This window comes from Sphaerodactylus townsendi, linkage group LG01 (genome assembly GCF_021028975.2).
Source record: "Sphaerodactylus townsendi isolate TG3544 linkage group LG01, MPM_Stown_v2.3, whole genome shotgun sequence".
In the NCBI taxonomy this organism is placed as follows: domain Eukaryota; kingdom Metazoa; phylum Chordata; class Lepidosauria; order Squamata; family Sphaerodactylidae; genus Sphaerodactylus; species Sphaerodactylus townsendi.
This window is the reverse complement of record NC_059425.1, coordinates 178,021,061-178,132,549: the sequence shown is the minus strand read 5'-3', so window position 1 is coordinate 178,132,549 and position 111,489 is coordinate 178,021,061. Positions and strand designations below refer to the sequence as shown.

The window sequence follows — 111,489 nt, the reverse complement described above, 5'->3', positions numbered from 1 at the left end:
TCCAAACCGGCCGGAGCCAGAGGGCCGCAATGATTGAGCTCCAGCAAATGGGGAAGTTGTAGGCCACGCCCAGCCTTATAAAGGCTGCCTAGGCCCACCTCCCCACCAACATCAGGGTGCCCAGCGTCACTGCTTGGTGTCCTAGGGCCCGGAAAAAACCTCGCAAGCACTTGGAAGCTCACGAGGCCACCAGAGAAGGCGGCAGCCGCCAAGGAGGTTATCCCTTCCCCATCAGCAATGGCAACCGTGGTAAGTTGCGGCCACTTCTTTATTTCTAGATCTCCGCAGATCCTGCCAAATACCTGCAACTGGTGATACCTTTACTGGGTTCAAATCCAGGGCTAAATATGGGAGGGCTGTTGATGCACAGGCCACACTCCCGGGACAGACAGAACATCTCCAGGTTGTTTGTCACCATGTCAGCCTGGTCCAGAGGAAGAGAAGGGATGCTCCAAAGCTCCCCCCTCTACCCCAAAAGAAGGACGAAACAGGAAGATCAAGAGAACATTCAGAAGGGGATGAGGGGACAGAAAGGGCCTACTTTGCTCCCAGGAGCCAAAACACTGAAGGGAATCCCCACCATCATGCTTCAGGTGCCAAAATGTAGGAGGCTGATCACCTGAATGCTCCATCCATGTTGTTTTTGTTTTCTAGAGTCGTTTCCCCACTTACCTGGGTGAGTGGTTGCTGCGCTTTACTCCCAGTGTGCGTCATTTCTGACTCGTGCCCGGGCTTCCCCACGACCCCATGCTCTGCGCGGGGTCATCAAAAGGCGCTGTTTCAAAAGGCGCCAGGAATGTCGCGCGCTGAGGGGGCGCAACAGCGGCAATGTCGGGGCGGCTGCGTTGTCGCTGCCCCTGTAATGGGGAGTGCCGGCGGACCCCACACTACTTGGGGAGAGTAGCGCGCAGCAGCAGGTAAGTGGGGAAATGCTCTAGATTAGGCCCCTTCTATCTGGTTAGCCTATTGAACCTTGTCAGGTACGATCTAAATACATAGATTAAAAAGCAGCGGAAACAGGGCCAACCGATCTCACATCGTGTTGTAGCATAAATGCTTCAGATTGGAAGCTAGTAACCCAAACCCAAAAGAACTTGATGATGGTCCAGCATCGTGGTTTGAGCCTTGCGTTTCTGCTGTAGAGTGTGGAGTACCAGGGATTCTTCCAACCCTTGGAAGTCTTTCTTCTCCGTCCCTTTGTGTACACACCTTCTGCAACACGGTTGCTTTCTTTACGTTGGGGGTCTTTTCTTTCTTTTTTACACCTTTATTGAATTATAAAGTTAAAATAAGGTCTGAGATTCATGGCTACATCCATAGATATTAACAAATAAAACACTCCTTGATATTTATAATTGATAGACTCCCTGACTTTTCCCAAGCACAAATCTTCCACTGTATAACTTCTTACTGGAAAACTTCATCTAAATAAAAATTAGTTTGTTTGCTAATCTTTTTAGTGTTTCAAGCTTATTAAAGAGAGTTATCTCTAAATTACTAAGGCTGCTTCCGCACACACAAAATAATGCATTTTCAAACCACTTTCATAACTGTTTGCAAGTGGATTTTGTTATTCCGCACATCTTCAAAGAGCACTGAAAGTGCATTATTCTGCATGTGCGGAATGAGCCTGAGCAAAGGAATGACCAGTACTACAACACTGTTTAACTTGACTGTTTAGGATTAATTAAAAATATTTTTTTCCATCTAAGTTGTTGACAATGCTGCTTATACCACAAAGATTGAGAGAGGTAATAAGGGATATCTTGCTTTAAGATATTACAGGTTCCCAAGTTTCTGCGTATGATTCCCAACTTTGATTTCTTATGAAAGATGATTATTTTTCCATCTCTGCAAAATTAGTTAATTTAAATATACAGTTCATATTTGACAACATAATACCCAGATATTTCACCTTTTCCCAACCTTAAAAACTGTTTTACTTATCAGCTGGGATCCTGCATATTCTTACGCTTTGTTAAAACTTTTGTTTTCTGTTTATTAATTTTAAAACCTGATTATGCACCAAATTCTTTCAGTTTTGACATTAAAAACTCAGCTCCCTTTAATGGATTTTCTAAGATCAATGTCAGATTATTAGCCAATGCTCTTAGTTTAAAAGAATCTTTCTTAATTTTTTTACCCTCAGTCCTCTCTTTAAGTCTTATATTTCCATTTAGAACTTCCTGAACAAACAAGAGAGGAGATTGTGGGCAACCTTGTCTTCTTCTTTTCTGTATCTCACATGATTTTGTTAAGACTCCATTAAGAATTATTTGTGTTCCATTAAGAATTATTTGTGATGCATAACTGATTTCATCCATTTCATGAAATTCTTTCCAAAATTCATATTTTCCAAATTTTTTAAAAAAAGTTTAAATTGTCAAAAGCTTTTTTGTATCTAAAAAATGTAAAGTGCTGTGCTAATTTATTATGTTTATTCAGATATTCCAAAATGTCCAGTGCAGTTCTGGCATTGGGTAAAAACCACATTGATCTTCCTAATTTAAATATTCATTCTTCCAACGTGGGTTTTCTTCAATATTTCCACACTTCAGCATATAACAACCTGACGGTTGTCATCATATAGAACAGTGGTGGCGAACCTTTGGCACTCCAGATGTTATGGACTACAATTCCCATCAGCCCCTGCCAGCATGGCCAACTGACCATTCTGGAAGGGGCTGATGGGAATTGTAGTCCATAACATCTGGAGTGCCAAAGGTTCGCCACCACGGATATAGAACAACACTTTATCAAGCTTCTGCTTTCCTGTTTTGCCCATATGTAATAAAATATTTCTGGGGTAAAACTTAACTCTACCTTGGATATTGCTTAAATCAAACCATATATCTGTGTCCAAAACTTTTTTGCTTGATTCTATAACCACCGCATGTGGAAAAAAGAAGCCCACATTACACTTACAATTTCAACAAAGGCGGAGACTGACATATATTTTGCATAATCTTTTGGGTATTCAATACAGTCTTGGGAACATTTTATAAACATTTTCTTTTACACCTCCACAAAGAGAAAATTTAGTTCCATTATCACAAGCTCTTTCCTCATCTTCAAAATTTATTGTATGGTCAATAGCCTCTGCTCAATGAATCCCAACTTCTTTATTTCTGGCTGCTATCAAATTCCATCAACCATTTAGACATATATTGGAATCAAGTGGTGTGCAAAATGGTGACTCTTATATCTACTTTCAATCTCTCTATCAACTATAAATACAAATACTAACTGTGTATGTCTTTCCCTACTATCCTATCTTCACTATTTTTTAGTTTTAACTGAGGGAAACTATGGCTGTTTCCACATGGGGGAACAACAGCGCTCCAGGGACGGGAAAAACAGGTCCCTGGGGCACTATTCGCACAGGAGGCACTGCTGCATCGCAGCGGTGTCATCCTGGCTCCCCTGAAGTGGCACGAAGACGCCGCTTCTGAAACTCGCTCAGGGGGTGAGTTTTTTGGAAGACGCCGCTTCTGAAACTCGCTCAGGGGGTGAGTTTTTTGGAATACACCGGTTGCCACCCATTGCCGAGCGAACAGCAGCAGGTGGAAGCCAGCGTATTCCCGTGGTGCTCCCGAACAGCTGCCTACCTTTTCCCTGCCTTCCATCGCTCTGAGGAGGGAAGGGGGCATGCCTCCTTGCCTCTGCTCTTCAGCCGCTGCTCTGGCCAGGGAGCGTGTCCCCTGACCTACTCAGAGTGACGGAAGGCGGGGAAAAGGTAGGCAGCCGTTTGGGGGGCTCCACGGCTGTGCGGAACGTGCTCCGCCAGCAGCGCAGCCTGTTGGGCCGTTTGTGCAAATGGCCCCAGGGCTTGCATCGGCATCCATCATGCCGATGCAAGCCCGCAAGCCTGGCTGTGCGGAAACCGCCTATAGTTTAAAACCTTACCATACTTTAGATATTCTTTATGTCTAATAGATTGCTTACCAAATAAAGCTCTGTGGATTGAAAATCATTTTGGAATTTTTTCAGAGTATTTCTTTATATGTCCTCCAGACTTTATAGAGAGCTGCTTTTATGTAATGATTATAACATTCTTTGTTTCCTTGAACGTTCCTATAACTAATATATGAATGGCAACCCAAACATAGATCGTGGCCTTCTAAATTAAGAAATACCTATCTTTTTGTATTAGCCATTTTTTCAACCACACGAAAGTCACCACTTTATAATACAGGAACACATGAGGCGCTCCTAACCCTCCTTTCTCTTTAGTATCACATAAATATTTTTTTTTGTTTTCCCCCCTTGCCAAAGAAAATTAGTTAGTTCCTTTAGCCATTGGTTGAATGTTTTATTAAAGGTTATAACGGACAGGCTTTGGAATAGAGAAATCATTTTTGGTAATGCTGCCATTTTTATAGCAGCAATTCTACCCATTAATGTTAGCTGAAGATTTCCCCAATTCTTCAACAGAATTTTAATTTCTTGAGAAGTTTTTTGATCATTCAAATCAAATAAAGAACAATTATTATTTGATAAGTAAATTCCCAGATCATTTACCTTATTTTGGTCTTTCACTCTCCATTTTGTTTTGTGTATATTGTTTTTCTTCAGGTTGAAAATGTCCGCCTGTCTTATTAATTTCTGCAGCATTCTCCTTATAGAGCTTCAATAAACATTAGCAAAGGTTTTTTCAGTTATAAATACGAGAGCTGATTGTTTTTCAATCTGTAAATTAAAATAATAATTTCAGCCATAATTCTAACTTTCCCTTTAATTCTTGTGTCAGAAGGAAACAACATTTGCTCTTTTTCTATAATCTCATTCATTATCTGTTTGGTCCCAGTGCTTTGTCCATCGTCAAATTTGTCAAAGTTTCTAACACCTCTGATACAGTAACTGTGGAGTTAGATTTCTTGATGTTCATCCAGGATTTCCATTTTTAAAATTTTGAACAAAAATTCTTCCATTTGGGATTTATCAACTAAAACTTCTTTTATAGAGTTTAGAATAATAAAGAATATTTTGGTATGTTTTCAGAATCAGTAATTATTTCATCTCCTGTCTTCAATTGGATTATATATTTGATCAACTCCACTTGTCTTAGTTAATTCGCTAGCCATTTGCCTTTGTTCACTTGTTCAACAAATCTTGGTTTCAAACACTGTCACTATATTCTGTACTCCCCAGATATTGCATGGAAAGTTGCTTATTTAAAATTTTCAGTTTAGCAATTAGTTCTTTATTCTGTGTATCTGTCGTAAGCTTTTTTCAACTTCCCTGATTTCCTGAACAATTGCTTTTGTATTTTGTTTCTTAACGTTAATAGTTGAGGAATTAATCTGAATAAAGAATCCCTTGTTACAGGCATTTCCCCAGAATATCAAGGAAGCTCCTTATTTCCAATTTGCATTCTTCTAATAAATCTGTTTATATGATCAGTTTATTTAATCTTCTTATCAGCTTATTTAATCTTCAGCACTTGGACATTGCTAATCTTTATAGAGATGGCGTTGTGATTTGGTAATAGCTTGGGCTCAATTTCAGCCCTTGGTAATTTTGTTGGATCCAAACCATGTTTATTCTTCAAAGAGATTTGTGTCTTTCAGAGAAATAGGAATAACTCAACTCCTCTGGATTTTTAATCTCTGAGTATCTATTAGTTTCAAATTCTCAATTAATTCAGAAAAGGAAGAAGGGAATATTCCATTTTATCTTGTGGTTAGAAGCGTTTTGTGAAAGCTAATCCATGTGAGACAAACCAATTAAATTCTCCCATTACACACCAACTTGTACAGTGTACTTAAATTAATTTTTAGTTACTTTTACTTACTTTTGTTTTCATTGGGAGCATTCGCCACCACAAGGAAGGTTTTTTAATCCATTCAATCTCTACTCTTCAGAATCTTCCAATATCACCTTTCAAATTAAGGTCACATTAACATTAGAGTTAACATATAAAACATTGCTATTTTCCTTTTTAATATGTGAAGTGAGAAATTCTTCACCTAAAGTTGGACTTGTTAAGAGTTTCTTATCTTTTTTTCTTATAAATGTTTCTTGTAGTACCACAATATCAATTTTCTTCTTTTGAAGAAAGATAAATTATTTTCCTCCTTTTCTGTGGAATGTTCAGATCATTAACATTCCAGGAGGAAATCCTGAAGCCCATTATTGTTTATAAAGAATTAGCACAAATAAGACAGAAAAGTACACTTAATGTGTAAATGTGGATTTCTTCTTTGCCTTTCTCTTCCAAAAAGTTCTTATTTTTCTGGTAGAATTCTGTGGCTTGTATCACAGATCTGGGTTGTTGGTCAGCCCGTTCTTTGGGACCCACTGGCTTTTCTTGTCACAACTCCATGAACCTCTTTTCTGGCTTGTTTGCATGTTCAAACATATTTTGTTTCCCGTATCAAAAATCTTTGGTCAATTGTTGCGTCTCTAATAACTGCACCTTATTTTTTAGTGTATCTGACACCATTTTTCATATTTTCAGCCGATATTTTTTTAATGTTTATTCTTTTGCTCTTCAAGTATTTCAAGAGTTTACCCCAAAGTCATTTTTTTTGTTGGTGAAATTTTGAAATGAGATAGACTTGAAAACTTTCCCAAACTGTATGAAAGGGAAAGTGTGATCCTTTATTAAGTTGAAAAAAAGGAAGCTATTTTTCCCCTCTTGACATCAATGACCAGAAGAGGATCTCTTGGCAAGTGATTTTTTACTCAATAAGGACGGATATTTTGAGGGAGAATAAAAGGTAAGTTGGAGTCTTGTGAAGGGGCCAGGGCTCCAGCCATTAGGTCTTGATCCTTGAAGCCAGAAAAAGGGACTTGTCTAAACAGGTAAGGGGAGAACTTTTTTTGATAAATTCATACAGGTCTTTTTAGAAGGAGGTCCTGAGGTCTCTTTCTGAACTACTTAACTGTTAAATATGGTTGGTGAGGAAATCCTAGAATCAAAGAATCATAGGCCGTTTCCACATGGCAGAGGAAACGGCTGGGTTGGCGCTTCTCGCGCCGACCCAAAGACGCTGGGACCGTCCGCACGGACTGTCCCGGGAAGAGGCGGGCAGCCGGCTCCGCGGAGCGCCGGCGCCCGCACGACCCGGCTTGTCCCTGGGCCTCCGGCGCGTCGCGGAGGCCTGGGGACACGCCCCCTGGCCCTGCGCTCCTGCTCGAGCGGCGCAGGGCAGGGGGGCGTGTCCCCAGGCCTTGGCGACGCGCCGGAGGCCCAGGGACAAGGTGAGTGCCGGGTGGGGGAGTCGAAGTGAAGCCGCTGCCGTTCGCTCGGCAGCGGCTTCACTGCGGCGTTTCCCCAAAAAGAGTGCTAGGAAGCTCTCTGGGGAAACGCCGGCTCCAGGCCGGGCAGGCGGCGCGAGGGCGGCGCAGCTGCGCTGCAGCTGCGCCCCTCGTGCGAATGGCGGCCTGGAGACGGTGTTTTTACTGTCTCCAGGCCGTCATTTTCTGCCCGTGAGGAAACGGCCATAGAGTTGGAAGAGACCTCAAGGGCTATCAAGTCCAATCCCCTGCAATGCAGAAACACACTATCAAAGCACTCCTGACAGATAGCCATCCAGCCTCCTTTTTAAAAACTTCCAAAGAAGGAGACTCCACCACACTCCGAGGTAGTGCATTCCACTGTTGAAGAGCCCTTACCATCAAGAAGTTTTTCCTGAGACTTAGGTAGAATCTCTTTTCCTTCACCTTGAACCAGTGACTCCTGGCCCTAGTCTCTGGAGCAGCAGAAAACAAGCATGCTCCCTCACCAACATGACATCCCTTCAAATATCTAAACATGGCTATCATGTCACTTCTTAACCTTCTCTTCACCAAACAAAACATACCCAGCTCCCTAAGGCCCTTTCCAATTAAAGCGTGAAAACACTGGTAGAAAACCCTAGTTGGGGGGGACTTCACATGAACCCCAAACCTAATGCGGATCAACTCTGCGCCCCCCTCCCCGGTTATTTAAAAATCACGGCCGAGCAAACCCCTTCCCTTTCCTCCCCTCTCTTGCATGCCACCTCTTCCTACCCCCCTCCCTCCGCTAGGGAGGGTGAGCTGGGTCCAGATGCCAGGCCCCCTCCCCTCCCTTCCCTTGCATGCCACCCCTCCCTCCCCTCTCCCTCCCTCCGCTAGGATGGGTGAGCCAGGTCCAGATGCCAGGCCCCCTCCCACCCCTCCCTTGCATGCCATCCCTCCCCCCTTGCATGCCACCCCTCCCCTCCCCCTCCCTCCACTAGGGTGGGTGGGCCATGTCCAGATGCTGGGCCCATCCCCTCCCTCCCCTCCCTTGCATGCCACCCCTTTCCCTCCCCTCCCTTTTATAGCACCCCTCCCTCCCCTCCCTCTGCTAGGGTGGGTGGGCCATGTCCAGATGCCATGCCCTCTCCCCTTCCCTCCCCTCCCTTGCATGCCACCCTAGGAGTGTTAGGCAGCTGTGATCAACAAGAGAATCACAATCCCTGGTTCCCATCTGCGGAGCCACACAGGGACAAATGGCCATTTCATAGCCCTGGAGGTCAGTCGTGCCTGCCTCCAAAACTGTGCTTCGGAGGGAGGCAGGGACCCCTCCAAATACACCTCCATGTGAAGGCACGTGCCCCGATCGCATGGTTGGCTGTCCATGGGACAGCCAGCCAAGCAAACAGGTCAGGGTGAAGATGAATTCATGTAACCCGCCTTTCACCCATTTTTATTTTGCTGTATGGGAGAAGCCTTAGTCTCTCCTTGTAGGACATGGTTTCCAGACCTTTTACCATTTTGGTAGTCCTCCTCTGGACCAGTTCAAGTTTGTCAATATCCTTCTTGAATTGTGGTGCCCAGAACTGTACACAATATTCCAGGTGAGGTCTAACCAGTGCAGAATGGAGAGGTACAGAGAGGGAGTTGCTGCAATTACTTGCAACAACTGTGTGATGTTTTTTTTTGCCAGAGGATGTTTGTAGCCACACCTGCAGCAAGTGTAAGTTGGTTGCTCTCTTAGAAGAGAAGGTCCAGCAGCTTGAGGTGCAAGTAACTAACCTTCAAGACATTAGGAAAAAGGAAGATTTCCTTGACAGTGTGGGAAAGGTGGTACTGGGTGAGGAACACATCAGGGATCTCTCTGAGGAAATTAGCAGCTAAAGCTCACAGTGAGCTGATGCTTGTCGGAGAGATTAAAAACAACAAAAAAGACTTTTTTGGTTATGTCTGTAGCACAAGGAAGAAAAAAAGATAGGATAGAGTCATTGCATGTAGAAGATGGCAAAATGCTAACAGGGGATGAAGAAAAGGCAGAACTATTCAACACCTTCTTTGCCTCAGCCTTTTTCCAAAAAGAAAACAGTGCTCATCTAGGATAAAATGGAACAGAAGATACAGTAGGAGAAATTCAGCACAGAATAAATACAGAGATAGTGCAGGAACGCCTGGCTACTTTAAACGAATTCAGATCTCCAGGGCCTGATGATCTACATCCCAGGATATTAAAAAGGGTATTAAAAGAACTGGCAAAAGTAATCTCAGAACCACTTGCTATAATTTTTGAGAATTCTTGGAGAAAGGGAGACGTTCCAGTGGACTGGAGGAGGGCTGATATTATCCCCATCTTCAGAAAAGGGAAAAGGAAGACACTAACAATTACCACCCAGTCAGCCTGACTTCAATACCAGGGAAGATTCTGGAGCAGATTATTAGAGAGATGGTCTTCCAGCACTTAAAAGGGAATACTGTGATCACAAAAGGTCAGCATGGGTTTCTGAAAAACAAGTCATGCCAGACTAATCTTATCTCCTTTTTTGATAGGGTGACAAGCTTGGTAGATGAAGGGAATGCTGTGGACGTAGCATATCTTGATTTTAGTAAAGCTTTTGACAAGGTGCCCCATAATATTCTTGCAAGTAAGCTAGTGAAATGTGAGCTAGACAATGCTACTATTAGATGAATTTGTAATAGGATGGGTGACACCTGGTTTGACAACAGTACATGTGAAAGGGATCTGGCACTCTTAGTAGACCACAAACTGAACATGAGTCAGCAGTGTGATGCGGTCGCCAGGAAAGCCAATGTGATTCTGGGCTTTATCAATAGGAGTATAGTGTCTAGAGACTGAGGGATGTAATTGTACCTCTCTATTCTGCATTGGTGAGACCTCACCTGGAATATTGTGTACAGTTCTGGGCACCACAATTCAAGAAGGATATTGACAAGCTGGAATGGGTCCAGAGGAGGGCAACCAAAATGGTAAAAGGTCTGGAATCCATGCCCTACAAAGAGAGGGAGTTGGGGATGTTTAGTCTGGAGAAGCGAAGGTTAAGAGGTGACATGATAGACATGTTTAGATATGTGAAGGGATGTCATGTTGGTGAGGGAGCAAGCTTGTTTTCTGCTGCTGCAGAGACTAGGACCAGGAGTCATGGGTTCAAGGTGAAGAAAAAGAGATTCCACCTAAACATCAGGAAGAACTTCATGATAGCAAAGGCTGTTCGACAGTGGAATGCACTACCTCGGAGTGTGGTGGAGTCTCCTTCTTTGGGAGTTTTTAAAGAGAGGCTGGATGGCCATCTGTCAGGAGTGCTTTGATTATATGTTCCTGCATTGCAGGGGATTGGACTTGATGGCCCTGGTGGTCTCTTCCAACTCTGTGATTCAATGATTCTGTGATCTTCAGGGCCTGAGGTGGACCATGATCGTTATCTTAAGAGTTGCTGTTCCCTGACCTTGGCTCACCAGGCTCAGGAAAGCCTTGCCTGAGGTGGTGTCCACATTTTCTTGGAAAGCTTGGGAACAGATGGAACTTCTGCACCGAGTTCAGAGGGTGGTGTCTTGAAGTCCAGTTGGGGCAGTGGTTGCTGGAATCCTCTTGGCTGAGTCTCAGGCCGCAGCACTGCCTCTTGTCCCAGTGCAGGGAGAAAGCATGGCCTAGGCCAAGACACTGTTGATGCAGGTGGGGAGATGGGTGGTCGTGGCCTTATGACTGACATAGGCAATGGCTTTAGGAGTGACTTGGCAAACGGGGCAGTGTTGAATTTGAACACCTGTAGCATGATGGTGGAGATTTCCTTCATTGTTTCAGCCCCTGAAAAGCAAAGTTGGCCCTTTGGGTCATCTCTGAATGGTCTCTTGATCTTTCTGTGTTTCAGTCTTCTTTTGGGGTAGAGGCAGGAGCTTTGGAGCATTTCTTTTCTCCCTCTGGACCAGGCTGACACAGTGACAAACAAGTTGGAGATGTTCCGCCTGTCCATTGACAGTCCCCCTCAATTTAGCCTGAGATTTGGGCCCAGCCAAGGTACCATCCGCTGCAGGTTTGTGGAGATCTAGACATAAAAAACAAAATGGGTGGCGCATTCAGGTGATCAGCCTCCTAAAGACCATAAGCCACAGTCAGTTCACAGATCAACCCCAAGCTGCCTGAATGCTTGGCGTTTTTGAGCGCTGGCCTGCTTGATCTCTGTAGTCCAGAAAACAGCCTTGTCAAAGTCCGTTCCTATTTTTAACCCCTGACGAAGTAGCTGGAGGACCTGAGGCGATGCTGAAAATGGTTTGCTGAAGGCCTCTGAGTGAGTTGATAGCTCTAGCCAGATCGGGATCTTAAACATCTTGTTCAGGACTAAGTCCATAGCCACTGTGCGATCCCATCTCCACTTTGGGTTGCTCATGTTATGAATGGAACAAGCCATTTAAAGATCCCTTTTGTGTTTTCCTAAGGGAGCCTGTGCTCTCTCTGTGTGTCTTCTGTTCTGCAGGGTGAGCTGTTTTCCCCTTTCCCAGTGACTGGCAGATAGTGGGCCCTTGAAAGGTTATTTCTACGCATATCACTTCTTGGTCTGGTGTTGTTACTGACCTGGAGACCTGGCTGCTAATATCCTTGATGCCCCCAATTTCCAAACCAGAAGACGCATGGGATTATGTGGGTTTCTCTTGGAGAATCAGTGTCCAATGACACTAATTCCTGCTCAAGCTAAACTGAAACAAAACCTTGATGTATCTAGATGGGCTAGGTCAGTTGGCTTCTATTTTCCCTGTGCACAGTCTCATCTCTCTTGCTTCTCCACCCCCATCCTATTCTCTATTGTTTCTAACCACTGTCATAATTTACATTTTGAAATATTAACTCAGACATTGTGGGCACGGACTCGATCATGCTTCTATCGAGTTTCCTTCTTTATTTTCTCTTTCTCTTTTCTTGGTCATAATTTCTCCGTTGTTTTGTTCCACCTTCTTTAACTTGCCACCAAACTCCCCCATCTATGAGCCTCAATGCAAAGTGACTCTAAATCAGTTGGGGAACAGAAAACTGGAGAATCCTTTTGAACATGGGAGTCTAAGAGATTCCTACCAGGCATGTTGAAGGAAACGGTTCAGAAGACGTTCAATGAGGGTCTTAAGAAGTCACAAGAGGGAGAGACAACCTCCAGCACTCCCTCTGAAATCAGGTTTGCCCAACAGACCAGTTAGGATTCAGTTAGGACTGTTTACAGTCATCGCTGTGGCAACCTAAGAATCTTTGGAGAAGAAGGTGGTGAGGAAAGCTGCTGTCATCATGGAATACAGAAGAAGCCAATAACGGCTGCTAGTTTGATGAGACCAAGGTGATAGAAGAAGAGGGAGAGCTAAAGATTCATGAGGTGATGTTTGAAGAAGGGAATCCACCAAGGAATTCCAGGATTGCCATGAATCTGCTGACACTTTACACACATACATCATGTTCTAAAAACAAGGACAAAACAGCAGGTAATTTTTTATTAGGACAACCCAAATGACTCAAAACAGTGTGCAAGTTTTCAAGCGCTCCAGAACTCTTTGTCAATCTCAGGCCCCTTATGTACATGCAGAATAATGTACTTGTTACAAATATGCTGAGTGGAATGAGCCTGAGTGACTTGTTGTGTTTCCATGGGGTTAATTATTACTCTGGTGTTGTTTTTAATATTTTGTTAATTGGTTTTAATTATTTATATTTATATAATTTATATTTCAAAGTTTAATGGATGTTTTTAAGTTGTGTTGTAACCTGCCTGAGCCCTCCAGGGATAGGGTGGGATTTAAATCCAATCAATCAATCAATCAATCAATCAATCAATCAATCAATCAATCAATCAATCAATCAATCAATCAATCAATCAATCAATCAATCAATCAATCAATCAATCAAATAAAAGCCCTCCACGAATAGGGCTGGATATAAATCCAACCAACCAACCAACTGATTGACCGATGGATCAATTGATCGATTGATCGACTGATCAATCAGTCAATCAATAATCAATAATCAATTCAGATAAAAATGTCTCCCCCACCCCACCTTCTTTCCTGAAGTGACACAGTTTCAAATCTCTGAAGCGCTTTATTCCTCACTGGAGCTGTTTGTGAGGGATTTCGATTTAATAACCAAAGTCTCATTCCACTGCAAAGCTGGGGCGCCCCACGTCAGTAGATAGGGAAAGTCTTTTGTCAGTTTTATGGTCTGGCTGGGCCTTCACTGTGTGTACAGTCAGCTAGTTTATTAACAATTACAGTGATTAATGGGCCTTATCACAAGAGCAATAGCTTTTTTTAAAAAAAGTAATCAAATACTACCTAGAGTTCAGGTTGGATAATAATATTTCCTGAGCATATAATTATTTTTCTTAAGTGCTCACGAGAGCTCAGAGGGCTGCTCTAGTCCTGCTCAAAGGCTGAACAGCAAGTCCCTTGTCACAACTGTCTCACCTGGCAACAGAAAAGCCCCTTTGCCAGCTCATGTTTTTTTGTCTTCCTTTTTAAAAAGGCTTCCTCGGTGGGAAAGTTCTCCTTGCTCAGGGGCGCTTGTGACAAAAATCTAGAAAGAAAGAGCTGGCAGTTCTATCCCAGCTGGAGATCTTCTAAAACCCCATTCGGATTCTCGTTTGGCACGGTTCATTCACCGCCTACAACAATGACCCCTCAGCTTCTATAGTCAGGATACCAAACACAATTTTGATTCCTACTAGGAGCCTGGTATTGGCCCCAATAATCATCTTTCAATCCTCCTGTAATGAACGAACTGCTCACTTACAATTCCTTGCATGGGAACCTGTTACTAAAATTTTTGAATCCCACCACTGAGTGTGGGGGGAGATTTTTGCCCCCTCATGTGGCTAAATGGCCACAGCCCAGGGACATTTGACCCCGTATGTCCCCCTGGGCGGTACGCCCCTGTTCGTCAGATCTTGGAAGCTATGCGGTCTCTGCAAACATTGCTACATTCACATAAATTAAGACTGATTCGATTATCCCAATAGTCATAAAGATGTTTGGTTTTATGATAAATGTTTGTTACCTTGAAGACTATAGGGTTGCCAGCTCCAAGTGGGGAAATTCTTGGAGATGTATGGGGTGGGGCATGGGGAGGGCAGGGTTTGAAGAGGGGAGGGACCTCAGCATGGTTTCAGGGCATAGAGTTCAAAATTTTCTCCAGGGGAGCTGCTCTTTGCAGTCTGCGGATGAGTTGTAATTCCACTGACAGACCTTTGTACTTTGCTCGGTGATTTCTTGCCAGTGAGAGGAGGCACTGCTAGACTAGCCGGTGCTGATACCTTCGAGAGTAAACAAGAGAACACAATGAACCACTGCAGTCATGCACTGAACAAACTTCACGTCAATACCTGCCCTAATCTGTGAGGTAAGTGAGGAAGGAGAGGAAGCTGGTCATTATTAGGGGCTAGGCAACTCTCTTATCAACTGCACATTTACAAAAGTCTTCCCCCGTTGGCGCTCAGGGCCTCATTGCATAGCTCTTCCCTCCCCTGTTTCTTTATGTGGCAAGCTGAGGCAAGGGAGAATGATTAAAAGATCCCAGTGTGATCTTGGCCAAGGATTGTGTGGGGATTCTTGGGATAACACTAATGTTAAGTTTTCCGCCTGACACTCCTACCCACGGAGAGATCCCTTGGTGCCACTTTCTAGGTGAAATTTAGCTGCTTGTCGGATCATAATGCTAAATCTCCCTTCCAGGTCTGGGTACAGAACACAGATGACTCACCAACTGATATTTTTAAAGAACGTAACCCTTCACCTCCCTCCGACAGATTTGCACTGTTGCAGTATGCCCAGACTCTGAACACGGCCAGGTACTGTACATATGACCTTGGAGCTTAGGCGTGGACATCGGTATGAAAGATTAGCAGCAAAGGAAGGAAAGTCAATAAAGCCCTTTCCCTTAGTGGTAGTTCCCTCTTCCAGGGTAACCTGGGCACTCCCATTTGCAGCTGAGGTAACAAGCGGTTCAGGTCTGCTATATAAGCAAATGCTGTTTCTCGTGTGAACCGACAAGATAGAAGCAGATGAGCAGAAGACTTCAACTTTGGTATCGTATGCCGTTTCTATTTGTTTTGCTCTTTTAAGCTTGTAAGAAAATCGGGGTGAGTTGAAACGGTATTTTGTGAGGGATGGGGGTTGCCAAATTGTCTGTGCTAAATGGTTTTGGAAGTGGAAGAATTCCAGAGCTGGTTCCATATTTAGGAACGTAAGAAGAGCTTGGTGGAAAAGACCGGGGGTTCACCCAGTTACCCTGGAAAGCCAATATCATAGCTCCTCTGCTGCTGTCTCCAAGTACTGGTATTCACAGGTTTGCTGCCACTTTATATGGAAGATCCCTTCAGTCACCATAGATAGACCTCTCCTCTATGAATGGGACTAGCTCCCTTTCAAATCTGCGATTGTGTCCACCACTGACAGTGAATTCCACCATTTAATTAATCATTGAGTAATGAAGCATTTCCAGTGTGCCAGTGTGGTGTAGTGGTTAAGGGCAGGCAGATTCTAATCTGGAGAACCGGGTTTGATTCCCTATTCCTCCACCAGATAAGCAGAGGTTTATCTGGTGAACCAGATGTGTTTCCACACTGCTACATTCCTGCTGGGTGACCTTGGACTAGTCACAGTTTTTCAGAGCTCTCGCAGTCCCACTTGCCTCACAAGGTGTCTGTTGTGGGGAGAGCTTGTAAGCCACCTTGAGTCTACAGGAGAGAAAGGTGGGGTGTAAATCCAAAGTAGTCGCCACAGCCACCGCCTTCGTCTTCGTCTTCTTCTTCTTCTTCTTCTTCTTCTTCTTCTTCTTCTTCTTCTTCTTCTTCTTCTTCTTCTTCTTCTTCTTCTTCTTCTTCTTCTTCTTCTTCTTCTTCTTCTTCTTCTTCTTCTTCTTCTTCTGGCTGCAATAGTCTGCAGTGCCTTTCGTGTTCTTTGATTCGTGTCTGAGCGCTGCATTTGGTGGTCCCTTGTAGACTTGTCCACAGCTACATGGTATGTGATAGACTCCTGCAGTAGCTAGAGATCCCTCTTATTCTTTGCTGAACGTAGCATTTGAATTTTCTTAGTGGGTCTGTACATTGCTTATAGGTTATGCTTCTTCATCAGTTTTCCTATGCGGTCAGTGGTTCCCTTGATGTATGGTAAGAACTCTTTCCCTCTAGATGGCTCTTTATCTTTGTTCATGTGGCTTGTTCTTGGTCTTGCAGCTCTTCTGATGTCTGTAGTACAGTAACCATTAGCCTGTAGAACCCTGTTTAGGTGGTTCAATTCATCTTGAAGGAGGTGGGGTTCACAAGTTCTGTTTGCGCGATCTACCAGAGTTTTTATGGTGCTCCTTTTTTGTCCTGGAATCTGATGATTGGAGTTTTTGTGTAGATAGCTATCAGTGTGCGTAGGTTTTCTGTATACTGTGTGGCCCAATTGTTGCTTTGCTTTGCGGAGGACTAAGAAATCTAGAAATGGTAGTTTTCTTTCATTTTCTTTTTCCATAGTAAATTGGATGTTTGGGTGGATCTTGTTGATATGGTCCAGGAACTTGTTTAGTTCTTCTTCTCTTCTGTGGCTCCAAATGGTGAATGTGTCATCCCCATAATGGAACCATATGGTGGGCTTTTCACTGTATTTCCATTTCGGTGATAGACCATGAAATGATTACAGCAATAATAAAGAACCCAATCTCATAGATGCTACACTTCCGCATCTCTGCATCTCTTTATAGTAGGGATATCCACCTCATAAAGCACAGGAGCCCAGCTAGAAAAAAAGATGGTAACCTTAGGTCAGTACAAGAAAGCAAGGGTGGGAGGGAAATATTTCTAACCATGTGGCGTTTTTACATTGCAGACTGAGGCCACCCCTTCTGTTGACATGTGGAACCCTAACCCAGGTAAATGTTGACTTTTGTTTTTAGACAAAGCAATTTTGGCAGACTGCATGCTGTTCGAATGTTCCTAATATCAGACAAGAAATAGGCTGCGTTCCAAGGGCAGATTGCATGCTGTTCGAATGGCTACGGCCATACCACCCTGAACGCGCCCGATCTTGTCTGATCTCGGAAGCTAAGCAGGGTCGGGCCTGGTTAGTATTTGGATGGGAGACCGCCTGGGAATACCGGGTGCTGTAGGCTGTTCGAATGGCTGAGTGCAAAATATCAGACAAGGCTGCGTTCCAATATTGCTTAAGATTCTGGTCTTTCGAAGCATAAAGAGTGTCATTAAGAATACTGCTTCTTTGCATGCTGATTGACAGCACAGAAGGTCCCAGGGTCAATCCCAGGCCTTTTCAGTTAAAAAGGTCAGGTAATAGGTGCTGTGAAAGACTTTCAATGGAAACCTTGAAATGCCACTGCTAGTAGACAATACTGCTGCTCCGAAGGAATTTGAAGAGGAACTTCTCCTGGAGAAGATGTCCCACGTCGGTCTCTGCGTTCAGCAGAGGCTAATTTACTGGTGATCCCCACCCCCTCCATGATGCGGCTGGCCTCCACCAGGGCCAGGGCGTTCACGGCCCTGGCCCCTGCCTGGTGGAATGCTCTCCCTCCAGCTGTCCGGGCCCTGTGGGACCTTAACGAGTTCCGCAGGGCCTGCAAGACTGAGCTATTCCGCCGGGCCTTTGGGGAGACCAGCTGCTGATAAGGTGCCCGGAAACAACTTAAGGTCCGCTGTTCCCTCTTGGAGGAGTTTTTAATAGTTGGATGCCATCTGTATTTTAATTGGTTTATAGAAATTGAACGCTGCTTTTAATTTTATATATGTTTTATGTATCCACTTGTTCTGCCATTGTTGTAAACTGCCCTGAGCCCTCCGGGGGAGGGCGGTATATAAGTGGAACAATAAATAAATAAATAAATAAATAAATAAATAAATAAATAAAGAAAGAAAGAAAGAAAGAAAGAAAGAAAGAAAGAAAGAAAGAAAGAAAGAAAGAAAGAAAGAAAGAAAGAGGCAGGGGGAATTCCCCTGGATCTGGAGTGTTTAAGGCCATGGGCCTTGTGGGAACCACTGGGTGACTGAGGAATCTTCTTCCCAAACGAAGGCTGGACTGGAGCAGGCCTTGATAATCACCTCCCCCACACCAAATAAAATTTACCCTTTGCAATTGCATTGCAGTGGGTAAGAAGATTATTTGAAGTGTTGCATGGGTGACTTGCCTTGATTCCATGGCTTTGTTTTGCTCTCTGTTAGGAGTACCAGGTGGGATACCACCTCAGCAGCCTTATCCTGGACAACAACCCGGACCATATCCTGGGCCAGGCATGCAGCCATATCCAGCTCCTGGGTTTCCTCCCCAACCTCCTCCATCCTATGGGACCCATCCACACGGACCGCATCACCATGGACATCACCCACCTCCTGGACCACCTGGGATGCTCCCTGGAGGACCTGGAGGTTATCCGGTACCACCACAACCTGGTTGCCCCCCTCCAGGACATCATGGACACCACAAGAAGCACAAGCATGGAAAACATCATGAACATGGCAGCCATCATGGGCATCATGGGCATCATGGCAAGAAGGTAAGGAGGGATTTGGCTTCTGCTTGGAGATTTGGAAGGAAGGCCTCTAGATTGGACATTGGTTTAATTGGACTATTAAGGCCTTTGATCTGCATCCCTCAGTTGTATGTTCCTGGTATGTAAGACTCAAAGTGGAGCAGCAGTGGCATAGTGGTTAAGAGCAGGTGCATTCTAATCTGGAGGAACCCGGGTTTCATTCCCCACTCTGCTACAGGAGAGAAAGGGGGGATATCTTTCAATCCTCCTATAATGAACGGACTGCTCACTTACAATTCCTTGCATGGAACATGGTCTGCTGGTAGAATAGTTACTCTTAAGGAGCAGCAGTGGCGTAGGTGGTTAAGAGCTCGGGTATCTAACCTGGAGGAACCAGGTTTGATTCCCAGCTCTGCCGCCTGAGCTGTGGAGGCTTATCTGGGCAATTCAGATTAGCCCGTGCACTTCCACACACCTTGGGCTAGTCACAGCTTTTCGGAGCTCTCTCAGCCGCACCCACCTCACAGGGTGTTTGTTGTGAGGGGGGAAGGGCAAGGAGATTGTAAGCCCCTTTGAGTCTCCTGCAGGAGAGAAAGGGGGGGATATAAATCCAAACTCTTCTGCTTCAAAAGGGTAAATATGAAAGCAGGTCTGTACCGGGACTAAACTGTGCCTGGGGGCATGACCACTTACGGGAGCCAGCAGGAAGGTGGGGCTCAGGGGTGGGGTTCGGACTGGTGCTGCGGCGGCAGGCAGGCAGGCTCCTGGGCCGCATGCTGCCAAGCCCCCCCTTTCTCCCTGCTGGCCAGATCCTGCTGTCCCCAGGGCCTGGGGAGGGCAAAAGTCAGCCTGCAGGGAGGCCGGGGGTGGAGGTGGGGCTTAGCGGCATGCACCCGGAGACAAGGGATATCCCATGTCCCCGCTAGTTGTACGCCACTGTACGAAAGTAAAGAAGTGTTGAAAATGTCAAAGGGGGGGCATAATAGAAAATATCTGATGAGAGCAGAATGATTGGCAGCATGAACGTCCATCCCTTCGTTTCTCTTCCAGCACTCGAGCAGTTCCAGTAGCAGTTCCGACTCAGACTGAAGGCGGCTTTCCCTACTGTCAGTGGCTCAACCTACCAACGTGAGAGGCTATCAGTTAGGACTCCCTTGAAATTCCCCCATCTCTTTCCTTACGTTGTCCGTTTATTCACATGGGCCACAAATGGCACCACATTCCTCTGCATTGTGTCACAGCCCTAGTAAGAGATCACAGGTGTGGCAGTTTGCTGCCAACTGCATGTAAGCATTCATCTTCTTATTTTATGCGAATTTAGAAGTTTAGCTTGGCCCAGGAGCATCTTGGATGTGTGTGCTGGAAACTCTAGAACTCCGCAGCAATAAACTGATTTGCGCAAACAGACCACTTGTCTGATGAAAGTTTGCATTAAATGCTTCACTTGAATTAAATAGGCCTTTCCCCACTTACCTTAAGCCCCGCGCGACTCTCTTCAAGTAGTGTGGGGTCTTTGGGGACTCCCCACGACAGGGGCAGCCACAGCGAAGCCGCCCCGACGCTGCTGTGGTCGCGCCCCCTCAGTGCGCGGCATCCCTGGCGCTGGAGAAAACGGCGCCTGTTGATGACCCCGCACAGAGCGTGGGGTCGTGGGGACGCCTGGGCGCACACAGGGATGCCGCGTGCTGAGAGCAGCGCGCGGCATAGGGGGGATCGCTTCGAGTGGGGAAAGGCCCAAATGACTACTTTTGGTTTTATCTTCACACACCCAGTCTTTCACCTCAATGGGAACCCTAAGTGGCTTATCTTGTTGTCTCCACTACTTTATCCTCACAACAACCCTGAGAAGTAGATCAGGCGGAGAACACGTGACTACCTCAGGATTACATAGCAGTCTTCCATGGCAGAGCGTGGATTTGAACCGGGGTTTCCCAGATCTCAGTCCAGCACTCTAACCACTGTGATACGCTAACTCTCATTCAGCCATCTATGGCCGTTTCCCCACTCACCTTTTGTTGCGCTCTTCTCGCTCCAAGTAACATGGGTTCCAGCGGCACTCCCCACTACCGGAGCGGCGACAACGCAGCCGCCCCGATTCTGCCGCCCTCGCGACCCCTCAGCACGCGTCATTTCTGTTCCTGTTCAGAACAGCGCCTTTTGGGAAACCCCAAGCGACTACCTGCAGTGGGGAGCGTGACTGCACACAAAAACACCCGAAGCTTACAAAACCGTTTTGCCTCTTTTTTTTTTTAAGTGAGGAAACGGCCTATGCTACACTTGTTTTCATTCAGCCATCTACGCTGAAACAGAAAACTCTGCGGGTTCAATATTTTCATAACATACAACTTCCCTTCTTTAAAAATAGCACATAATGATACATTTCGCCATTTTTTAAGGTAGTGTGAAAAAGAGTTTATTAATCAAGAGTGCAATTTTGGCTCAAGTCAGGATATTGTTCCAAAAAGAGCAATACACGACAGTTTGCGGTTTCCGCGTGCATCAACAGACAGGGTCTTGCTTCTTGCCTGACCTGATGCTCCGTATCATTTTCCAGAGGGTGAATTACTGGTGGTTAATGGGAGGGAACAGCCGGGAGCTGACAGAAGGAGACCTAGTTTCCACAGGTAGATTGCATATGATAAAAAGGCACTGCGTGGTGGGCTAGCAAAAAAACCCTCAGACCAGAAAATCTGCCTGTGGCACAGTTCATATCTAGACTATGATTGTGCTGCCCATGGTGATGGGAAAACTAGAGCCTGAGCCAAAGTAACTAAGGAAATTTCAGCTTTTTTTTTTTGGAGAGACAGTAGCAGAGCGGGAAATGGGATAGTGTTGTGGGATGAAGCCACAGGTATTTCCACCTGCCATTTGCACTGGAAGCAAGATCGCATTGGCACACCAGGACAACCACCTGGCCTGCCTCTTTAACAGAGACAGATTCCTTTCTGCCTCTTGCGATGTTGCAATGGCAGCTACCCAACTAGCGAGGTGCGTTTAATGCACATTCCGCAACGTGCCGAAAGCCATCTGTTGCTGCGACCATTGAACAATCGTGGGAAAGGAAGGGGGCAAGGTCTTCATGAGTGGCACGGGTCAGAGTCTAGCAGTCGCAGTCACGAGACATCCTATAGCTAAGCGCTGTGTGCACCTTGGATTCTTCAGTATGGTGGGAACCATTAGCACCCGGATCAGAACCACAGTTAAATGATGCCTGCCTGCCCATAGAGAAGAAGAGCTTCGGAAAAAGATGGGAGGGAAGGGAATCCGGTTTGTGGGTATTTCTGATCTGATTTGGGGTGGGTTAAAAAAAAAAACCTAACTCCAAACGTAAGTGCAAATAACACCTTGTGTACGGCAAAGTCCTATTAAGACATCCCAAGGTTCAAATCCCTGCTTCTTCCCGCTCTGTTTTATATATCCTTGTCTATTTCTCAGCTTCCTATTCACTTGAGGTAGCCACAGCATTCCTGAATTGTTCTTTAATCATTTGTTTTGAAGGGAAATGGATTTTTAACCCCTACTTCTCTGTGGAGCCAAATCAACGGCTTGTTTCTCTTTAAATGCCCATAATTGTACCCCCCCAGGAAACGACGTTCATGAAAAAGTAAATTAAAAAAAGAGCAATTGCTTTTGCTACAGAGCAAAGCAGCAATTATAGATTAGTTAAGTCATAGGCGTAGGGGGAGGAAATGGAGCCCGGGGCAACACCTGCTCCAGGTGCCCCCCAACTTCCTTGCGCCCCCACATTGCCCCCCTTGCCCCACTTACTTTAGTTAGTAGTAGCCTGCCACGGGCCGAGGGGCATGCAGTGGTGGCCCAGCCAGGTTGCTCCTTCGGCCCGCGGAGGCTTCGCCGGCTGAAGGGACAGCCAAGTGGGGCAGGGCCGAGCCGAGGGGAGGGCCCTCACGTGACCAGCTGCCACATGTTCCCGTGACCCCACATGTTCCTGTAAGCACTCCACCTCTGAGTTGAGTAATACCACAGCTAATTCCAGTGAACAGGAGAAAAACGATGAAGCTGAGAAGTGGGAACAGCAATACAATATCCAGGAGAGACCAAGTTAAATGTAAATAGATTGTTAGGGAGATGCTGGACAACTGCAGAATAGAACTTACTCCTGAGTAAACATATAGTAGGATCTTTCCTATGGAGATGGGCATGGCTAGATTTTTGTGAAGAACAGAATAAGCTATTGGCTCTATGCAGTGGTGGGATTCAGCCGGTTCGCACCACTTCGGCAGAAACGGTTGTTAAAATGGTGCTGGTAGACAACCAGGTGTTAAATTATTTGAATCCCACCACTGGCTATATGGAACCAATTTAATTCCACTTGCAGCTGCTTATCTTGTTCCCGGAGTAGAAGCAGACTCAGTGTTGAATACAAATCCTTTGCCGTTCTTTGTTTACTACTTAGAGGATTACAGTACGAAAACTGTTTAAACGAACTAAGCTTTAACACATGGCAAAACTACCCGGGGGAGGTTCTGGATCCTATCTCTGCCTTGGTTTTTTAATTAGCACCATAAACATGACTTTCATCATGATCAAATTTAAAATATGCCTATAGGTTTTGATTATAAAAATAAACCCCTGGAAGATTTTTGCGCCACCTGTCCTGGGACAGTTTATACTATACAACAATTTCAGGACATTAATATCTGCGGTGCTTGACGGGAGACTGCATTTCCCTGAAGCTAACAGATCCACCTAATGAATCTGTCGAAGAAACCAGGCTGGGAGAGGCTGGCGTAGTCCTTCTCCCGGAAAATGGCCGCCCGGTCCCCCAGACCAATTTTCATCAGGACACTCATGTCCACATCACTGCCTAAGGCCACCACGGTGGGAACGACATTCTGTTTCTTCATGGAGTCAATGGCTTCATCTAGATTTTTGTTGCCCGTGATGCCATCTGTGATGAAGACAAAGGAAAGCTCCGCGTTGCGCCGGGCTCCCCTCGCCCTGTCTCTGGGGTTGATGACGAGATTGTTGACGGCATAGATGATGGCAGAACCCAGGTTGGAAGAAGAGTCCAAGTATGCGATTTTTGCTATGGAATCGGAGATGTCCGTGAGATTGTACGTTAATGGGAAAACGACCACATGTTCATTCTCACTCCCGTATTGTAGGAGGGCAAGGCGCGCGTTCATGTTCTCGTTGTCACTTCTGGCCAGCGTGAGGCGACGGGCCACATTTTCTATAAAGTCATGGGCCCTCTGGAAATTCAGCGCGCCAATCCTTTCAGAGCCGTCTAGGAGGAAGACGATGTCAACCGGCCTTTGCGTGCACTGAGCTACAGCAAGCTCTGTGAGAAGAAAGGGAACAGACAGTAAGCATTATAGGATAAAGCTACTCAGCTTAGAGCTTTAAGACAGAATGATTTAGCAGACATGTAACTGATAGACACATTTTCCAACCAGCAGCATTAAATGGAATTCACCACCAGAGTAGACTGTGCCAATAGGTTTGGCCCTTTCCAAAATGCTTGATCCAGTCAAATTGTAGACTCGTTGGCTTGGTAAGGGGTTTGAATCAACATTAGTGTTTGCTGTTCTTTGCTATTTTGTTATCGCTGGTGCCTTGTCTGCCAGGCACAGGGGCAAATGTCTACTTTGCCTACAAAAAGAGTCATTGGTCTCTTTTCTGACTGAAATTAAGCTGGGAAATCCCTTGTGGGAAAGTTAAAAGCTGTTTATATTTCACTTCAGTTGGACAGGAAGAGAAAGTCAGTTACAGGTGAACTTGCAGGTAGTTCTCATTGAAAGTAATGCAAATGCAAATTACTTCTATAATTAAAATAACTCACATGTTGGGTTCAATGAAACTGATCAGACCTTTTTAAAAAAAGAACACCCAAAAGAAAGAAAAAAAATAAGTAATTGTTCATGAGATTAATCTTTCCCTGTCAGATCAGTAGACAATACAATGTTTTTTGGTGACTGGATGCCCAAAGTTGATTTTGTTTTTCTTAAGCTGTTGTGACAATAACCCCTTTTCTTCAACATTTGACAAAAATAAATGTTCAACTGGCAGAAATATTGTTAATCATTTGTTATGTTATGAGCTGAAAATAGAAGAAAATCAGATTGATATCATTAGGATGAGTATATTAATGGCAAAACGTTTTGAAAACTCTCACAAAGACTCCAGAAATAATGATGACCGAACACACAGTAGCTTATGGTATTAAATCGGAAAATATTTTTCAGAGTGTCTTCACACAAGTCTACATGTAGCAGATATAGAAGGGATTCAAAGGTTGATGTTCTGTGTCCAGTAGTAAGGAACATGCATCTAAAACACTAAAAACCCTCATATCCTACATATTTGCCTTCATCTCCAACTCTCAAAACTATTGTATCCAATCAAAGACGTTTACGCTCAATAGCAAGTCTGACAGTAGTTGGGGAACGAATGGGACATTTGATACATTTTAAGGATGGCCATCTTTTTGGTGATATGTGTGCAGTAGAAGATGATCCCAGCAGGGTAGAAGCTGCTATTTCATAGCCAGGTATGACCTGTGAACAGTTTATTCAGTCTACAAATACCTTGCATGTGATTAATATTACAAATAGAGCTTTGACATATAACCAAGTAGAGATACAGACTCCACGTGGGACCAGAGGATCCCCTGGAATTATAGCTGATCTCCAGAATGCAGAGTTCAGTTCCCTTGGAGAAAATGGATCCTTTGGAGGGTGGATCATATTCATCCCCAAGTCTCCCAAGAATTTTCCAACCTAAATCTGGCAACCCTATCCTACCCGCAATCACCCTTCTGGTGGCCACAAGCAGAGGCAGAGTTACCAGGAGCGTATGCCTGAGTGGGCGTAAAATTTCTCCCTGGCCCCCCGCAGCACCCCACTCCCCTGCCCCCACTATGGCACTTCCCGCCCTCACACTTACGTTACTGAAACAGTGCAGGCTGGAGAAGTGGCCTGTTCCCTTCAGGCTGAAAACGGCCTGGTGGGAACTACACTTCCCAGGAGACCTTGCGAGCCCCAAGGTCTCCTGGGAAGTGTAGTTCCCACCAGGCCATTTTCAGCCTGAAGGGAACAGGCCACTTTCCCAGGCTGAACAAAGGGTGGCAGGGGGGCAGGGCGCCGCGGGGGGGGGGGCGGAAAACACAAAGTGCGCCCGGCTACACCTCTGGCCACAAATGACCTGGGAACCCTATAATCAGGTAATAGAAACATAACTTGGATGCCAATTATGATTTAGAAGTCAACTGGATTCTAGACTCCACCCTTTAACTTCCACATTTCTGTTATGAATTCTTTTCAAAGATGGTCATAGCTAGATCTTTTTAGCATGAGTGAATAGATTCCAGCCCATATATATATACTCAGTTTTTGGGGAGGGGAAGGGGAATAGTTTCCAGCTTTCTTAGTGATTGTTCCATTAGGTAAGGTAGAGTTGCACGCATTTTTCCCTCTCATAGCTTTTCCAGAACTATGTGCAGAAAGTGCAGGGATCAGTGTTAACAGAAGACGAGACGATTCGCTTTCTGACTACAGATCATCCAACAAGTTCTAGTTCTTTCGAGATAATGATCAGTCTGAATCACAGCCCGAAACAGAGGCAAGTCATCGGCAGCATTGGGGTGCTGTGCTATTGGAGAAGTGTGGGGAAACCCTCTCTTTCACCCCATTGGTTCTTTGTGAAACTGTATTTGGAAAGTGGAACGGTGGAAATTTTAGCATTGACCTTTTCCTCCCTCTAGCTGAATAACAATAAATATCCCTGCCCAAAGTTCAAAAAGAAAAACAGAAAGTCCTTGTAGCTAGTGGGGAGGCTGGGGGCTGGTTTTAAGCAAAGAGCACGACAAAACCCAGGAAATGGTGCCGCTAGAGCCCAGTGGGGAACTTCAATGTTTGTTAAAAGCCCCCTTTGAAACAAAGGGCAAGGCTACAGCTGAAACTCAAAGAGGTGCTCTCCTCCCAGCCAGAACTTTTCATCCTACGGGATTCTGGCACAGCACCATTGCCAGCATGCAAAAGTTGAACTTCATTTCTCCCTTAGCCTGTAAAAATTAGTATTCTGACATTTAGAGAGCTGAAGAAGGAGGAACAGCAGTTATGGAATGGATTCTGACATCTGGGATGGGTTGGGGGTCTTCAGAGCTTAGTCACATGCATAGCAATGAGTGGCTGAACATAGTAGTTCTCCAAATGCTTCCATGCTCTCTGAGCAGTATGTGAGCTATTAGCGTACAAACAGCTAATATAGAAATGCTTGGGACTCTTAGAGGCTTTCCCCACTGACAGAATTGAACTGGTTTCTACCTAGGTTCGCCTCAGTGAATCCCCACTGCCACCGAGCTCAACATTGTTTTGTCTCAGTTCCCCCCACCTCAGAACTGCGACATCCTTGTCGCAGTTATGAACTACACTTTTCTGCTGGAACAAGGTCGATACCGCTTCGAAGCGTTGAAGTGGGGAAGCATCGAAACGCACCTCATCCGTTCAACCAATCACGAGCCGCTTTTGTGGCATGTGCAGAACGGGAGAGTCGTGGCGGGCAGAAAGCGCATGTAACTGTAAACTGTAAACTGTAAAAAAAAAAAGAGCGCTCCCATTTCCCGCCGTAACACAAGCGCCAATCACGATCGAGGAGCAAAACAGGCACCAAGATGATCCCGCCCACTTAGCTCAGTTCCAGGGGGCCAACTCAGTTGCTGTGGGGACAGCCTGGAATCGCTCTCCACTGAAGGGAACCGAGTCGACCTTAGCTCCCTTCTGTAGTGGGGAAAGCCCCAAAGAGTCATGCTCCAGCACTTCGTCTTCTGAGGACTTGAAGACTCTTCCTCAAGGGTGTCACATCAAGATGGGTGGCACATCAAAATACCAGACCAACTCTGCTGTCTGATGCAATGCTCAGGCAGCTGTCTCCAGTTCTGCAAGGCCTGAAAAGACTCTGGCCTTTAAGTTCCTATTTATCTCAACCAGTAGTGTTCCTGGAGAGGAGTCCACCAGATCTGGCACCAACTTATGGCTGCCTTCAGATCTCCCTGGATTTCACCACCTGTTTCTGGTTCTTCTGATCTAACCTTTGCTTGCTCTTTCTAGACTTCTGCCAGGACCAGAATGCACAATCCACACATCCAGATATGAGTTGTGGACTGACTCCAGTGGAGACTGGTGCTAATTGGGAATGCTTTACTGGTGTTCAACACTGGCGGGAGTGGGGTGTGAGCAGTACCTATAGCAGAGGTGGGATCCAACCAGTTCTCACCACTTCTCTAGAAGTGGTTACTAATTTTTTCTGGGTGCCGAGAAGGGGTTACTAAAGCAACCTCCCTGCCCAATAGGGACTGGAGGTGCGTGTGTGCGGCGGCGCCACTGTTTGAATCCCACCACCATCGGAACCTGTTATTAACATTTTTGGATCCCAACACTGACCTATAGGTATTGGAAGTTCCTAACCCTTGTTGAATCTCCAGGGCCTTGAGTGCCTTCCTTCTGATGAAGGGGTTTTTTGCCTCTTGAAAACTTATACCCAGGTACTTTTGTTGGTCTCCATGGTGCCATGGGACTTGAATCAAGCTTTTGCCATACCTGCCAGATCAGATTTTCCAGTTTTTAATCTCCTTTCCGCCTAAGAATTATATTACCTAATTGTAAAAATAAATTAATTAAAACTTATCTTGGAAGGGGAGGGCTCGGCGAAGAGCGGCCGCACAGCATGGCAGGAACCGGAAGTACTCCACCCTAGATTTTCCTCGATTGTCACCTTATTGTGAAGCTATAGGTAAAGATAGTCCCCTGTACAAGCACCAGATCATGACTGACCCATGGGGTAATCACAATGGTTACTAGGCAGACTACATTTATGGTGTGGTTTGCCATTGCCTTTCTCAGCTGTCGACGCTTAGCCCCCAGCAAGCTGAGTACTCATTTTACCAACCTCCGAAAGAAGGCAGGCTGAGACATCCTTGAGCTGGCTCCCAGAAACCAACTTCTGCCAGGATTGAATGCAGGTCATGAGCAAAGGTTTGACTGCAGTATTGCAGCTTACCACTCTGCACCACCGGGCTCTGTAATGCTATGGTAGTTTACATTGAAGGATTGGAGCACCTTCCTTATGAGGAGAGGCTGCAGCGTTTGGGACTCTTTAGTTTGGAGAGGAGACAACTGAGGGGGGATATGATTGAAGTCTATAAAATTATGCATGGGGTAGAAAATGTTGACAGAGAGAAATTTTTCTCTCTTTCTCACAATACTAGAACCAGGGGGCATTCATTGAAAATGCTGGGGGGAAGAATTAGGACTAATAAAAGGAAACACTTCTTCACGCAACGTGTGATTGGTGTTTGGAATATGCTGCCACAGGAGGTGGTGATGGCCACTAACCTGGATAGCTTTAAAAGGAGCTTGGACAGATTTATGGAGGAGAAGTCAATCTATGGCTACCAATCTTGATCCTCCTTGATCTCAGATTGCAAATGCCTTAGCAGACCAGGTGCTCAGGAGCAGCAGCAGCAGAAGGCCATTGCTTTCACATCCTGCATGTGAGCTCCCAAAGGCACCTGGTGGGCCACTGTGAGTAGCAGAATGCTGGACTAGATGGACTCTGGTCTGATCCAGCAGGCTAGTTCTTATGTTCTTATGTTCTTATTTAATGGTGTCTTAAATATACTTACCATGGTTGCAATATATTATGTTGTAGGGCTCCTTGAACCAAGAGGGAAGGTGGAATAGAAATGTTTTAATAAATAAACAATAAACAAATAAATATCAGGAAAACATGCTTAAGGTTAGGCTGTGTCCCTATCTTGCCACTTCAGCCTCCTTGCACGGTGCTACTCATAAATCTTTACATGATCTAAAGTAAAGAAGTACATGCTTTCGGTGGAGGCAAATTTGTCTATTCTTGGCCATCTGATTCTGAGCTGATCTTGTTAAAAGAGGAGTCCATCTGAGGAGTTAATCATTGATTGACTCCTCTTTGCAATAGAGTGTCCGGCTTCTTGCCTTACTTTCAGAAATTGCAGTGTACATTGGATGCATCTCCCAATGCAGATTATGTCAATTTCTATCTGTGGGACACACACTAAGAGGCATTTTCAGGTCTATGTCAGCTTGAATAAAGTTGTTTCCAAAGGTGGCCTTGTTGGTCTGCAACAGGACAGCCCGATTCAACAGCACTGCAGAGATCAACAAGGTTTTTGGCTGATGAGCTTTTGAGAGTGAAAGCTCTCTGACTCTCGAAAACTCATCCCCCCAAAATGTCTAAGGTGCTACAGGACTTGAATCGAGTCTGAATGTACATTTAAACAGATTTTTTTCCCTGATGGAAAATGAGGCTGAGTTAGGTAGACAGTGGGGCTGGGAACCATTATGTGCACCAACAGCATGATGATGTCCGTTTTGAGATGTGCACCTTTTGGGTTCTAGCAGCATCTCTCCCCGATATGCTAAGCCAATGATGGAGGGAGTTGCCCAGTCCATTCAAACCAGAGGTGGGATCCAACCAGTTCTCACCACTTCTCTAGAAGTGGTTACTAATTTTTTCTGAGTGCCGAGAAGGGGTTACTAAAGCAACCTCCCTGCCCAATAGGGACTGGAGGTGCGTGTGTGTGGCGGCGTCACTGTTTGAATCCCACCACCATCGGAACCTGTTAATAAAATTTTTGGATCCCACTGCAGTTGATATGTTTTTGGAAGAATGATGGAAAACACCAGTCCAGACCAGCAAATTGCTCTCTTCACATCAGCAGTTTAATTGGAACAGGGTTTCTTTTTCATACACTTTTATACAAAAGAAGGAGTGGGTTACACAGTCAGCACTGTTTTGTACATGCCCACAACATTCTACGTAATAAGGATGATTTACAACAGAATTGCTCCAAGCAGCACCTTGCAAGTCAGCTCATGCTACAAGGCCCAGTGCCAACAACTACGAGAAGAAGCCTTCTATTAAAGCGGGAGATAGCCAGGGAGATTCCCAGACTCATGGATGGTGAGATATGGGTTCTGACCTAAAGGCACTTGTCATTCAAGCATTGCGATGTCCTGCCAGAGCGCAGTCGGGAGACTGGCACAGTTGCTATGGCGATGCCTTGTGGATGTTTGGGTGGAGGCAAGACATCTTGTAATTTTGTGTGGGGCTGGGATGAAGGGAATGTGTATGAATTTTGTTTTCTCAGTCCATCCTCATCTTGCAGAAGCAGACGAAAACACACACACAAAGGCTGATTTCGCATGGGCCAAAAAAAGCAGTGTGAAAACAGTGTGAAAATGGTGTAAAAGGGTTAAAATGGTGTAAAAGGGTTTATATTGTTTTCACACCATTTTCACACTGCTGTTTTTGGCCCATGCGGAATCAGCCAAAGAGAAAGAACGGCTCAAATGCGTTATTGGCTGTGAGGACGAATTCTAGGAGATAATACTGGATTTTCAAATCCCCAAGTAGAGGGGCTGATCAAGTGAAATTAGGTTGTCTATCAAGCTGCTGTAAACGTGACCCATTGAACTATCTCCCATGAGGGATGGCTGAGGAACCCAGTGCTGACTGGATCCCTTCGGAACACCCTCTTTCCATGAGCTTTTTCAACGCACACAAAAAAACTATGCTAGTTGGAGAACAGACCCTTGTTTGACTCTGTTCTGGCTCTTTCTTGTTTGTTCAGAAGTTGAGAGGAAATACACACGTTGGATTACTGCTGAAGCTGAGATACTAAAAGATTTCGGCAACACATCTACCAGTTCCAGTTCCTTCCCAATGCATTATAAATTATTCTTTTGGAAGGGATAGTTTAAAAGCCCCACTGAGGGGCTACTTCTGCTATAAGGTGCAAAAATATACACTTGATGCAAACATCAGGCAGCCCTGCTGCAAAACTATTAACATTAAAGTTAACTTTATTCTCACTGGCTTTCTTGGGCAGCCTCAGCTTTAATATCTGGATCAGTGATTCCCAACCAGGGTTCTGTGGTACCCTGGATACCGTGAGCATGCCCCAGGAGTGCCATGGCAACGCTACCAGCCCCCCTCACTTTTGCGGTGTCTTCCGCCGGTGCCAGCAAGGACATGGAGCTAGCCCGGGGGGCAGGACCTGCTGCAAGGTCAGCAGCCACCTCCTGCCCCACAGTGCTTCCCTTCACCCTGGGAGGCGAAGGGGGTGGGGGTGGCAGGCAGGGGCACTGGGAGGGGAAGGTGGGGGGGATGGCAGGGGTACCGTGAGATATGAAGAGTGAGGTCAAGGGTACCGTGATGTCAAAAATGTTGGGAAACACTGATCTGGATTGTAATTAGCCTACCCAAAGGAGGTCATCTCTAATCCCAAGAGGTATAACTCCTCCTGGGAGAAGCATCTCACCCACAGACCCAAATCTTTCTTTTACATTATGCATTCTTTTAACATTATACAGCAACCACCACTGGGTTTCAGCTTCCATTGATAATTTCCCGCTGGGGCGATGGATGCTCTTAGCTAGCTAGGACAATAAGAACATGCAAAACAGGAACACCCATCTATACAAACAGAACAGCCGACAGACAAAGTGCACTGCCTCGAACTTGGTAGGAAAGCTCGCTATTGTTTCCCCTAATCCCAATCTGGGAGATTTCAATTAAATTTTTGAATTTCAGAAGCTCTAAAGACCACAGAGAGCTTAAGCCAAGGTGACCAGACATCCCGCTTTTGGCGGGACAGTCCCACTTTTGAGCAATTTGTCCCGCGTCCTGCGGGGTTGTTTAATTCTTCCGATTTTTGGAAGGCTGCCGCACTGCCTTCTGGGGCGCTCCTGGAAGGCAGTGCGGCAGTCTCTCATGCATGCGGCCGCAGGAGCACACTGCCTTTTGGGGCGCTCCCCGGTTTCCTACCCTGTCACAGGGTGGAAAACAGGGGAGCGCCCCAGAAGGCAGTGCGGTAGCCTCCTGCGCTGCCGCATTGCCTTCTGGTGCGCTCCCGGTTCCCGCCCTGTCACAGGGTGGGAAACCAGGGAGCACCCCAAAAGGCAGTGTGCTACTGTGGCCGCGTGCACGCACGTGCCCCGCGTTTAAAACATGAAAATCTGGTCACCTTAGCTTAAGCATGAAGAGACATGTTTTAGGTGTACTGGACTTTCACTGAATACATGTGTTCTGCCCGGAAAACAAATGCCATGGAAGGCAACCAATGTGTGTTCAAAATCAGAAAATTAAAATGTTACACCCCCCTTAGCATCACCAATGAGACTAAATTTCCACTGAATTAGCTAGGAAAGCCCCTGCAGCTAAAACGGGCAGACCCAGCAATTTACAGGCTGTAGGTAAAGGAAAACCATCACCTCATCTTGTCAGATCACAGAAGCTAAGCAGAATAAGTCCTGGTTAGTTTTTGGGTGGGAAACCACCCAGGAATACCTGGAATACTACTCTGAGGGAGGCAATGGCAAACCACCCCTGAAAATCCCTTGCCTTGAAAACCCTACAGGATTGCTATAAGTCAGCTGTGACTGGATATCCCTTTCCACCCACAGATAAAGGTACGTGGAGCTGTTACAATCTCGTTGCTGTCCCTACAGCTCTGAAAGGCCAGCTGATGACACCCATACTGCCAATGTGTTGACTCTAGGTAGGACAGGGGTAGGGAACCTACGGCTCTCCAGATGTTCAGGAACTACAATTCCCATCAGCCCCTACCAGCATGGCCAATTGGCCATGCTGACAGAGGCTGATGGGAATTGTAGTTCCTGAACATCTGGAGAGCCGCAGGTTCCCTACCCCTGAGGTAGGAGGAGACGACCCCTGACCGCACAGTGGCCCCATTTGGCAACTGTGAAGGTATGGAGAAGAAGTCTTTGGTGCTCCCATGTTCCCATAACCTCTCAGAAATCCAAAGAAGGGAGAAACATGAATGGTTTTGTATGCATGGCTGATACTGCCACCTGATCATAGCCATGTTGTACTATTAAAGAGCTCCCCATACAAATTTCCTTATTCCAGTCTCCATTCATGAGGCTGCACAGGGAAGACCAAGGACCAGGGACGTAGGTATAGATTTTTTATGGGGGGGCTCAGGGTGGGGCCACCCCCACCCGCCCCTAGGGCATGGCCATGCCTCCCCAAGCCCCGCCCCTGGCCTAGCGCTTATAAAAGCAGCTCTCCGAGGTCGGGGACGGCAGACTCCCCTGCCCCTCTGGGCAGAGGCATAGAGGCATAGAGGGAAAATGGAGCTTGGTGCAAAATCTGAGTTTTGCACAACCCCCCCCTCCCCCGCCCAGGCAGCCACTGTGATGCTGGAATCCACCCCCAAATAGCATCACTTACAATGGTGTTTAAACTAGAGAGCCCAAATTCTCCTTTTAAATCCACCTTAAAGGGAGAATCTGGGGTCCCTAGTTAAACAAAACCTGGGTGGTATCAATAAGAGGCTCTCCCGATGATCTCTCCCAGGTTTGGTGAAGTTTGGTTCAGGATGTCCAAAGTTATGGACCCTCAAAGATGTAGCCTTCATCTTCTATTAGCTCCCATTAAAAACAATGGAGGATGGGGCACTCCCTTTGGGAGTCCATAGCTTTGGACCCCCTGGACCAAACCTCACCAAACCCGGGTGGTATCAATAAGAGACTCTCCCGATAATACATCCCAGGTTTGGTGAAGTTTGGTTCAGGGGGTCCAAAGTTATGGACCCTCAAAGGTGTAGCCCCCATCTTCTATTAGCTCCCATTGGAAACAACGGAGGATGGGGGCACCCCCTTTGGGAGTCCATAACTTTGGACCCCCTGAACCAAACCTCACCAAACCTGGTTAGTATCATCAGGAGAGTCCTGCAAACAATCCCTGAAAGTCTGATGCTGCTAGCCTAAACAATGCGCCCCCTGCAGGACAAAAACCAAAAAAAGCACTAAAACGTTTAAAAAATCCACAGAGGGGCGGAGCTTTGGACATGAATGGGGGGGGGCGGTTCAAACCCGAGAACCACCCCCTTACCTACGTTTATGCCAAGGACAAATGCTAACCCTTAAACTTTTTTTCCATCTATGCGTGTAAAGTACCCTTAAGCCAACTGACATATGGCAACCCCAGGATTTCCAAGACTAATGAGAAGCAGAGGTGGTTTGCCATTGCCTTCTTCTCCAGAGCCTTCTTTGATAGTCTCCCATCCAAATATCAACTCTGCTGTGTTTCCGAACTTCAACACGGTCAGGCTAATTTACACCATTCCACACCCTCTCTTTCCAATTTGTGTTGGGTTATTCAGAGAATACATAAGGTCTTTAGCATAGTGTGAAGCCTATGGATAGAACTGAACTGGTAATCTACACCTAGCCTGCCTTTCTGCCCCATAGCTTCATTTTCTAAAAATGTAGCAGCTAAATTTTATCTTATGGAAAGATCCGATGTGTTGGTCAGACAGCAAAGCTGAATCCAGACCGCAAGAAAAACTTTTCACAATGTTCTAGAAGCTTCTGTGGCTGTAATGTCCTAGCACTAATGGGAGTTCCAGGAAAGTTTCTAAAAATCAAGTAGCTTTTCTGACTAGTTTTATGCTACACAGGCAGTACCAAGAAGCACCGAAACAATCTTAACAGAGGCCTATAACAGTCTCTGGATCCCCCACAATCTCTCTGTGCACCATTTTGAAAGTGTCAATAAACAAGTCCATCCACTCCTGCCGTTCATGTCCATTGGCAAACTTGGCTTTTTCGGCTGTATAGGCCAAGATGGCCACCAGTTTGGGATACGTGCTGGGGTCTTGGACCACATTCGTGAAGTTCAGGTACTGGGCGATCAAAGATTTGCTGGAGGGGAAAGTTATCTTGACTCCCTCTTCCATTGGGCGGGAAGTAACTGGGTTTTCGATCCCAGGGTTCCGCCCACCTGCAAGTGAGTGCCAAAAGAATATTTTCAGGGCTTTCTAGAACACCATGGACTTCGGACTTCTTCTCATTTTGATTCTGCTAGTTGGTTTTAAACAATGGGATTTCAGTGAAGCCAAGGCAGGCATATCTAGGGAAGAACCTGCTGGTGGATTATACTCAATTCTGGCACTAGGGATTGGATACTGCTTATCTGATAAAATGCCCTGTATTTCTGGGATCAGATTGCTAATATCCAATGATGCGAAAGGCACTTCCAATATTTCCAGTTCTGATACTTTCACTCCCAATAAATATCAGACGTGTCCAGAATTGGTTTGGGAGGCCCTTCCACTGTCTATCTTCAGTGCGTGCCAGTTGGTCCATGGTGTACTGGTAATTTAAAACAGTATTTTCAATGGATGCTAGAGCTTGTTTTTGGGCTCTGGAGACCATGTTCTGCTGCCCACTGAAAGTTAGAGTGTAGTAGACCTGGCACCCACTGAAACGGTGGACTTTTAAAGGGCCCACGTACCACTGACCCGCTGATGGGTATTTCACTTTCCTTTCAACTCTTCCTACGTGCAGGTACCTCAAAAATTGTATTTTAATTTGTTTTTAAATTTTGAAAGGGCATCATTATGGTTTTAACTCCATTTGGGAACTGTTGGTATTTTTCAAAATGAATATGAATGAAATTTCCCCCCCGAACACCTCTTTCTGACACAATATCAATATTCCTGATGTTTTATTAATACAATCATACCCTTTCTGATACAAAATTAGAACAATTTTTGTAGATCACACCACACCTGGCACTTATGTTCCCAGACCACCACTGAAGCTGGGGTTCCCTGGTCTTGGGCCCCTCCACCCAATCCCCAGCACAATTTAGCCAGGCGTCCAGCAGAGAGACTTAGCAGCAAAATGAGGTCTAACCCTCATTGCCAGCAACACAGTGATGTCACTTTCAATGAACACTGGAAGTGATGTCATCATGTCACTGATGACCACGGAGATGCTATTGGGCAAAACATAAAAATGGCTTGTATGTTTGCCCAAAATACTTTTCTATTTTTGCCCAAATGCCACAGAATCTTCATGCACCAGGGATGTGATGATATCATTATGGAGAATGTCAGAAGAGATATCACTGCACTGTTGATGACAGAGGCAAAGGCTTACTTTGCTGTCTGTAAGTTCCCTCCATTCACTGTTGGATGCCAGATTGCACTTGGCAACCTTACAGATGCCATGTGGAGCTTTTCTGACCTTGGGCTGCCAACTCCAGGTTGGGAAATTCCTGGAGATGTAAAAATGGAGCTTGGGATATGGGGAGGAGAGGAACAATAGTGAGGTATACTGCCATAGAGTCCACCCGCCAAAGCAACCATTTTGTGAAGGAGAACTAATCTCTATTGTCTGGAGATAATTTGAGATTTGTAATTTGAGAGATCTCCTGGCTCTACTGGGAGGCTGGCAACCCTAGAACAGAGTCAGTTATTGCTTTCCCTCAGCTTCATCCTTGGGCTTTGACACTTCATTCTACAAGTAGGGACTAACCTGACTGCGGCCCCTTCTGTAAATGCAGAATAATGCACTTTCAATCCACTTTCAATGCACTTTGCGGCTGCACTTTACTGTGCAGAATAGCAAAATCCACTTGAAAACAATTGTGAAAGTGGATTGAAAGTGCATTCTTTTGCATGTGTGGAAGGAACTTGAATGTTCCTATGAAACATGTTGCATACATGAAAATCTAGATGTGAAGGGGAACGGGTTCTAGCCCAAGGTGACCAGATGTCCCGCTTTTGGCGGGACAGTCCCGCTTTAAACCAATTTGTCCCGCGTCCCGTGGGATTTTTGAACTGTCCCGGTTTTTGGAAGGCTGTCGCACTGCCTTCTGGGGCACTCCCCTTTTCCTGCCCTGTCACAGGGCAGGAAACAGGGGAGCACCCCAGAAGGCAGTCGCAAGGCAGTTCTCCTGGGACACATGGGTCGCAAGCAGCGACCAGCCTCTCTGGCTCCCGCTTCCCACCCTGCTCAAGCAGGGCCGGTAGAAACCAGTGTGAAGCGCCTCCAAAAGGTGCAGTGAACTCCCATGGCGGCTCGCGTGTGCGCACATGTCTGGCGCTCCCGCTTCCGCCTTGGTCGTGCAGAGGTTTACAAAGGTGACAATCTGGTCACCTTATTCTAGCCCAACATTCTCCCTGAGATACACATTTTCTATCGGCAGGAAAGCATTTTTGTATTTAAGAGCATTCCCTCATATGAACCCCTTCCTTGGGTCTGAAGTGGTGCAGCCCACACAAAGACTAGTCCCTCTCAGTGAAAACTAGGCCCATCAGACTAGTGAAATAGTAGCTGATTAGTAATCCTTTGCAAACAGTCCTACCACCGTGTCTGATTTTTAGTACTCCAATAAATATTCTCATTTACAGTATTTCATAATGCAAAGCTTTACATTACAAAAAAGCATACACTAGAAGTCTTTTTAAAATCTATTAAAAACATAGGAATATTCCATTCCGGACACTGGGTGTTTCAGAAATTATTTACATTGTGTGCAAATGTAGCTGCTTCCAGAAAGGATGAATTAATTCCTGCAGCTGTTCCAGCATTACTGACTTTTTACTACTGAAATTATCTATAGGCAAGCAACAAGGGCATTTAACTCCGGAGTGCCAACATAACGGCAAAGCACAGAATTCTTTAAGCGAGCCTTCGTTTGGCTCTTTTTGGAAACCAAACCAAACAAGACTCTCTACATAAGTATCCACAAACAAAGAGACAAATATAATCTGGACAAGCTGAAAAATGGAGGAAAAGTCCCCAGGATATTGTTGAGCGTGAGAAAAATTACCCTAAAAATTACCCTACTAAGCTGAACCAAATAGCCCCAGAGGGGCTAGGAGGACTTGCCTTGTTCCTAGGCCACAGGGGACCACCATGATCATAGCTGTGGTGGCCCAGGTCTGTGTGGCTACATAGTTACCAGCCTCCAGGTGGTATCTGGAGATCTCCTGAGATTACAACTGAACTCTAGCCGACAGAGATCAGGTCCCCGGAAGAAAAGATGGAGTTTATGACATTATGCCTCATGGAAATCGCTCCCCTCCCCTCCCCAAACCTCACCCTTCCCAAAATCTCTCCTCAAAATCTCCAGTAATTTCTCAATCCAGAGTTGTCAACTTTAGGGCGACCAGAACCACAGAGACTAGTTAGCTCAGCATGTTCTTGGACTGCCAAGAACTTTGCCCATAAGACCAAAGGCCAGTTGGGATGCGTATTTAAGACTTCAGTGCGATGTTCTCTACATCCTGTTTGCTTGTCACACAGTATTTATAGAACGGGAGAAACAGACAGAAAAGTCCCATTCATGAGTCCCCCTCATTAGATGGGATACACCAAAAAGGTATATTGATGTTTTCACCGGTGTCATAAATATTATTTAATAAAGAGGTGTCTACAGCAGTTGTTTCCAACTCTGGCGGTTCAGATGTTCATGGACTACAATTCCCATCAGCCCCTGCTGGAATGACCAATTGGCTGATGGGAATTGTAGTCCATGAACATCTGACGCTGCCAGAGTTGGACATCCCTGGTCTACAGTAACTAAGCAAGATATCACCGATAGTCACATTTATAATGACTCCTGTCCAGTGGTGGGATTCAGCAGGTTCACACCACTTCTGCAGAACAACTAGTTGTTTACAAGCACCATTTTAACGGTTGTTAAAATGGTGCTTGTAAACAACTAGTTGTTAAATTATTTGAATCCCACCACTGCTCCTGTCCCATCTATGCCCCTCAAGTACTGAGTGGTCCAGTCTGTTCTTGTCCTTACCTATGCTCAGTAGCAAAGAAGGAAATATTCTTTCCCTCCTTTGAGGAATGACATTTCAAGATGCAGGGGTGCCCCATCTATGGGGTTATTTGGGAGAAGGGCAGTTACATCCTTCAAAAAGTCAGTGGCCTCAGAAGAGGGCAACTGTGTTCAGGACCACATTATGAATGAAAGGTGGAGGTTTTCAGTTCAGGTTTGCTGTGCTAGCTTCAGTTTTGCAGGTGAAAGAACATACAAAGTCAAAGAAAACTGCTCTGAAGCTCATAGTCTGATAGAAAGAAACTGCACGGCCCCTGCATTGCATTTCAGGCTTCCCAACCACCATCCGCTCATTTTAGCTTCCCGTCTCACCTATTCCAACTTTGCACTCATAGCAGTTAGCTACTGAGATCAAAAGCAACGCTAGCACAAGACTGGCCTTTTACTGCACTGTTACAAGCCACGCAGATAGAGCAAGATGGTTAACGCCCTCCAGTATTTGGCCACAGCACTCCTTCAGCGCCAGCACTGCCACACTGGGCCACTTCAGCTAGCAAACCCTCAGCATTCTGCCACTTCAGCTAATAAACCCTCGCTAATTCTGCCATTTTAGCTGGCAAACCCTCACCAATTCTGCCAATTTAACTGGCAAGCCCTCACCAACTCTGCCTCTTCAGCTAGCAAACCTTCAACAATACGAGTGCTTACTTTCCAAAACGGAAACAAAAAAATGAGTTCTTTCACTTTTTGAAGGCGAGAAGGCAAGATGTTCCTATACGCTCTTCTCCTCCAGGACACATGGGTTCTGATTTTCCCCCCTAAAAGCCGCGAATGATGATTCTCCTTTTCCTATCATAGGAAGGGAATTGCTGGGGATGCTAGAATTCTGAGGTCACATTGGAGCTTGCCCAAATATAACAATAAGGACATACTGATCTAAAAGGATAGTTTTTTGTTTTTTGTTGTTTAGGAAAGGGCACTGTCTCCCGTATTTGCCTTTAGGGGCGGCCTAAAGTTTGTTTGTTTGTTTTTTATATCAGTAATATATATATGCAAGGGCAGTGATTGAACACCTAATTGCTTTTATGAATGGAGAAAGAGTAAAATTCAAAACCTAAACAGTCATTCATACTTTTGAGAGAAATACTAGGTGGCACCTTAGTAGATTAAAATCCATTAATCAACTTAACTTGCCACTCCTGCCTTAACTTAGCGGGGTTCTGATCTCACCCATTTTAATCTATTTTTCCCAGTCAGTTATGAAAGGCATCGGCACAGAACAGCTCCTAATATACCTATCAGTCATTTTGATTTCATAGTGCTAAGCATAGTTCTAACCCTTGAATCCAGAGTCATAGCTGCATTATTCAGCCCAGTACAGCCAAAGGATAAATAGCATCTTGCAATCTGAAGTTACCTGCCCAGCCCTAGCTGGGACAGACCATGAGGTATGCTACAAAAAAGTTCAGTAGTTTATCTAAGCAGCTGCAGCCAGAAACGTGGGAAAGGCAGAAAGCATTAAGACTGTTCAATTCTCCGGCAATGTATAACCACAAGTTGTAAATGTGGCTGTTCTTAAACTGTCTGCTCCAAACCCACCAGCAACAATGCTAAACGGGATCTTCCTTATGCTAGGCTGACCAGACGTCCCGCTTTTAGCGGGACAGTCCCGCCTTCAAACAATTTGTCCCGCGTCCCGTGGGTTATTTCAATTGTCCCGATTTTTGGGAGGTTGCCGCACTGCCTTCTGGGGCGCAAGGCAGTGTGGCAGCCTCCCGCGTGCATGGCCGCAGGAGCACGGCCTTCTGGGGCGCTGCCGTTTCCCGCCCTGTCACAGGGTGGGAAACGGCAGCGCCCCAGAAGGCTGTGCGCTCCTGTGGCTGTGCGCGCGCGCGCGGCCGCCTACCCCCATCCCAGTTCACAAAGGTGACCATCTGGTCACCTTACCTTATGCTCATCCAGATGCAGTATTTGCCCCTGCTGCTTCTATTAAATGCTTACCTGATTTCAGTCTCTGGCCCAAGAGGATTGGCTGTTCCCCCCAGAAATGGGGCCAGTTGGACGGTCTTTCTCATTCCAAAATAGAAAACCTGAGGCCCAATGTAGATATGAATAGCATCGCCATGGCCACCGCCATTTTGAAATGCCATGAGGCCCCCTCCCAGTGGCTGACTAGGTCCACAGTGTGGTGCTCTTGTCTCCCTCCCCCACCTTCTCAAATGCTTACAAAGCTGCTGGATGAAGAGGGAGGGTGGCCATTTTGGTACTTGATAAGGTGCTGAATGGAGGGGGGAGAACAAGAGTGCCTCAGTTTGCTATCAGGTAAAGCCCTCACAGTACTTTCAAATGATTTTAAAATAGTAGCGGTCATGGCTAGTTTGGCTGTGTGTGGTAGGGACTTCAATGTTTTTTTGGGGAAAGCTACCCCCATGGAGAACCGCATATGCAGATATCTTCATGAAGTTAGGTTTGGACTGACAAATCCATTCAAGCAAAACAGGTGATATTGCAAAAGATAACTCGCAAAGACAGATGAACAATTTGGGGGGGGGGGGAAATAATGGTAGAACTGAAAACTCCGGTCAAAACCCCTTCCCCTTTTTCAGTTTTTGGGCTAGAACTTCACACGGGCCATTTCCAGTCATTATAGTGCTGCCAGTCCAGCCCACCACAAGAAAAGTACCTCCAATTCTCCCAATATGCCTGGCTGCCATTTTGTATGAATGCTCACATTATCTGGGAGGAGCATATATGAACTCCTATCTTTCATAATCTTGTTTTCCAATGGTGTATACCTGAAGTTGAGAAAACCATTCACCCAAAATGGCGACAGCGTCTATTGAAAGTATTGCACACAGTATTGGGCACTGGATCATCAAGACCGTACCAATGGAAAAGGGCTAGTTTGTCTTCCATGGGGCATTCGTAACACTATGCAGCAAAGAGTGTTGTGAATGTAGGACTGATCATTTCTGTTTTTACCTGTTTGGCATGGCAGCTCAGGACAGACAATCTGGGGATCTGAAATGAGAATGAAAATATTAGACAGGACGGTGAGGAACAAGACACCCTCTAAAAACTGTTACCGGAGCAAGACATTCCTCTCCTGTAACACTTCCCTCTCCTCCTCCAGCGCCCACACAATCTTATCCCATACATTTAATTTTCAGGAGCTATGAAAGAAACATTTCTGTCCTTTATATAAAATTATGTAACATAGACCAAGTCCTAGTAATGAGCTTGTCCTGCCGATTCCAGAAATATATAGTTTTCCCTTCTTTATTTTCGAAGAGCTGTCCTCGAAGACATTTAGGCCCGATTTCAAAATCCGATTTTCATATTGAGTCTGTGTGTGTTTGAAGACAGCTTATTGAGAATAAAAAGGGGAAACTATGTATTGCCGGAATTGGCAGGATGAGCTGAATACAAACATGTACTTTCTGGGCTGAAAAGGCACCCAGTGGCGGAGCCTGCAGAGCAAACGTTCCTGAGAAGCCTTAAGCAAAAAGCTTCAGAAACAGAGTATCCCTGCAGCACCATAAAATGTTGGGCACGAGAGCTCTAAACTTAGGTGGGGGGAAATGGTGGGCAGGGGGGGGGAATGTTTTCACCTTAATTTGTGCCATCAGCCTTGGCCTTATTTTTATTCTCCTTTTTAAAGGTTACCTTTCAATTTGAAGCTGCTAGAGCAGTGGTTCTCAACCTGTGGGTCGGGACCCCTTTGGGGGTCGAACGGCCCTTTCACAGGGGTCACCTAAGACTTTCTGCATCAGTGTTCTCCATCTGTAAAATGGATAAATGTTAGGGTTGGGGGTCACCACAGCATGAGGAACTGTATTAAAGGGTCGCGGCATTAGGAAGGTTGAGAACCACTGTGCTAGAGCCTTAACTATGGCTCCCAGAATAATATCTGATAAAAAGCCAGGGATTTGAACGGGTTAGAAGAAGAAGAGTTTGGATTTATATCCCCCCTTTCTCTCCTGTAGGAGACTCAAAGGGGCTTACAATCTCCTTGAGCTTCCCCCCTCACAACAAACACCCTGTGAGGTGGGTGGGGCTGAGAGAGCTCCGAGAAGCTGTGACTAGCCCAAGGTCACCCAGCTGGCATGTGTTGGAGTGCACAGGTTAATCAGAATTCCCCAGATAAGCCTCCACAGCTCAAGCGGCAGAGCGGGGAATCAAACCCAGTTCCTCCAGATTAGAATGCACCTGCTCTTAACCACTACGCCACTGCTGCTCCTGTTAGAACAGCAGGCATCTTTTAAGGGGAGGTAAGGGATTTGAGACCTGCTATTTTACCTTTGCTTTCAGCTGGAACATTTTAACTATCATTGTAAGCTACTTTGGACCAAGAGAAAAGTCGGGTTATAAATGTTTTAATAAATGAATATAAATAAGATTTATTTTTTTCTCCTATGATGGACTCCACAGAGGCAGACATTACCAACCTGGGCAGAGTTCGAACTCCATGCGGTCAATGAACTCTTCGGCCACCAGCTCTGTAAACAGCCTCATCTTCTGAACTTTGCCGTCGTCGCCACAGGCGATGGACTTCAGGGTCTCTTCTTCCTGTTCCTTGTGGAACATGTCCCCAATCCCGATAGCGGTGACGTCGACGTCCCCGCCGCAGAGAGGTTGGGAGTCTATGTCCCGGGGATCGTGCCGCCCGTCAGTCACCACCACGGCAAAAACCCGGGCTTTCTCCCGCCGGCTTTCTTTGATGAGCGTGTTGTAGGCGAACTGGAGGGCGGAGTGTGTCCAGGTGCCCCCTGCTATCCACTGTAGCCTCTTCACGGCCTCTTTGAAACTGGAGAGGGAGTTGATGTTCGGATCATTGAGCTGGATGGCTTCAAAGGTGCCTTCGTGACTGTACTGCACCACTCCAACTCGGGCCCCTGTTGAGGAAATAAACCACACCATCCTGGAAAAACAGCTCTCACGGCCCTCTGGGTCACATGGCCCTGTCAGCTGCCTGCTGAAATCCACACTCACAACCCTTTTCATGCTAGGGACCAGTCCTGCTCTTCAAAAAGGCACAAGGACTTAGGGTGGGTCCCTGGCTTCCGCAGCATCTCAGGGATCCTTTCTGCAGAGACACTTTAAAAACATTTTGGGACAAGAAGTAATGGATTTCCTCCAGGGAGTTCCGCATTGTTTTTTCCCCCAAAATGTTTAATTTGCAGTCTCAAAATGTTTTAAATGAATCCTCTTTTCTAGTGATTCTTTTGGCTGAAACGTTTTTTTAAAAGGCTTCATTTGTGTGCTGTCCCTTTAAGATGCCATTTTGTGAGGTCACTTCTTGCCGGCAGAAGCCCGTTGCTCTGTTTTTGGAGCATTTCAGAGTGTTTTTGAGATTTTGGGAAGGCTTAATCTTCACAGTACTGACTACAGAAGACTCAGGGAACTGCAATATAAGACTATGGAGCACTAATTTGCCAACACACTGAGGAAAAAAAAAACAGGGGAAAACGGAAAATGGCAGCCAAGAATCATTTCAAGGGGTGAGTGTGAACAAAAGGGAGGGGGGGGGGGGATGAAAACTTTTTACAAATGTTTTAGAAACGTTTTAGGAGATTTGTGTGGAAAGGACCAAAGGCACCTTTCTCCACAGACTCACAAGAGTGGCAACTGCTATGCGTGAAGCCATAGTCAGGAGGCAATGAGGGAAGGTGAGAAGGTCCCAGGGATGAGAACAGAAGGCTGTCCAGCAACACACTGGCCCATCCCTTCAGGCAAATACAGGCAGTGCTCTCTGTCCTTCATTCTGATGCTCGAAGTGGGCAAGAAACAAGGAGAGGCACTTCAGATATTAATTTTTCCCATCTTCAATGCAAGTTACAAAGCACCTCGCCGTTCTCCCAGGAGCTTTCCACGTGCTCAGAAAGGCTCATGAGGAGTCGTGGGCTCTTCTGTTACATGCAGTGAGGTTTGAAGGAGATAGGAAACAGTAAGAGCAACTCCTACTATTTCTCTCCTTCCCCCTACATCAGGCCAAATAAGAGACATTCCTCCTTCTCTCCCAAACCTTTGGGGCACACGAAAGATCTCGAGGAGGGGGAGGGTACAACAATAATAAAAGGAATGACAAGTTAGCACATTACACACAGAACAATCTCTGGCTCATTCCGCACATGCAGAATAATGCACTTTCAAACTGCTTTCAATGCTCTTTGAAGCTGTGCGGAATGGCAAAATCCACTTGCAAACAGTTGTGAAAGTGGTTTGAAAATGCATTATTTTGCGTGTGCGGAAGGGGCCTCTGTCTGTTGTTTTCCCCCATTGAACAATGCACAATTCCAAAGCAGAACAATTTCACCCTGGAGCGATAGACTCTTGGAATTGACATGAAATTGACATGGTCTAGCAAAGTAATGCTAGACGAAAGACAGCACCAAAAAAAAAAGGGGGGGGGGGGAAGCGGCAGGCCACCTTTCCAAATAGAGGTTGCACAGAATGAACGGGCAGGCAAAATGGTGGTACAGCTTGGTGGGACATAGTGGTAGAAACTCTCCTCACGGAAAGAATCTCTGTGCGACCGAAAACCAGTGGGAAAAACCACTGCGAAGCAAACAGCTGCGGGGTAAGTAATGCTTGCACAAATGGCCTGAGAGAAATTGAGAAGTAGCCTAACACCCACATCAGAGCACATAGCTTAGGGCAAAAGTAAACAGTGTGCACCTCTAGAAACCTACAGGTTTCCCTGCACCAGGAGAGAAGTAAACACTGTTGCTTGAATGTGAGAGAAATCTGCTGGGAAAAAGGAAACATAAGCCAGCTCCCCATTCCTGGAGCTGTGAAATTTAACTCTGAAAGTTACACCACTGACCTGTCTCCGATTTGGGGTCTTTGGCAATGGAACCAAGTCGGCTCACAACATTGATGACAAAGTTCTTCTCCATGGAGAAATTGGTGTAGCCGATGCTCTCTGAGCTGTCTATGATGAAGACGATGTCCAAGGGGCCACAAACCTTCTCACAATCTAGGGAGAGCAGAGACCCAGTAATCAAAGACCTTACATAGACAGGTCAAGAAATCAGCAGGGGAAAGAGTCAAGAGAGATCACTTATAGCCTCCTTTTCTGACTGGGAGAGATTACATGTTTCAGTTACTTTCGCCTGCTGAAAGCAAAGAGGTTTCCTGACATAGGAGGGATTCAGCAATGCTCAGCCTGTTTATTTACAACCAGAAAAGCCTCTCTAGGGCCCATTCTGCACAGGCCAAGAAATATGGGGTGTAGGACGCTATATAACCCATTTTAGGGGGGGGACTTTGTATATGTCCCGCCCCCAAAACAAGTCTCCCCTGTTTCATTTTCCCCAACCCAGGTTTTCTGAAAATCGCAAAAGAAGCGATCCTTTTGAAAAATCCTGGGTTGGAGCCGCTCCCGAGCAAACGGCCAGACAGAAAGCTCTCTATTTCCTTCCTTTCCACCCCATCCTCCACGGTGAGGGAGAAGCCACCCGCCATTGCAGGAAGGCCCCCTTTTCCTCTTTTTTAATTTTGTGGATGGCAGCTGTGTAGCTATGCAGGTGCAGCCGGTCATATCATGGGACATCAGCAGGACTGTGGAGGTTCATTTGTGCATGCCTGCGTAGCTACGCATGTGTTGCAGGACAACTTAAAAAAACTTAAAAAAACATCTCTGTGCGAAGGCACAACAGCAACCTGGATTGTTTCCGTGGCCTCCAATCGCTGCCTGCACGGGACGCATGTGAACGGGAAAACAGGAAAACTGATTCCTTTATCATGACTGCAACGCGTTATACATTTGCTGTGCAGAAGAGTCCTAGGCAGAGGTGGGATCCAGGAGGATCTCACAGGTTCCCGAGAGTAGATTACTAATTATTTGTGTGTGCCGAGAGGGGGTTACTAATTGGTGATTTTGCCACGTGATTTTTGCCTTAGTTACGCCCATCCTCTCAGCAGTAGCGCGCAGAACTTGAAGCAGCCTAGCAGGAGGTGCACCGGCGTGCGTGGCAGCCTGCGCCTGCGTGCATTCGTTTCCCGCCCAAGGACCGGCTCAGTAGCTGCGTCCTTGCCACAGCCCCGCCCAGGAATGCCCCGCCCCCAGAATGCCCCGCCCAGCCCCACTGGCACTACGCCACAGTTTGAATCCCACCTCCATGGGAACCTGTTACTAAAATTTTTGGATCCCACCACTGGTCCTAGGGCACTACAATTTTAAGCAGGTCTACTCAGAATCCTACTCAGGTATATTTGATGGGGCTTACTCCCAGGAAAGTGTCCTTAGAATAGCACTGTAAAGGTCTGATTAGACCAGGAGACATGTGGAACCGGGAGTAAGACCAAAAGCTCACACCTCCCCCACAACTCTTTTTAGCTAGCAAAACCACATGGGGTAGGATGGAGGGAATAATGAAGCCCCTCCTTCTGCTCTGCTGGCTTGGAAACAAATTTGGCCCCCCCCCCTATTTTTATGGAGACTGTTTAGTGCTTTCCTCCAAAGTCTTGTCTAATCAATTTGTAGACAGAAACTTGGGAACCTTTAATATCTTATCTTAAAACAAGACGTCCTTCATTACCTGTCTCAGGCTTTGCGGTTTAGGCGGCATGTAAACAAATTGGATGGAAAACATTTTCGATTAGTTCTAAACAATGGAATGAAACAGTATTGTAGTATTCGTGGCTCCTTTGTTTAGTCATTTTGGAGATAACTCTTTTTAAGAAGTTTGAAAAACACAACAGATCAGCAAAGAGAAACTAACTTCTACCTAGGTAAAGTTTCCCGGTAAGTTTTAAAATAAGCAAAGTAAGATTTGTGTTTAGGCAAAGATTAGAAGTCTGTGTTAATTAAAATGGATGTCTATGTCAATTAAATTCATTATACAGATGTATATGGGAATCCAAGACTTTGTTTTAATTTTATAATTCAATAAAAATTATTAATTATTAATTATGGAAAAATAACAACAACATCAACAAAGATCCTAAGACAGTGGTGGTGAACCTATGGCACTCCAGATGTTCATGGACTACAATTCCTATCAGCTGATGGGAATTGTAGTCCATGAACATCTGGAGTGCCATAGGTTCTCCACCACTGAGACACTACCAGTGAATTTCTAATCAGAGATATGCCCTTCTAAGTCCATTGACATCAACAAGCTTAGAAGAGTATCACTTGGCTTGGGATTGCAGAGCGAGCAACCATCTCTGTGCGCAAAAATCTATCAGCATCATCTTCTTGGACGCCATCTCTTGATTAGTTAATATCCAGCTGCTCATCTCTGTACCACAGAAATGTTTATGGAAATTGACTGCATGATGACAACTGACTGATTGCACCGTTTCAGCCAAAGAGAAGTCTCAAAGTGCCCGAGGACTCAGAAGCTCCAAAAGAAACTCACCGCAACACCCACAGGTCTCTCGGATGTAGGTCATCACATCACAATCCTATCAACAAAAGACAGAAAGGAAAGCGTTGTTGTGCACGCCAAAAATCACCTGGTTTGCTGGGCATGTTATCAGGAGAGCTTCCAGCAAGACCTGCATCTCTGCTGGGGTAGGTGTGCAGCCAAAGACTTAAGGCACCTTAAAGACTAATGACTTATAATGTGCCAGGCTTTAAGGTGCTACACGATCCTTCATGATTTCATTTTTCTGCCTTCTCTGCCTAGTGGTTAAGAGTGGTGAACTCTAATCGGGAGAACCAAGTTTGATTCCCCACTCCTCTGCATGAGTGGCATTCTTATCTGGTGAACTGGGCTTGTTTCCCTGCTCCTACACATGATGCCTGCTTGGGCTAGTCACAGTTCTCTCTGAACTCTCTCAGCCCCACGTACCTCACAAGGGGTCTGTTGTGGGAAGAGGAAGATGAGAAGTTTGCAAGCCCCTTTCAGTCTCCTTACAGGACAGAAAGGGGGTATAAATCCAAACTCTTATTCTTCTTCTACTCTTCATGATCTCTCCCGTAAATGAAATCATAGGCGCCAAAATGAAATCCCATGCACAAGAGAATGTCTCAAAGTTCTGCTTTTGTCTATAAAGGGATACTTGCTACAAATTCTGCCACAATTCTCACTGAAAGAGGGAGAGGGAGAGGGAGAGGGAGAGGGAGAGGGAGAGGGAGAGGGAGAGGGAGAGGGAGAGGGAGAGGGAGAGAGAGAGGGGGGGCATCATTTTGTATTCCTCATGATATTCCGCAGACAACTGGCACAGATGTGAAATGAGCAGCAAATTCCCTGGGAGAAACAGCCGGTGAGAGCAGCCGGGAAACGTACCGTTAAGCCAGGATCTCCTGCAGGACCAGGGCCTCCCTGTGAGGAAAGGAAAAAGAGAATGTGGATGCTTTTGCAAGAGGAACCGAAATTCTGCTAAGTTCTTTCAGGTCAAGATAAAGTGAGCTGTGAAGTCTCCATTGACTTATGGTGACCCCGCGGCTGTGGGCTTTTCAAGGAAAGAGATAATGGGATAATAAAATAAGTCATTGCTCTCCTCTGCATACCAGCATCTTCCCTGGTGGTCTCCCATCCAAATAGTAACCATGGCTAAACCTGCTTAGCTTCTGGCAGGTATTGGTACATAATATTTCACATATATAGGGCAGTTGCTTTCACTAGTAGTTATCTTGCAGAGAGAATTCCCAATAAGATGAGGGGCTATGAACTCCACTCAATCAATGTTCCATTCAATCAATGGAAATAAATTACCCTACACCCCATTTATTTTATTTATTTGATTGATTTCTAGGCCTCCCTATGAATTGAACCAGCCTGTTTCACTGAATGAGCTTATCTTGCTTTGTGTTATCAGAGCTGCTTCTTGAAGCGCCATTCAAGGAAGGACAAGTTTGCCCTCTGAGTAAAGAATACTTAGTCTCCACCTTTCATCCCCAGTTCAATAATGAAGTAAAGACATACAGTTATCATAGGGGAAAAGGTTCACTTATCCTTCCAGATTCAGAATAGTCATCATAGTTATGTGGGTTTTAAAAATTAGATTTGGCATTCAGGCAGTGATGAAGGGAGGGGAGACTGCGCCAGGAGCATGAGCTGCCCGTGTGCCCCCTCCTGCCCCCTGCCCTGCCCCCCCGACACACCTCAGCCCTGGCCCCGACCCTGACCCCGGCCCCGGCCCTGACACGTGACAGCAATGGTGGCACCCGGGACAAGCAGCCCCGGATGTCCCCATTGCCACTACGCGTCTGCATTCAGGTCATATCTGTTCTCTCTTCTTTGGCACCTGAAATCTCTGTTATCTAGGGTCAGGTTATTCATTTGGGGTTGTTTTGTCATTCTCGTTTGAAACCTTGGATCACATGTTCGTGGGTGTCAATTTTTGCACACATAGCTAGTGAAGGTCCTAGTAATCAATACCAGAACACCTACGGAAGGGGTGGGGGGACAAGTGAGTGATTGTGATGACCTCCACCAAGACACACAGGTGGAATACCTCAGGGCCAGTATCACCAATAGGTCCTCTGGGTCCAGGTTCACCTTCTGGGCCACCATCAGCCTGGAAAGAGAGAAGTGGGTCACTGTGAATCCATCCATATTTGTGTCTGCAAATCAGAAATATATTCCAGTGATGATAGAAGATGGCTGACTTCCTTAGAGGAATTTAAGTCTGGTGGTGGAAAGTACCATCAAGCTGTTGTTATTATTTATTAAATGTAATATACCAACCCTCCCCTTTCAGGCTCGGGGCAGGTCACAACAGCCATAAAACAAAAATATAAAGCAATAAATAATACGCATCCAATAAAAGCATGAACTACCAAGATGGCGTTTGTGTTTCAATCTTGTGTTTCAAGATGGCATTTGTGTTAAGAGGTTGAAAAACAAAACCAGCTTGTCATAAATGAGATCAAAGTGCCTTTCAGTCTCAAGATCTACCGTGTTTCCCCCGAAAATAAGACAGTGTCTTATATTAATTTTTGCTCCCAAAGATGCGCTATGTCTTATTTTCAGGGGATGTCTTATTTTTCTGTGTTCTGTTCGTCGGGCCTGCTTCCAAACAAAAACTTTGCTACGTCTTACTTTCGGGGGATGCCTTCTATTTCGCACTTCAGCGAAACCTCTACTACGTCTTATTTTCTAGGGACGTCTTATTTTCGGGGAAACAGGGTAGAAAGAGTTAAAAGTAAACATGGGAGAAGAGCAGCTTGAGATACTGTCGAGGGAAACAGCCATGTGACGACCATGATTTTTGCAGCCACTGTAGTGCATGAATGTACCCGTGTCTGTTTACGCAACATTGGAAGCAAGCCTGGGAAAAGGGCATGCCTGGGTTTCTGGGATTCGTGTTCATAAAGACATGCATACACTTGTGTGCGCCATTCACACATTAACTTATTTGCGTAACACTGGTGTTTCCTGAAGGAGCTGTCCTAAGATAATGTGGGAAGGAAAAGGTCTGTGTGGGACAGGGGGACCATTTCCTTCTTCCCCAAACTCCTGGGCTTCATGCAGTTCCCCCCTTCAGGATGTATTCCAAAACTGAGATGGTGAAGAGTCACTTACACCACCTGTGCTCACTCTTTGTGTAAAAACAAATAGAGCTACTTGGCAACACAGATTGGGAGATAATCAAAAATGCCTTTTGGACATACAGTGGAACCTCGGTTTTCGTTGTCATTGATTTTTGTTGGTTTCGAGTTTTGTTGATTCTTTTCCTTTGGCTTTCATCGGATTTTGTCGGCGCGCGCTAATTTTGCAACAACAAATGGCGACCCATGCAGTTCCATTGCTTTCCAGTGTTTGCCTCGGTTTTCATCGGTTTCAGATTTCGCCGAGGTTTCCCGGACAGATTATCGACAAAGACCGAGGTTCCACTGTACGGTCCCCCTATTGATCCCACGATGACTAACAGGCAGCTGACAGCTGAGATACATAATCCTAGCCCCTCTGACAATGGCCCAATAGCTTTACCTTATCAAAGGGTGATGAAGGACCCTAACTCCACTCCTATCAAAGATAACACTTGGGGGGCCAACAATGGCTGCATCCAATATGTGTCATCTGACATTGGAACTCTGAACGCATCAGCACGACACAACATGAACTCCCATGCAAAGCTCCTATCTTGCAGGATAAGGGAACAAAATTACTAACACCTGTTTCTGCAGCTACCTAAAAAAATTCACAGTAATACTTTTGCAAGAAACCTGGGCCAATTCAGAACTTTTGGACATGCTAAAAATGTCCACCAAGTCTAGATGGCATTCAGCCTCATGAAAGGTTGACACTGCCCTCCTATCTACAGCAAAATGGTCTACTTACAGGTTCACCTTTCTCTCCTTTTGGTCCTGGTGGGCCTTTCAGTCCAAAGTCCCCTCTTCCACCCTGTTTAAAAGAATTGGTATCAAGAGTTTAGATATCTCAGGTTTTTTCTTCTTCTCTCTGAACGCTTCTATGTCTAACCACCAGCACCCTGTTGCCCTGTACTCTTGGAAGGTGGTTCCATAGAGCTATTCTTTGTACTTCCACTTTAAAGGTGAGGTAAATCTAGGGCCCTTTCTGCACAACCAAAATAAAACATTTTGAGGAAGGAAATAAAATTATTTCTCTGTGGAGTTCCACATCCCGCCCCCCTCCCCCGCAAAATGTTTTATTTTCAGCCTGAAAATGTTTTAAATGGATCCTCTTCTTTGGTGATTCTTTTGTGGAAACATATTCACTTCAGCGATTCTTTTGTGGAAATGTTTTATTTGCTGTGCAGATCTCATTAAAACATTTCCCATGCCACTCTGCCGTCCTCGCCGCCATTTTCTGAGCTCACTCTGTCAGCTTGCCGATTTATTTTAATCATTAAAAATATTTTGGGGAGTTGAATATTTGAAGACTTGCATACACAACCTATGAGAATTGTAGCATGAGGCTTTGAAGTGACATAGTATTGAATCCACAGAGAATCAAAAAGAGCAACAACCCAGAATGATCACAAAATGGTGACTGGGAATCGTTTCGAGGGGGTGAGTGCGGACAAATTGGGGAGCATAGAAAACATTTGGCAAATATTTGGCAAACATTTTTGAGGTTCTGTGCAGAAATTGCCTGGGACTACATAAAGTACATAAAGTACATTTCCTCTGATGGGGAAAAAACCCGATTATGATGATGGACCAAACCATGCCAATGGTGGTTTAGTGAACATCACAGTAGGGGCAGGAATCCTTGTAAAGTAGTTACAGTCTAAAAGGTAGTCCTTCAGGCATCATCTGCAACCCCATGAGGGCTATGTGTACATTTGTGTACAGTGCCATCAAGCCGCAAGACACTTATGGTGACCTTAGCTAGTGGCGTTCAAGACAGTCAAGAAGCAGAGGTGGTTTTCCATTGCCTTTCTCTGCAGCGTCTTTCTTGCAGGTCTCCATTACAAGTACTGACCCTGCTTAGCTTGCAAGATCTGATGAGACTGGACTACACCATGCTGCCTTCCCTCCATGTTGAGGGCTATACAGAGAAATTAATTTGCTACTCATTGAAGAGACCAGAGCATAATTTATTACCATATTTGCCAGCTCAAGAAACAGATATGATCATACTATACCTCCAGTCCTTGAACGCCCTTCTCGCCCTTTTCACCCTGGGAACAAAGAAAAATCAGTCAGCACTCGCTTTGCTTGGCCATGAACGACTCAGAGGTAACAAGGAAGTGCTTCTTCTTAAAATCAATGTTACTTGTGGCCAACCATGTCTCAGACCCCTTCTGCATGGGACAATAAACCGGTGCTGGGGATGGGAAAAACACATTGGGGGGGGGGAACTTCTCACGGATCCCACCCCTAAAGTGAGGCTGCCCCATGCTAAGTCCCCTGAAACATTTTTTTTGAGAATCACGCTATCCACGATTCTTTTGTTTTTAGGTGGGTTGCAGCTGCTTGTGAGCGAATGGTTGGCCAGGAAGTGCTTTAATTGGCCACTTTTCCCTTTGTTTGTAGAGGTCATGCCTCTCAGCTGCGTAGGGACATCAGTATGGCTGTGAGGGTCCATGCCTGCCTACCATATGTGGTAATTGTGTGGAAAAGTTGAAACATATTCATTCAGAAATACACAATTTTTTTAAAAAAAAGTTGTTATGGATGCTGAAACTATGTTGTTAGGCATATACCAAAGAATTTTCCAAAAATCTCAGAAGAACTGCTTGGTACTTGATAACTGTTCACTGGTACAGTGGCCAGATTAATACCTGAGACAAAATGGAAGGCAGAAGAATGCCCTCATCAAGAAAACTGGGAAAATAAACTAATGGAATGTACAAAAAAATTGGCCAAATCAACCAACTTTGCAAACAAGAGGCCAATAAAAGAATAAAAGAAAGATACATGGGGAATGGATTGTTCATATTATTCGTAAAACCAAGAACAAGGGTATAAAGTGAAGAATAACGTTGAAAGATGTAAATTATTTTTTAAAATTTAGATTATAGAATATATCATATTGAAATGGGTTCGATAATGAGAGTGGGAGGTCATTATTTGGTCATTTTCCATTTTTGTATTTCATGTTCTTGTTTTGTATTGATGTGATAGTGGCGTGAAAGTGTTTTTGTTGTTGTTGTTCTTGTGTATGTTGAAAAAATAAAAAATGGAATTCTGACAGAAACATACTAGTATGTACCCTCAAGAACAGACTGCATTGAAGAAGAACCAGTATGGCTGCTGATAAATCCTCTATACAGAACAATTAATTAGTTAAACAATATTGAAACAGGGGGAAAAAAAAGTAAATTTACAGTTTTCATAATGGATTCTTATGTGAGCTACTCCAGCACTGGTTGTGAAACTGGTGCTGCTGGATTTGTTTATAAATGATGTGGAGAAGTGGTGGGATTCAAATAATTTAACAACTGGTTCCAGTGGTGGGATCCAAATAATGTAACATCTGGTTGTTTTAACAACCGGTTCTGCCGAAGTGGTGTGAACCTGCTGAATCCCACCACTGATGTGGAGCCAGAAGTGGAATATAAAAGATACTAAACTTGCAAACGTTAACAAACTATTCAGGGAAGTGAACACCAACACTGACTACGAAAAGCTAGCAAATAATCTTTTCAAATTGAAGGAACAGGCTGCCAAATGGCAAATGAGGATCAAACGTCAAGTAGTGCAACAGTGCCAAAAAGTCTTAACATCGCATATACTTTTGCCTTGCGGCAAATGTGCTTTGCTTGCTGTGGAAGCTTTCTATATGAGCTTACATACAATATGTAAACGAACCTACCGAAAGCCCTCTGGGGCCAGGATAGTTAAAGCCAGGTCTTCCTCGGTCTCCCTGGAGTGAAAAAAGAGAAAGAATAGACTTTTAAAAGAAAACATAGCATGCCAGATACTCCCCTTGCGTTCTATATTGATCAAAATTTCCATGCATCTGCAGCGAAGCGCAATTAATAAGCTAAGAATAAATATGCATGGAGCAGCTGCAGAATATTAAGAACTTTTAAAAGGAACACTGAGAACAAAAGAAGGGCTCTGCTGGATCAGACTAGTGGTCCATCTAGTCCAGCAACCTGTTTCACATGGTGGCCAACCAGTTATCTTGAAAGGTCAACAAATAGGATATTCATACCAAGGCAAGTCTCCCCATTTTGCTTCAAGTAGTGGGATTCAGAGGTTTGCTGTAATAGGCTTGGTAAATGCCCTAAAATTCGGTAAAATTCGGATTTGGATTTATTCGGGCATAAAATTATCTGCATTGGTCCATCTGTATGGGACACCCATTTTGGGGGTCTATAACATTGCCATCCCTGAGCCAAACTTTACCAAACTTGAGGGGCATCATCAGGACAGTCCCCGGATCATACTCTGCAATTTTGGTGCTGCTAACTTTAAAAATGTGCCCCCCTGCAGGCTGAAACGTGAAAAAAACAGAAAAATATCCCCACCCCAAGCTTAAATACCTTGCATTCAAATTTGTTCAGATTCGGGAAGGGTATATTCGGCTGATTTTTGCCCAAATATGCCCAAATTTGCCCAGATTTGGCCCGACTCTGGTATTTGTTGCATCCGAATCTCCAAGCCTAGTCACTAAATAAAGAAGTTCTCTTTGGTCACCATGGCTAGCAGTTATTCACTGAACTCTCCTGCACGTAGCCTAGATCTTTGAGAAAAAAACAGTCCTCTCCATTAAAGCAGGCTAGCGCTAACATTCAGGTCCACATTACCTTTGGTCCTGGAAGGCCCGAGTCACCCCTTAGTCCTGCATCACCAGCATCTCCTCGAGAACCCTGCAATTAAGTAAGAGAAAGTAAAGAAAGTAAACATGAGAATGTGAAAGTGCCCACTCTGGTCTCTTAGAACTTTGGGAACGTGAATATGGTGGTGTAAAATCAGTGCTCTTATTATTCTACAGCCTCATCAATGAAAAGGTAGCCCTGGCAGGAGATTCCTTCTGTTTCCAGGTGACATTTTTTGCCAATTTACAGTCCTAAACAACAGTGGCCCTTTCCGCATGGAACATTTTGAAGCAGGAAATAAAATGTTTCCACCAAGGAGTTCTGCATTGTTTTTATCCCGAAATGTTTTATTTGCAGCCTCAAAAATTTTTTACATGCATCCTCCTTTCTAGTGATTCTTTTGGCTGAAACTTTTTTTAAAAAAGGCTTCATTTGTGTGCTGCTGTTCCTTTAAGATGCTATTTTTGTGAACTCACTCCTTGCCTTCAAAGCCCCTTGCCCTGTTTTTGGAGCATCTCAGAGCATTTTTGAACTATTGGAAGGCTTAATCTTCACAGCATCAATGACAGAAGACGCAGGGAACTGCCATATGAGGCTGTGAACCATAGAAACACTGATTTGTCCGCACACTGGAGAAAAAACAGGGAAAAACAAAAAATGGCACCCAGGAATCGTTTCAAGGGGGTGAGTGTGAACAAAAATCGTGTTATTTGGGGGGGGGGTCCAAAATGTTTTTAAAATGTTTTAAGTGACTTGTGTGGAAACAACCAGTGTGAAGATTCTTTTCTATCATCACTTATATCTGGGTGACTAAAATAAGGACTACTCCTGGTGAACTGACTCCCAAAATATCAGGGTGGGGGTGGAGAGAGGGAGACAGAATTCAATTAATGCTTGACACTGAATAATTTGGTGGAGTTCAGGAACGCAGGGACGGTAAAATCTACATTTTTCAAAGACGATTTTTAGCAGAGAATGTTGACACGTCAGGATGTGTTCAGATGTTACTTACAGGCTTGCCTCCCTCCCCCACAGACCCTTGAGGGCCTCGTGGGCCAGGTAGTCCTCGTTCCCCCTGCAAAACAAAGAAATGAAGATAGAATCAGATATCTCCTCCTCAAAGATGTAGCTAGAACGTGCCAGCAACTGCAGGCTATGTTATATGTAGTCAATGTATCCTGCTGATCCACTTAATTCCAGGACCATGTTGGGAAAATAACAAGGAATAACAGAATATGAATGTTACTGGGCTGAATGATTAGGTTGGGTACTGTGCTCTCACATTGCCAGCTGTGATTGTATAGGTCGTGAGTGGAACTTTAACCCTCCTTTGAGATCCCAATTCAGCTGCCTGTGGAGTAGCTAAATAAAGCTGACCACAGGGAGTAATGTTTGTTAAATCTTTGACTTGGTGGTAGGATCCAACAGAGATGATACAACACCCCCCCCCCACACACACACACACACATGAGGTTAGACTACTATGAATTCAAGAGGTAACATCCAGTGAAGGATTCATAGCACAGTTTGGTAACTAGTAGCAATAATGCTTGACTGGTTGAAAATTGGTATTACTGCAACAATTTTGCACTGATGAAGACCTGCGAAAACGCACTTTAGCGCATAGGCGTTTTGCTGTGTACTGCTTTGCACATCGCATTAAGAGTCTGCTGCTTGCTACTTTGCACATCGCGTCAAGAGACCTTCTCTGCCGCTTCGCATCTTCAACCTGCCAACCTGCCTGTTTTTTCCGGCTATTTGCACAATTTGGCTAACCCGGTTCCTGTTTCCCCTTCTCTTTTTCCCCACTACTGCTTCACAAGCTGGCAGGGAAGAAATATGGAGTGCTTGCCTGAACCATGTGTCATTTCCAGTGTGAAGCCATATGTGACATCACTGCAACAGGGCAATATTCTAGGATTCACTCAGACCTCTATGGTTTAACCACAGAGTTTGGAGGAATCCTAGAGTGTCATCCCGACACAATGACATCTCTTCAAGTTTTGTACCAGAAGTGACATTATTTGTTGGCGCAATGCCAGCTGCAGCAGGCAACCCTAGCCCCCCGCTGAAGGGGTTCAATATTCTCCAAGGTTCCTAGCTTTAGACTGCTCATAGATTCATTGCTATACCTAACCCAACTTCAACCGATGAGGAAGGTAGAAGTATTTCTACTGCTGCCAGTGCAGAAACCTCCTGCAAGCTGCCATCAAGGGAGATGGGCCTGTTTGGAGAAGAAGAAAGAGCAGCCTGAAACATTTGCTGAAATCTTGTCATGTTTCCTCACCCTTCCTCCTTTGCTCCCAACTTCTCCTGCTAGCCCCCGTAGGCCCTCGGAACCAGGATCACCCTGCGAGTAAAGAAACGGTAATTTAGATGCATTCACTGAAGGATGGAGGCGGGACCTCCAAATGTTGGCCTGAAGAATATAAATGATGAGGAAATCCTCTGAACTTTCTTTGTTGACGGGACATATGAGAAAGGCAGGTTCCCCAGAGTCTGATGCCACATCTGGTGATGGAAACTGCCATCAGGTCGCAGCTGACTTATACTGACCCGATAGGGCACAGGTGTCAAACTCGCGGCCCTCCAGATGTTATGGACTACAGTTCCCATCATCCCCTGCCACCATCATGCTGGCAGGGGATGATGGGAACTGTAGTCCATAACATCTGGAGGGCCATGAGTTTGACACCTATGCGGTAGGGTTTTCAAGAGGTGGTTTGCCTTTCCCAGCCTCTGTGTAGCAACCCTGGACTTCCCTGGTGGTCTCCAATACTAACCAGGACCAACCCTGCTTAGCTTCTGAAGTCTGATCACATCAGGCTAGCTAAGGCCTCCAGAACAGGACATGCTGCACCTACCATCAAACAAACTGTATCCAGGAGCCACGACCTTGTCCTTCAGGGCTGTGCTTGCAACAAGGTTGAGAGCAGCAACCCCTTGCGTCCAAATCTGCCCCATTGTGTGCACTCATAAAAAGGTGGTTCTCTTTCTACATGAAGTGCAATCCTCTACTGTACATTCAAGCATGGCTGCCGCCAGACTACGTGCAGAACTGTATAGCTGACTGTAAACAGTAATGTAGCGCCAATGGGGCAGGGGGGCACAAGGCCCCATGTGGAGCTGTGGTGGGGACAGGGCATGGCCGGGCTGTGGAGGGGGCATGGCGGGGGTGTTTGGGGGTGGGAAGCACCACAGCCAGGACGCAGGGCATGCATATGCCTTGGATACAGTTTCCCCTCAATCCACCCCTGACTGTAAGGCAAGGATAACTGACAGGTAAATGTGTTTTAATTGCTTATTAAAATGTTTTGTAGTTGAGTTATACACATTTATAGTGCACTGGGAGCTTCGCTGGGACATGGCATAGATTACAGTGATTACTTGTAGTCTATAACATCTGGAGTGCCAAAGGTTTGCCACCACGGGCATAGAACAACTCAGAAGTGACCATGGGTAGTTCTGGGAGTCATCAGAAATTCTATCGTAAAACCACATAGTAAAACCACATAGTCATAGAACACACTAACCAAACAAGGGGTTAACGAGTCATTTAACTGCCTGGTTGGTTTGGGGTTGCAGATGTTGTATTGTGCCTATCTTTAATAGAAGCCCACCCCTGACAATATGCATTCACTTTGTTTTGTACTCTCTCGACTTGGAATCCAAATGCATAGGGATATATTTTTCTCATTTCCTGCCCTGCCAATTTTGGTGGGAACTCCTAGCATTGGCTTTGGAATGCTGCCAAACTTACCCTCTCTCCTTTGGCTCCAGGACCAGCTGGGGTCCCCTTTGGGCCTGGATCACCTCGACGGCCCTAAGTCAAAAGAAGGAAACAGTCAAAGCACAACCCGGATATGGCATTTCATTGGTTTCTGCTCAATTGATTCTCCAAATGAAACCCCGTTCAAAGGAGAGCCATAATGCTCGCCAGGTTCAATGTTATGCCTTCTGCCTTGTTGCATGGCAGATTTAATAAGCAAGAAAAGGCTAAAAGATTGTGCCCATGTAACGATGGCTCAGTTGAATCTCTGGCTCACCAATTACTACACTGTTCAGATTCAAGGAAATCAGATCCAAGTATGTGAATCTTACTCCTTTACATTTACCCCATCTCCCTGATTTAATTAGATTACACTACTTGTTGGACAAGCCTGATCCTTCTCTCTGTATGATAGTGGCAGACTTTCTCCTGGAAATTACCGAACGCCAGTAGATTTCCTTCGACCTAACATTTATTTCCTGTATTGTATATGCTTTTTAATCCGTTTTTTAATTATTGTTGTACTGTTGTCTATGCCAATAAAGGCTTGCTTCTAAAATTCTCCAAATGGAATGATGTGCACCAGGTAGAGATGAGGCCTGTAGCTGGATTGACTTCTCGATGGCACAACAAAGTCTTTGAGTTGAACCAGGAGCGGTGTGGGAGGCCCATGACTGTATATCCAAGCCCTTACTTTTTCAACAAGATATGCTGTCAACTAGAAGTAGGTGGCTGAGGAATTGATCGGGACAACCATGCTGGGACCAAAGGTGTAACTAGGGTGGGGCAACCAGAGCTCATGCCCTGGGCACTACTTGAGGGGGGCACCAGGCATCCCAGGGTCCCCCCACAAGCTCTGTTCCCCCATTGAAAAACTGTGCCTCTGCCCCAAAGTCCAAGTGGAGTTTGGGGGCAAAGGCACAGTTCAAGACTGGGCTTGGGTCCAGTGACCAACTGCGTGCCCCGCGCTTGAAATCCATGTGGAGTTGGGGGGATTGGGTGGCACAGCTCAACCCTTGCCCTGGGCCTCATCCTTAGGAGAGATGCCCCTGGCTGAGACCAAGACCGTTTTCTGGTTCTAAATCGTCTCCTGAAGTGAAAAAAAGGGCCAGTACGTGCCTTCTGAGCTCACTGCTTCTCTTCAATACAAACCTGGCTAATATATATTTTTTTAAAACAGCCGCTAAACATCTTACACAAAGAGCACCTTGAGACTATGGGCTGTGTTTGCCCTGTTCCCTACTGGAGAACAAATGCACCCTTGGCTTCTTCAGTAGTCCCGTTCCCAACACAAGGAGTGCCCCACCACAACAAATGCCCTGTTTGCCCTGTTCCCTACTGGAGAACAAATGCACCCTTGGCTTCTTCAGTAGTCCCGTTCCCAACACAAGGAGTGCCCCACCACAACAAAATGACATCCCACCAACTCCATTAGAACCTAAATTTGCACAAAGTGTTGACCCGCTTGACAACCCCTGAATTGGGATCCCATACTTTGCACAAAGTGATTAACCAGGAACCGCTGGGAATCTTACGGGTTCTCCTTTGGGGCCAGCAGGTCCAGGGCCACCTTTGCCTCCTTTGTTACCAGGGCTTCCAGGGGCTCCATTGGTGCCTTTTGGTCCCTTTGGGAAAAAACAGACAGAAGGAGAAATCAGAATCCCCCTGGAGAGAAGCAACCGCATGGGCAGCAACAACCTTGTTGCTGCATTGCCAGCACTGGGCACCAGTCATTGCCAAGAACTCCATCCATCTCCAGTGGTCTTGATGTGATTCATGGTCCTCTCTTTCCTCCTTGTCCCTGAATCAACCAATTAGTCATTTTCATCACCACAACCAATAAGACTCTATTTGCCCCCCATTTTGTCAGCTCTGTGTTGGGAAATACCTGGAGATTTTGGGGTGGAGCCTGTGGAGGGAAAGGTTTGAAGAGGGGAGGAGCCTCAGTGGAATATAGTGCTGTGAAGTCCACCTTCCAAAGTAGCCATGCTGTTCAGAAGATTGCCATCTGGAGATTTTCAATACTGATTCCCAGCCCTCTTCCAAGTCCTTCAAGAAGACAAGGATTTTGGAGGTATGCTGATTACGGACCAGGGCTCCAACAGACAAGAACCCTAGATCCCCCAGGAGTGAATCAAAGGCCAAAATCAAAGGCCACGGGCATGCTAGGTCCATGGGCAATGAACTCCACCCAGACACAGGATTTGATTCATTAGTACTGTTGCTACTGCAGGGAATGCAAATGGGAATACGAATGTAAATGGACTGAAAACCCCACCCGCAAGACAATGCAGTCAACCACAGTTTTGCATAGCAAGTTCCACCCAAACACTTACTGATTGGTTCCCCACCCTGGGATATGGACAATATATACACCCCTAAACATCACCTTCTCACTGGACACAGTGTGCTAACACACTTCTCTCTGTGATACACCTCTGAAGATGCCAGCCACAGATGCAGGCGAAATGTTTGGAACAAGATCTACAAGACCAGATTACAGCAAAATTTTCATGGGGTTGGTGCTACCCTGTACGAATTTGCAAAATACTGACCTCTGGAAAGTTCCCAAACATTAAAGGGAAAGCTACAAGATCATCTGCATGATCTAGCTGTGTCTCATCTGGTTCAAGATTACTCATAATAGTATGAGTATTTTATTTTATGACAGTTCATATTAAAGAAAGGTTGCCAGGTCAATATGAATATAGGTTCAGGCAGGTAGCTGTAGTGATGGAAAGAGCCGTCGTCACGGCCAACTTACAGTGACCCAATGGGTTTTTCAAGGCAAGAGACAAACAGGTGGTTTGCAGGTCTCTGCCCTTGCGCTGTTACACCAGGGTCCCCCTTATATTGAGGGGCCCGCCATCCCTCCTTCTTGGGGTAGGTTTTAATTGGGGTTTTCTGGACGCCTCTTGCTTATTTATCTATTTAATTATTAACCACTGTTTTATATGAAGTTTTAGGATGTTTTATTGATTATTAATTGGATGGAGCCTATGTGTTTGTTTATTGTGTTATGATTTGCTCCTTGTTCAATACCGTTTGAATTTTATGTTGTTCACTGCCCGGAGCCCTTCGGGGATTGGGCGGCATAGAAATTTAATAAACAAACAAACAAACAAACAAATAAATAAATTGCCTGTCTCTGTGTAGCAAGTCCAACCTTCCTCGGTGGTCTCCCACCTAAGTAGGGCTGACCCGGTTTAGCTTCTGACATCTAATTAGATTGGGCTAGCCAGGGCCATAGTGAGCATTAACTCTGGAAAGATTATACCCTGGAAAAATTGGTCTTTGAGTACTACTGTATTCAAATGTTGTTCAATCCAGACATTAATTGCCTAGGTCAGTTGCCCAAGTCCCGTTTCACATGAGATTGTAGCAGCTATTGTATCCCTGTGGATTCCAAGGGATATCACAATTTGAAAACCCCAAATGATGCATACCCTGCCTCCTCTTTCTCCAGGAGCACCCGGTGGTCCACTCCGGCCAGGTCGACCAGGATAACCCTGAAAGAGAGGCAGATGGAAATGATTATATCAGCAGAGTTTAAAGCGGAGTCACTCTGGTAAGATGACAGGTCTACCGTCTTCTTGCACTCACTGCAACCTCCTATCACACTTGGAAAAGAATACTCTCCACACAAGATGTTCTTTCCATAGGAAGGTTTTACTTTAGCAGTTGCAAGGTTACACAAGTCTATGCTATACAAGACTATTAAGCTATACAGAACTCTTCAGCAATAAAAAAGTTGAACACACATTGAACTTAACTCAGACTCTATTTCTATTTGAATCTAGCATCCAACAAGATACTTTTCCCCGCCCAGGAAACAGCCTCTCATTGGTCTAGAGCAGGGGTAGGGAACCTGCGGCTCTCCAGATGTTCAGGAACTACAATTCCCATCAGCCCCTACCAGCATGGCCAATTGGCCATGCTGACAGAGGCTGATGGGAATTGTAGTTCCTGAACATCTGGAGAGCTGCAGGTTCCCTATCCCTGGTCTAGAGTCACAGTTGAATTCACCAATCGTGTTAAAGGTTAACTGTTCCTTCGCCCCTAGACTGACTGTCTCTGGCCTTTGGGGTTGGCAAACTTCTGCTAACTTAGAAGATGACCTTTTTGTGAACCTTTATTTTTTGATATCATAACAAATTACACGTCGTACCAATTTTACATACATATATTGGTCAAGGTGGCTTTGCATACCAGCACACAGGGACCAGAGGTCAGATAAAACCATTTCTCTGAATCTCCTCTTTTGAGTTTCGGTGTTAAATATTCAGTGGCTGTTCTCAGCCATCTCTTTAACACAGGATTTCCCAGTGTGGTGCCCATGGACATCATGACGCTCTGTCCCTTTGTGCCCACTGAACTTTACAGAAAGTAGATGGGGTTATTGTAACGCAGGGCTTATCATGGGCTGCCTTCATCACACTGGAGGGTTTTACTCTGGAGGGTCAACAGAACTGGTAAGCACCTGGACTCTTTCTAGCCCCTGTGCATCTGCTTCCTTGTCAGGCTTACCTTCTTGAGATGTAAGGAGGGAGGTGTTCCACTTGGCTCTATCTCTCGTGAAAGCCATTTTTTGGGGTGGTGCTCATCAACCTCTCTCAAAATTTCAAATATGCCCACAGGTATCAAAAAGTTGGGGACACCTGCTTCAAGGAACTGCCCATACCTTTACTCCTGGGTCACCAAGTAGTCCTTGATCCCCCGCGGTACCTGGGTAGCCATCAGGACCCTAGGAGCAATTCAACAGACGCTCAATGACAACTTTAACCACAAGCTTTCATTTTCAGAAAACAAAAAAGAAGAGGCAGGAATGGGCTGTGGGATATCAAATAATACATCATGGACGTCCTACAGTTCAATAAAACTATCCCCTCCCTCCCTGTTTGATGCTCACATCTGCAGGAGATTCTTTTTCTCTTGCCATGAGACAAGAAACTCATGAAGAGCACCGCACAGAGAATTCACAGAGGGCCCAAAGAGCATGTTCTGTATTGCAGGTGTAAGTGATACCCCTGGATTTCATCCCAGATGTTCAAGGGGAGCCTGTGGTAAAACACCACAGCTGGAAAACATGTCAGGCGCTTGTCCTTACCCTGTCCCCTGGGTCGCCCTTACATCCAGGAGCTCCAATACGCCCAAGCTTGCCCTAGAACGAGCCAACAGAGGAAAGAGAAATATTAGAGAGAAGGTTGTAGATGTTTGAACATGCTCAAGAACCAGCCATATACTGAATTAGACCATTGGTCCGTCAAGGTCAGTATTGTCTATTCTGATTGGCAGTGGCTCTCCAGGGTCTCAAGCAAAAGTCTTTCACATCAACTACTGCCTGGTCCTTTTAGCTGGAGATGCCGGAAAGATGGGAGATGGAGATGGGACCTTCTCATGCTGAGAACAAACTCTTCCACTGAGCCACTGCCACTCCTTTCCATCTACCCACAAAAGCTCTAGCCCTAATTAGCAAATTATTTGGACTCTTCTGCCCCAAGCTTTTCTGAGAAGACATTTAGGAATGTTACTGTATTTCAGGGTAACTCTGGTTTGAGTTGAAAACGTAGATTTCCTTTTATGGTTCCTCCACGTTCAAGACAAAGCTGATGTTTTTCTGGACCATATTATTAAAGGAAACTTGAGAGAAATATGGACAAGTCAAATTGATGCCTGTTTATCAACTGCACATTTATGGTGTAAAAAAGAGCAGCTGTGAATCCTTTTAGCTGGAAAGAGGCTGGCATGACCTATAAAGGACCGGGCCAGCCTTTGTGCCGGCCATGTGCTTGGGCCGGCCAGCGACTCTCCCCATAGAGCTTTGGTTTTTGTAAATGCATGCTTCTTTGTCATTGCCATTCTCAGTTTGGCGCATGGGTATTGATCTGAAAAGGCCAGGGGAGGGGAGCTAAAGAGCTACCCCCTCCCCTGCTGGTGGGGAACCCAACTGTCCAGCTGAGCATTGCCAGGGGGAAGCTCTCGTAAGAAGCGACTGTCCAGCGGAGCTCCACAGCAGAGCGAAGCTCCAGTAAGAGGCCGACCGCCCGCTGCAACGCCACAGCGATGTCCCAGAGCAGATCAAAATCCCATGCTGCGCCTCACGCTTCTGATTGTATAATAAATGATGGCTATGGCCAAATAATTTACCCCAGCCAAGAGTGTGGTATGGTTATTGGGTTAAAGGACTCCAGCCAAGGATGGCCCCGCCCTCGGACGGCAAGTGTGAATAAATGGCATAAAGCAATTCAAAGGATTGCTCTGAACCCAAACCCTAACCCTAACCCTAATTCCACAACCAATCTTAGCAACATCGTCATATATGGTGGTGGTGGTGGAAAGTGCCATCAAGTCAAGCCAACATTATTATTATTATTATTATTATTCTCTTCTTCTTCTTCTTCTTCTTCTTCTTCTTCTTCTTCTTCTTCTTCTTCTTCTTCTTCTTCTTATTATTATTATTATTATTATTATTATTATTATTATTATTATTATTAATTAGATTTATAGGCTGCCTCACCCTCAAAGGGCTCGAGGCGGCTCACATATGGTGACCCTGTAGGTTTTCAAGGGAAGAGACATTCACAGGCAGTTTGCCATTGCTTGCCTCTCTGCAGAGACCCTGGACTTCCTTGGTGGTCTCCCATCTGAATACTGGTCACGGTTGACTCTGCTTAGTTTCTGAGGTTTGATGAGATGGGGCATTCTAGATCAGGGCCCTCGCCATGTGTAGTTCTATGCAACAGGAACAGCAGACTAGCTCTTGAAAGGATGAGAAATAAAAGATAAAGTTATCTTGATTTTTCATTAACTACCTTCTGACCATCCGTGCCATTCCTTCCAGCTAAACCACCAGCTCCCTGAAATAAAAGAAACAGAGCATCAGAAGGAGGTCCTCGCTATGTATTTAGAGCTGGGAAATAGGTGAGGTTGGAAGGCTGGTCCTTACCTTTCTGCCATCTCCTCCAAATTCACCCTGGAAAAGAAAACAGGAAGAGCATGAGTCTGGCTGAGTTACTGGCTTAAAACCACTCCTAGTGAAACTGGCAGATTCCCAAAAAGTGTCATTTTTCTACAGGTTAGCCATGATTTGAAAAAAATTGCAAAAAAAAAAAAATTCTCTGACCTAGCCTTGCAAACCAATTTTCATGCATACCCTCTTACGTGATGAACCTACTGTTTGAGAATAACTCGAAGTAAGCATTTTTTCACTTTTTTTGCTGTCTTGTCACAGCTGACTTGTGTGACTCCACATGGTTCTCAAAACAAGAGACATTCAGAGGTGGTTTTCTGTTGTCTGCCTTTGCCTGGCGTACCCTGGTATCACTTGGTGGTCTCCCCTCCAAATACTGAACAGGGCCAAGCCTGCTTAGCTTCTGAGATCTAATTGGATCAGGCTAGCCTGGACTATCCAGGTGAGGGCAGTGGCGTGACACCAAGGGGACGGGGGTGTGTGCACGATGCACCGGGTGTGCGCCGGTGCGGGGGTGTGGAGGGTGTGGCATGGCATGCCAGGGGCGCAGGGCGCACGCATGCTCCAGGCACATTTCCCCCTTTCTCCGGCCCTGGGGCAGGGTCTTCACATATTGACTTTCACAAAATCTTCTGGATGAATGACAAATTGCCAGTTCTTAGTAAGACAACACTTAACATGGGAATTGTTTCTTTTTCCTGATTGATCGATTAAGTCCGAAACATTCATTAAAATGGCCAAAAAGGCCCAAGCAAAACCTCATTTCCAAATTTTAAAAAGTAAAGGTAGTCCCCTGTGCATTACTGACCCACGGAGTGATGTCACATCACAATGTTTGCTAGGCAAATTGTGTTTATAGGGTGGTTTGCCATTGTCTTCCCCAGTCCTCTACACTTTACCGCCAGAAAGCTGGATACTCATTTTACCAACCTCAGAAGGCCGGAAGTCTGAGTCAACCTTGAGCCGGCTACCTGAAACCAACTTCTGTTGAGGGTGACATCTTCGAGGACACTAATCTTGAGCCGAATTTTTTAAAAAGCACCATCTCTTTTTAAAAAGCACAATATGCTTCCCAATTTTATTTTGAAAACTCAGAACAAAACGCTTTACCTTTTCTCCTTTGAGCCCATGAACTCCCTACAAGAAAGGGGGAAAAAAGTCTGTTAGTACTTACAGAAATGATTCAAAATGATAAGAACATAAGAACATAAGAACATAAGAACAAGCCAGCTGGATCAGACCAAAGTCCATCTAGTCCAGCTCTCTGCTACTCGCAGTGGACCACCAGGTGCCTTTGGGAGCTCACATGTAGGATGTGAACGCAATGGCCTTCTGCGGCTGTTGCTCCCGATCACCTGGTCTGTTAAGGCATTTGCAATCTCAGATCAAGGAGGATCAAGATTGGTAGCCATAAATCGACTTCTCCTCCATAAATCTGTCCAAGCCCCTTTTAAAGCTATCCAGATTAGTGGCCATCACCACCTCCTGTGGCAACATATTCCAAACACCAATCACATGTTGTGTGAAGAAGTGTTTCCTTTTATTAGTCCTAATTCTTCCCCCCAGCATTTTCAATGAATGCCCCCTGGTTCTAGTATTGTGAGAAAGAGAGAAAAATTTCTCTCTGTCAACATTTTCTACCCCATGCATAATTTCGTAGACTTCCAATCATATCCCCCCCCTCAGACGTCTCCTCTCCAAACTAAAGAGTCCCAAACGCTGCAGCCTCTCCTCATAGGGAAGGTGCTCCAGTCCCTCAATCATCCTTGTTGCCCTTCTCTGCACTTTTTCTATCTCCTCAATATCCTTTTTGAGATGCGGCGACCAGAACTGGACACATAGTACTCCAGAAGTCGCGGTCGCACCACTGCTTTATATAAGGGCATGACAATCTTTGCAGTTTTATTCTCAATTCCTTTCCTAATTATCCCCAGCATAGAGTTTGCCTTTTTTACAGCTGCCATGCATTGAGTTGACATTCCCATGGAACTATCAACTAAGACGCCCAAATCCCTTTCCTGGTCTGTGACTGATAGCACTGACCCCTGTAGCGTGTATGTGAAGTTTGGATTTTTTGTCCCTATGTGCATCACTTTACATTTTTTTTTACATTTTTTTTACATACCAGTCTTCATGTTTGCAACTGGCACAGTTTTAGGATGGATGGATTTCAACCAGAGATTTTTTTTATTAAAAAAATGTTTGCCCTAAAGCAGGTCTGGTTTCACGTTCTTAAAAGAACACAGTCCTTCCCCTACTTGGATGCATTTTCCCATAGGCATCCAGTTTGCAAACCTCATCCAAAGTTGCTTCCCCACACCTAACAGTGCAAGATGCAAAGAACTGGCAAGCATTCTTTTTAATCTCCCTCAACAGAGTTTTCTCTGCAACAGAAAACCAAGCTTTCTAATGAGAAGAAGCTAAAACATCTCTCATCCTACTTTCTCTAGAGACTATCAGGTGCAGGTGGGTTGTGCTAGACCTCCCCATCCCTAAAATTTTAGATGCCCCTCCCTTGCATGCCATGCTGGCAGGGGCTGATGGGAATTGTAGTCCATAACATCTGGAGTGCCAAAGGTTTGCCACCACTGTCCTACTAGCTCCCTCCCTCCCCTTCCCTTGCATGCCACCCCTCACTCCCTCCCCTTCCTCTCCCTCCACTAGGGTATAGGTGGACCATGTCCAGATGCCGGGTCCCCTCCCCCTTGCATGGCACCCCTCCCCCTCCCTCGGTGGCAGTGGTACTGGCATAGGTTACAGTAATCATTCCTGAATATGTGATCCTTTCAGAGCTTGGCAGAATTATTCCTTTCTTAGCAAGAACAAACTGGTTTCTTCTGCCTAGCCTCACTTCCGGAGGAAAATATCTGCAATGTGAAAAACGGTAAACATAATACTTGCCTCACGGGATGTATTAATAAGCGGCTGGGGAAAGTTCTGCAAGCCGCAGCTGACTTATAGCAACCCCTCACGGGGTTTTCAAGGTAAGAGACTTCTGAGGCGAGGTTTGCCATTGCGTAGCGACCACTGACTTCATAGTTGATTTCCTATCCAAGTACTGACTGGGGCTGACCCTGCTTAACTCTCCCCGAGGAGAGACTTAAGGAGTTGGGTGGTATGTTTAGTCTGGAGAAGAGAAGGTTAAGGGATGACATGATAGCCATATTGAAATATTTGAAGGGTGTCATGCTGGTGAGGGAGCAAGCTCGTTTTCTGCTTCTCCAGAGACCAGGACCAGGAGTAATGGCTTCAAGGTGAAGGAAAAGAGATTCCACTTAAACATCAGGAAAAACTTCCTGACAGTAAGGGCTGTTCAACAGTGGAATGCACTACCTCGGAGTGAGGTGGAGTCTCCTTCTTTGGAGGTTTTTAATGAGAGGCTGGATGGCCGTCTGTCAGGAGAGCTTTGATTGTGTGTTCCTGCATTGTAGGGGGTGGGAGTTGATGGCCCTTGGATAAGGTGACCAGACGTCCCGCTTTTGGTGGGACAGTCCTGCCTTACACCAATCTGTCCCGCGTCCCACGGGGTTTTGTACCTGTCCTGATTTTGCCTTCTGGGGCACTCCCGGTTCCCGCCCTGTCACAGAGCGGGAATCTGGGGAGCGCCCCAAAAAGCAGTGCGCTTCTGCAGCTGCGCGCGCGTGCGCACACACACCCCCATCCTGGTTTTAAAAGGTGACAATCTGGTCACCTTATCCTTGGATTCTCTTCCAACTCTGATTCTATGATTCTATGAATGTCTGAGGTTTGGCAAGATATGGATAGCCTGGGCCATCTAGCTCAGGGCAATATTTATAAATCTTGTGCTCAAAAGTCATATTTTTTGTATGAGACATACACGAGCATAATGACAAGGCTATAGTTTCTTCTGACAAGTACCATCTTTCTATGTGGCAAATATCTTGCATCTGTGGGCCTAGTTTTGATTCCTTCTCTGGTTTGGTTTCACTTACTCTGATCTCCTTGACTTCGGAATATTTTGAACTCTGATACCTTTATTTAAAATTCTCCTACCTTGTCTTTCTCCCCAAAAGGGACTCAATGTGGGTTAGAATGAAGTTTCGAAATAACACTTGTAAAACACAGTTGCAAAAGGATAAGTACAATTCAGATGTCTGCAAAAAACCTTCCCAAACGGCTTTATCTTATAGAGGCCCTTTTTGCACAAACCTTTAAAACTTTTTGAGGCAGGAAATAAAATGTTTCATCTATGGAGTTCCACAGTGTTTCCCCCCCTTTGGTTCTGAAAACATTTTATTTCCAGTCTCAAAACGTTTTCTGTGAATCCCCTTTTAAAACGATTATTTGGTTGAAACGTTTTCAAAGTGGCTGTGTGATCTATTTACAATGTTTCCCGTGCCTCTGTTGCACCCCCAAGCTTCCTCCTCAGCTCCATATCTTGAGCTCACTCCATTCCCTCTCGCCTGTTTACTTTAACCATTTCAGGTTTTTTTATTTTATTTTGGGGGAGCTAATCTTTGAAGCATTGAGTATACACAGTATAGAGAATTGCAGGAAGAAGCTGTGAAGCATCAATTCAACAACTACCAAAAAAAGAGGGCAAGATCACATAATGGCGACCATGAACCATTTTGAAGGGGTGAGTGGTGACATACATCATGGTAAAGGGGGAAACTGAAATTTTTAAAGAAATGTTTTAGATTAGTGCGGAAAGGGCCAAAATCTCCTTGAGGAGAAAATGGAAGGGCTATCATGGCCCACCCACAGAGCAGTTGCAGCACGCAACAGCAGAGAGGAACAGCTAAGAAGACCAGAGGTGCCATGTGGATTGATACAAGGAGAGATGGTCCTTTGGTCACCCAACACTTCTAACAGCCCAACCCATCTAGATTTGTTAATGCAGTTTTCCAGTCCCTCCACTCTGTATACATAAGAACATAAGAACAAGCCAGCTGGATCAGACCAGAGTCCACCTAGTCCAGCTCTCTGCTACTCGCAGTGGCCCACCAGGTGCCATTGGGAGCTCACATGCAGGATGTGAAAGCAATGGCCTTCTGCGGCTGTTGCTCCCGAACACCTGGTCTGTTAAGGCATTTGCAATCTCAGATCAAAGAGGATCAAGATTGGTAGCCGTAGATCGACTTCTCCTCCATAAATCTGTCCAAGCCCTTTTAAAAACTATTCAGGTTAGTGGCTATCACCACCTCCTGTGGGAGCATATTCCAAACACCAATCACACGTTGTGTGAAGAAGTGTTTCCTTTTATTAGTCCTAATTCTTCCCCCCAGCATTTTCAATGTATGCCCCCTGGTTCTAGTATTGTGAGACATTTGTGTACATTTGTATTGTGTACATTTTCCCTAGACATCTATCATTGTACCTTAGGTAGACTGGCCTTCAGCAGATATTGGTTTGGCCCTCCTCTTGGGTGTTGGCCAAGATCATGGAAGAGATTCATCTATACAGCATCCATTCAGCTATCACAGCAGAATACATTATCCTATCACGCTTCCTGTTAAAGAACCAGTTCTCTTCTTCCTCACTAGCCCTACAGAATTGGACACGGCCTCTTCACAATGCCACTGATCAAGGGCAAATTTGGCAACAGGTGAACTGCTAAGATGAATTTAATTACCCCCTTCTTCCACGTTCCTTTGCTTAATCAAGAGAGAGATGACAAGAACAAATGCTGAAGCCTGAAACATAAAATACTGTACCTTGGGACCAGGATGTCCAATCGGTCCTTCAATTCCTGGGTCACCCTGCATTTAAAAGATATCATGCTATTATTAGTAGTCTTAGATTTATAGAGCATTTAAAGAACACTATTAAGAGCATAATTCATACTGTGCCCGATCAGTTGCTGCGGCTTTTATACTATAAATGGTGAGACTAAGCAGTTCTGAAGAGATGCTGAAGAGGTTTGAAATAGGCATGGCTTTTCATAGCGCATCTATTTTGGCCAATGAAGCATCTTGTTTAGCCAGGCCACATGAGAGTTCGGATCTGGAGTGGAGTTCCCGCTTTCAAACTGAATCCAGCTTTCTGAAAAAAGTAATTGTCTGTCTCCAGTGTGATGTTGCGTACATATTTCTGGGTGAGACTGCATAGTGTATATGTAAACACACATACATCAGCATAGATTTAGTATCAGGAAGGTTGCTTTGTTGGTCTAAAGTGGAAAAGCTACATTCAAATTCAGTAGCATCTCAAAAATTCACAAGATTTTTTGTGAATAATCTTTCACTGAAGGGAGCTTTACATTCAAAAGCATGTACTTGTTAGTGTCTAAGGTGCTACATCATTCCACAATCACATATTATTACTTTTAAATCCTCAGGTTTCAAAAAGGTTCTGTGCTCAGTTAAATTGCTCCATATCTATATTACAGATTAACGTAGTGATCAGAAACATCGACGCAGGGAGTAGGCAAAGCATAGATGGGAGGTTGGCACCAGGATAAAGCATTTCCAGTCTGCATGGGGAGAGTCAGGCCCCATCCGCACATGCAGAATAATGCACTTTCAACCCACTTTCACAATGGTTTGCTAGTGGGTTTTGCTATTCTGCACAGCTGCAAAGTGTATCAAAAGTGGATTGAAAGTGCATTATTCTGCATGTGCGGAAGGAGCCTCAGTGTGGTGTAGTGGTTAAGAGCAGGGGAACTATAGTCTGGAAAACTGGGTTTGATTCCCCACTCTGCCACGTGAGTGGTGGACTCTTATCTTGTGAACTGGATTTGTTTCCCCACCCCTACACATGAAGCTTGCTGGGTGACCTTGGACTAGTCACAGTTCTCTCAGAACTCTCTCTGACCAACTACCTCACAAGGTGCCTGTTGTGGGGAGAGGAAGGGGAAGGAGTTTGTAAGCCACCTTGTTACAGGAGGGAAAGGCGGAATAAAAATCCAAACTCCTCTTTCTTCAAGGTGAGGGCCACTCAGCAGTGAGTAAATGTCCAGGAATATGATGCTCTTTAAAAACTCTCAAGTACACCTCCGTTTCTCAAGAACTTTTCTTTGTTTATTGAAGAGAGACATAATGGGATATATAATAGAGTCTGAGACAAAATACACCAGACTCTACTAAACCCTGTGGATTCAGTATTTCTCATTATACACGCCAAGGACGTATGAATTTAATTCACCTCACCATTTCCGGCCACTGACAAATTCTGTTGGGATTTTTTTGGGGACAAATTTATCATCAGATTCAAACACTAGTCCTGAGGATTACGGTCTGATTGTGACATTCAAATACCAACTCCAAACTGGTATGTAGACCTGTGTATGACTGAATTGTTGACTCGGAGCAGGTCAATTTGTTGAGATTTGAGATAGGGAAGGTGGGGTTTGGGGAAGGGAGAGGGCTGAGAAGGGTATAATGACATGGAGTCTACCATTCAAACCAGCCATTTTCTCCAGGGTAACTGATCTCTGTTGTTTGAAAATCCGTTATAATTCCAGGAAATCTTCAATCCCCACCTGTAGATTCACAACCCTGTGACCGCTCTGATCATGCATATCTGACTACCCAATATCCAAATTTGCTTTAGTCAGTGGTGGGATCCAAAAATTTTAATAGGTTCCGATGCTGCATATACATTTTCTAGTGGGATCCAATAGCTATATTCCCTCTCTGTTACCAGATCACTTGATTTCAGAATGGTATACCTTGATCTTTAGAAAGGTTGAAGCTATTGGTTTCCCCTTGGAATCACTCCTTATGCTCACAAAGGTGGAAGCCTTCAGACTAGTTAAGAATAGGCTCTTGGATCTTGATTTTCATAATTTAACTCGTGCTGCCAAGACAACCTGTTCTCCGACTACATTATTAATCCCATGCGAGTGTGGAATTATGGCAGCATATCTTCGTCTGCTGATTAATCCCACCCAGAGGAGAGCCTTGGCTACTGCAAGATGTAATGTGCTGCCATCAGCTCTGCTGGAGGGAAGATTTAAGAATATGGAACGTTCTAAAAGAGTTTGTTCATGTGATATGTTTTATATGCCAATAAAGGCTTGTGTTGTTGTGAATAGGTTCTGATGGTGGTGGGATTCAAACAGTGGCGCTGCCACACACACGCACCTCCAGTCCCTATTGGGCAGGGGGGTTGCTTTAGTAACTCCTTCTCGGCACTCAGAAAAAATTAGTAATCATTTCTAGAGAAGTGGTGAGAACTGGTTGGATCCCACCTCTGGCTTCAGTGGCTTATACAGAATATGATCATTGGGGGAATTTTCTGGATTGTCACACTTTCTATTTACTCACCTGTCGTCCTTTAACACCAGGAGCTCCAGGGCCTCCCATGTTACCTTTCGCACCCTAGAAGAAAAACCAAAATCAGCAAGTGCAACATTTCTTCCTTATTGCCAAGAAAAATGGCAAATAAATTTAGCAGTCGTCCCATTGTCTGCCTCAAGACATACCCCACAGAGATGCAGAGCTAGTATATCATAGCCACATAACCAGATTGTACAGGAAACTGCATCAGTTTCTGGTAGGGGTACACCATCACTTATGAGCAAGTAGGCAGAAGCCCTTCTCTCCCAACAACCAACGTCAAACCACTGTGGTGAATGAGCATGGCATGGTGGAATGTGCCGTCCAGTTGCAGCCCACTTTTGGCCACCCCTCATGGGGTTTTCAAGGCAAGAGACAAAGTGAGGTGGTTTGCCATTGCCTGCCTCTTTGCCGTGACCCTGGACTTCCTTAGGGGGTTTCCCATCCAAGTACTAACCATGGCGCTTTCCGTACGGGCCTTTTACAGCCCCCCGGGGACGGCAAAAATGCCATCCCGAGGGAGCTGATCACATGGGGGGTGCAGCTGCTTTGCAGCCGCACTGCCCTCGCTCCTCCCCAGTGGTGCAAAGCCGCCATTTTTTGGAAAACGGTGGCTTCCAGACACTGCTGTGCGAATGGCAGCGGCTGGAAGGCGCCATCCCTCCCCCCTTGCCCAATTGACTTACCGTCCCTGCGACCGTCCGGTGCGTCGCTGAGGCCTGGGGACACGCCCCCTGCCCTGCGACTCTGGAGCGGTCGCGCAGGGCAGGGGGCGTGTCCCCTGGCCTCAGCGACGCGCCAGATGGTCACAGGGACGGTAAGTTGATTAGGCGACGGCGCAGCGCGGCGCCGTCTTCCCGGTCGTTACCGGGACCATTCGTTGGGTCAGCGTCATGTACGTGGCGGTGCAGAAGTGGCCCATGGTCACAACTTTGCTTCTGAGACCTGACGAGATCAGGCTAGCCTGGGACATTCAGGTCAGGGCTGAGTGAGCACAGCTCTTCACAAATGTGGGTGTGTCGTTCCTACTACTTTAAGAAGTGGGTTGGATCCAATTGGGTTATTCACTAATGACAAACAGGAGGAGATAATCCCCTTTGACCATTAAAAAGTCTATACCGGGGATCATAGGACCTACATGGAAAAGCCATCTGGGATGAGATAGTTGAGTGGTAAGGATGGGGGCTGGGTGCGATTGGGCAGAAAAGTTGGTGGGATCCAACTGATTTTTCAGATAACAACCATTGACTGACCAACTCTGAGAAAAAGACACCAGTCCATCAGTGACTGCTAGCTCTGCCTCACCAGCAAGTGCCCACCAAGGGCTCCCAAAAGGTTAAGGTTCTTTGGGTATATAGTTGTATTATGGTTGTGGGTCAAGATGCTCCTGAGCAGGTTGGTCACAGGTCTCCAAAAAGATATAGCACCCCTTCAACAATGCCCTCTTCTAACTCTTCTTTTGCCCATGTAAAACACAAGGGGACACTGAGAAACTGGAAAAAGTTGACATTTCCCTTGCAAAATTGCCTTTCTGAAGAGCATAGGAGAAAATCGATAGGACTGGCAACTGGTGTCTTCCTAGCTTTCTAACTTCAACAACAATAAACTCAAATTAAGGAGAAAACACTGGACCACAGAAAAGTCGCATGTGTCACTTATTGCCACTGCATGTGCCACTTCTTTATTGCCACTGCATGTGCCACTTCTTTTATTGCCACTGTATGTGCCACTTCTTTTATTGCCACTGCATGTGCCACTTCTTTATTGCCACCATCTATTTCACCCTAATAAACATTCTGTTATTCTGCAGAATCAAACTGCACATCCCAAATGTGACTGCTTTTTTCTCAATTGAGCAGAATAAAAGCACCTCTATAGGCTCCAATCTTAGCTGAAAGATTGAAAAAGGAACATATACATTTTCTAAATATATACATTTTCTAAATAAAATATTCTAAATAATATACTTTGAGGGGGAGAGGGGGGAGGGATGAGGGAGTCATCCTCCAAGCCCCTTCATTACAAACTTCAGGTTCCTTAGTTTTCTCTGCCACCCACCTATTTCATACCAGATAATATCATTCAACTTACCTTCTGCCCTCGGAAGCCCTTCGGACCGGCTGGGCCTTGAATTTCCAGACAGCGCATTTTGTAGCACTGAAATCAATTAGAATGAAAATTCAATGACGTTTTCGGAGTCAAGGACTGGATATATTTTATAATTTCAGAAAGGAGACTCTGGAACGATGGGGGAGAGGTGACTTTTATGTGGTAAACCTTCTACTTTCATTCATTCCATTGCATTCATCCAACTTCATTCAATGACTCTGAGGCTTCTACTCCAGTTATATCATACGTTTCAAGAAGGAAGGCCAAAATTGTTGTCGTGCACGCATCTGTCTCTTGCCAGGAATGTCTAGCCGGTATCTCTTCCACAGGAATCTGTCTTTTGAGCTGGGTACCAAATGAGCTAGGCCCTTCTAACTTCTAAAGAACAATTTATTTGAGAACCTAGAGAATGATGTGTATCAACAATCTGCAGACAGGTCAAACTTCCTGCTTTCCCTGCTGAATGCAAGCCATGGATTTCCCTGAAATTTTGGTTTTTTGGAGAGGAAAAGGGGACAGGGGACACTCAGGGAATTGGGGGGGGGGGTCAGGATCATCGGCAGGAGGGGAATCAGCAGAAGTCATGCCCCTCCCTTCTGAAGACTTGCGTGTCTTTAAATCTTTGACACTGAATATCTGAGTGGTTGCTGTTGTATTCAGCAGTAGCAAAAACATAGATCTAATAATGGGTAGAGGTGAAAACTGAAAACCAAGCACTCTTCTCATAAACACCATTAATTCACCACAGCTCTGTAGCAAATATTTAGGGACGATCAAATTAGAGTATCATAAGTTACAGTCTATAATGGCTTGATTCATAGTTGAGCATCTATAATGGCTTGATTCATAAAGGAGATAAGCCAGAGTATATGAATTTAGACCTCATAATGGTTTATCTGCCAAGCAGCTAATAAGTCTTACTGATTTTAACAGGATTTACTTCTATCTGTATCCAAGATAGCAACGTTTGTCTATTTGAAGCTCATAGTTGAGCATGTGGGTTTTGGGGGCTCTGGATGTATTTTTGGGAGGTGCCATTCTTTACCAGGACATGAAGCAAGGCTTTTGGGAAACATGAGGTTAGCATACTTACCTCTCCATAGGCGTCATGTTTCTGTTGGGGAAAAGATTTAAAAAAGAGAGATAAGTTCGACTTATTACAGAAGAAACAAAACAGACATAGCTTTCTCCCACCCCCAAATATAGACATTGGTCTCAGAATACTGTACATATGCGTAGCTATCATGGGACAGGGGGACGCTGTGCCCCGAGCGCACACCATTGGGGTCAGGTGGGGGGCGGAAAATCACCTCCACACCCCATACCCCTCTCTCTTCCCCCCACCATGCCAGGTCTGGCAGAGCAGCCGGCTGAACTAAGGTAAGTGGACGGCGGGTGGGGCTCCACAGGGGGTACACCACACCCTCCCCCTTCCTGCCGCCCCACCAGGCCTGGCAGAAGCAAAGAGCAGCTGGCTAAACAAAAGTAAGTCGGGGGAACGGGGTGCCATGGGGGAAGCTGGGGGCCCATGGGGGGGCAGGGCCCAGGCGTCATTTTGCCCCAGGCGCTGTTTCCCCCCACGCCACTGCTTCTGTGCAAACATGAATTCCGACACTGAACTTGGCCTTTTTAACACCTTTGCTTTCCCATTTCTAAAAGGCTATAAGCACACAGCCCTAACAGCTGTACAGAGGAGTACTCTCCAGCAAACAATGGAAGGGTTGAGTAAAGGACTGTCGGCTTGCTTTCATTATAAGGACCGATGAACTTTCCCAGTTTCTGTACTCTGCTGCTGGGATCTCTCACGTCATACTGCTAGCCCCAAAACACAGCACCATTCCCTCAAGTGCCTCGCCGGCTTCCATGGAAGTTCTTGCCAGAAACATCCAAATATTGTCAACAATTTGAATTTTGCTGATTAGGGAAATATTTTCACGTGCAGTTGATGTTTTCAAATTACTTTTCTGTGAAGCCAATCTTTTCAGTAATTTTACCGGGGTCTGGGAAAAGCAAGCCTTCAAAAGGGGACTAAATTAGGAAGCAAAGAGTTGCTTCTTGGCACCAAAGTGAGCATTTGCGGACATATCTATGTCTACCCAAAAGCAATCACACCATGGAGACAACTTGTGTCTCATAAGCCTCGTCCAAATAGTCCAAACTACATAAGCAAGACTATGGGCCTTTCCCCACTTACCTTAAGCCCCGCGCTACTCTCCTCAAGTAGCGCGGGGTCCCCCGGCACTCCCCACAACAGGGGCGGCGACAGTGCAGCCGCCCTGACGCTGCCGCTGTCGCGCCCCCTCAGTGCGCGGCATCCCTGGCGCTCTTGTAAACGGCACCTTTAGATAACCCTGCGCAGAGCGCGGGGTCGTGGGGACACCCGGGCGCGCGCGGCTGAGAGCAACGCGGGCATAGGGGGGATCGTGAAGAGTGGGGAAACGCCCTATCTCTTGAGAAACAACATTCATTAGAATAGAAGAAGAGCCCAGTTGGATCAGACCAATGGAGCATCTAGTCCAGCATCCTGTCACACACAGTGGCCAGCCAGTTCCTGTGGAAGTCCAACAACAGGATTGAGAGGCCAACGCCTTCCTCTGAAGATGCCTCCTGGCACTGGTATTCAGGGGTTTACTGCCTCTCAATGTGAAAGTATCCTTTAACCACAATAGCTAGTAGCCACTGATAGGCCTATTATCTATTAATCTGGCTACTCCCCTTTTAAAGCTGTCAATGCCTGTGGCAGAGGCGCAGCAAGGGGGACCGGTGTGTCCTCCGCCCCCGCCCCACCTGGAACATCCCCATCCCGCCCCGGAACGCTTCTGCCCCACCCCGGAAGCCCCCACCACGCCCCCGGAACACCCTCGCCACACCCCTACAGGGGCACCCCCTGTCCCCTTGGAGCTACACCTCTGGCCTGTGGCTATCCCTAATAAGACCATAAGAACATTGCTCCTGAAGAGAAGGATGTCAACCCTTACCATAACTTGGATGATTCTATCAATGGTGTCCTCATCAACATCAAGGGCATCTCTCTTGGTTGTGGCATAATTGTTACGGTAAAGTTCGTGCGGGGAATTGGCGATCTCTCGGAGGCCGGTTTCGTAGATGTTCTGACTTGGGGCCACCGCAAAGAGCTTGATATCGGCATCACGTGCTCTTTCCGCCTGCATCTTCATCCCTCCGCAGGGACTGCCCGTCACGTGACCATCAGTGATTACAATTGCATACTTCACTCCCTGAGGGGTCTTGGTAAGTATCTGTTCTGTCATGTTGGAGATAGCACAATCCGTAAAAGTGCCTCTGCCAATGTACTGAATGCTTTGCAACCGGTTTAAAAACTGGTCCTTGCTGGTGGTGAATTCACTGAAAATCTTCACCACATCTGAGAAATGAAGTCCAGCGAATTGCCAAGTGATTGACACTTGGCTCTGGTAAAGTTCGTTCTCCAGCTTTCTGATGAATGCCGGGATAAACAATTTGATGTTATCCACCAGACTCTGGATGGGCACCGTCTGCAGGGCCACGCTCTCCGAGGTGTCAATCACAAAGTATACGTTGATTGGGCAGTCAGTTTTATCTGTATGGAGAGACAGAGAGGCGAATGCGCGGAAGAGATATCAACGTGACAGATGTCATCATTGGAGCTGGAGAAGGTAATCCCCCCCCCCCCGCCCCGCATAAAGGCACAAATAGCAGTAAAGTGCTTAGAAGGGCAACAAGGATGATTGAGGGACTGAAGAACCTTCCCTATGAGGAGAGGCTGCAGCGTTTGGGACTCTTTAGTTTGGAGAGGAGACGGCTGAGGGGGGATATGATTGAAGTCTATAAATTATGCATGGGGTAGAAAATGTTGACAGAGAGAAATTTTTCTCTCTTTCTCACAATACTAGAACCAGGGGGCATCCTTTGAAAATGCTGGGGGGAAGAATTAGGACTAATAAAAGGAAACACTTCTTCACACAACCTGTGATTGGTGTTTGGAATATGCTGCCACAGGAGGTGGTGATGGCCACTAACCTGGATAGCTTTAAAAGGGGCTTGGACAGATTTATGGAGGAGAAGTCGATTTATGGCTACCAATCTTGATCCTCCTTGATCTCAGACTGCAAATGCCTTAGCAGACCAGGTGCTCGCGAGCAACAGCCGCAGAAGGCCATTGCTGTCACATCCTGCCCGTGAGCTCCCAAAGGCACCTGGTGGGCCACTGCGAGTAGCAGAGTGCTGGACTAGATGGACTCTGGTCTGATCCAGCTGGCTTGTTCTTATGTTCTTATGTTCTTAGTTCTTTAACAGAAAGTCTCCAGCATCTGATATGCATCAACGTTTTCCTGACAGGAATTTGTTCACTGAGGCACGGGGACAGAGGGGGTTGTGACCCTAGGCGCAATGGTGGGGGGATCACCCCACCCCCTCCTCCCCCAGGCTGACGCGGCTTAGAAGAGCTGGGTTGGTGCGGGGGAGGTGTCTAAAGAAAGAGCGGCCCTGCTGCCGTGGTGCCTGTCCGAGCCGCCTCCTTCCTTCCCTAGGCCTTTGGGGGCAGGGTTGGCTCAGACGAGTGCCATGGCAGCAGGCCACCTCTTGGGCCGCCTGCCGCGGTACCCTGGCCCGTCCCCTGCCTCCGTGCAGGCTGGCTTTTGCCCTCCCCAGGTCAACTTTTAACACTGTAAATATACACAATTTCTTGTTCAAAGTTAAAAACAAAAGAAAAAAAAGAACAAAATCAGTCTTCTGGTACAAAGGAAACATTTTTTACGTGGATGTCCAGATTTTTTTGGTGTGTGGGTGTGTGGGTGCCATGCCCCTACGGCCCGCGCTGTATAAAGATAACTGTACATACGTAGAAGAAGAAGAAGAAGAAGAAGAAGAAGAGGAGGAGGAGGAGGAGGAGGAGGAGGAGGAGGAGGAGGAGTTTGGATTTATATCCCCCCTTTCTCTCCTGCAGGAGACTCAAAGGGGCTGACAATCTCCTTGCCCTTCCCCCCTCACAACAAACACCCTGTGAGGTAGGTGGGGCTGAGAGAGCTCTGAGAAGCTGTGACTAGCCCAAGGTCACCCAGCTGGCGTGTGTGGGAGTGTACAGGCTATGGGAGTGTACGTGGGAGTGTACGTACACACCATTTCTAATATATTTTCTCTGCCTAAGCCCTGCATATAATTTAAAACTGGCTATGTACCCTACATGATGAATATCTTGAATCCAGAGTATCTATTTACCATTTAGGCCACAATGTTATGCAAGTATAGCCACACTATACATTTAAAATACATCCATACAGAGGTGGGATCCAGCAGGTTCTCACAGGTTCCCGAGAGTAGGTTACTACTTATTTGTGGTTGCCAAGAGGGGGTTCCTAATTGGTGATTTTGCCACATGATTTTTGCCTTAGTTACGCCCCTCCTCTCAGCAGTAGCGCGCAGAACTTGAAGCAGTCTAGCAGGAGGTGCACCGGCGTGCGTGGCAGCCTGTGCCTGTGTGCATTCGTTTCCCACCCAAGGACCGGCGCAGCAGCTGCATCCTTGCCACAGCCCCGCCCAGGAATGCCCCGCCCCCAGAATGCCTGGCCACGCCCCCGTCGTGCCCCGCCCAGCCCCATTGGCGCTACGCCACAGTTTGAATCCCACCACCATGGGAACCTGTTACTAAAATTTTTGGATCCCACCACTGCATCCATATCATTGCAAGTAATGGTTTCCTTGAAATCTCCCCTTCTCGAAGTTAAGGTCTTCCCCAGATCCTTAAGTATTTATTTATGTAATATCCCAAATTTTGGATCCTACAAATTTCTTCTGAACAGTATCGGAGAGGTAGAAGAAACAGGTTCGCTGAGGGAAATGAAGCTGATTAGCTAGAACGTGGCTCACTCTTGCATGTGCTTCACAAAGTCATGCCAATGTGTATGTCAGAAGGATAAGACAGGGTGGGTTTTAAGTGCTTTTACCTTCACAGGAAGGTGAGGCGCGAACCACATCAACGTCATTTTGAGCAAGGAAGGGAACCACAGCCGTGTAGAGCAGAACGATTAAAAAGGCACCCGGGAACATCTTGGACATCTACTGTTGAATCCTGTCAGGAAAAGAGTACAAAACAGAAGTCAAACTTTTAATATCATAAATATTAAATATGATCCTCTGAAGATGCCAGCCACAGATGCAGGCGGAATGTCAGGAGAAAACGCTACTGGAACACAGCCAAACGACCCGGAAAACCCACAACACCCTAGAAGTCAAACTGTATGTGAGAGGCAGGTTGACTAAGATGGTGAGCACCTGGATGAAGCTAAAGATGAACTGGCAGTGACGTAGGAGGTTAAGAGCTCGTGTAACTAATCTGGAGGAACCAGGTTTGATTCCCTGCTCTGCCACTTGAGCTGTGGAGGCTTATCTGGGGAATTCAGATTAGCCTGTGCACTCCCAACACATGCCAGCTGGGTGACCTTGGGCTAGTCACAGCTTCTCAGAGCTCTCTCAGCCCCACCTACCTCACAGGGTGTTTGTTGTGAGGGGGGTAGGGCAAGGAGATTGTAAGCCCCTTTGAGTCTCCTACAGGAGAGAAAGGGGGGATATAAATCCAAACTCCTCCTCCTCCTAATTGGTCTTCTGGACACAACGTGAAGATCTATTGTTAGGGTTCCCTGATGTGATGTCCTCCCTCCCTCTCCTTCCTTCCCCCAGGGTGGGTGGGCCATGACCAGATGATGGGCCCCCTCCCCCACTGCTGGAGGACTCACCCTGCCCACGTGGTCCATGCATACACCCCTCCCCTCCACCACGGTGTATGCGTGGGCCACGACCAGATGCTGGGCCCCCTTCCCCACACTAACCCACACTAACCCTAATCTATGTAGGATCTACAAAGGGAATATTTTCCTGGGCTTTTACTTTATTTCCAGGTAATTAGCCAAGATGAAGGAGGAGTGCCCTATATCATTTGACCCTCAGATAGCAACTTTTTCTAAGAAGATAAGACTCAAGTAGATTACCTTCATGAGACTGTACCCTGAGCCCACCAAAAAATTCCATTCAGCTATAGAAGTGGTGGCGAACCTATGGCACGTGTACCAGAGGGGGGACTCAGAGCCCCCTCTGTGGGCATGCGTGCCGTCACCCCAGTTTGGGCACTCAGTAGTGGCGTAGCACCAAGGGGGTGGGGTGTGTGTGATGCACCTGGTGCGTGCCCCTGTGGTGGCTTGGCGAGGGCGTTCCGGGGGCATGGCGGGGTGTTCTGGGGGAGTTCCAGGGCATGGCGGGGGTGGATAGGGTGTGGCAGGGGCACAGGGCGCATATGTGCCCCAGGTAGTTTCCCCTCGCTCCGCCCCTGGCATTCGGTCGCTAAAAGGTTTGCCATCACTGAGCTATAGCGTCTGCCCTCCAAATCCTTCATTTTCCTTAGGGAAACTTGTGTGCACAGCCTAGAGATCCCTTGTAATTCTGGGAAATCTCAAGACCCCACCTGGAAATTGGCAACCTTAAGGAACCGCAGTAATACTGATGTGGATCTTGGATTCCTTTTTAAATAGGGAATCTGAGAAGGGCTCTGATTTACAGATAATAGGGGAGATACAGTTGCTTGCAATCTCAACACTGAAAGCAGGGCTTAAGCTTGCTCAAATGTATTTAGATCCCTCCCCCCCATCTTTTTAAAAAGTCAGACATGATAGGCTTGCCTGGATCTTATGTGCTACTCATCGTTTGGCTCTGTGCAATGCAGTCATTACTTTTGTATAGCAAGAATCTCTGCTGTTTAAGCTTCAGTCCTTTAGGTCCCAGGTTTTGGGGGACGCAAAGACAGTAGTAAAAGGTGGGGTTTTTTTGGATTCTTTCAGCTGCAGGAAGGTGACTTGCCATGAATGATGACTGACCCTAGGCTAAGTGAGACTCCTTTCCCCCCCCTCCTTCTGTCCCCCCTTCCTGTGCTTCCCCTCCTGAGGTAAATTCCACAATGGAAATAGATGGGTAATCCAAAATAGCAGTGACCTTACACTGCTATTGGGTAGACATCAGAGGGAAAGGTAGGGAGGCAAGCAGGAAGAGAAAGAAAGAAAGAAAGAAAGAAAGAAAGAAAGAAAGAAAGAAAGACTGTAATCAGTGGGGAAGTTTACCAGTTCACAACAGAATCCACCTCCAGAAACACTTGGCAGCTTCTCTCGTGAGGTGATGCTCACTATAACTCTTTACGTTTCCATAAGCAAAAAGGTGAGGGTAAGGTTGCCAACTCTGGATTGGAAAATTCCTGGAGATTTGGAGGTACAAATCTGGGGAGGGAAGGGTTTGCAGAAGGGAGGAATCTCAGCTGGGTATAATGCTACAAAGTCCACCTTCCAAAGCAGCCATTTTCTCCAGAGAAACGGATGTCTGTGGTCAGAATGGCAGGAGATCTCCACACCCCACCCGGAGGTTGGCATTCCTAGGTGAAAGCCATAAAATTTCCACGGAAAAGCTGAAACTTCATGGGGTGGGGGCAAGGAGCTATTGCCAGTGGTGGTGAACCTTTGGCACTCCAGATGTTATGAACTACAATTCCCATCAGCCCCTGCCAGCACAGCTAATTGGCCATGTTGGCAGGGGCTGATGGGAATTGTAGTCCATAACATCTGGAGTGCCAAAGGTTCACCACCAAGGAGCTATTCTCTCAAATACCCCTGTAGCTACCAGCCTGATCCCAAGCACCGTTGAATAAACTCAAAGTTGTCTGAGTAGGGTGGACATTCGGTTTTACTGTTGCTTATTAAGGGTCTGCTTGGCGAATCTTCCTAAACATCACATGTCGATTTCTTCTAATTATTTACAGATTAACCCAAACCATCTTCATTCAGCAAGCACAAAACGGGAAGAGTCATGAATACTATAGCAAAGTCTGTGTGGACAGATGCCTCCTCAACGTCTCTAAACTCCAAACAGCTCTCTCTGGCAACTTCTAAGGGCTGGGAACGGTTCAGGTGAGGAGAATGTGAAATATATTTTCTGTCAGGATTACGAGCTGGCTCAATAGAAGGTCCTAGAGGGAGCTTTTGAACGGGAAGACCTCACGCAAAAAAACAGATTTACCTTGTGTGGCAGAAGAGTCCTCTTTGTTAAAACATGTCTTATTTTTCAGTTTTGCTTTATCCACCTTTGATTTGCAGTTCTCTGCAAGATGTAAAGACACTGACTTGAGCCCACAAGACCGTTTTTTTTACTGAGCACCCCCTGACTCTTAAATCTCCCAATGGAAAGTATGAATTTGAGTTCTACCATCATTCCAGTTTAAAAAACAAAGGCTCATTCCCACACATGCAGAATAATGCACTTTCAAACTGCTTTTAGTGCTCTTTGAAGCTGTGCGGAATAGCAAAATCCACTTGCAAACAGTTGTGAAAGTGGTTTGAAAACGCATGATTTTGCGTGTGCGGAAGGGGCCAAAGTTCTTTGAAAGGCCTTAATTTAGGATTGTCCATGTTGGGAAACTTGTGGAGATTTGGAGATGGAGCCTGTGGAGGACAGAAATGTCAGTGATATACTGTGCTAGAGAATCCATCCTTCAAAGCAGCCATTTTCTCCAGAGAAACTGATCTTTGCATTCTGGAGATGTGTGTAGTAATTCTGGGAGATCTCCTGGTTGGCAACCCTATCTTTATTCCACACAGGGACTGGTTTTTAGCAGCTCATCAGCCTGGTTCTCATAGGAGGGAACAGGCTGTCCTTAAATTTCAGACTGCCGCGGGAGTTCTCACCTGACTGAATTCCTGCCACGCAAAAAACAAGCAGGCCCGTGGAAAAATAGCCCTATCTGTCGCTAATACCTAGTTTTCTGTGTGAAGGGAATTTTGGTATAGGGGGAACATTCATTCATGTGGACAGTCTGAAATAGTGCAGGTCAGAAACATGCTTCCTGGACCAGCAGGAACTGGGCTATGCACTCTCACCAGCGGTGGGATCCAAAAATTTTAGTAACAGGTTCCCATGGTAATGGGATTCAAATTGTGGCTTAGCGCCAATGGGGCTGGGTGGGGCATTCCAGGGGTGTGGCCGGGCATTCCGGGGGCGGGGCATTCCTGGGCGGGGCTGTGGCAAGGACGCAGCCACTGCGCCCGTCCTTGGGCGGGAAACGAATGCACGCAGGCGAAGGCTTCCACGCACGTCGGTGCACCTCCTGCTAGACTGCTTCAAGTTCTGCGCACTACTGCTGAGAGGAGGGGCGGAACTAAGGCAAAATCATGTGGCAAAATCACCAACTAGTAACCCCCTCTCAGCACACACAAATAATTAGTAACCTACTCTCGGGGACCTGTGAGAACCTGCTGGATCCCACCTCTGACTCTCACCTAATTTGACTCCTAGGAAGAGAAAAAGAACAAGAGTTTGGATTTATATCCCCCTTTTCTCTCCTGTAAGGAGACTCAAAGGCCCTTACAATCTCTTCCCCCCCCCCACAACAAACACCCTGCGAGGTGGGTGGGGCTGAGAAAGCTCCAAAGAACTGTGACTAGCCCAAGGTCGCCCAGCTGGCATGTGTGGGAGTGCACAAGCTAATCTGGTTCACCAGATAAGCCTCCACAGCTCAAGTGGCACAGCAGGGAATCAAACTCAGTTCTCCAGATTAGAGCGGATCTGGTCTTAATCACTACACCACGCTGGGTCTTGTGAAGAAAAAATGGGATCAAGGACTCTGGGATAAGCCCAGGCCCACTTGACCCATCACAGGATCTATGAGTATGCTCCAACAGACTCCCTCCCATTTTATCCTTCTTGTGAAGGTTAGGTTGAGTGTATGTGACCGGCTCAAGGTCTCCCATAAGGAGACCATACCTGCTATGGTAGCGCACCTTCCAGCAATTTGTCCTTCATTATCATCAAGATATCTGGGAGGGTGGGCAGGCATCATGATTGCATGTAACAGCCCCCCCCCAGAAGTGGAGTCATCAAATTGGGGGTGATGTTTTGGGATGCGCCGAACCTGCTACCATTTTTGGCAAATCCCAGAGCTTCCCAACGTCATGACATCATTTCCAGTTTTGCAGGAAGTGGCACTGTGTGCCAGCACAACACTGGCAAACCTACCTCCCCCTCAAAAACCTCCTTATTGCCAGGTGGAGTTCTGGCCCCTCTAGTCACCCACCACGTTTGATGTTCATTGCACCTGGAGTTATCGTAAGTATGCTGGCCTCTGTATAGCAGTGGGCAGAACAAAAATGGCCTCACAATAGACTAAGGTGACCAGATTGTCACCTTTGCAAACCGGGACTTGTGCGGGCAGCCAGCCAGGTGGCCGCAGGAGTGCACTGCCTTTTGGGGCGCTACACGGTTTCCCGCCATGTGACACGGCAGGAAACGGGAGCACCCCAGAAGGCAGTGTGGCAATGCGGGAGGGTGCCGCACTGCCTTCTGGGGCGCTCCCCTGTTTCCCACTCTGTGACAGGGCGGGAACCGGGAGTGCCTCAGAAGGCAGTGCGGCAGCGCGGGAGGCTGCTGCACTGCCTTCTGGGGCGTTCCCCTGTTTCCCGCCCTGTGACAGGGCAGGAAAAGGGGAGCGCCCCAGAAGGCAGTGCGGCAGCCTTCCAAAAATCGGGACAGTTCAACAAACCCGCGGGACGCGGGACAAATTGGTTTAAGGCGGGACTGTCCCGCCAAAAGTGGGACGTCTGGTCACCTTACAATAGACACATAAAGGCTTCCTGTTGCAGGCAAACTAACATGGACCCTTCTCATCTTTCCTATGCCTTTTACCCTTTGGGGAGATACCGGTAGAACCAGGGAACTGGTTGCTTTCCCTGATCCCTGCTTTGTCATGAAAACTTTCACTTTCCCACGAGTTTGAGTGAAAAAGGAAAGATGTTTCCATTCTTGTGGAGGACAGAGTTTCCAACTTCCAGGTGGGGGCTGGAGATCTCCTGTTATTACCACTGATCTCCGGGCAACAGAGATCAGCTCCCCTAGAAAAAATTATTGCTTCATAGGGTGGACTTTATGGCACTGTACTGCTGAAGTCCCTCCCCTTCCCAAACCCCACTCTTCTCAGGCTGCACCCCCCAAATATCCAGTTATTTCCTCATTCGTAGCTGGCAACTCTACTGCAAGGGTGGGTTGTGACTGAGCAGTATGACTGTCCCAGTTTAACGAATTCTTCATAACTGCCATTCCAATCACTCAGCAACTGCTTCACCAGTGGCCAAAGGCACCCCAACAAATATTACCAAAGTCCACAGTGGGAGTTGTGTCTTTTACCTCAGGATGAGGTTCTGCAGACTGAGGTCGATTCCGCACTTGTGTTATCGACTTAAGTTCGAGCTGCGTTCGACCTAAGTGCTCCGCACAACCACTGGGATCGACATGGTTTTGTATCAGCTTCGCCCCGTGTAACGGTCAAATTTCCGACTCCAGTTGGGAACTACTACTTTTTCAGGGAACCACGCTCGAACTCCACTCGATTCCAGTAAAGTGCGGAATCTCTGGTGCCAGGAGTCCCCCATTCAGCCAATCACAGCTGAGTGTTTCGGGCACGTGTACAACTGGAGAACTGCCACGGTGAAAATTGCGCCTAATTTCCCCCCCCCTCTTCTTTTTTGCATTCGAAGTGATGGTTGGTAGCACAAACGGCGCACAATTTCCAAGTACCAACATAAGCGGCCAATCAAAAAGCCCCACCTTCATCCCTCCATTCCTCTGGCAATTTTTTTTATAACGCGTGTGGGGATAGACGGAACATGGCCGTAGAACAGTAGCCAATCGGAATGGAGCGGCGAAGAGGCACAGGATGATTGCACCCTCCGAGCTGGGATCAAGCTGGTTGCAGTGGGGAACAACAGTTAGTTAGTACCCTTCTCAGGGAACTGAGTCGAACCTATTTTACTCGTGTGCACAATCGCCCTGAGTCACCAAATAATGGACCCAGTTTTAAAACCAGGGTCTGAAAAGGATGGCTCCTCCCCACACTTTACTGGCCCACGGGCACCACTGGACATCAGAAGCAACTTCAGGAAAGCCAAACTACAAATTCCATAGAAGAAGAAAAGTTTGGCCTTTCTCTCCTATAAGGAGTTTCAAAGCCGCTTACAAATTCCTTCCCCTCTCCACCCCATAACGGAACATTGGGAGGTAGGTGGGGCTGAGAGTTCTGAGAGAACTATGACTAGTATAAGGTCATCCAGCAGACTTCATCCATGTGTCGGAGTGAGTAGAGAAGAAGAAGAGTTTGGATTTATACCCCCCCTTTCTCACCTGGAAGGAGACTCAAAGGGGCTTACAATCTCCTTTCCCTTCCCCCTCCCCCACAACAAACACCCTGTGAGGTGGCTGGAGTTGAGAGAGTTCCGAAAAGCTGTGACTAGCCCAAGGTGACCCAGCTAGCGTGTGTTGGAGAGCACAGGTTAATCTAGTTCCCCAGATAAGCCTCCACGGCTCAAGTGGCAGAGCGAGGAATCAAACCTGGTTCTCCAGATTAGACTGCACCTGCTCTTAACCACTACGCCACTGCTGCATAGTAAACAAATACAGTTCACCAGATTGGAGTCAGTACTCAAGTGGAGGAGTGGGGAATCAAACCTGGTTCTCCAGATTAGAATCCACCTGCTCCTAACTGCTACACCACACAGGCGCACAGGTGAGGTCCAGCTCCATCACCAGAACTATCAGGCAGGCATGTGCTTGTGAGATGTACCCTGTTGGGAACTCAATTCTCAAGAGGAGGAGCCTAGAAATCTCCCAGAATTCCAACTGATCCCCAGGCTACAGTGATCAGTTCCCCTAGAGCAGGGGTAGGGAACCTGTGGCTCTCCAGATGTTCAGGAACTACAATTCCCATCAGCCTCTGTCAGCATGGCCAATTGGAGAGTATGAGATCAAATCCCTCCTGAATACCCTCCCCCCACAAGCTCCATTCCCTGTAAGCCCCATTTCCAAATCTCCAGGGATTTCTTATCCCAAGCCAGAGCTGCCTACAAGGAGAATCCGTCATGTACCCCATTGTGGTGTGGGTGGAGAAAGACAAGGAGGAGGAAGAAAACCCAAAGAAAGCCTAATGTATATGGATCTCCTTCATTTTCCCTGCAAAGGGAGAGAAAAAGTCACACTTAAACAGATTTTGGAAACAGTGGAGATTCTCTGATCTGAGTGTGGAGTGACTGCTGATGAGGGGAAAATGTGTGCTTAACTGAGAATCAGACCTGAAGGGGATGTGTGCTCAATGTGGAGGAGGAAGAAGAAGAAGAAGAAGAAGAAGAAGAAGAAGAAGAAGAAGAAGAAGAAGAAGAAGAAGAAGAAGAAGAAGGAAAGAGAGTTTGTATTTATATCCAGCTTTTCTCAACCATGAGTCTCAAAGCAACTTACAAACTTATTCCTTTCCTCTCCCTACAAGAGACAGTTTGTGAGAACTGTGACTGGCCCAAGGTCACCCAGCAGGCTTCATGTGGAGGAGAGGGGAAACAAATCTGGTTCACCAGATCAGACTCTGCCACTCATTTGGAACGTTAGGGAATCAAACCTGGTTCTCTAGATTAGAGCCCACCTGCTCTTAACCACTGCACTACTCTGGCTCTCACTGAGCTCTCGCTAATGCTCACTGAGCTATTAAAATGTAAGGAGATCACATGTGTGCAAAAGCCCAGATATTTTAGCCTCAAGGATTTCATGATGATGCCTTCTTGTTCCTGGCTCCTCCCCTGCAAGTGTCACACATCTAGGCTCGCCGCAATTGTTCTTTACCAACACTTCACTGTTCTTGGGGTGCGCATCAGAAGTTTTCAAATGCAGGGTCAGACCACTAGCAGCTCAAGTGACCCCCCTCCCCCCGTGCCTGAGAACATGCCAGATATTGAACCTCTGACATGTAACCCGTCACGTGTTCTACCATTGAGCCTCCGGTGACTCCGTTCTGGCTAATGCCTGGAATCGTGGTCCATCAGAGGAACTCAGGTGCAACATGTTACTCCTGAGGCGCAGATATCACATTACTGGGGGCAGCCCATCAGCAGCTCCTGATTTCCCATCATCACAATCCAAGAAGGATATTGACAAAGTGGAACAGGTCCAGAGAAGGGCAATCAAAATAGTGAAAAGTCTGGATTCCGTGCCTAATGAGGAGTGGTCTAGGGAGCCAGGTATGTCCAGTCTGGAGAAGAAAATGATAAAGGGGTGACATGATAGCCATGTTTAGATATTTGAAGGGATGTCATGTTGGTGAGGGAGCAAGAAGAGTTAGAAGAAGAGTTTGGATTTATATCCCCCCCTTTCTCTCCTGCAGGAGACTCAAAGGGGCTTACAATCTCCTTGCCCTTCCCCCCTCACAACAAACACCCCGTGAGGTGGGTGGGGCTGAGAGAGCTCCGAGAAGCTGTGACTAGCCCAAGGTCACCCAGCTGGCGTGTGTGGGAGTGTACAGGCTAATCTGAATTCCCCAGATAAGCCTCCACAGCTCAGGCGGCAGAGCGGGGAATCAAACCCAGTTCCTCCAGATCAGAATGCACCTGCTCTTAACCACTACGCCACTGCTTGTTTTCTGCTGCTCCAGAGACTAGGACCAGGAGTAATGGGTTCAAGGTACAGAAAAGAGATTCCACCTAAACATCAGAAACAACTTCCTGATGGTAAGGGCTGTTCAGCAGTGGAATACACTACCTCAGAGGGTGATGGAGTCTCCTTCAGAGGTTTTTTTTTAAAAGAGAGACTGGATGGCCATCTGTCAGGAGTGCTTTGATTGTGTATTCTTGCATGGCAGGGGTTGGACTTGCTGGCCTTTGTTGTTTCTTCCAACTCTATCTTAACATCTGGTACCTAACCTACGCTCACATCCTGTTGGCAACTGCGACCTTCTACCCTAGGCCTGTGTGGGTAGGGCCCATTTTCTTTTTCTTCAGCTCCTGGAATATTATTACAACCATTTCCCTAAAATGGCATTAATTCTGGCCTCTGTATACACTTTCCACTGGTATGTGTCCCATTTCAGTTTCTTAGTCTTAACAGTGAGCCTGTCCAGATTTCAGATAAAACAAAGTGTGACTATTAAACCTCCCTACGCAGCCTATGGAGCAAACATATACGATTGCAGGCCTCAGGCATTTCCTCAGTACAGTTTAGAATAAAAATGGACACCTTAAAAGGAGACCCTTGGACAGATTTTTCATACCAAGAACTGGGCATGAGTGCAAATTCAGGGCCTATCTGGGCTTCAGATGTAAGGCTTCCTTCATCCCCCTCTTTCCATTTGTCTGTGCAAATGTTTCCCGATCGAATATCAAATTGAATTTGAGGAAAACTTGAAAACAACTTCTCCTGCAGCTTCAAGATCACCCTGGGATGCAGGCACAGTTTTCCAGAGCTTGACGACTCTGCTGGAAATTTGTTCTGCTGATATGTCTCATAACTACACCACTGAGGAAAGGGGGGGGGGGGGAAGAGAGAGAAACCAGAGACTTCTCAGAACAGCCATCTCTGCCGGAGCCTCTTCGTCTCAATCCAGATTCATGCAGCCTGCCAGAGTGTCAGCTACACAGCTGAGATTCCCAGAGACAAGACTGACTCCTTGGGGCAAGTCCTTTTTCTCCATCATCCCCCAATTTTGTACAGTCACATTGACTACCGAGCCTGCCACAACCAGGTAGAAATAGAAACAGAGGTCTGAAGTCTCCTCGGAGAACAAGGAAGAATCAGTTTCCACTAGCAAAAAGACTGCATTTCATCCAAGACAGATGTGTCATACACAATTGGGAAAAAATATTGCAATCATCTGATTGCAATCATCATGATGCAAAACTCAAGAATAAAATACGCATATTAGTGATACCGTGGTATTGAAACTGACATTGGGCCCATCTTTGGAAATCACAATACTTTACTAAAAGATCATTGAAACTGCTCCCTCAAGAGGAACCGACATCCAGCTAACTTGTAGAAGTTCCATCTGACCACGTTTTCATGAACGACATCTATTTGCAATTGTGGAACAGATCTTCTGGCGTATAAATTATTTGGAAATGAAAACCACTTGTGAAAGCATAGGGGAAGGCAGTAGGTGAAAAATATGTTCTCTGTTGATTTTTTAATCCCCCACCCTTCTTCGTAGAAGCCCACGGGTTATATTTGGTTCTTCCCTCCCCCACTGTATCCTCACAACAGACCTGTAAGGTAGGTAAGATTGAGAGAGCATGACTAGCCTTATGGACTCTTGGCAGTATGGAGACCTGAACCCAGGGCTCATTCCGCACATGCAGAATAATGCACTTTCAAACTGCTTTCAGTGCTCTTTGAAGCTGTGCGGAATAGCAAAATCCACTTGCAAACAGTTGTGAAAGTGGTTTGAAAACGCATTATTTTGCGTGTGCGGAAGGGGCCCAGATCTCCTCAGTCCTAGTCCAATACGTTAGACACTCGATCTCCTTTTCCTTCTAGGCCATAAAACTTCAAAGCAAGTTTAAGGATTTTTCTCCTCACATAATCCCAAAGGGCAACCAGAGCAAGAGGGTCCCCATAAGGGGCTACTTGGAACTGGCCTCGCTGTTCACCGCCTCTTTTTCTGGAGCCTAGTTTTGTCGGATCCTAGCAAAACCAGAAAAAAGGCGAACTCTTCCCGCGACAACTTCTTCGGTGCAAACCAACAACAGGCTAAAGCAGCCCAGTCAATCTTTGCGGCAGCTTTCAAACACCCAAGAGTCCCAACTGACAGACGGTGTCTCAAAAACCTGGCTTGTTTCTCAGGTTCGCCTGCGCTCTGAAAAATCTTGCCACACTAGGAACATAGAAGATGAGCCGAATCGGTCACGGCGGCTAGCTCCCCCTGTTCCAACTCATTCCCTTCTCTGCACTGTTTGACATGTCACACTGGATACTTGTATGCGTTATTTCCCATTTTTATCCTTCTAGCCCCATTCATTTGCTCCCTTTCATGTTTATCACGCTCTTAAATCGCGTTGTTTCATAGCTGCGGATCTTCAAGTCAGGAAGGCAGGCTGAAAATAAAGCAAGCAAGTAAGTGAACTATTTACCTGCGAAACAAGAAGACCATCAAAACTTTGCAGGGGGGGAAAACGTGCGCCGCAGAAGGGTCCTCTTTGTCCCCTGGATGTCAAGAGGGGCTCAGCATCTTCAGAGAGAAAAGGCCATGCTTCCCTTTATTAATTTTTGGACGAGGCGAGGGAGTCCCAAAGGGTGCGGCAGAGGTCTCTCCCGTTGCAAGCCTCTGCTCCTCTTCCCAAACCAGAAACTGGCTACTTTATAATTCTCCTCCTTCAAGAAACCGGAGGCGAAACTCCGAGCCGTCGGCGCGCCGCGCGGCCACGAGGGGTCGCTGTGGGTCCACCAATGCTGCAGGGTGGGGCGCGGGATCCACCCAGTCCCCTCTCTACCAGATCGGGGGGGGGGGGGGGGTCTTGGGAAGCAGCCGGGCTGGAACCGCGGCAAGAGGGGCCTCTGCTTCGGGACCGCAGCGTACGAAGTGGAGAGTAGCGTTTGTGAGTTTCGCCTAAGTTTTTTTTTTAAACCGAAAGATGCACAAAAAGTTTTCTCCCCCCCCCACCCCCCCACCCCCCCAACTTTGTGAAAAGAATAAGAATCTGCTTGTGCAACTGTGCAGACAGGAAGCTTCACTCCTCAGCGTTGGGCCAGCCTGGGATTTCCTGCTGCGGTTCTGTCTTTTTTTTTGCTTTTTGCAGAATTCAGTTTGTAAACAGCTGGAAGCCTGCAGGGAAAAATCTGGGATCCTTTCGGGCTGCTGGGCTGGCAACCTACCTTAGGAGAAAGAAAGTGCCTCGTTGGGCCCCTTCCGCACATGCAAAATAATGCACATTCAGTCCACTTTCACAAGTGTTTGCAAGCGGATTTTGCTATTCCGCACAGCTGCAAAGTGCATTGAAAGTGGATTGAAAGGGCATTTCTCTGCATGTGCAGAAGGGGCCTTGGAATTACAGCTGACATTCAGACTACAGCTTTCCTAGAAAGGAATGGTACTTCAAAGGATGCACTCAGTACCATCCGATCCTTCCTGGGCTGCTTCTCTTGCCTAAACTTCCCTCCAGGTCTCCAGGAATTCCCAACCCAGAGTTGGCAACCCCTGAATTAAGCACGGCAGGCGAGAGCCCAGCCATGGCTTTAAAGACCCACCCCCCCTTCCCTTCACACCTTAGATCTCAAAGGGGTACCTTTCTTTCTGGGCTGCTTGAAAGCTGATATTTTTCAAGGTGAGGGTTTACAAATGGTGGAAATATGTAACATGCAGACGCTGGAACCATTTCCAAGGAAAGTAAGAACCTTCCCCAAACTGTTGGGCCTTATTCGGGCTCACCCCATTGAATTTGTATAAGGACCCCCCCCCACACACACACACACCATCTCTAAAGCAACCATTTTATCCAGGGCACAAATTCATAGTCTGGAGATCAGTTGAACTTCCAAGAGATCTCCAGGCCCCACCTGGAAGTTGGCAGTCACAAGTGCTCCTCTGTCAGTGTTTTGTTGGGCAAGAACTCATGGGAACCCAAGAACTTCTACATATTAGGGTTGCCACCTTCCACGTGGGACCTGGAGTCCTCCCAGAATTACTACCCTGTTTCCCCGAAAAGAAGACACTGTCTTACATTAATTTTTGCTCCCAAAGATGCGCTATGTCTTATTTTCAGGGGATGTCTTATTTTTCTGTGTTCTGTTCGTCGGGCATGCTTCCAAACAAAAACTTTGCTACGTCTTACTTTCGGGGGAATGCCTTATATTTCGCACTTCAGCAAAACCTCTACTACGTCTTATTTTCCGGGGATGTCTTCTATTCAGGGAAACAGGGTACTGGTCGCTAGATTATGGAGATCAGTTCCTTTGGAGAAAATGGGTGCTTTAGGGGGTGGGTTCTATGGCAGCACATCCTAGGGCTCTTCCTCCAAGCCCCAAACCCCAACCCCAAATCTTCAGATATTTCCCCACCAAGAGGTGGCAACCCTACCTATGCATTCTATTGCCTGGCGTGAAAAAGAAAAGTTGCAGGATCAAGCATTTTATCATAGATTGTTTTCTGCCCCAGGAAGGAAGTCAGTGTGGTAGAACCAGGTCTTGGAAGCTAAGCTGGTTTGGTGCTTGGATGGGGGACCACCAAGGAAGACTGCAGGGGAAGGCAATGGCAAACCACCTCTGCTGCTCACTTGGAAGAGCCATCTGGGGTCACTATAAATCACTTTGCAGTTCACTATCTGGAAGAAAGGCAGCATGCTGTAGCCTGATCGCATCAGATCTTGGTAGCTAAGCAGGGTAGGGAATCGGAAAGAACACCACCAAGACTACAGAAAGAAGGCTGTGGCAAACCACATCTCCTACTCTGCCTTGAAAGTCCCTTGCTGGGCTCCCAATAAGCCAGTGATGTATTTGAAGGAACTCAAGTTCTCATTTGAAACTTCTCAAGCTTAGGGAGAGGAGCTACTAAAGGAATTTGATTTTCCTGAAATATTGGTGGTGAGGATCCAATTCTAGCATCGCTCAGCAGCTGCTGCCCCTAAACTGTGGACTTTGTTCCCTAGGGCGAGACTATGGCCCCTTCTGCACACGCAAAATAATGCGTTTTCAAACCACTTTCACAACTGTTTGCAAGTGGATTTTGCTATTTTGCAGAGCTTCAAAGAGCACTGAAAGCAGTTTGAAAGTGGATTATTCTGCATGTGCGGAATGAGCCTATATCTCAGTCGCTTTCCATATGGAAGGTTCTAGGTTCTATCCCTGGCATCTTCAAGATGTAGTAAGTGATGTGAAAGAGTTGCTTCCAGTCAGAGGAGGCAAGACCAACTTTGAGAGACCTTTATGTATTTGTGCAGGGATGACCAGTCCAATACCACTATGTTCCAGAAGGCCTATGTCAGGATTTGTATCGTTGAAGGCTTTCACGACCAGAATCACTGGGGTGTTGTGGGTTTTCCGGGCTGTATGGCCGTGTTCCAGTGGCATTTTCTCCTGACGTTTGCCTGCATCTGTGACTGAAGTTGCCGGCCACAGACACAGGGGAAATGTCAGGAGAAAATACTACTGGAACACGGCCATACAGCCCGGAAACCCCACAACACCCCTGTGTAAGGATTCTTTTTACCTCAGGTTTGAATGATGCCTTTAATGGAATAATGAAACGTTTCAGTGGTTGTTTTAGCTAATATTTTTTAATGTTTTCTGTTGTATGCTCCCTTGAGCATTTTCGACCAAAAAAGCAGCCTAGAATATTAAATAAGTGAAAGAGTAGGAATGTGTGACTGAAAGACCCACCAAGTCTTTTTTAAAAATAATTTTTCTTGCATTATAATAAAATCAAACATAATCACTGTGAAACTCGCATATATCTGCTCTTCATCCAGTTTTCCAGCATCATAACTTTCTAGTTCAAATTGTTAAATGTCTGATAATAAATATAAAGTTCAATAATTTCTTATCTATATTGTCCTTAACGACGTTAGTCATAGGTCAAAAAGCCTATGGAATCTTGAGCAGTTTGTACACGCCTTTTATTTCTGAAAAAGATGGCTGTGACTGCTCGGGGTGGGCAGGGCAAGAGCTGATTCCGGCCTCAGCAAGGGCGGAAGCAGGCTAGGAGCCATGCCAAGTGAGGGCAAGCAACAGCGCATAGGCTGGCCACGTCAGAAAGGGGAGGGTTAGACCGAGCCTTTAAAGGAACAAGCTATCCTCTGTGCCGGCCATGTGCTTGAGCTGGCTAGCGATTTGCCCACCCACCTCTCCCTATTTTCAGAAACTGTTAATACATGTTAACTTGTCATAGCCATTGGCGGTTTTGGTGCAGGGGTATTGATCTGGAAGGACCAGAGGAAGGGAGCTAGGGAGCTACCCCCTCCCCTCGGGAATGACAGACAGTGGCAAGAGGCAACCGCCCTGCTGGACAGGGCGTCCGGGGAGCACCTCTTGCCAGGAGCGACCGCCCGGCAGAGCCCCACAGCGAAGCAAAGCACCTGAACAGGGCATCTGCCCGCGGGAGCATTGCTGTGATGTTTTAGTTGTCCAGATCAAGACCCCTGCTTGGCCTCACACTTTTGCGTGGTTAATAAAGAATGGCTATGGCCAATTGATTTACCCCAGCCAGGAGTGTGGTGTGACCAGAGGTGGAATCCAGCAGGTTCTCACAGGTTCCCGAGAGTAGGTTACTAATTATTTGTGTGTGCCGAGAGGGGGTTCCTAATTGGTGATTTTGCCACGTGATTGTTGCCTTAGTTACGCCCCTCCTCTCAGCAGTAGCGCGCAGAATTTGAAGCAGTCTAGCAGGAGGTGCACCGGTGTGCGTGGCAGCCTGCGTCTGCGTGTATTTGTTTCCCGCCCAAGGACCGGCGCAGCAGCTGTGTCCTTGCCACAGCCTCGCCCAGGAATGTCCCGCACCTGGAATGCCCGGCCACGCCCCTGTCGTGCCCCTCCCAGCCCCATTGGTGCTACACCACAGTTTGAATCCCACCACCATGGGAACCTGTTACTAAAATTTTTGGATCCCACCACTGTGTGTGACCATTGGATAAAAGAGTTGCCTAGGGAGTTCCACTCTCGGACAGCAACTGATTGTGTAAACAAACCCAGTTTTCATTTTGGATTTTCTTACCACAGAGTACCCTCATTCTTTCCGTATGCTTCCAAGCACTGAAGAAACCGTTAGTCATTGAGTATTTTTTTTTACACCAATTGGATATTATAATAAACTTGATGTGCTTAATAAGATTGATTTTAGAGGATCTTGCTGTGCTTAATAAACTTGATGTTAGAGGATCTGTCACGGTTCTGACAGGCCATTCAGCAAATTCAAGGAATGCTTTATCATCCACAAACTTTTAGACTACCCCACTTTTTAATCATGATTTTTGGCTCCGTGCAAACACAATAGGACTAAACTGAATTTCTCAGGAACTCTCCAGCAATGCTGTCTAGAGACCAGCAGTATCTGGATTCAAGCCGTGCTCTCGTTCCCCCCTCTCCATTTAAATTCCAAGGGATTTTTCTGATTAACTTTCCAATATAAACGCAGTTAATAAATGTAAACGTCTTGCTTTAAGGACTTTGTTACAGTTTACATCATGTTGATGTAAATTCAAGAACTGAAGCTGTTGAGGCTGTGCCATAGTTTGAAAACTTGAAATGTATTGATTCTTGTAATAAAGAAACCTAAACACCGAATAAAGGAAGACCGTGACACGGCAGCAGATACGGAGTGGTCATCTTAGGATACAAGGTGTTGTAATATGGAAGCACAAGTAACATGTAACATGGGAGCGCTTCAAAAATGGGTCAGAATGGGATGTGGGACTTTACCAGGTGATGTGGTGGGGCTGTCTTTGGTTCTTACCATTTCACAGAAACTGTGCTACAGGTTTCAGATTCAGCCTGAAGTGTGGGGCAAAATCTACTGTTGGTATTTGGCAAGTGCCAGTTACACAATCCAGTAAGGAAGGCGTTAATGTTGTGAATGCTAATTAGTTGATGAGGTCGGAGGTGAGTGACCAATCAATTGGTCAGTGACATCCGGCATGGCTTGAATGCTGGACCGCGCTTACGACAAAGGTGATGTAGGTGAATCTGCTTTCTTTGTTTGTCCAGTCCTGATCATGCTCTGATCATAGTTCTACACCATGGCCCTTTCCCCACTTACCGTTTGCTGCATGCTACTGCCCCCAAATAGCGCGTGGTCCAGCGATGCTCCCCACGAGTTCGGGCGGCAACAACGCAGCCGCCCTGACTCTGCGCTCCAACGTCCCTTCAACGCGTGTCATTTCTGACGCTGGAAGAAACAGCACCTTCTGACTGCCCCGCATAGAGCGCAGGGCAGTGGGGAACACGACCCCGTGCCGGAAATCGCTCGCGCTGGGAGTGGCGCGCGGGAAATCGTAAGTGGGGAAAGGCCCCATGTGATAGTTAGAAGTTGCTAGCTCAAATGGCTAGCCCATAGGTGTCAAACTCAAGGCCCTCCAGAAATTGGACATGTTAATATCAAGGCAATTCATACCATAGTATTCCCTATTACTGTTTATGGTTGCGAAAGTTGTATAATGAAGAAAGCTGATTCATTTGAAGTGTGGTGTTGGAGGAGAACTTTACGGATACTGTGGACTGCCAAAAAAGGCAAATAAGTGAGTTCTACATCAAATCAAGCCTGAACTGTCCCTAGAAGCTAAAATGACTAACTGAGGCTATCACACTTTACAGCCCCATCCAGAGCGTGGAGGTGTGCGTGTGGGGGGGGGGGAGGGAGGGCTTGAGGGTGCAACCTTACACAGATGCGTTTGTACTCCTCAGGGCACTTACCCCGCTGGAGGGGGCAGATGTGCTGGCGAAATTAACAAAAACTTCAGGTAACTAATCTGAAGACATCAGTTCTCTCTGAAGAAAAGGGAGTGGGAGAAAATGAAATGGATGATACCTAATGCTTCATAGAGCCTATCAGATTTTGCTGGGTGTTGGCATTACGACTGTTAAGTGGAGTCACTTGGGAGTAAGAAGACAACATCGGAAATGCCCAGTGCCTCCCAAAAGGTTGAGCCCTATTTTTGACAGCATCCACAATGCTCAAAACCCCTCCCCCTTTGCCAGTAGACTTGATTGAATTTACTGAAATTCTTGCATGACTTTTCTCCTGCAAATCTAGCCACGCCTTTAGCGGAGTTATGGAGATTGGCATGAAGCCACAGAAAGGGCTATTCGGGATTCTGCCAGCACAGAGACAGCTTCAATAGAATGAAAAAGAGTCTTCATCCTTCTCCGTCTGTTGCTCTTCCCCCACACCGTGGTCCCGATCCCAACCAGGCCCCTGTGGCACTTGGGAACTCAGTTCCCAGCAGCTCTTATTGTCCGTGACACGACAGAGAAATTGGATTGAGGCATCCCATACCTGATTCATGGGAAAATCTGGGCGAGTCTCCCCCGGGAAAATAAACTGTGTCCCACCACCACCACCCTTGTTCCATAAGATACAGCACCTTTTAGTCTGGCCATGGGTTTGTTGAGTTTGAGGTCATGGGTTTGTCGAGTTTGGGGTCATCAAGAGGCGCTGTTTCAAGGAGCGCCAGGAATGACGTGCGCTGAGGGGGCGTGACAGCTGCAGCGTCGGGGCGGCTGCGTTGTCGCCGCCCCTGTAGTGGGGAGTGCCGGGGGACACCCCGCTACTTGGGGAGAGTAGCGCGCAGCAGCAGGTAAGTGGGGAAATGACCTGAGTTGGGAGATCTGAGGGTGGGGCTCGGGAAGGACATTGAAGGAGAATGACATCAGTGGGGTATAATGCCGCCAAGCCCACTTTCCAAAGAAGCCATTTTCTATAGGGGATCTCTGCCATCTGGAATTGTCATTCCAGGAGATCTCAGCCACCAAATGGAGGCCAGTCAGCATATGAGCGATACTTTACCTCAGGCACCTGATGAAGTGTTCTGTAATTCCCCTGCCCCCCTCTGATTGTTCAGTGAATCTATTAATTTTTAGATTATTGGACTCCTTTTGGAGGGTGGAACAAAGGGAAAAGTTGCAGAGGAATGTTCATGGTAATATTTTAAAGGAAGCCAACATAAGCAAAGACCATATTGAGCACACATCTTGCTAAGCTGTGTGTCTTTCCTATGGTATTTGTTTGTCAATTTGTTCTCCTGTTATAAATACTTGTTGAAGTGAAGTTGGGTGGTTGTTTATCTTTCCTCTGTGTATTTAGGTCTCTTGAACAGAGATTTGGCTCATTTTGTCAAAGAAAATGTTTAGTCTCTTCAGTAGTGTTATTATAGAGCCATTATTTCCATTACTTTCAACAGGAAACAGCATGGTGTAGGGGTTAAGTAGAGCAAGTGGATTCTAATCTGGAGACCTGGGTTTGATCCCCCATTCCTCCACCTGAGTGGCAGAGGCTTATTGAGTGAACCAGATGTGTTTCCTCACTCCTACATTCCTGCTGGGTGACCTTGAGCTAGTCACAGCTCTTCGGGACTCTCTCAGCCCCACCTACCTCACAAGGGGTCTGTTGTGGGGAGAGGAAGGGATAGGAGCTTGTAAGCCATCTTGAGTCTCCTTACCAGAGAGAAAGGTGAGGTATACATCCAAACTCTTCTTTTTCTCTAATTTCCCTCCTCTCCAACAAGGACAACATTGTCGTTGAGTAGAACCCTCACCCAGGGGATCCTCCTTCCCAAATTTCAGTTCAGTTGCCGGAGTCTTCATATTCCTGGGGCAATGATTCAGACACACAAGATATATCTCCCTCTCCCCAATCCAAATGGGATTAAATTCTATGAGATTGGCCCTCTCGCCCAAGCGATCCTGTTTACTGATTGGAAGAGAGAGGAGGGTGTGTGTGGAAAGATACCTCTATTATTATTATTATTATTATTATTATTATTATTATTATTATTATTATTATTATTATTATTATTATTATTATTATTATTATTATTATTATTATTATTTATTTATTTATTTATTTATTTATTTATTTATTTTTCAGATTTTTGGACCGCCCCATCCCCTAGGGGCTCTGGGCGGTGTACAACACAATAACCATTGTATACAGATAAAAACAGTTAAAACCTTTAAAAGCAGCAGTAGATAAAGGACTAAAAAGAATAATTAAATTAATTTGTAAGATGGCGTCCGACAATCTAATTTCACCCTCTTTCAGAGAGGGAAGGGCAGCAAATCGAGATGGCAAAGGCACAGATGTAAAGGCCATGTGGGGGGGGGGGCACCCATCAACGGCTGAGTACCTCAAAGGCCCGGCCGGGAATAGCTCCGTCTTACACAGGCCCTGCGGAATTCTGTATGGTCCCGCGAGGGTCGGACAGCTGGTGGAAGAAGCCGTTCCCACACCAGGCTGGGGCCAGAGAAGCTGTAAAGGCCCTGGCCCGCGTGGAGGCCAGCCATCATCATCGAGGGGCCAGGGACCACACCAGTAAATTGGCCTCTGCTGAGCAGAAGAGGCCGTATTGGGACATGTGGGGTGATGCGGTCCTCAAGATGCGAAGGTCCACCAGGCCGCCGTAAGGCCTTAAAGAGTCCAACACCAGCACTCTTGAGAAGATGATTCGAACTCCACTGGGAGCCACAATGCAGCTGGCGTAGCACAGGTTGGATGTGATCCCAGGAGGCATTACCTGTGAGCAGGCAGCGCGAGCTGCATTTTGGACCAGCTTTAACTTCCGAGATCAAAGCGCTAAGGGAAGGCCCGCGTCAGAAGGCGAAGGATTACAATAGTCTAATCTGGAGATGACCGTTGCATGAGGATCGTACTGTGGCCGGAATTAGGTCGTCTGGGAGAGGATAGAGAGGGCCAACCGCCAGGGCCTGGCGTAGATGAGAAAAAAAAGCAACCCGGGTAATATCATGGGCCACCTGGGTGCTCCGGCATTGATAGAGAGCGAATCCAGGTGAGACCCCCAGGTTTAGGTCGTACGGAGAAGGTCGGGTGCCAATGTGACCCCCTCCCACACTGGCGGCTGAAACATCCCCTCTCCCCTCGCGGCCCAGCCAGAGGATCTCCGTCTTCGATGGGTTTTCAGTTTTAACCTGCTCTGTGCGCAACCAACCAGCAACCGCCTCCAAGCAATGCTGTAGAGAGGCTGTAGAGGCGTGGCTGTTCCCTCCCTCAACATCAACAGAATGAGCTGAGTGTCATCCATGCATACTGGGATGACAGGACAGCCCAAAACTCCGTGACCAGTTGAGCAAGAGAGGTCGCATGCTTAGATGTTAAATAACGGCGGGGACAATAATGCCCCCCTGGGGTGCAGCTGCAATAAAAGCGGGCACTTCCCAGGAGTAAGCCTCATCCCCGCTTACCTCACTTCCACTGATTCCCGGAGAAAGCAGAAACAGACAATCCGCATTGAAGGACAGTGCCCCGCACGCCGGAGGCAGCGAGGCGGTGGGCCAAGAGGTCATGGTCGACGACATCAAGCGCTGCGGGAAGATCTAGCAAGACCAGCTTGGCGCCCGATCCGCCCTGGCTTCAGAAGCTGCATACGGAGTGTGTCTGTGACGGCGGCGAGGGACAGTCTCCGTTCCCATGCCCCAGCCACGGAAGCCGGACTGGGGAAGGGGTCAAAAGCCAATGCGTCATCCAGGGAAGCCTTGAAGCTGCTCCAGCACCACTCTCTCAATTACCTTTCCCCAGAAGCGAAAAGATTCGAGACGGGGCGGTAATTGGCCAGATCTCCAGGATCTAATGATGGTCTTTTTAAGAGTGGGTGGACCACTGCCTCCTTCAGCCCATCCGGAAAAACTCCTTGCTCAAGGGAGTTATTGATGATACTCAACAGATGGGGCCGTAGCTCCGCTCGGCAGGCTTGTGAAAGCCATCAACGGCTGGGCACGGATCCAGAGGACAGGTAGTAGGTCTAACAGCAGCTTAAAAGGTCGCTGTCGAACTGCCGCTTCACGCGAGCAGGGAAAACTGGGTAAACAAAGGGCCTGAAAGGCGGCAAAGGGAGTCTCCAGGTTCACTAATTGTAATCAATCAAGCGTAGGGTGTGGGAAAGGTCGTGGCGGAGCGAGGCAAGCTTATGCGCAAAAAAAGCTCATAAAAGCCTCAGAGCTAATATCCAATTGAGGATTTGCGGAGCTCTCTGACAGGGAGGTCAGTGACCGAATTATACGGAACAGTTGAGCCGGGCGGGAGCTAGCGGACGCGAGGGAGGAGGAGAAGAAAACCCTTCTTACAGCTTCCTTAAAATTAAGCCGCCATCTCATAGAGCTTTCATAAAAGCGTCCTATAAGATGTTTCCTCGGGCGCAGCTTCGTCGCTGTAGATTTCCCCTCAATGCTACGCATCCTAAGATCGATCTGAGACCCCGTTTCATCTGACGCAACTCCTCTTATTATTATTATTACAATTATTATTGTTGTTGTTGTTGTTATATTTATACAAAAACAGTTATACACAGCAAACAAGATCAATATGCTAGATTTTGTATTACATCACACGTCGGACACTTCCCAAGTATCTAGAACTGTGTGATGTATCGACGAATAATGCGTGCAGAGCCGAGTAGGGTGGCCTTTTGCAGCTGACATATGGTGAACTTGTCAGCGCCGATTGTTTTTAAGTGCCGTCCAAGGTCTTTAGGCACTTCACGCAGTGTGCTGATCACCACTGGGACCACCTTTCCTGGTTTGTGCCAGAGTCTGTGTAATATTGTTGTTGTTGTTGTTGTTGTTGTTGTTACTACTACTACTACTACTACTACTACTACTACTACTACTACTACTACTACTACTACTACTACTAATGCAACAACAGCAGCAGCAGCAGCAGCAGCAACAACAACAACAACAGCATACTGCCCTCCCCTGGAAGGCTTATGTTTAGGGTTAGGTCAATTATAGGTCATCTCTAGCTGACCATTTTCCCCCTTCACCCTTACTTGCTGGGTGGGATCCTGTGGGAAGACCTACCTTTCAATGACAAGGGTGAAGGGTTTTGAGTCATGTGTATGAACATTAACTCTACGGTAGCTCCTCCCCTTTCAGAATTTTTTTCCCAGCTGCCCAACAATTCCTGCTATCTGTAAAGAAATTGTTGGCTCGCTTGAGGAAATTAAGTGTTTCAGCAAAAATGTGGAAGGGGAAACCTTTGCTCCCTATATTTGTATGCTCTTTTTTGAAGGGTAAAATTATATTTCTATTCTCACCCCAGCTTGACATGTGATTTGGTGGACTCGTACAGAATTGGGTCCTCCAAGAATTTCAGTCAGATGATGGCAGATATCTTGTCTTGTCTTGTCTTGACAGAGACCCAGCGTGGTGTAGTGGTTAAGAGCAAATAGACTCTAACCTGGAGAACTGGGTTTGATTCTCCACTCCTCCAATGGGCAGCAGACACTTATCTGGAGAACCAGATTTGTTTCCCTACTCCTACATTCCAGCTGGGTGACCATGGGCTGGTCACAGTTCTCTCAGAACTTTCTCAGCCCTAGCTACTTCACAAGGTGTCTGTTGAGGGGAAAGGAGTTTGTAAGCCACCTTGAGTCTCCTTACAAGGAGAGAAAGGGGAGCGGGGTAATAAATCCAACCTCTTTTTCATGTTGTGTGGATGTATTTACTGTTTGAAAAATGGAAGCCCAATGGCTTCCCCACTGCAAAGGAGGCAGAACACAAGCAGCCCTTGAACATATGAACAAATGAAGCTGCCTCTTACTGAATCAGATCATTATTAGTCCTGTCTACTCAGACAGAGAGCAGCTCTCCGGAGTCCTAAGCCGAGGTCTTCCACAACACCTATCATTTTGTCCTTTTAGCTAGAGTTACTGGGGATTGAACGTGGAAACTTCTGCATACCACAGATGCTCAGAAACCGTCTTCTTTTCTTCTCCTCAGACCTGGCCATCTTGCATGGAGGGGCAGCCCTACTTATTTCCATTCCATTGAATCAAGCAAATGGTGGCGAAAGAATCTTAAACCCATGCTGTCCCAAGAGCTGGCTGTAGCTGATCCTTCCCCTGTGATTTATACTCCAGTTGGCATTTCTGCCTATGTTCTCTTGCACAGTTAAGTGTGAACCGTTGAAGTGAGATGTAAATTTGATTTCTTGTGTTTTTCCACGTGATTTCCATTTTGCCTGATCAGATGTGCTGGAGCCTAGAAAGGGCAGCTGTATTTGTTTTTGTTTGCTGGTCACCAGAGAAACTGTTGAGTGTGTGTGTGTATATCTATGTCTATGTCTATATCTATATCCTTCCCCCCTCCCCCCCCCTCTCTCTCTCTCTCTCTCTCTCTCTCTCTCTCTCTCTCTCTCTCTCTCTCTCTCTCTCTCTCTCTCTCTCTCTCTCTATCTATCTATCCATCCATCCATCCTCTCTCTCTCTCTCTCTCTCTCTCTCTCTCTCTCTCTCTATCTATCTATCTATCTATCTATCTATCTATCTATCTATCTATCTATCTATCTATCTATCTATAATATGCTAATATATATATATATATATATATATATATATATATTAGCAGAGTAGAACAGGAGAGACAGATTCTCAGTTGCTTTTTACATATGAGTTTACTAACTGTATGTTTGGTTACATCTTGGTACCAATCTGCTGTCTTGTGGCCGTGGTCGTGGTGGTGCTGGTGTGCTCAAACAAAGAAGCAGAGTTAAAGAAACGTCAGGAGAAAATGCTCCTAGAACACGGCCATACAGCCCGGAAACCACACAACACCCCAGTGATTCCGGCCGCGAAAGCCTTCGACAATACATTAAACAGAGTTGACTTTATCACTTCAGATGTACGTGTTCACTGACATGCAAGCAATGGCTATCTCACTGACCAATAGCAGCAGTGGCGTAGGAGGTTAAGAGCTCGTGTATCTAATCTGGAGGAACCGGGTTTGATTCCCAGCTCTGCCACCTGAGCTGTGGAGGCTTATCTGGGGAATTCAGATTAGCCTGTACACTCCCACACATGCCAGCTGGGTGACCTTGGGCTAGTCACAGCTTCTCGGAGCTCTCTCAGCCCCCACTTACCTCACAGGGTGTTTGTTGTGTGAGGGGGGGGAAGGGGCTTAAAGGAGATTGTAAGGCTCCCTTTGGAGTCTCCTACAGGAGAGAGGGGGGGATATAAACTCCAAACTCCTCCTCCTCCTCCTCCTCCTCCTCCTCCTCCTCCTCCTCCTCCTCCTCCTCCTCCTCCTCCTCTTCTTCTTCTTCTTCTTCTTCTTCTTCTTCAATAACCAAGTCATAAACAGTGACTTCGGCAACTTGTTTACATACAAACAGTTAACCCTTTTGTTGTGACCGACACTTGCAAACTCCCCACAGAAACCCAGCAGAGAGATCTTGAATTCATTTTCCAAGGAATCCAACAGGATGTATAGCCATTATATAAAAACATGACAACAGGGGTTTTCCTTCTGCATTTCTGCAGAACAGGGTTGGAATGCTCATATCTCTCCTAACTGCATAGGTGACCCTGAACATCTTAATAGTTCCCCGAATGAATATCTTCGCATTTGGTCTTTATCCTAAAAAGCCTCCTTTGCCTGACACGGCTCTCTGCTGAAACTTCTTTGGCAAAGCCTTCAGAGAAACGACAATGTTCCCTGACGTTCAGCGGTCGAAGGGTGGATGACTAATGGTACCTAAGAGCAAAGCGTTCAGGAACAGAGACTGCTGTTTTGCAGTGAGTAATGGAGAGGAAGCAAGGAAAGGGGTTAATTATGGAATTAGCCAGAAGGAGAAACTGAGACAGGGAGGGAAAAGAGGGGGCTGAATTCTGCAGAAATAGGCGAAATCCAGGGAATCCAAGAATGTGGTTTTCTAAATACCGTGGTTGCCTTGCGTTCTGATGAATTGTGGAGTTTATTGCCAGGGGACTTAGTGGCAGCCAAAAGCACCGATGGCTTTAAGAGGAGGTTAGACATTTTCATGGAGGGGAGGTCAATCAATGGCTGTTCACCATGGCAATTGAAGAGAGCCAATTAGAGTAGTATTTTAGTGCAGCAGGAATTATGAAACAATAAAACAAATAACTGTTGCACTACAGCTGTCCCAATTCAATAAACTTTTTTAAATCATCAACTACCGTGTCTTCTTTTTTATCTAATTTGTTCAACCGTATATGTGATTAATACAAACAATGAATGCTCACATTCATACAGTTTATAAAGGTCATTAATAATTGTACATCCAGCAGGTAAGTAACACTTTCACATCCAACAGGTAAATAACTCCTATATAAGTTGCAGTGCGGAAAATATATACAAGTCTGCAATCCTTAAACAGGTAAGTGTCCAATATCATGTATTGTCCAATGTCTAATATTATCCATCCAAATCCAGGTATCTTCATATGATACAACCATCAGGCAGGTATCTTCAAATTGCATATAATTCAACATTCAGGAAAACGCATTGCGCATAATTCACGTTTTTCATGAATTTCTTCAGCCTCAATCCTTCAATAACGGAATTAATTTATACAGGTTGAAGAGAGCCTCCATATTCAGAGGCAGAACACTTTCTGAACACTGGTGCTTAGGAGGCAATATCAGGGGAGGTCCTTGGCTTCTGGGTTGTTCATTGGCCCTATAGGGTAACTGTTCTAGCCATTCTGGGAAACAGGATGCTGGAATAATTGAACTACTGGTCTAATCCAGCAGGGCTTTTCTAATGTTTCCTTGAGTGTCAATGGGCTAGCAAGGATCCAATGAAACCTCTGAATTAAAATGCAGCCCTGATGTACAGCTGTTGCATACACACATCTTGGGATTAGGTTAAAATGACCTCATGCTACACGTACATAGAGCCGTGCCTACGACTGTGTTCATAATATTCCAAGCAATGTTGAAACTGGGCTTTTCAGCAAGTTTGTTATAAAAACACTGCAGATCTGGTGGTTTAATCTCATGACAGGAACCATCTCTGAGCCTTATTCTTCTATGCGGTGATGGCCTAATAGGACAGCCTACTATATTGTAGCGGGAAACATTTGTATACCCAAGTCCCTGGAACTGAATCGCTCTGCCACGTTACTTAGGGGTGTGTGTGTGTGAAAGGAATAGCTCCATATAGCGAGCTGGCCATATGGATCTACATCAGGGGTCTGCAACCCACGGCTCTGGAGCCGCATGCGGCTCTTTTCAGCCTTATACTGCGGCTCCACATGGCTTGGAGGTCGGAGGGTAGCATGGGCATGTCCCTCCAGCCCTCCAGAGCAGCGCTGGAAGGAAAGGGGAGTGGAGGAACCGAACCAAAGGCAGCTCTGTGTGTGAGGGCGCCGCTTTTCGTGTCCCCTCCCCTCTCCTTCCTGCGCTGCTCTGGAGGGCTGGAGGGACATGCCCATGCTGCCCTTTGACCCCTGGAGGTTGGAGGGTAGTGTGTCCCTCCAGAGCAGCCAACACCCCCCTCTGCCATCCCCGCAGCCTCCATTCCCCTTTGCCCCAGGGAGCAGGCGGCTGCCTGCTCCGTCGGGCAGAGGGGGTTTCCCTGCCCGGCGCCTCCGCCTTCCAGCGCTGGAAGGAAAGGTGAGTGAAAAGGCCAAACCGGAGGCGGCTCTGTGCGGAGCCACCTCTCTGGC

The 111,489-nt window shown here is 46.3% G+C and overlaps 2 protein-coding genes and 1 non-coding gene across 6 annotated transcripts; 2 read left to right on the top strand and 1 right to left on the bottom strand.

Annotated features, from left to right (window-relative positions):
- Nucleotides 1-14,435: 14,435 nt before the first annotated feature.
- Nucleotides 14,436-20,113, top strand: LOC125434922 (calcium-binding protein P-like). 3 transcript variants are annotated; one of them, XM_048500788.1, is made up of 5 exons: nt 14,439-14,587; nt 14,920-15,035; nt 17,059-17,101; nt 18,399-18,730; nt 19,757-20,113. In XM_048500788.1, exons 3-5 carry the CDS (start codon nt 17,083-17,085, stop codon nt 19,793-19,795), a joined length of 390 nt encoding a protein of 129 aa, XP_048356745.1. In that variant the 5' UTR covers nt 14,439-14,587; nt 14,920-15,035; nt 17,059-17,082; the 3' UTR covers nt 19,796-20,113. The 3 variants fall into 3 exon arrangements, with proteins under 3 accessions (XP_048356752.1, XP_048356745.1, XP_048356761.1); XM_048500795.1 differs by lacking the exon at nt 14,920-15,035 and having other exon boundaries at nt 14,436-14,587; XM_048500804.1 differs by lacking the exons at nt 14,439-14,587; nt 14,920-15,035 and adding an exon at nt 15,120-15,271.
- Nucleotides 15,822-95,709, bottom strand: COL6A2 (collagen type VI alpha 2 chain). 2 transcript variants are annotated; one of them, XR_007244839.1, is made up of 29 exons: nt 95,498-95,709; nt 83,486-83,610; nt 80,525-81,123; nt 78,640-78,660; nt 77,529-77,594; nt 75,426-75,479; nt 72,873-72,917; nt 68,305-68,331; nt 67,171-67,197; nt 67,037-67,081; nt 65,332-65,385; nt 64,906-64,968; nt 63,671-63,733; nt 61,760-61,849; nt 60,216-60,278; nt 58,743-58,805; nt 57,468-57,530; nt 56,444-56,506; nt 55,504-55,554; nt 53,831-53,866; nt 52,561-52,623; nt 50,732-50,794; nt 49,561-49,596; nt 48,688-48,733; nt 46,146-46,298; nt 43,768-44,214; nt 42,302-42,340; nt 22,629-24,008; nt 15,822-15,832 (listed from the first exon to the last, which is right to left on the bottom strand). XR_007244839.1 is itself a non-coding variant. In XM_048500772.1 (28 exons), exons 2-28 carry the CDS (start codon nt 83,595-83,597, stop codon nt 23,401-23,403), a joined length of 3,060 nt encoding a protein of 1,019 aa, XP_048356729.1. In that variant the 5' UTR covers nt 83,598-83,610; nt 95,498-95,709; the 3' UTR covers nt 21,094-23,400. The 2 variants fall into 2 exon arrangements, 1 of the variants encoding a protein (XP_048356729.1); XM_048500772.1 differs by lacking the exon at nt 15,822-15,832 and having other exon boundaries at nt 21,094-24,008.
- Nucleotides 17,223-17,341, top strand: LOC125425673. Its single transcript, XR_007243432.1, has one exon. It is a non-coding gene; the product is annotated as a 5S ribosomal RNA (ribosomal RNA).
- Nucleotides 95,710-111,489: the final 15,780 nt, after the last annotated feature.

Excerpts from the sequence above, each read along its gene's own strand:
- LOC125434922 (XM_048500795.1), top strand. Across the intron at positions 18,731-19,756 it reads ATGGGCATCATGGCAAGAAG|CACTCGAGCAGTTCCAGTAG; the intron begins GTAAGGAGGGAT and ends TTTCTCTTCCAG.
- COL6A2 (XM_048500772.1), bottom strand. The coding sequence starts at position 83,597 with ATGTCCAAGATGTTCCCGGGTGCCTTTTTAATCGTTCTGCTCTACACG. Across the intron at positions 63,734-64,905 it reads TTGGTGACCCAGGAGTAAAG|GGTTATCCTGGTCGACCTGG; the intron begins GTATGGGCAGTT and ends CCTCTCTTTCAG. Across the intron at positions 48,734-49,560 it reads CAGGAGATCCTGGCTTAACG|GATTGTGATGTGATGACCTA; the intron begins GTACGTTTCCCG and ends TTTTGTTGATAG.